This window comes from Podarcis vaucheri, assembly GCF_965113315.1.
Source record: "Podarcis vaucheri genome assembly, chromosome: 7".
Classification (NCBI taxonomy): Eukaryota; Metazoa; Chordata; class Lepidosauria; order Squamata; family Lacertidae; genus Podarcis; species Podarcis vaucheri.
The window spans coordinates 28,379,554-28,486,139 of NC_138765.1; the positions used below are offsets into that span (position 1 = coordinate 28,379,554).

At 44.9% G+C, this 106,586-nt stretch overlaps 3 protein-coding genes across 8 annotated transcripts; 2 read left to right on the forward strand and 1 right to left on the reverse strand.

Annotated features, from left to right (window-relative positions):
* Nucleotides 1–10,879: 10,879 nt before the first annotated feature.
* Nucleotides 10,880–70,479, forward strand: PHACTR4 (phosphatase and actin regulator 4). Of its 3 annotated transcripts, none has more exons than XM_082231578.1 (13): nucleotides 10,880–10,926; nucleotides 45,543–45,719; nucleotides 46,428–46,508; nucleotides 52,035–52,199; nucleotides 54,640–55,017; nucleotides 59,161–59,731; nucleotides 61,704–61,921; nucleotides 62,735–62,894; nucleotides 63,494–63,549; nucleotides 64,813–64,874; nucleotides 65,750–65,887; nucleotides 67,491–67,567; nucleotides 68,042–70,479. In XM_082231578.1, exons 1-13 carry the CDS (start codon nucleotides 10,899–10,901, stop codon nucleotides 68,055–68,057), a joined length of 2,127 nt encoding a protein of 708 aa, XP_082087704.1. In that variant the 5' UTR covers nucleotides 10,880–10,898; the 3' UTR covers nucleotides 68,058–70,479. The 3 variants fall into 3 exon arrangements, with proteins under 3 accessions (XP_082087704.1, XP_082087705.1, XP_082087706.1); XM_082231580.1 differs by lacking the exon at nucleotides 10,880–10,926 and adding an exon at nucleotides 31,896–32,261; XM_082231579.1 differs by lacking the exon at nucleotides 46,428–46,508.
* LOC309537324 (uncharacterized protein) lies at nucleotides 63,558–78,463 on the reverse strand. Of its 4 annotated transcripts, XR_014221817.1 has the most exons (7): nucleotides 77,621–78,463; nucleotides 76,305–76,416; nucleotides 74,874–74,936; nucleotides 73,647–73,798; nucleotides 73,373–73,477; nucleotides 72,952–73,055; nucleotides 68,655–72,624 (listed from the first exon to the last, which is right to left on the reverse strand). XR_014221817.1 is itself a non-coding variant. In XM_082232181.1 (5 exons), exons 1-5 carry the CDS (start codon nucleotides 73,908–73,910, stop codon nucleotides 63,701–63,703), a joined length of 513 nt encoding a protein of 170 aa, XP_082088307.1. In that variant the 5' UTR covers nucleotides 73,911–74,787; the 3' UTR covers nucleotides 63,558–63,700. The 4 variants fall into 4 exon arrangements, 3 of the variants coding, with proteins under 3 accessions (XP_082088307.1, XP_082088305.1, XP_082088306.1); XM_082232181.1 differs by lacking the exons at nucleotides 74,874–74,936; nucleotides 76,305–76,416; nucleotides 77,621–78,463 and adding an exon at nucleotides 63,558–63,709 and having other exon boundaries at nucleotides 72,562–72,624; nucleotides 72,984–73,055; nucleotides 73,647–74,787; XM_082232179.1 differs by lacking the exons at nucleotides 74,874–74,936; nucleotides 76,305–76,416; nucleotides 77,621–78,463 and adding an exon at nucleotides 63,558–63,709 and having other exon boundaries at nucleotides 72,562–72,624; nucleotides 73,647–74,787.
* Nucleotides 78,464–78,807: 344 nt separating this feature from the next.
* TMEM222 (transmembrane protein 222) lies at nucleotides 78,808–89,256 on the forward strand. The gene is made up of 6 exons (XM_082232171.1): nucleotides 78,808–79,099; nucleotides 82,504–82,588; nucleotides 83,528–83,559; nucleotides 84,420–84,516; nucleotides 84,902–85,032; nucleotides 85,903–89,256. The coding sequence occupies exons 1-6, from the start codon at nucleotides 78,948–78,950 to the stop codon at nucleotides 85,988–85,990; spliced, it is 585 nt and encodes a 194-aa protein (XP_082088297.1). The 5' UTR covers nucleotides 78,808–78,947; the 3' UTR covers nucleotides 85,991–89,256.
* Nucleotides 89,257–106,586: the final 17,330 nt, after the last annotated feature.

Below are 106,586 nucleotides of genomic sequence, written 5' to 3' on the forward strand. Positions count from 1 at the left end.
CTTTACATGCTTATGATTCTTTTATTCCCTCTAGCTTGATGACTCTTCTGAATTGGCTCACAGGTGAATTACACCCAAGTAAATTATTCCAGATTCACGAGCATCATTCCTTTTTAACTCATGATGGTTTAAGAACTAGCCAGCAACAAATTGAAGCACTTCTTGTTTGATAAATTTGGTCCCATTTTGTAGCAAGAGGTTTGTTGGCATTCTTTGGGTATATTGATAACTATTTTAGTCACTTATGTTCAGTATCCTGTGGAGAGAGTGTTAAGCATTATCTCACAAAAGCAGTTTCCGTGTATGGAAATCAGAAATGGAAACTTTCTCAAGAAATTATTTCTCTTAACACTTTGCATATAAAACTGTTTATGTGAGTAACACAACATGTACTTAGATTCAGGTAGGTAGCCATGTTGGTCTGACGCAGTCGAAATAAATTAAAAAATTGTCCAGTAGCACCTTAGAGACCAACTAAGTTTGTACTGGGTATAAGCTTTTGTGCGCATGATACTTACTGAAGCTTATACGCAGAACAAACTTCGTTGGTCTCTAAGGTGCTACTGGACAATTATTTATTTATTTTTATTTATTACAACATGTACTTATTTATTTTGGCTATTTGTTCTCTGCCACTGCTAGGTAGCTTGTTGGGATTTTTAAACCTTTGCCTTTTGGTTTCTGAGCTCCACAATCTTTTGGGTTCAGGTGAATCTGCAAAGCATTGATGTCTTTCACCAAACCATGAGGGCTGGTCTTCTGAAATGGCTATTGCATGTCTTGTGGCTTTAGGTTTATGGAAGTATCACTAAATAAAACTGGCAGAGTTCCAAGTACCAAGCTGCTTTGATGTGAACATTAGATATTGGCACTTATCAGGACCTGAAATCATGAGTGTAGAATCACACTGTTAGGTAGAATTGCAGTCAGTTGTGTGCGTATTCACAATATTTCTTGTTTTGAAAAATGGGGAATCTGGGATTCTAGGGTACAGTTTCGTCATTTAGGTAGAGGCATTAACTAGTTGACTAGCTCAAAAGGCCTAGCAAATGGTGCAAATGACCCATTTTGCAAGACATGTTGAGTCCCACTTGCTAGGAAGCCACTTATTGTCCTTGGTGAACAATAAGCTGTTGGCCAGCTTGGTTCCTTGTTATACATTCACTTCACTGAGTTCGTTGAAGAGTTCCTGGGAATCCTGGATTGATGAATACAACCATGTTGCCATCTAGGCAACCAAGAGGACACATTCCAGCCACTCAAAAATATTTAAGGAGGGGCAGTGGGGGTTGTGACATAGGGAGAGGAAGTGTGGCTTGAGAACATTCCTATGGGCTGGATGGTGAGACTTGGAGGGCTGTATTTGGCTGCCAGTGATGGGTCTCCATCCCTGCTAATTTACATTACAAAACAAAGATATTTCGTGTGAATGCTTAACCTTTGATGCTACCTAGCTGGCTCAACTGTTCACAACAAATGGCTTCATCTTGTTTAAGAGTTAACATGAATAGATGGAGCTGACTATGGGTAGTCATAGCCTTCACAATCATAGTTATCAGGGAATGCAGGGGAAACTTCTTTACGGAGTAGCTGTGACATGAACTACATTTGGGAGTTGACTGGCATATCCATGAAAATCTGGGGGCCTTCTCAAATAAGACCTGATTCCAACCACATACTGCTTAAACACATGAGTGTATTAAAACTCTGTAATAGTAATATGGCTAATGTAATAGTAATATGCATATTGTCCAGAGGATTCATGCTTTCTTGAGTTGTCTAATAGCTGATAAACTGTTGCTTACATGCTGCTTTCCTGTGGTATACACAGGTGTGCACAGCCTAGAGAAAAAGTGCCATGAGAAAGTTGTGGTACATTTGTTTGGTTTTGATGATGTTGCAAATACTTTGTTACTTTAGCTGTAACTCTGACTACCTTTGAAATTTAGCACTAGTAGCAGCTCAGATGTTCCCTATTTTGAGGAAGTTGTAAGCTTTCATACTACAGTATTTTCTTTCATGGAGTTGGTGGTTTTTCCTTGTTTAATTTAGAAGCATGCTGTCAGAGCTGCCACCCAGTCCCAGCTCACATAGGACCAAGTCCGCCAGCGTTCACTTTATAAGAGTCTTTATTAAGTTACAGGTTTCATTTCCGAACTGCAGCGTGCAGCTCTACACCTTCTGCCCTAGGTCGGCGAAGACCCGTCTGAGTCCCCGCCTCTTGCACACCAGCTTAATACCCTAGCCTTGCTCCACCTCCTTCGCCTCTCCCTACGTCTCTGGGTCCTTCTGCCCCCCTGGGCCTCCTCCCTTCTACTCTCCTCTGACGCTGACCCCCCTGATCCTTCTGCCTCCTTGCGTCGGGCTTTAGGACCTGGCTCACTCTCCGGGCTGCTTACTGCTCCAGCTTCCGCTGCATTTGAACTTGGCGCGCGCGCCCAACTCTCTACTTTCCTCTTAACCGTTGCCTCGCTCTCTGAGGAGGGCGTGACCACCCCTGACTCGTGCCCTCCCTCCTGCTGACAGCCTCCGGAGCCCGATGCCTGGCTACCTTCCTCCCTGCTGCTGTCAGTCTTGAGCGTGGGTCCCGACTTCCAGCTGCTGCCGCTCTCAGTTATGAGCGTGGGTCCCGACTTCCAGCTGCTGCTCTCTGAATCTCCTCTGTTCCCTTCCTCCTGGGGTGTCCCCCCGGATCCCCCCCTTGCTCTGCTCACTGGGGCTCCCTTTTGGGAGTCCTCTGACTCACTGCTTAGGCTTGGAGATCTCGGGTCGTCATCATCACTCATTCTCCCTTCGGATTCCTCCCCCTCGCTCTCTGCTTCCTCCCTTCTCTGCGTCTCTGCTCCTGAACCCCTGACATCCATCCCCCCCTCGAAGCCCCCCCTTCCCCCCTCCCCGCTTTCAGGTGTGGGTGCTGGGTGCTCCATCATCACGGGAGGGAATGCCGGATACAGTTCGCTCCCTGTGGTTGGCCGCCAACTGAAGACCTCCGAGTCTTCCTCCTCGCGGTCGCCGACGTTGACCTGTTCCGCTTCCATCTCTGTACCGCCGTGCTCGAACCCAAGGTCCTCCCCGAACACGTCCATGTCAGTCTCTGCGTCGGTCGCTCGACCTGGCATCTCCAGCCACTTCCGGCGCCATTGCTCCTCCGGTCGATCGTCCCACCAATACGAGGTGTCTGACGCCGAACCCGCCGGCGATCCTTCTGGGGAACGGGTGCTCAGTGCGGGTTCCCCGTCCGAGTCGAATCCATGGAACGTGCTGGAAGAAAGTGTGGGCGTGAACAGCCAGTCGTCGAAGAAGCTCGCTGGCATGGGTCTGTGTGGGAAAAGGGCATGAAACTCGTCCTTGAGCAGGGGTTCCTCCAAAGCGTAGTCTGGCACCCAGCTATTGGCGCTGGCCCGGGTGCCCTCTCTGGCTAGGAGGTATTCGACTCCCTCTTCCCCCCATCTGGAGTCCAAAATCTCCGTGACCTCGTTGATGGGGTCTTGCTGCGTCACCCCTCGCGTCTCCGTCCGCTCCCGGAACGGACTCGGTGCCGTCCCTGGCTCTTGGAATCTGTGAGGTGCCTTGTAGGGAGTGAGCACCGACCTGTGGAACACCGGATGCATTCTGGAACCCTCCGGCAGCGCCAGTCGGAAGGCTACCGGGTTGATCTGTGCTTCGACTTGGTACGGACCAATTTGCTTGTGCCCCAACTTCTTCTTGGCTAGTGACCTGGTCGGCACTGCGTGGGCTGCCAACCAGACCCAGTCTCCCACTTGGATCTCTTCGCCAACCCGCCTGTGCTTGTCAGCTTGCACCTTGTAGGCGTGCTTAGCTAGCTCCAGCTGCCGTCTGAGTTGATCGTGTACCGCCTGCAACTCTGACGCGAACGCGTCCGCCGTCTGTGGTTCTCCGTCCCCCACTCTCTCCCGTCCCGGGAAGGTTCTGGGATTCCTCCCATTGTTGGCGAAGAACGGCGTCACCCCTGTGGACACGTGCTTCGTGTTGTTGTAAGCGAACTCGGCGAGCGGCAGGTAATCCACCCAGGTCGCAGGTTGTTGATTGGCATAGCATCTCAGGTACTGCTGCATGATGGCATTGACCCTCTCTGCTTGCCCGTTGGTCTGCGGGTGTCTTGCTGATGCCAGATCGACCTTGACATTTAGAAAACTCATCAGCTTCTGCCAGAAATTCGAGACGAACTGGCGCCCGCGGTCGGACAGGATAGACCGCGGCAGACCATGCACTTTGAACACGTGATCTATGAACAGTTTGGCGGTTTGTTCCGCCGTGGCCACCTTCGCACACGGAATGAAATGTGCCATCTTGGTGAACAAGTCCACCACCACTAGTACAGCTGTCTTGCCTCTCGAGCTGGGTAGATCCGTAACAAAGTCCAGGGCCACTCTCTCCCACGGTTCAAACGGCGTTTGCAGCGGTTCCAGCAGTCCCGCCGGTGGTTTGTGCACCGGTTTGGCCCTCTGGCAGGTGTCGCACCTCGCAACGTAGTCCGCGACTTCCCCTCTCAGTCTGGGCCACCAAAAGTCCCTTGCGACTAATTCCACCGTTTTTTCCGTGCCAAAGTGCCCGGCCGTGGGTGCGTCGTGCAGCTGCTGCAGTACCCTGGCGCGAAGTTCGTCTCCCGGCACGTAGATGGCCCCTTTACGTAAGAGCAAGCCGTCTCGTATCTGGAACTCGTCGCCCTTCGCCGTGCCCTTGTGCACCTCTGCCATCTTCGCCTGCGCGAAGGAGTCGTCCTGCAACGCCCGCCGCACCGCATCCAGGTCTACTGTGGCTGAAGCGCACGCCCACGCTGTTGGCGCGAAGATGTGCATGGCTGCCGCTGGCGTCGCCTCTTCGAGGTATTGCGGTTTGCGGGACAGTGCATCCGCCATGACGTTGGTGTCGCCTGGGACGTACTCTATCCGGAAATTGAAGTCAGCAAAGAACTCCGCCCAACGTATCTGCCTCTGGTTCAGGAACTGAGCCGTGCGCCAGTGCTCCAGATTCTTGTGATCCGTGCAGACCTGCACCGTGTGCTTGGCGCCGATCAGGAAGTGCCTCCACGCCTTGAAAGCTGCATGAATGGCCAGCAACTCCCTGTCCCAGATGGTGTAGTTCTGCTCCGACTTGCTGAGCTTTCTGGAGTAGAACGCTCCCGGCCTCCAGACCCCCTGTGGGTCCCTTTGCAGCAGGACAGCTCCCACTGCTCTATCGGACGCGTCTGTCTCTACCCGCATCGGTCTGCTGGGGTCGATATGCAGCAGTTGCTCTTCCGACGCGAAGAGACGCTTGAGTGCCTGAAAGGACTGCTCCGCCTGCTCCGTCCAGATGAATTTCTTTTTCTTGGAGCTTAGCGTGTCCGTAATGGCCGCCGTCTGCATCGCGAACCCCTTGATAAACTTGCGATAGAAGTTGGCGAAGCCGACAAACCGCTGGACCTCCTTCCGGTTGCGCGGGCTCTTCCAATCCAACACCGCACGAACCTTGGCGCTGTCCATGGCTAGCCCCTTGTCCGACAACTTGTAACCCAAGAAATCCACCTCCGTCGTGTCGAACTGGCACTTCTCCAGTTTGGCGTACAGTCTATGCTGCTGCAGCCTCTTCAGCACCTCCCGAACATCTTGGTCATGGGCTTGCTGCGATTCGGAGAATATCAGGATGTCATCCAGAAAGCAGACGCACTTCTTGTAAAGGAGTCCCGCCAACACATGATGCATGAAAGCTTGGAAACAGTGAGAACCGTTTTGCAATCCAAACGGCATCACTCTGTATTCGTAGGTGCCCAGAGGCGTGAACATGGCTGTCTTCCACTCATCGCCCTCCCTCATGCGGATGAGATTGTACGCACCTCGCAGGTCCAACTTGGTGAACACGCGTCCCTTGCGCACCGTCGCTAGTAGGTCGTCAATCCTGGGCATGGGGAAATCAGAAGGCTTGGTCATCTTGTTTAAGAGGCGAAAATCCACCACCAGTCTTTTTTGGGGCGTGTCTTTCTTCTTCACGAAGAAAACAGGACTGCCCCCTACTGCCCTGGACTCCCGGATGAAACCGCGCTGCAAATTGTGATCTATGAACTGTTTGAGTTCCTGTAATTCGTCCTCAGACATGGAATACAGCTTCCCTTTCGGCAGCGTCGCCCCTGGTAGGAGGTCAATCTTGCAGTCATATTGCCTGTGCGGTGGTAGCTTGTCAGCCTCTTTCTCGCAGAAGACCTCCAGAAAGTCTGCGTATTTGTGGGGGACTGCTTGCAACGTTCCCAACTGCAGTTGTGATTCCTCCTCCTCTCCCTCCTGTCTGGGCAGGATGCAGTGTTCTGCGCAATAAGAGGAGCCGAAGATCAGCTGTCTCTGGTACCAAGCCAGTGTCGGACTGTGCCTGTCCAGCCAACTCATGCCCAACACAATGGGCGTGTCCGACAGTTGGGTGACATTAAAACTGATGACTTCCCTGTGGTTGCCAAGGCGCATCACCATCGGTGGCGTTTGCTTCACCACCTGCCCCCCTAGCAACTCTCTGCCATCCACTGTGACGACTTGCAGGGGCAGAGTGGCAGGCAGTAGCTGTATAGCGTGCTGCTCCACAAAATCCTGCGCTATAAAGTCTGCGTTGCTTCCAGAATCCACAGAAAGCGGCACTTCGATAGTGACGCCATCGGGTAGCTGGAGAGATGCTGTGAGCTGCACTACTGGTTTGGGTGGGAGGGGGTCCGTGGGTTGCAAGATCGCTGGGGACTGCTTCACTGATGCGTCTGGCTGGGCCCCAGTGCCTCTGTCTCCAGCCAGACATTGTCGTTTCCCTGCTGTGGTTCTCCTTGCTGCGTTGCTGCAGTCACCATTGCTGAGGCTGCAGTGTGCTTGTGGAGCCTCCGGGGACACTCTTTCGCCAAATGGCCTGGATCCTCGCAGATGTAACACTTCCTGTTCCCTCTAGGAGGCTTCGCTTTCACTGCTGTCGGTGCTTGGGCTCTGGCTGCTGACTGAGCCCTTGCACCTCCGACCTCCATCGGTTCCCCTCCCCCTCCAGGCGGAGGTGTGGATTGCGCACGCGCTGCTTCTCTTGGAACGAAAGAGAAACTTCTCGCTGCTTCGCGCCCTCCACGTCCTTCATCTCTGCACCATGGACGTTCTTCCAGCCTCACCCCCACAGTCAGCGCCCTTTGGACCACCTCCTGCGTGCTTCGGGGCCTCTCCCCCCTTGCAATTTCATCCTTGACCGCAGAGCTTAGACCCTCCCAGAACAGGTCTCTGACAGGGGGCGAATCCCGGTCCCACTCTAAGGCACTGACCAGCGCAAAAAAGCGGGCGTGGTACTGCCGGACGCTTGCCCTCCCTTGTTTTAGTCCATGAATCTCCCGTCGGGCAAGATCCACATCAATAGTAGACAAAAAACACGCATCCATCGCTTTGATAAAGGCATCTGCATTCTGAAGCGCCGGATCTTTATCCCTCCACAAATTGCGTAGCCACGCTTTAGCATCCCCATGCAAATGGGATAGTATGAACCCCACTTTCTCTTCCTCATCTCTAAAGTCTTTTGCCAGCAGTTGCAGTGCGCACATTACGTCTGCTCGAAAATTGGGGTACTGTTGTAAATTCCCATCGAAGTGAGCCACAAGCCCTCCTGCTCTCCGTGCCAACCCAACCCCCTCCGGTCTGGGTCCTGGCTGCCCGTGTTTAACCCATGCTTCAAACCTGGCGTGGAGATCTCTGTAGGCGGCTGCCGCATCCTCCTCCCTCTTCTTGGATGCCAGTACCTCCGCGTTCAATTGGGTAACTGCCTGTTGCAGCGCTGCAACTGTCTCTGCTTCCGTCATCTCTGCTAACCGTCGTGAGCTTGCTCCCAAACACCGATCCCCTCCTCCAGCTGCCTCTCTCTCCGCTGCGAGATATCAGGTGTCCGAAGCTTTTAAGAGACGGGTCTTACTGTCAGAGCTGCCACCCAGTCCCAGCTCACATAGGACCAAGTCCGCCAGCGTTCACTTTATAAGAGTCTTTATTAAGTTACAGGTTTCATTTCCGAACTGCAGCGTGCAGCTCTACACCTTCTGCCCTAGGTCGGCGAAGACCCGTCTGAGTCCCCGCCTCTTGCACACCAGCTTAATACCCTAGCCTTGCTCCACCTCCTTCGCCTCTCCCTACGTCTCTGGGTCCTTCTGCCCCCCTGGGCCTCCTCCCTTCTACTCTCCTCTGACGCTGACCCCCCTGATCCTTCTGCCTCCTTGCGTCGGGCTTTAGGACCTGGCTCACTCTCCGGGCTGCTTACTGCTCCAGCTTCCGCTGCATTTGAACTTGGCGCGCGCGCCCAACTCTCTACTTTCCTCTTAACCGTTGCCTCGCTCTCTGAGGAGGGCGTGACCACCCCTGACTCGTGCCCTCCCTCCTGCTGACAGCCTCCGGAGCCCGATGCCTGGCTACCTTCCTCCCTGCTGCTGTCAGTCTTGAGCGTGGGTCCCGACTTCCAGCTGCTGCCGCTCTCAGTTATGAGCGTGGGTCCCGACTTCCAGCTGCTGCTCTCTGAATCTCCTCTGTTCCCTTCCTCCTGGGGTGTCCCCCCGGATCCCCCCCTTGCTCTGCTCACTGGGGCTCCCTTTTGGGAGTCCTCTGACTCACTGCTTAGGCTTGGAGATCTCGGGTCGTCATCATCACTCATTCTCCCTTCGGATTCCTCCCCCTCGCTCTCTGCTTCCTCCCTTCTCTGCGTCTCTGCTCCTGAACCCCTGACACATGCGTATCGGCCTGTCTTGTGACTGTGTTAGGGGAGTTGGTAACCGCTTGTTTGTGTGCAAACTGACCTTTCTGGTGAAGCTTATTGTGAAAGAAACTAAAATCCAACGTGGTGTCCATATAAATTAGGTCTACTATCGATCAATTTTTTGAAGCATAAACTTGAAAGAATGTGGCTGATTCATGGCACATTTATTCTGAACAAGTGGCAACCTGTAGGGGATTTGGCAGTAGTTTTCTACAGAAGGTCACTTCCAGATCATCTTAATTTCTTAAAATTGGGTAGTCCTCAATCTTGAATAGACTGAAAGAGCTCCCCCCCCATGTATGCAAATTTATGTGTGCATGCCAAATTCCTTCTCATCTGTGAAGCCAGTCGCTCTCTGGCTAATCTATCCCACAAGGGTGTTGTGAGGATTAAATGTGGGAAACAAACTAGGCATGCTTTCCCGAACTCCTTTGTGGAAGGACTAGATATAAATAAAAGAGAATGCCCTACCTAGTATCACTTCCCAACATGAGAGCTATTTCTTAGGAGATGAAAGCTTTTCACTGTCTAATTGCATTACAGTTTGTGTGTTAATGCTGCTGGAGACCAAACCTTTGGTTTTCAGAGGATTGCTACTTCTTTGTCATCTCACCCACACACCTTGAGACTAGCAATAAACCTATAGCCCAGTGTGATTTCTACAAGCCTCCTTTCCTTTCTGCTGCCTTTCCTTCAGGTCAAGGAAGAGCTAGATGGGTAGCCTCTCTTCTTTTGCCCAAAGGATACATTTCTACTTAAAATTTCCGCCCACTTGGTTTGTCAGTAGAGCCAAACTGGAAGCACAGAAAATGATACTGCAGACAAGACCAGGTTAAAAATAGCTTAATATGCAACTTCATTTGTGAATGGTTCTTAAGCAGGAGTCAGCAAGGTTTTTGTGGCTTGGGCTGGTTCACGGTCCCACAGGCGCCGGAGTAGGCGGACGCACGCATGCGCAAATGCTATTTTCGATGCACCTTCCAACACGGAGGAGACGTGCACAACTTCCTATTGGCTGCAGGAGCTTCCTGCAGCCAATGGGAAGCTGGCCAGCGTCGCAGAAGGCGGTCCCCTGTCTGCTCCACACCGGTTTAGCACAGTGCACAGAAGCTGACCAAGTGGGCGGCGGGGTCCCTGAGCTGGCGGCAGGGGTCCATGGGCCAGTTAAATGACCCCCATGGGCCACAGGTTGCCGACCCCTGCTCTTAAGGGTACAAATGAAATCATAACCTATCTAGAAAATCAAATGTTGCAATAAGACAGGGTTTCCCAAACTTGGGACTTTAAAAATTTGGGTAATTAAATGTTAACCTCTCTTTTAGGAAGTACCACTTCAGACTGCAGTTTGGTGCTCATGTGACTGAATTGCCTTTGGTTGAAAGAAACCCCCTTAAATTTTTTTCCCCTCTATCACAAACGGTTTGATTTTATAGCACTCCAGAGTTTCATGAAATCTGCGTTTCTGTCCCTCTTGAGATCCTCGGCCTTGTGTACATTTTATTTTTTTTCCTCCAAGAAAGGGGGTTTCTTTCAACCATAAGGGAAGGGTGTACACCAAGTTTCATCAAAATTCGAGACAGTGGGTGGCATGACCGCGTTGAACTGACGTGGAATGACCCCAGAGAGAAATGGACTGATGTGTTATTAGTGTTATTATTGATGTGAAGAAGTTCTGTTCTGATCTGGGTTAAAGATTTTTCCTACAGAGTGAAAATAATATGATTTTAAAGTTTAAATGTAATTTGGGGTCCACACATTTTGCATGACATTGGTAGCGACATAATGTGTTGTCACCAGAACCCTGATCTTGTCCTTCAACACAATTTTTATTAGGAAGTAAGTCCCATTATGTTCAATGGAGTTTTGTAGTGGGTTGGTCATGTAGTCCAACCCTCTGCAATGCAGGAATCCTTCCCACAGCTGTTCCTGGGTGTGCTTGAACCACCAACCTTCTCGTTAAGTTGGAACTTTGCATGTAAGAAGGAAATCCTAAAGTTCCTAGGAACACTCTTTGACCATATTGTATATGAGTTTATGTTTTTGACTGGAGATGTTTTTCTTTTGCTTGGATGTCAAAGCTTCTGGTGTTCAACAGATCCATGATTTAATATAATTTCTAATTTCTCTTTTCTTTTGCAAGATTTGCTAAAAAACCAGGCATGTCACAGGAAATGGAAGACAGCATTGGTAAGTGCTCTTCTGGTTATCCAAAATCAATGTTTGCAATCCCTTCTGTCCCCAATTGTTCTAAATTTTCATTTTTTAAAGTTCACTTTTAGTCTTAATTTGGCATTGGCACACTGGCACAAATGACATTGGTGCAGTGGTCAGTTGACTAGTCTGATATTATGCACTGTCAAATATTGAGCTGGTTTATGCATAAGATTGCAGTCACTGTGCTTAGAATTCTAAAGTTACATATATAAAGTTAATTCCTGAAGTATATCTGATTATTTGACAGAATTTGATCAGTCCTTCACCAGGCAAATGCCTGACCCTACATACAAGTACATAAAGAGCTCTGAGTTTGCTGTTAGTTTAAGATTTTGACCTGAATGAGTTTTAGACCTGGAAGACATTTTCTCCCTTGGTTTGAAAAATTTGCAAGTATGTGATCTTATGTACACTCAGCTTTTTCAAAAATTTCTGTGAAAAGCAGTTATGATGCCAGAAGCTCTTCTCAAAACAGCTTCTGGGTCACAATGACAGTTCTGTGGTTGAGAGGTTATAGGTTAGTGGTAGAATTCAAAAATGCTTTCCAGGCAGAAGGTCCCAAGTTGTGTCCCCAACATCTCCATGTAAGGCTAGGAAAAGCTGCTGTTTGAAAACCTGGAGAGCTACTTTCATTCTGAGTAGATAGTACTGAGCTAAATGGACCAATGGTTGTGGTGTACCAATGGAGAAGGAAAATGATTTATTTGGGTTCAGAAGCACTTCTCTAATTTATTTGTGCATGGCATTATTCCATTTGTTGTGTGTGAAGGAAAGGATTAAACACGGAATTAAAAACAGTTGTCTGTGCTATATGACTTTTCCAGGTCAAATTAACCTATGTAAGTGACCTTAATTGATGGCATAAAAAGGATTTGGCAAGTTTCAAAATTTGTGCAAAGCTGCCAGTAAGATGCGGTAAACTCTTTTCCATCTGTTTTATTTTATTTTTTATTTTTTTTTTGCCAAAATTCTTAACAATACATAATGTGCAGCAAAGGCAATTACTTTTGCAAGTGATCCACCTGCCTTTTGACATTTCTGGTGTTGCCTGATCTATTAGAGATAATTGTAAGAAACTATTTGTTTTGAGGATGGTATAGACTATACATTCTGTCCTTTTAAAAAGACTCCTCCCTCCTAAGTGATATGGCAAAGAGATTTTCTGACTTAGTTTTATTGTTGCAGCCTTTTAAAAAGTTTGTGACCCCAAATCTGCACAGTGGTCATTGATTTATATTTTTATTTTTTGTAGTCCAAGACTTGGGAACCAGGAGGCACTGTTCTGTCATGCATTGTCCCAGTGCCCGTAATGACAGGGATTAGTTATGGAAAGGCCAGCTTGGGACACAGCAGAAATCGGTCTCCAAGGCCCTAATGACTTGGTTGGCATGACTGCAGCTTCCTGTCTATGCTGGAGTCCGTGACTGAAATGTCTTCATGTTGGTGCTCCTGATGACAGCAGAGCTACTATTATGTGCTGTAATTGTTCCTTTAATTGGATGTTTCACTAGTGTTACTGCCCCATTTCTTTTCCCTTGAGATTTGATGCAAGCTATGCTGTACTGCAGAATGCTCTTTGGATAATCTAAGTGATAATTGTTGTAAAGGTTCTATTTTTAGATGCAGTGCTTTTTTCTGGGGGTATGCAGGGGTACGCATACCCCTAAACATTTTGTGAATCTAAGTTTGGCCTCATTGAGGGGCAGTATTTCAAGATGCGTAGGAAAATGAGAGAACCTCTAAACATTTTTTGAGAAAAAAGGCGCTGCTCAGATGTATTTAATATTCCCCCCATAGTAATCTATGCCTTCATGGTGCAGTGATCAAATCTGCAAACTTTTCATGGCTGAGTTAATGCAGCTAAAGCCAAAATTCCTGCGACTTTTGAATCAGAGGGTTTAACACTGCCCCCCTCCCCACAAACAGCCCAGCTTGGCAATGCTAGATTTCAGTTGCTAGGAGCAATTGATGCAGCATGTTGCTGTTTTATCTTCCCAAGTAACTATTTAAGATCTCTATAGCCTTGTACTCACAACATAAAGTGAACATAGGGAGTCTTGTGTGCCTGCATGGAGTCTGTGTACTTGCAGCTGTTCCAGCCTAGGGTTCTCCCTGTGTAATTAGGAATCCTGGAAGAGAATTTTGCATGCAGATAGTTGCATCTTTGTAGACTCTATGTGTACATTAAATTTAATGCATGTAGCTTGGGGGACGATGGGGCTACTTCCCTCCCACCAAGTATCAGTTACCTACTGCAAATAGGGCTCTGGGCAGAGGCCAGAGTGGCCATGAAGCAGAGCTTTGCAGTCCAGGTCTCTTGAGACCAGCTCTGTTGACTTCAGCACTTTCTCCCCCATCTTTTATTTACTTACATGTATTTCCCAACCAGGTGGCTGGACTGATTTCTGCCCTTTGCCATTTGTTTGTTTACTGCTTGCACAATAGGTGCTTAGCTATTTAGATTAGAAGACCTTGTGAGTCTTCTGAGTAGCATTGTTGTGCACCTTGTTGGCCACGAGGGGATCCCAAGGAAAGTTTTCCCCTGGCTGCTTTTTGAAGAAACTGTGAGGAAGAAGCAGTTTCTGCTTGGTTGCTGCAGCTAATCTGCTGCCTTATGGAGTAATATGGCTGATAATAAGATAAAATCTATTAGATTGAGCTTTTCTTTTGCCTTGTGTTCTCATGAAAAGATTAATTAATTTTTTTCAGCTTGTGGATATTAAACCCTCCAGAGGAGGATACATAATAGTTGTCTGGGTTTTATGATGCAGTGAGGATTAATGTGAATCAGCATAGCAATGCCTTTTTGGTGCAGGTCTCTATTAAAAGCTTGCTGTGTCATTCTTGCTTTCCTAGAAAACTTTTTACTCTTACAGCAGCATTCTGAAGTTGTATGTTTTTATTTTCCCTTCCTTGCATAACTGAAAACGGGGCAAATTTTTCAGAATGGATTTGATTTGGAGGACACAGCACTAGAGGAAATGGTATATTTGTAAATCTTTTGCAGCTGTGTTCAAATGTCACATTAAGTCTTAGTTAATGGTTAGCTATGACTTAATGCAAATGAGCAGAGTTTTGATGCACAACAATCCCTGGTTCATTCCTCCTCTACTTTCAGTTGTGCCAGGAGCAGCAAGCCTTGACTTGTGTTGTCCAAAGTCAGGCTCATGATTTGGTTCTCTTTAAGCGACCATGGACCTGGTTTCAGATGTAATTCTAAACCTAACCATTGCTTACCTATGGGTGGTGCTGGAGCAGCAGCAGGACCAGGGAAGAGGTGAAGAGACTGCAATTTCCCCCTTGGATATTACAGGCTTGCTAAGCCACACTTTGACTTCACGTTACATGTGAACAAGGCCTTTGAAATGCATTTAATGTTACTATGCAGCATTGTAATTGTATTGCACTGACGTGCTGGCAACACTAATTTCTATTTTGTTGATAAAGCCTCCAGGATTTTAGATGGCAGGCTTCTTGGGGACATGGACTGTGCTTGTGTCAGTGTTTGCTTCAGTGTTTGCCCTGCTTCTCTCTTCCTGAAACACACCCTCAAGGTGGGTTGAGCCCAGCTTGTCTGTTTCTATGCAGCACCAGCTTCACTTTTCCTCCCAACTGAGCTCTGATCCTATAAGCAAGCTCACCTGTGAGAAAAATAACATTGGGATGGTGGGAGTTGGGAGGTCAATAGGGAGGTGAGCTGAAAGTGAAAGGAATGTCTCCCAATATTCACTTCTTATTCTTAAGACCAGTCCCATAAATATAAAAGGCAGGGCAGAGTTTAATGAGATCTTGTTAAGCCTCTCTGAATAGTAAAGATGATGGCAAGGACATGGCATACACATTTTAAAAATGGAATAAAATGGATTAAAATAGATTTGCTGCCTTTTGCACAGAGTCTTCATACAGTATTTGGCAAATGCCTTATCTGTGGCAGTTGTAAACAAAATTTACTGCTGGCTATAATTCACCCTTATTATTTCAGTTCAAGATTTGCAGGCATGTTGGTTAGAATGTTGTTGTTCCTGTTGCACTTGCCTGTCTGACAAGCCTCAACTTGGCATTCATGCCCAATTTTTCTGGTTGCTCCAATTATATAAGTGCCTCATGTTATGTGTTGTGCAGTCAGGCTCTTCTGCTCTCAAGACACTAGATGGCAGGCTTCACTTTGAGCTTTCTATCTGTGTGGCAAAAAATACCTGCTTCTTGTTTGTAATGAGTTGTTTTTAGAATTCTAATGGAAGATTTTACCTTATGCACAGCTTCCAAGTGTTAAGCTAGGAATAGTCATTGTGGTGCCCTCCTAGTGTTGTTGGATTCCAACTCTCTTCATATTTTACCATTGGCAATACTGATAGGGGTTGATGGAAATGGGAGTCAGACATCATCTAGAAGGCACTATATTGGCTATCTCAGTGCAAAGGTATAACGTCAGCATTCATTCATGAGAACTTTTTTGTTTACAGTTGTTTGTTAAAATGTTTTTTCCACATCCTTTCAATTTGTGGTTCCATGAAGCAATTATGAAAATACTGATTGTTTTAGTACATTGTTTTAAAGCATCATGGCTAAAATACAAGGCACATCTCAGCAACAGCAACAACAAGATAGACAATAGAATTATAGCAACGTCAGTCATTCAGCAATTAACTCCAAAAGGCAGGGAAACCCCTCCATGTAATAGCGGTAGACTAATGAAGATGGAATGAGATGGACCTCCTTTGGAAGGAAGCTCCAGTTTTCATGCCAGTGTTGAAAAGACTCTGACCAGCATGATAATCTACGATATGGGTGTTGGTGGGGTCACAAAGTGCAGGGCCTCTCAGAAGGATCTTCAGTGTATGGACAAGCTGATACGGGATAAATCTTGTTATAAAAGTTGGGTTGATGGGTGGAATATAAATATAGTGAGTAAAATAATAAATACATTATAGGAGTCATAGCCCAACAGCATCTAAAGGGCTGCAGCTTCTCTACCCATGAGGCAAAGCAGGGCTGAGGAACCTATATGGCCCTTCCAAGTGTTGCTGGACCCCAAACACTCATGAGCCCCAGCCAGCATAGCCAGTGGTCCAGGATGATGAGAACTGAAGTCTAACAACACCTGAAAGGCCACTGGTTCCCTATCCCTGGTGTAAAGGGCTTCCATGGGCTTTTTATTGAAAGTACATGTGAAATTGCTCTGTGTTCCATTCTTTATGAAACAATAGAAATTTGACACTTGACGAGGTGGTTTGGTGTTGTCTTAAACTTAAGTGTCTCTCTGCGTGTTGCAGGGATGGAGCTTCAAATTTAATGTTTTAGTGAGCTAGGTGGGGGGACCTAAGTAATTTTTCTTCCTTAATGCAAAATCTATCCTTGTAATTGGCATAAAAAACACTGACTCTTAGCAAATTGCTGAAACACTGTGAGGTGCAACATCTCTCTCAAAAGGGCATCAGGCTGGTGGGAGTCAACTGTGCATTTCAGCAGTTTCGAATGGTGCTGTGTGGGAAGCTATTTCCGTTAGTTCCAAATTTATTTCATGTTCGTTTACTGTTCTTGTGTGTGTAGCAATATCAACACCCTATTTTATGTGGGCGGTGGTGGTTCTCATATAAGGACTAAACTCACAGTGGCCCTTCCTTTGGTCTCATTCTTCAGTTATTTGTCTCCTGGGACTGTTGTTGCAGCAGAGGCACAGTAAGGGGCTTACAGAAAGGCGCTTCTAGTGGGCTGAGCACATGTCTGCACCTTGGTAACCTGGCATTATTCATTTATTTTAAATTTATATGTTCTAGGTGACAAGCAAAACTTAAACTTGTATAAAACAATTTAACAAAGCAGTTCAAAATAAGAATACAGTGGTACCTCGGGTTACAGACGCTTCAGGTTACAGACTCCGCTAACCCAGAAATAGTACCTCGGGTTAAGAACTTTGCTTCAGAATGAGAACAGAAATTGCACAGCGGTGGCAGCGGGAGGCCCCATTAGCTAAAGTGATACTTCAGGTTAAGAACGGACCTCCAGAATGAATTAAGTTCTTAACCCGAGGTACCACTGTACATAGAAGAATCCTCTAAGTTATAAATCTGAGATGATCAGATCTCTCCATCTGCTGTTTACAATGGGTGCTGTATGCAGGGGCATACAAAGAGGGCGTGAGAGGGAGGCTCACCCCAGGTGCCACCCTGGGGGGTATGTGTGTGTGTGCGTTCGTACGTGCCCCGCCCTGGGTGCTGAGAGTGGCGGAGCTTCATGCTCCAGCACTGGGGGGCGGAGAGCAGGCGGGGATGGGGCTGGCACGCGTCCCGGGGGTGTGGCACACCGCCCACAGGGGCGTGACATGCATCTTGGGGGCGTGGCACCCAGCGCGGGTGGGGGGGCAGCCTCGATGGCACCCCACCAGGATCATGCTGCCGGGTGCAGTGCGCTCCCCACACACTCCTCTTCCTCCGCCAGTGGGTGCTGGAGAGGCTTCCTCGGCCCCTGGCTATATGGCTCCAGTGGAGGTGGCAACGGAGGGCAGCCATTCGCTCCCCCCTTCCTACTCTTTTTGCCATGCAGGTTTAATCCCTGTATTGGACAACTGCACATTCCTGCATTGCAAGGGTGTTGGGCTAGATGATTGTCAGGGTGTCCCAACTCTACAATTCTGTGAATCTTGGAATAGAGTGTTCACCTCTATCTTCGGAGAATAATTTTTGGGAGGTTCCCCCCCCCCTTTTTAAATACATCTGCTGAAAGTCTTAAACAAACCTTTAAAATGGCCTGCACCTTTGATGTAAGTGAAGCCTTCCCCTCTGACACTTGATGCCCCATTCACATCAGAACATCTACATTAAAAAAATAAAAATAAGGATGAGCATACTTAAGGCCGACTGTCTCCTTCAGTTCTACAGATACATGACATTTGGTGCTCAATGTTATCTGTTATTCTTAATTCAGTTTTGGGCATTGGGCCTCCAAGGTTGTAGGCAGCCTTTCTCCATGGTGCGGAGTCCCTGTGCTCTGCAAACACACCTGTATCCATGCACCCTGACTCCCATGTTGCTGATTTCATGTGTGAATCCAGCCCAAGACTGGCCTTTTGAGGAGATGCAGGCAACAGCTGGGTGAGGTGAGCATTTCTCTGGATTGCTGCAGCCCTGGTTTTTTTCTGCCTTCAAAAGCTACCTGAATACTAGAGAGGATTGTTGTTGCCTTCATGATGGGCTGTTGGGCGCCTTGTTACTTTCTGGTGGCCACAGAATGATGGACTAAAGGGGCATTTGGCCTGATTCATTATTGCTGCTCTTATGAGGTTTGCATACTCATCCTGGCTTGTTTTGAAACCCACAGTCTTTTGACTTCCCGGGGCTCTTCTTTTAGGAGCCTTAAGGCATATTAGTCCCATGTTAGCCTGACTCAGGGGTAGGCAACCTAAGACCCATGGGCCACAAGCGGCCCATGGGGGTCGTTTAACCAACCCCCGAGCTGCCCCCGAACCGAGCCGCCTGCTCGGCGAGTCCCTGCGTGCTGCGCTAAACCAGTGCGGTGTGGCACAGGGGCTCGCTTCCGCGGTGCTGGAAATTGCATCTGTGCATGCTCTGATGCCAACACCGGAAATCGTGTTGGCGCAGATGCCAGAAATTGCAGCCGTGCCTGTTTTCTGCTGCTTTGCATGTACAGGGTGCAATTCTGACTTGAAAAATATTACCATAGAAAAATCAACATGTCTTCTATTGTGCCTGTCATGAAATCAAGCTTTCCTTTTGTTTCCTTTGGCTTTCCAGTGTTACAGTTCCTTATTAAGGAAAAGGTGAGAAGCAAATAATTCTTGCTGCTCTTTGTAGTGCTGCCCAGAAGGTTTGACACCCACCAGGCATATCTCGGTTGATCCAAGTGTGACATTTCCAAAGGCTGTGCTGGAAATAGGCATAGGTAAGAACAATGACAGATATGACAAATCAGCCACATAAATCTTTAAAACGCTTCTTGCCACAAATATGACTTTTTTAAAATGCCAGGAATTCATCAAAGAGAATGCTAACAGTATCTCCTGGGACTAAACATTCCAAAACCTGGGTGTTAGTCAATCCATCCATTGTATGTAAGCCACAGTATAAGGCAACTTCCTGTGTTCTTTGCGCCGTGCCACAGATGGGGGTGAACTAGGTGCTGAAAGATAGTAGCTCGCACAAGACTGCCTTGGGAGTTCATGACTGAGGAGGTGAGATCAAGCTTCAATTTTTAGCCTTCTGCGCAACTTGCTTGTCTGCTTAGCCAGGCACTCTGGGCTGCCAGTCCATAATGACGCCTGACAGCTTGAAATGCCCCCAATTGCTCTTGCTTCCAAACTCAATTGGGTCTCTCATTCTAGCAACTTTTTGTGGGACTCCATACCTGCTATGCGTTTGCCTATGATTTCTAGTTCTTACATTTATGATTTTGGTAGGAGAGCTTATGAAGATAAAAATGAAGACCCTTCCCAAATACCAGCTTCATACATTCAATGTGTGTTTGTGTGCATAAATAATAGTCTGATCACTACAGGATTCAGAAGTTAACTGCTTATTCACTTCAACCACAGGCTGCCTATACCTGCAAGCTGGAGCAAAGTCTAGAAAGCCCACACAAAGCGGGGGACACACACCCCCCCCCCGTTTGCTAACCTCTTGAAACCAAATGTGTGCATCTTGTTCTTGTAGAACTGAAAGTGTGAGATGGAAGGTGCGGGGGCGGGGTTGTGTCTAGAGAAAAGCCACGTATCTCAGGAAGTGTAAAAGATCATATCTGGAGAAGGATAACGTTTTTGCAGCTGTTTCTTTCATAATGCTGGAGTGCTGCACCTATCTGTTTTTCAGTCCCTGTTATCACCACTTGCCAGTTTCCACCCTCCCTCCCATCCCGCCCTGCAGAATGGCCTTTCCATTGTAAGCAGCTGTTATTTCATTGTGTCAGTAGGGCTGGACCCGCATTATGCAGGATCTTTGTTGTCCTCCCCCGCATTGCCAGCATGCTTGACTGATCCTCATTAAATTGGGTTAGGCATCAGATTTCTGTATTTGGCTCTGGGGTTAATTTAAGTAAGCAAAACACTTTTGTCTTGTTTTACCGGGGTGACCAGGAGATTTCTTTCAAGTTGCGTAGAATTTTTTTTTGTTTTTAAAGTACAGAGGAAGAATTTGTAAATGTGACTGCACAGGACACAGCCACTTTGACATTGGGGCTGAGATTGTGCCCCTGTCCCAAGGAATGTTTGTGTGGCCCCTATGCTGTTTGCCTGTGACTGGACCACTAAGGCTATCTTATTTCATCTGGCCTTTGGATTGGACTGATTTGTCACCTGGTACGCTCTCTCTCTCTCTCTCTCTCTCTCTCTCTCTCAATGATGGAGTAGTTTTGCTGCCCTGTTTATTGGCATTCTGTCTTATGAAAAGCAGCTACAAAGTTCAGGTCTTTTTAGCTTAGGGAAAAATCAAGTCGGGGGGGGGGACACATGATACAGGTGGATAAAATTATGCATGGTCTGGAGAAAGTGGAAAGGGAAATGCTTCTCTCTCTCTCTCTCTCTTTCATACATCCATTGAAGCACAATAGTAGGAAAATTCAAAACAAACAGAACTATGTGCTTCACACAGTGTGTAGTTAAACTGGAATTTGTTACCACAAGATGTAGATATGGCCGCTGGTTTGGAGTGCTTTAAAAGGGGATTAGACGAATTCATGGAGAATAAGGTTCTAGTGGAGCTTGGCAATTGGCATGGGGAAGTAGCTTGGGATGCTAAGCAAGCAACCAGATCATCTCTGAGATGGCACAGCTTAGTGGTGTTCATATTTCTTGGGCAGATGTGTTGTTGGGCTTGTAGTAACCTGAATCACAAGGCTGTTAAACTGGAAGGGTTTCTTCTGCTCTGATCCTGTCTTTGGGGAACTATTTATTCATAAATCATTTCAAAAGGTATATTGGTGCAATATACAAGGAGGCCAAACCTGTAATTATGGTTAGATTCATGCAGTTAGGAAAGCCTAGCAAAAAGCAGCTTGTGTGTATCTGTGACAAATAAGTGAACTAATGTGGAAGTTGAGAAAGTTTTAGTGATTGCAGAATGAAATGTGAAAGAGCATTTTTGCTCCTGAACTTATCTCTTCAAAATGAAAGAGTTTAACCAGTCTCTTGTTTGAAAGTTCCTTTCAATTACTTACCAGGGGTGGCCAAAGTCTTCCCAAAGTGATCAGCTGCTGAGCTTGCATATGCTGAACTTGCTTCGCATTTTAATAAGCTTCTAGTCCAGTTAGAAAGTAAAATAGGGCAGGTGCCTGTAAATATTGGTTGCTTCCCAAAAGCTAAATCAAAGAGCTTTTATTTGGCGTTATATAGCTAAGCCAAAAGAGCAAACACTGCTAGTAGTAGGAATATGGAAAGCTGCCTCAGACTGAGTCAGACCCTTGGTCCATCTCAGCTCAGTGTTGTCTATACTGACTGGCAGCAGCTCTCCAGGGTTTCCGACAGAGGACATTCCCAGCTCTAGTTAGGGATTGAAACTGGAACCTTCTGCATGCACAGCAAATGCCCTTCCTCTAAGCTATGCTCTTTGTTTATTATTCTCATATTCGAAAGCTTCTTGGACCCAATCGTGAAAACATTGAATTGGAGTCATATTGGTACAGGAAGCTCCCCATTTGTGCGGGGGTTGTGTTCTAGGTCATTCGCACGTCAGCGGTCATACGTCAGCCTGCCCTGCCCCTGCCGGTGTGGGTACGTCAATACGGACATGTGCAAAATGATCACTGCCTGCATAAGTAATAGAGGAAAAACCTGGTGCCAGGTATATTGGAGACTGCTAGGAGACTATGGTTTGCAAAGAGGGACAGTCTTGTGAATGTATGATCGCTCCTTTCTCATCTTTTCATTGTGTTCCTTACATTAGGAATTATTTCAGTTGTGTGCAGACTGATGCAAACTATGGTTAATATGCTTCCCTCCAAAAACATGCTGTTTTGTCCGGTTGCCTTTTGCTTTTAGATGCTCCTAGATAGCTCTGTCACCTGGCTTCTGCATCACTGCCCTTTCCTGTCTACTATGTTTCTGTGGTTTTTGGCTCAATTTTCAGATCTTTAGAAAGTTCCACATAAGCCTGAACTTGCTTGTTTAAGGTTGGATTAGTTCCCTGTTTTGAAGACTTTGGCTTGTTTAATTATTATTATTATTTTCACATTGCTTGCCATCCACCATTTTATTCCTTGGCCTAGTGAAGTTAGCTACATCTGCCTATACAAGCCTTTCCCCAACTTGATGCCCACCCTCTGATGTTGATCTATGACTCCCATCTTGGGCTGATGGGAGTTGCAGTGCAAAACATCTGGAGCAAACCAAGTTAGGGAAAGTTGGTCTGTGCTGTGCATTCTGCCTCCCAGATGTGTTCCCAGAAACTAAAACTAAAACTTTGTATTCTCTACTTTCATTAAAGTCTTGTGGGTATGATTTTGTTTGGCATATATTACCCCTCCAGCAGATTTGGGGAAGTCTTTCTATTTCCTGTTTAGTTATGGGCTCACAGCTGCCAAACGAATTTTGGCACTTCTTCAACGGTACCTTCCTCCAGATATCTGGTTTTGAGGGATATTATTCTTTTAAAAACCAGGTATCTGGAGGAAGGTACTGTTGAAAAAGTGCCTAAAAGTGAAATAAGAAGGTGGGGGCAGGGAGAAGTAACACCCTTGATTTGGGGGTGGCAGGGGGAGGGGAAGAAAATCATAAACAGATTTGGATTTAAAAGCCAGCCGTGAAATTGTCAAATAAGATTTCAAATCAAGTTGAAATAGTTGGGACATTAAAATTGACTGATTTGATTTTAATCATTAGTGTATCTTGCAAACTGTGACTGACCATAGTTCATGTTCAGACCTAGCAGTTCTGTTGGGTTTATTCTATTTTTTTCTTAATGAAGCAGAGTGCATGAATTCAGCCAACCAATCTGAATACTTATTGGCACAACCTTATTCTGTCTGTGTTTGACTGTCACTTCCTGGCATTGAAAGATGAAAGATGAAAGCTGTCAAGCTTGTTTAAGGACTGTGAAATTTAGACACCTGTGTGTCCTTCAGAGCTCTCTAGTAATTGAAATAATATGAACAGTGTGTCTGAGTTAACCCAAAGTGAATTTGGCTCCCTTTCATGTTGAATTTCTGGTTGCAGTTGAGCCATTCTGATGGAATTTTGGATTTATTGGACAATGGAAGCTGTTGGTAGAGACTGGAGTTTTGAATTCATTCAGTAAGCTTGTGGTAGTTAGTGGTCTTGGTTCTAACATTGCAGTCTTTAATATTTTAAGGGGTGAGATACCAATGAAGTCAGTGTCTCCAAATCAGCATCTTCTTTCATAATGCAAATAGGTCTTGAGCTTGTTTATTTTTTAGAAGTCGTTTTTTTCTTTATTGCATTACTGTAATTTGGAATGTTTTCTTTGCCAAGTTCGATGGGGAAATATTAAATACTGCCTTGGGGGGGGGGTACCTAAAAGCTCCCTTTTGCTAAATTAAGAAGTTGTCATTTTCTTTTCCTTTGGGATTTGTCAAAAAACAAAATGAAAATGTGGTTGTATTAATTGTTACCAATTGCATAAAAAGTGTGCGCACACACATACAAACATACACACACACATACGGTGGCAGCCTTATTTCCTCAAGAGTTAGGGGAATTCAAATACCGTTAAGTGGAAATTTGTTCAGATGTAGTATATTATGTGGGAAAATGAGTGCAAGTGCTATATTCTCATTTTCCATTTCACATACTATTTAAGAAGTTGGGGTGACCAAATGCTGTTGGACTACAGCGTCCATCATCCCTCACCTGTTGGCCATGCTGCAGGCAGGGGCTGGTGGGAGTTGGAGCCCAACAGTATTTGGAGATGCCACATTGGCTGGCCCTTCTTTTGAGATTTAAGGTGTGGGCATCCAAATCTTGAACATGAGAAAGCAGGCCTTTAGTTGTCAGGGATGGAGAACCTGTGGTCATCCAGATGTTCTTGGACTCCAACTGTCATCTACCCCAACCAGCATGACCAATGGTCAGGGATAATAGAAGCTGTAGTTCTGCAACATCTGAAGGTCCACAGGTGTCACATGCTTGGTCTAGCAAAATATGAAAGCCAAGAGGAAAATCCCAACAAGCAGGTTAAAAGCCCTTCAAAGTGGGCACTTGGAAAGGGGGAGAGTGAGAGGGGAGAACCTGATGAAACAGAGTAAAACTATTTAAGAATGTTCAGAATGCTATTTGTTTCCACCTCTCCCCGCCTTGAGCTCCCTCCAGGAATGTTTATAAATCCAGTAGTGATGCATTCATTGGACAATAAGAATCTTTTTAAAAAATCTTTCCTCAATTTGGATCTCCTATCTAATCTGTGGGGTCCCTGTTGCCGAGATAGTTGTAAAGCAATTGCTCCATCGTTGTTGATCCTGAACTGACAGTTTAGGACTGGCAAAAGGATCCTCCCATGTTAACATCTGATGTGTCTGAGTCACTGAAAATGTTTGTGTTGCAATAGTGAAGGCAAAGAATGTTAGTCATTCCTTATTGTTGTATCCTGTGGGCCTCCAGATGGCTCCAGGGGGTCTCAAAGCAACTTCTAGCTTCAAGTGCAATTAAGTGTTGAATTCCTTTTTGTGACATTAATGGGAGGATTTTGAAGAGAATGGAGGGATTGGTACTGGTTCGCATTTTCTCTTTTTTCAAATGCGGGTTAAACTTTGCCAGTCAGGGCCAATGGATCCTGTCTTTAAGCACAACTAGGTAGCTTGCTAGAGAAGCAAGTGTTGGGTGCCGAGTGTGAGCAACCACTTGGGGCCATGACCAAGGGCTCACTGAGGATGTGAGAGGAAGATGTACAACCTCAGCAGGCTATGGATATGTGTAAGAGTTTGATCCTGTGGGTCCCAGGTATTAGCCAAAATACCTAGAAGAACCAATACCCCAGAACCAATAAAAAGCTATTTTTTAATTTACAAAATTACAAATCAGATAACTTTTTGCAACTTTCTGTAGGTACTACTTTTGCAATTAAGGCTCTCTAATTTTTCTTGAACTCTGTTGAAAGGGTTGGTTGCAGTTTCTTTTTCTTAGAAGGTATGAGGTACTAACATTATTTTTTCTTCAATATGTAAATGTTACAACTTTTCCTATTTATAGGGACAGCCCCAATTTTTCTAGTATCTCTCTCTCTTTTATTTTATAGCACCATTTTTTCTTTTTGGAAAGAATTTGAAGATGCCCTTTAAAAATATTGCCAGAGTTGATATCTGTCCACTTGAGTTCTTCAGTATTTAGCTTTCTCCTAGGTCTCATGTTAAATATGAGCGCATACCCCTCAACATTTCTCAGTTGAAAATAGGGACAACATATTCTACATCAGGAAGCTTCTCCCATGTTTGATCTCCTGCACACATAGATGTCATATACACATCAACATCGGTCACGTTGAGCCAGTTTCAGCCTCTCAGCCTTACTATATTGCAGTGTTGTTGTAAAGAAAAAGTGTGTGAGGAAAGGGATTGTGTACAGCATCTTCAACAGATAAATGGAATTGTAGCTCTAAGCTGCCTTGAGTCCCTGTCAGGGGAAAAGGTGGGATATAACAATAACAGCAACAACAAATGAAGATGCCTGGGCACCAGGATGGCACCTGCCATCACCACCTTGGGATCATTGGATCTGGACTGCTTTCACAAAATAATACCCCATATGTAGGGTATATCTATCAGTTATATAATATCTGCACAATCAGAATGAATTTCTGGAACCAAATCACTTTTTCTGTGCAGCCTGAGCAAGAAGTGTCACCATTAAGAAAAATAAGTCAGAATAGTCCAATATATATGTGGACTATCCCTCGATCAAGTGACTTTCCTTCTTCAGTTCTCAAAGTTCTTAACCTAGCCCAAGGTTGTCATCTGAACTAGCCAGATGCTTAACTGTAAATCAATCACAGTCAGTCCATCATTTGAAAAATAAGATTTAGAGCCATCTTGCCCAAAAATGTCAACTACAGTGGTGCCTCGCAAGACGAAAAGAATCCGTTCTGTGATTCTCTTCGTCTAGCGGTTTTTTCGTCTTGCGAAGCAAGCCCATTGAAGGATTAGCGGATTAGCGCTATTAGCAGCTTTTAGCGGCTTATCTGCTGATTGGATCAGCTGATAAGCGGCTTAGCGGTTTAGAAAAGGGGGGGGGAGGAAAAAAACCAGCAGGAACTCACAAGACATTGTCGTCTTGCGAAGCAAGCCCATAGGAAATTCGTTTTGTGAAGCACCTCCAAAACGGAAAACTCTTTCGTCTAGCGAGTTTTCCGTCTTGCAAGGCATTCGTCTTGCGGGGCACCACTGTATACATTCCGTTGTGGCGAATGCAACCTTGGCTTAAGGAGCCATTTGGAGCCTAGCTTATATATCTTGAGTTCCTAACACTGGCTAGTCACATAAGAGTTTTGAGATACAACAGGGAAATAAGAGGCTTCAGCAATGGTGGGTTCAGACAGTAAAAACTGTTTTTTAAAGTCTCCCTGTTTTTCCTGTGAAATGTTGGAAGGCACATGTTTTTTGTGTTCTTCAAGGCTCTAATTTCCATAAGTGGTGGCAGCTTGGTGGTGTTTGCCTTCGCTTATCGTTCATGGCTTGGTATGTGTGAGTAATCTGGTCTTGTTTATTCTATAGGTATATCTTGATATGCACATTGTGAACTGGGGTATGAGAGCTAGTCACCTTGATATACGGAGGTCCCTGAGTTAGTGCTGCCACTGGACTTTGGCCATTGAATGTGTGCTGTAAAGATGGATATCTCCGTTAGACCCGCAGACCCTTAGAAGTAATTAATGCTTAATACAAACTTCCTTAAACCTTAAGATGCTTGCTTCTAGGAAAGTTGCTTTGTATACAGATTCCTGCCTAGTGAGACCAATGACTATAAATAGCTTGTCTTATTGATGGGTGGTTCAGAATAGTTGCAGATCAGCTATTGTGGCATTTCTTTGGTACTGACTATATGAATGACTTAACATTTCCTGAAATATGTATACCTCTGCTGAAGGCAATGATCAAGAACACAGTTACTGAGTAAAGGAGGTATTTTTAACCCACTTCCAAGTGGGATTTCAGGCCTAGAGGCAGAAGTGAGGATCCACAAAGGGCTGCTGGAATATGGATCTGTAAACTGCGCCTACACCAGGGGTCAGCAACCTTTTTCAGCTATGGGTCGGTCTACCGTCCCTCAGACCATGTGGTGGGCTGGACTAAATTTTGAAAAAAAAGAAAAAGATGAATTCCTATGCCCCACAAATAACCCAGAGATGCATTTTAAATGAAAGCACACATTTTTCTCATGTAAAAACACCAGGCAGGTCCCACAAACAACCCGGAGATGCATTTTAAATACCGTATTTTTCGCTTCATAAAACACACTTTTTTCCTTCCTTCCCTCCTCTGAGGCTCGCTTTAAAGCAGCAAAGTGGACAGGAGCTGCCTGCTTTGCTGCTTTAAATAGTTTATAAAACATTTGATTCAGAATATTTTTTTTTCCGTGTTTTCCTCCTCTAAAAACTAGGTGATCTTATGATCAGGTGCATCTTATGGAGCAAAATATATGGTAAAAGGACACATTCTACTCATGTAAAAACATGCTGATTTCCAGACCGTCCGCGGTCCAGATTGAGAAGGCGATTGGGTCTCATCCGGCCCCCGGGCCTTAAGTTGCCTACCCCTGCCCTACACCATGGGGGTGTGGGGGTGAGAGAGAGAGAGTGCACCAGCCTCAAGAGAGACTCTTCTGACACCTTTTTTAAGGTAATTTCAGTGTCAGATGAAGACTTCCCCCCCCCCCAACAAGGCTTATTTAAAAAATCTGATTGCTATCCCACTGATTGTCAGTTTGGAATTAGATGTCCCTGTGCTGCAAATGTTTCTGCAGCAATTATTTTTATTATATTTTTAATATTGTTTGTTATATTTTTATATCTTTGTGAGCCATCTAGAGAACTATGCTATTGGGCAGAAATGTAGATTAAGTATATTAATCACATATAGGGAAGGAGTTTGTCTCCTAAGAGATGGAAGCACAACTGTGCTCAGTATAGCCTCTGGATAGTGTTCGAGGGCAGCCCAGTGACACAGTAATGAAGTATTCCCAATATGCTCAAGAAAAGAAGGTTCTTTTTTTTAATGAAGTAATTTATCCTGATGATGACTTAAAGGTGAAACCCATCCTTTCCCTACAGCTTTTGACAAGTAGCAACATTTTTCTTAACCTCATAACACCTTTTTTAAAAGGGAGATCTTAGTTCCTCATTTATTAGAAAACTATGCAGAGATCATGGAAAGCCCCTCAGTAAATCTATGCCACAGTACGGATTTGAACGCAGGTTTTCCCGCTGAAACTGGTTTTAATAAAATTTGCTGAAGGGCTTTGAAGATTGACTATCACTGCAGAGAAAGCTGCTGTTGCTCTATTTACTTGTATTGACCACATTTAACCTTGCTGCTCTTCGTGAAATAAATTTGCTTATCTCTGAAGTCTGAAGTTCAACCTCATTATTTTAAGATACAATTTTTGAGGTGGTAATGGAAATTCTATCCTTCAGTTCTGCAGTTGTGGGAGACCACTCAATATTTCAGTGATTCCTAATGTATGAGACTGTCTTTCCTAATTGTTGGCCCCTGTCTGTCTCAAGAGACAATGGAGTGTGACTCTGGGGGTGAAATCAAACCGCTGCATTAGCAGCACCAAAGTGACCTCCCCAAGGTGCAAGCCCAGGCAGTGTATACGGAGGTCCTGGGCTGTCCAGACAACAAGACCCCCATCTCAGCCACGCTGATGTGGTCCAAAGGAAAGCAGAGCAATATGTTTGGCACCAACTTGGCTGCAGGAGTTGCTGGAAGGAGGCATATAAGCTGCCATCCAACCATCTTAGGGACTCCACTCCAGATTTGTGTAGGATTTGCTTCTTAGCCCTTTCTTCCCCCATAGATACCCTGCAAGGTAGTGGAGGGTTAGGATCAGAGTTTTCTTTCTCCTAGATGGGCTACTTTCCCAGGTTGACACGCACCAGCTGCCTCTCTTCCCTCTACAGCACATGCAGAAGCTGCCTTCTTGACCGTTGGACCCACTATTGATCTTGTCTGCTCAATCTGCCAGAGCATGTTTTTTCATGCCCTTTAAAGCCCTAAACGGCCTCGGTCCAGCATACCTGAAGGAGCGTCTCCACCCCCATCGTTCTACCCGGACACTGAGGTCCAGCACCGAGGGCCTTTTGGCGGTTCCCTCACTGCGAGGAGCCAAGTTACAGGGAACCAGGCAGAGGGCCTTCTCGGTAGTGGCGCCCTCCCTGTGGAACGCCCTCCCACCAGATGTCAAAGAGAACAACAACTACCAGACTTTTAGAAGACATCTAAAGGCAGCCCTGTTTAGGGAAGCTTTTAATGTTTGATGTATCACAGTATTTTAATATTCTTTTGGAAGCCGCCCAGAGTGGCTGGGGAAACCCAGCCAGATGGGCGGGGTATAAATAAATTATTATTATTATTATTATTATTATTATTATTATTATTATTATTATTTCATGCTAATTTCACATACTAACTCACTGAGGGTTTGAGACCCATTGGCTACCTCGCCTGGTTTAGCCGGCTAGTCGAAGCTGTTTCCGGGGTGTGGCCGCTGTCACATGCTCACAGCTTCTAGGAGCCACAGGTGAGAGCTAACTGCAGGGTGGGGACCAAAGGTGGGCAAACTACCCCAGAAGGAGCATGGTGTCCCCCCCCCACTATAGAGGTACTATCCCTCCCCTAACACCCCATACACTCCCTAAGGAGGCTTTGACATCTGACAGGGTCAGCTTCTCTTTGGCCTATTGAAACATTGGGCCAGGAGAAGTGTAATATCTGACTTCAATCAAGGTTGCTTCAGATATCAGCAAAATGCAGAGTCTTCATTTCCATTGTGAATGCTCAAAAGGTATTAACATGACTGAAAAGGTGTGGTAAATGTGTCCCAAAGAGCAGCAATTAGCACAGACTCCTAGGGCATGTTTAGTAAGTGTTTTGAGACACATGAATGCCCTTCAGACATTAACCAAAATATCGGCAAGTTAGCTACTGTAGAAATGTGGGATTCATCATTGCTTTTGTGTGCAAACCAACCTTTTGCCAGGTAACACAGGAAGTTGTGAGCCATTTTACAGGACCTATGGCAAGCCAAATATTTCTAGATACAAATTGTCCCCCGATCCTAGGCACATTCACTTGGAAGTTCATCCCACTTGCAGTATACTTCCAACTGAGTCTAGGATGATCCAGTATTAAACATTGCATGTAGAAGAAGCTCACTATCACAAAAATCGAAAAATATTTTTTCCCCTTAAAAAAATTAAATGACTAATGGAATTGGTCATTTTGGAATTCATCTGTTGGATTTAACCTGTATCTTAACAGTGAAAACCTAGTGCTTTAAATAGACCTCAATGTTCTCTGAGAATGGGCCACCAGACAACTGTCTACTGATCTATCATCAATCTATTTCATCTATCATCCCTTTTGGCTGAGGAAATCCATTCTCCCAAACTCTTCTTTCTTTGCTGACTCAATGTTGCCACCTTTGCACCTTTGTACTTAGTGTCTGGGTGATTTCTTGTACAATGGTACCTCGGGTTACATACGCTTCAGGTTACAGACTCCACTAACTCAGAAATAGTACCTCGGGTTAAGAACTTTGCTTCAGGATGAGAACAGAAATTGTGCTCCGGTGGTGCGGCGGCAGCAGAAGGCCCCATTAGCTAAAGTGGTGCTTCAGGTTAAGAACAGTTTCAGGTTAAGAACAGACCTCCGGAACGAATTAAGTACTTAACCCGAGGTACCACTGTATGTTTCAAAACAAACAACTTGAGCTTTAAATTAAGTGTCTTGATGAAGCTGAGTTCTTTAATTGACCATAATATAGATTCCAAGTCTCGTGAAGTGCAATGCAGCTGAATCTGTCTTGGGATCTGGAATAGTTGGGGTTTTATCCATCTGTTAGGTTGGAAATCTCAACTGGAAGGAAAAGCAAGCTCAACAACTGCAGTAAGCGTTGAAGCCAGAGGAGTTGGATTCCCCCCTGCTCCCCCACCCCAATATTTCTCTTCCACACTAACTTTCTGTCTTATGCCTAACTTGCTGCAATCCATGAAAGCAAACGCCATCTCCTTAGGAAGGACCACTTTAATTGAAAGTTTGTACACTGGCAGATGCATGCACAGGGCTTATATCAGTGTTTCATAATGGTGGGAATTAAATTATTGGCAGATCATGGACACATACAGTGCTTTAAATCAGATACTAGAGGGAATTCTGTTTCTCACATACTAGGTGTCTTACACAAAACATATGTTACGTTAAATAAGACAACACATACTGAATAAGAATGAAACTATCCCTTTGGTTAGCCCAATTAATTGTTTGCACATTTTGCAAGCTTTATGAGTCCCATAGGAGGCACACACAATTGATATACTGTATTAGCAAAGTCACTGTCACCCTCAGCTCACATTTCCTTTTCATGCGGAGCACAGTGCCCACGTCCATGCTGGTACAGAAGAAATTAAGCACACCTACACCCAATAAAACCCCAGCTTTCTTGTTTAATTAAGCCTTTATTTATTGTTCTGCAGAATCAAACCAACACAGAGCACCTTATAAGAGCCTTATTTTGGATCTGTGTCTACTGGTCTTCTACTCTGTCCTCAACGGGGCTGGGGAAGCTCAGGTTTCTTCTCCGAAGAGCAAAACAGTGGCAATTAGGTAGTGGGGCTGTTTTTGTAAAAGCTTGCCTGCCTTTGAAGTCTCTTTTGAGCTCTCTTGATCCTTCCTCCACTCCCTTACAGCATTTAAACTCCTGCTTTTTAAAGAGCAAGGGGTGTTGATTTATTTGGCTTCTGGGGTTGGAAGACTCCGCCCCCCTTCCTGAGATCCAGCCCTAAACAGAGTTCGCACTGTGGAATGACAGGCATTCCTCCTTGAAAGGAGCTGGCATGGGAGCTTATTTATGAGAATCGTGAAGTGTCCGGCCCAGGGGTACAGGAAATACAGGAGGGGTTTGTGCTTCGACCTACACCCTGGCCGTTTCCTGAGTTCTGGCTGTTGTTGTTCTGCTCCCCGGACTCCAGACAATTCCGTCGCTCTCACCCTGTGGAGTTGGCTTGTCATCTTCCGAAGGCTAATGTCTGCTTCCAGAATAGACTCTCTTTTCTTTCTCTTCCTTCTCTGAGCTACCTCGAAGACTCTCATAATGGGGCAGACACGCTACTCAAGACCGGTAAATCCAGCTCCCTCAGGTGAGTAATGGAGGGTCTAGCTGTGGCTGTAGGCAGGGCGAGAGTTGCAGGTGAAGCATGTTCAAAAAAGAATGTGAGGATTGTGTAACCTGCACTCAGCTCAGAGGGGCTTCCAGTTCTCAACAAGTGACAAAAAGGGATTGTTTTCTTAATCCAGAAAAATAATATTATTTATTAAAGGCCTTTGGGTTGGAATACACTTTACTGTTTAACTTGCTGCTCTGTAGGCGGCGGTGGGGGGTTGTAGTTTCTGTGCCACATTGTTAAGAACCAGTCCTTTTGATCTCGCTTTTTCCTGCCAAAATGGTCAGATGATGGGAAAAGCTGGCTTTAAAGAGTTCAGCAGCAAGCATAGCAACATGTTGTGCGCTGGGCTGGAATTAAGCATTTCATACTAAGGATCAGGTGTTGAGTTATCTTTTTACCTCTCTGATATGACTGATCTTTAGTTGGATATTTTAATCTGTGTTGGCTCTAAATTGCATCTGTGATCTGATGTTCTGGAAGTACAAGAGTTTATTTGGGGGAGGGCTGCGGTGAAGTAAAACACATTACCATTTAGAGAAGCCCACCCTCCCCCTGCTGGTAAGACCATTTAAAGTCCAGAGTCTAAGATTACCTAACTTTGCCAAAGGGGCTGAGGAGGAGAATGCATTTGAATGAAAAAATTCCAGCCAGTAATGTCCAGTGGAAGCAGAGTGAGTTTTTGATTTGGGGATTTATTTTTGTTTCAAGATCTCCCATGTGGCTTATCACTATTCTTCCAGTGGGGCGGCATCAGTTGTCGTCTTTTCCCACTCCTACTTAGAGCTGGCAACTTCAGATCCCATTTGTAATGCTCCCCAGATCGCGTGGTGGGCCTCACCCTGTCGCCTGGCATTCCCTGCTATAAGGGCTGGATAAAGGGAGCTTGGCAGTTGAGGCTTTCTGTATATCTACCACAAACATTTACATAGTAACCCAAGCCAAATTACTGGTTTTTCCTTAAACTGACCCTGCAAATATTTTACAGATGGTTTTAGTTGAGGTGACGACTGATTCAGATGGTTTGTGGACTTTAAATATATTTTCTAGATTGACTTGTATGAGTTACATGGCTTCTGTTGTAGGCTAGTTTTCTGTGTGATTCATCTGATTTTTAAGATGCTTTTTTGTGGGGGCAGGCGGAAGGACGTACTGCATCAGGAGGAGCCACCATGGTGTGTTCCTGATGTTATTGGACTCCGGCCAGTTGTTAGGGGTGATGAGAGTTATAGCAACATCTGGGAAGCACCATATTGGCTGTCTGTGCCATAGCCCCTAGCATGCTGTATTTAGTATTAACCTATTTATTTGTAAGCACCTTATTTGTATTTTCATTGGCTGATTGGGGGGGGTACATTGGTAGTTAAAGAGGAGTTTTTTTGGCTTTTAAAAGGCTAGTAGGTGTATTTTGCCTTTTGTGGACTGAAGCCCACTTCCTCAGAGGCAGCTGATAAAGTGGACTCTAGTTCCTGAAAGCTTAAGGTGCAATAAAACTGGTTGTGCCACAATATTTGTGTGTGTGCCATGCTTTTGCTATAGCTAAGGGTACCTCCAGACTGCTACCAATGTATTTTGGGAGGTATTCAAGCATATACAAGAACTTTAGGTTTGCATAGTTAGTGGATAAAGGACTTAACTGTGTGGCTAGCTCCATTGGTTAGAGTGTGATGCTGATAATGCCAAGCTTTCAGGTTTGATTCTTATATGGGATAGCTGCATATTCCTGCATTGCAGGGGGTTGAACTAGCTGATCCTTAGGGTCCCTTCCAGCTCTACCATTCTATGACTGCTTTGCTCTAGCACACCACTTTAAAAAAAGAATTGGGCTTTGTGCAATCTAGAAGGTGGCAGGGAAATACATTGAAAAGTGTTCACAAACAAATCAGGTTGAATACTCCGTAAAGGCCAAATGTAATCTAACCCCCCACATAATGTTTGTAAATAAAAATAAATCAGAACAAATGCTTGATAAATATGTGACCTGAAGGAATTCTAACATGTCTACTGTGGCACACAAATAGTTATATCTGCTTGCGCTTTCACAAGTAATTAGAAGACCTTTTTGTCCATAATGCAGCCTGTGTATGTGGCCTTTGTGGATAGTATTGACTGAGTCTATAGTGATGGAAACAACCATTTTTAAATCAGTTGTTAATACCTTGGAAAAGTGCTATTTAATTTGCAAAGATCTGCCAGATACATACACTTTTATTATTTTCATTTTTAGCCATGGAAGCAACATAATAGGTCCTTTCCCTTTGATGGGAGTGGGGATGAACTTCCCCACACTCAGATCATGATAGCTGTATAAACATTTGAGCAAACATAATGTGAGGCAGTCCAGTTTTCAGGTAAGAGACTCATCCTTGACTTGTTCTTAGGTTCCCTGTGAAAAGAAGTGCCACCCAAACTGATTCTCATGTTTGAGCTTGAACTTCAGAGTATAATTAAGCAGCTGTGGAAACAAGTGATTTCCTTTTCCTACTAGGCTGCAGCGCTCACAAAGCATTATGAAATAAGAATTTTAACTGCCCGTGATGTATTTGTCTGCCAGAATTTTGGTATAACTTCTGTATAGCCATTTAAAGGACATATAATTACATCTTATCTGACTTAAAGTTGATCGTTTGTGAAATGGTGTGAGTAGTGTTGGAAAAGTTGGGTATTGCCCAGGGGTGGAGAAGCTGTTGCCCTGCAGAAGTTGCTGGACTTCCAACTCCATCTGGGATGGCAACTGTCAGGGACAGTAATGGGCGGTGGAAATTTTTCCACTGCTTTGTTTTTCCGTGGGGATTTTTTTCTTTCATAAGTTCTTTAGTAACAATGAATGAATGCCAATTGCAAATTCATTATTAGGCAATCTTGGCAGTTTCAAATTGTTTTAACTTGTTTGCTAAGTACAAGTAAAATAAACATGCTAAATTAGACCACTCTTTAGGGCATTAGACATATTCCCAAACCTATGGAAATTACCCAGTAATTTGCATAGGTTTCCAATTCGAATTTTTCCAGAAGACCCACCTCACTAGTCAGGGATGACGGAAACCATAGCCTAACAGTGTCCGCAGGTTCCCAACCTCTGGTATAGGCAAATAATTATGACAAATTCTAAAATATTATTTTGCTGTCAAGAAACAGGGAAGTATTCAGATGGTACATGTAGATGGCAAGACATGTCTAAAATGGGAGCAGTGTTCCCTGTGAATCATTCAGATGCCTGAATGAAGTAGGTGTCTCAAAACTGACTGCTACTCTTAATCATATGGGAGTTGCAGTTTCTGAATGAGAAATATGACTTTTGGCAGACGGTATGTTGAGGGCATGTGAAAAGGCTTCCTTAATGAAAGAGCAAAAATGGAAATACCACTGCCTTTATATTACTACATCAGTGCAGCACAAAAGGCTTGCATGGGGAAGGCCATAGCTCAGTGGTGGAGCATCTGCTTTGCATGCAGAAGGTCCCAAATTCAGTCCCTGGCATCTCTAGGTAGGGCTGGGAATACCCCCTGCCTGAAACTCTGGAGAGCTACTGCCTGTCAGTGCGGAGAATGCTGACCTAGATGGACCAGTGTTCTCCCCCCCCCTTTTTTTTTTTTTAGATGGACCAGTGTTCTGACTCAGTATAAGCTTCCAATGTTCCTAGATTTTATTGCACTGTTGGTTGGTATGAGTAAGACCTCTTTTGCTGTATTTTAGGGTGCAAAGTGTGTGCTATTTTGTACTGACCTCAGAAGAATTGTTGCTGGCTTCAGGTGAGAGCAAATGCAAAGGTGAAGTGTCGTTGAATTGTATTTGTTCCTATTCCAAGGCCTACTGGCTTACTGTGCTGCATAACAGGTTTTCACTGATGTGTCTGTCATCATGGGGTTTTCTTGGCTTGGTGACATCAGCCGCATGATGACTGTGTTGGTGTTATGTCCAAAGTTGGCACCTGCTGCTGGTGCAATGCAATATGCTAATTTTACACCTAATTTTGTGGTCTTGGTCTTGGGCCTGAAAGAAATACACTTGCTATGGAGCAAGTGTGCTTCATACTTTTACCAAAGTATATAGCTTTGCACTTGTAATCTTTTTCTTTTTTCATCACTTGGGGACATACGACTTGTCATATAAAGTAGAGCCCTGTGGCTTAATAAATACTATATGATTTAAAAGGGCTAGAGCTTACTTCATCAGATGCAAGAAGTGCTGCCTTTACCTGAATTATGAGTGCATACGCACATCTGTTTGCATATATATATTTGTATGTTTAATTTACTTGCTGATGTTAATGTATTGGATGAAGTGAACACTTGCCCACAAAAGCTTGTGCCTCATAAAAACTGGTAGTTTCTAAGGTGCCATGGGACTCCTTCCTGTGTTTGTTGTAACTAACCTTGCTACCCTTCTGGAATGTATAACACAAGAAAGCTTTAAAAAGAAGAAGAAGAAGGTAAAATAGTGATTGAACCAGACAGCCCATGCTCACAAAGTCTTTGAATGGTGAAGGGATACGAGCATCTCAGCTGCATCAGTCCCTGTCATCCAGCCATTCATAACATCCTTAAAAATAAGAGTGAGCCAGTTTCTTTGACCATATGTGGTGCTTTGATTCACCAGGGTTACTGCATTTAACTGTTGTTGTTCCATTCCCCTCTACTTGCGGTTGAATGCCGTCGCTACACACCTGTGCCATCCCATTGTGTGTTTCCAATGAATTGCCCCTTTAGAACCACTATTCAGTGGAATATCAATGTTCCCATTGCCTTTTTGCCTAGTACTATACTTGAATATTGTGATTTTAAGCAACTTGTCAATAGAAAAACGTGCCTTGGTGTGAAAGCCGTGGGTGTTCACATAAGTTTCAGCTTCTTGTTTAATAAAATATAAGAAGGTGTTTAAGGCACATTGTTTTATTATGTTTATGATATCTTCCATCACTGAGGTCAAGGGGTTCTCAGGCAGCTTGCCACCTGAGCACTGATCAGACTCAGACTTGTTTCGATTCAGCAAGATGGGTGTACCATGTGTTATCTGACTGTGCAGCTTAGAAACAATTAAAATAAATCTCTCGTATTAAGACCGAATATACCATGGTAGTGCCTTATGTTATATAGAACTCTAAAAATAATCCATCTTGATCAACTGATATGGCTTCTACAAATGGTGATACACCATCCTTCGATAAAAAATATTTTGGTGTGTGGGTATTTGCAGTACTCTAAATTTATCTTCCTGTCAGCTATCAAACGTGTTGCTGCTGCTCCCTCTAATAGAAAATTCAGGTAGTGGGTGGTGTCAGGAGTGGAGCCAAAAACAGGACGACTGAGGGAGCATTAAGTAAGGTCTGTGGAAGTACCCCCAAAAACCCACAACTTCTTTTAACAATCAAAGCCAAGCGGGCAACCCTTCTACCAAAACATCATCTTTGGCACCGATCATACTCAGCAGCCATGGAATGCTGAGGGTCAGTTGGAAAAGAGAACAGGAAACTATGCTTATGGTGCTGTCTGGGTGACACTAAGGCTACCTGGCACCTTGCACTGGAGTACACCTATGTGGAAAATGAGGATATACTGCAACATTTTGTTGCAGGTCCTGCTAGGTTATTCTTTACACATATAATGCTGAAACAGTGTTGTGTCAAATGTCTTTCGCTGTAGGTGAAACTTCGTCTCCCAAATCCAGCAATTGCTATCCAGTGAGGCATGCTTATGAAAATCAGCCCTTGGTTTAGATTGCCTTCGGGGTCTGTGGCTGAGGTCCCAGTGACCCACTTCACAGTGTTCATAATTCATATTTATTGGTATATGCAAGAGCATTAATCTTCAACAGAAATGCCATGTCACCCAAGTGTCAGCCTCTCAGTAATTGTGATTGTTAGCGCATTTGTCTTGTGTGTCTCTCACTGATGACATACGTGAATAAATCCTTATAGAATTATGATGCTTCATTGTACCTCTGCTGAAATGCTCCACTCTCAGTCACAGATCTTCTGATGGGGCACTTCCCCAGTGGTTCCCCATTGTCCTGAGATTTGTTTCGCCTTTACTAGGCCCTTTAGTATGGCAGTCTTGGCCCTGTGGAACTCCTTGCCAGTGGAGGTTTGGCAGGAATCATTCCTACCTTTTACAAATCTCCTGAAAACTGTTTTGTTTAGGCAGGTCGTTGCAATATGCTTCCTCCATCCTTTAAACCAACCAATACTTACTGATGTTTTATTGGTGTTTTTATTGATGTTTTTACTGGTGCTTTTACTTGTTTGATTATAATCTTGTATGTTGTATACCACCGTGTTATACTTTTATGAAAGTGGATTATAAATACAACAAATAAATAAATCTGTGTTCAGAATATGTACCAACATAGTAAAATGTTTGATTTGCTGTATGAAATTGTTTGGGATTAAAAGATGGTCATGGATTTATAAATGTACACTTACTTAGATTGTCTGCTCTGGTAACCTTGTTGCCAAATGTACTTAAAAGTTCACACATACTGGGAATCACAGGCACAGTAGAACTGTAAAAAAAAGAAGAGAAAAAAAGAAGTATGCTATAATCCAGATTGTGATATTCTACTCACCTTTCTCAGAATCTGTGCAGTGCAAAAGCTTGAATATTCCAATGGAAGGAGACAGTGGTCTGATATAAGAACTGATCTTACCTGCTCTGTATCTTTATTCTACACTACACTTGATCTTAGCCAAATTTATAGCAAGATTATGCATAATAATAATGATAAATTTTATTTATACCCCGCCCTCCCCGGCCAGAGCCGGGCTCAGGGCAGCTAACACCAGTAAAATTACAGTAAAAACATAATAGTAAAAGAAAAAACAATTTAAAATACAGGTTAAAATGCATAAGTGGAGGGAAACAAAAGGGTCAGACTGAGTCCAAACCAAAGGCCAGGCGGAACAGCTCTGTCTTGCAGGCCCTGCGGAAAGATGTCAAGTCCCGCAGGGCTCTAGTCTCTTGTGACAGAGCGTTCCACCAAGTCAGGGCCAGTACTGAAAAGGCCCTGGCCCTAGTTGAGACTAATCTAACCACCTTGTGACCCGGGACCACCAAAATGTTGTCATTTGTGGACCTTAAGGTCCTCCGTGGGGCATACCAGGAGAGGCGGTCCCATAGGTAAGTGGGTCCTAGGCTGCAGTTATTTATTCTGCTTGACTTTTAAACGTCTGTTTTATTTGGGTTTCCTTCCTACCTTGCACAAATATTTTTTGTGGCACAAAATTCAAATAGCTGAATTGGCATCAGAATTAATTGCGAGGGCAATTGAATTGGATATTTTAATATACTTTGGACCCTAGAGTTAAGGTATAAATCCCCATCCAACATTGAATCTCACTGTATCTTGGGCTAGTCACATACTCTCAGCCTGACCTACCTCAAAAGGTGCGGTTGTGAAGATCAAATGAAGGAGGGCAATGTACTTGAGCTCCTTGAAGGAAAGGCAGTATATAAATATAAGAATTTCTTAAAAGGTGGAAATTTTCCTCAGGTGATTGATCTGGTATTGTAGTGCTCATCTGTTGTAGTTACATGTGTTATAGTTGTAATGTTGTGGATATGTGTCTTCCAAGAGTTTTAAATGTTTTATACTGTTTTCCTGGAATATGTTTTGATTTGTGAACCACTTTGATTAGTGTTTGCATTTGTGGTTTTTATTTTACTCAACACGAGAATAAATTCATACATTGAAAGGCTGCCTTCTACTGAGTGAGACAGCTGGCATACCTAGTTTGGTAATGTCTACACTGACTAGCAGCAACTCTCTTGAATCTCAGACAAAGGTCTTCCCACCACTTGCTACCTGAGATCCTTTAGAGATGGAAGTGCAAGGAGCTGAACCTGGGCCCATCGGCAGGGAAAGCTGAGCTGCAGCCCTTCCCATTTCTCAGTTCCACCTGCTGTGTCTTCCGGAAGGCACTGATGTGTCTATTTTCCCAACTTCATGACTCAGACGTGAAGTTGGTGTGTGCTCTCTGAAGCTCTTTCTTACGCAACAAAGATTGATCAGCACCAAGAGGGGCTTTTATTCAAGCCCTTCTATTGTGTTGATTTTTTTTAAGAACTCCAAATCTGGACATGAAATGCCAGTGTGCAGTTATTTCCTTGGGTTGTCACGTGCCTCATCTCTGCCCTTGCCGAGATGCAGATTTGTTCCAGGGGGAATCCAAGGGAACACACTCCCCATCACCTCAGTGCATAAGCCATGTCTGAGTAATGCAGTTACCTGAAATGCCTCACTCCTAAAGCATACTGGGTGCAGCTGATTCAACCACTAATTAATCATACAGAACAAACAGAAGACACTGTTGCTTCATAAGGTGGATCTTTTAGTGGCTCTTCTGTTTGTGTCAGTGGTATCCCACTCATCCCAGCAGCTCTTCTGAAAGCACCTCATGCCCCTGAACTGTTTCCTTTTCTTCCTCTTCCCTCCTTGTCCCCCTTTCCTCTTGTGTCATGCTGTTAGATTATATGCCTGTGGGCGGGGACTGTCTTGCTACAAATGGTTGCACGTAAACCACTCTGGGAGCATTTGTGACTGTAGACATGCTCAAAATAAATGAATAAGTGGAAGTGAATGTTAATAAACTCTTAAAGGCCAAAAGAGACGTGGTGTGGGTGGGAGGTCCATGAACTGTTTTGACTTCTTCTTTTTTACTTAAGCAGCTGTGTGCTGCAATGGTGGTGATGGATTAGAACAGGCAGTAATCTTTTACCTACATTCTCCCCCTCCCCCAGTCCTGCTGTTATTAATCCTACTGATGGAAAAGACAGTTACCTGTATCATATCTGTGTTATTTTTCTCCAGCTGGGTAATAACTTGGAGGGGGCGGGAAATCAAAACCCCAGATCTCCCAAGTCACATCTGTTTTCACTCTGAGCTATAAGAATAGCATCTAGAAGTTTTTATTAGACTTCATTGGGCATTTTAGCATAATTCTGTGTCAGTCTTGTTTAGGATGATGGAAAACTGTTCTTAATTATAAACTAGCCAGAATAAAGGGGAAACTATTGTATGCCTTAGGTTAAGTGGTGGTTTGGCCATGCATTTATCTTTTTATTTTAAATTGTTGCCATGCTGTTGTTGTTTTTCGCTTCTTACATGTTATTTGTCAATGTCTCTGAATGTTACAAGCCCAAGAGTAAAAAGCAGAATTGTTAAACTGATTGTGCATTCTAGGCAATGCAGGCATTGTATTGAATTTCAGCTGTGATAAACACAAAAGCAGGCTTAATTGTGACACGTAAACTGCCTAACTGATCATTTTGTTTAGTGCTCTATCTTGACATCCAGAGGGTTTTGCAGAAGGGGAAAAAAGAAACCCTCCTAACTTTTTATATAAAAGTGAAGAAGTGACAGGCGGGTCAACTTTGCATGCCACCCATTAATTAGAGGATCAGAAAACTTATTTTAAGGAGGGAACATAGCTAGTTTTGCTCCAGAATGTCCTATCAAATCCTGGGTTTCAAAAAGTACTTGAAGTGCATCCCAAATATATTTTGAGGTCAACTTAGCTGGTCTTCTGTCACAACATAGGTGTTTGCTGTTTTGCATGGCACCATTACTGGCCATGAATAGGCTTGGAAATGTTTGCTCACCATTTCTTGCCAGACAAAAGTTCAGAATGCTCCAATGAGCATTGTGAATACACTTCTTGGCAATTGAATGTTTCTGACTGCTGGCAGGCATCTCCCTGATTCAGAATGAATTTTTCTTTCCTTCCTTTCTTCTGGTAGTACCCTTCCTTCTTCCCTTGTGTGTGGAAAGAAGCAGGCTTTGCACAGAGCACTTAGTTGATCCATGTTTGGATCCAGGTTGTCAGCATCTGCGTTATAGATTAATGTTATAGGTCATAGCAGAAGGAGGGGAGACAGTGCATCTTGGAAGTGCTTCTGTTTCCCTGATCACCTCCTTGCTATTCCTGCACATTTTAATGAAGTTAATGGCATTCATTTAGTTAGACAAAGGAATCTGATGAATTGTTGTTCTCTGAGTAAAATGTGATGTGGAAATCATGCTTTCCTTGCTCAGTCTTTTTCTGGAATGTCTTATTGTCCTTTATCTAGTATCCTGTTGGTTTGAGCTTCCCTAGTATTTGCCACAAAGATGTTAGACATCCTATACAGGGTGTGTGTGTGTGTGTGTGTGTGTGTGTGTGTGTGAGAGAGAGAGAGAGAGAGAGAGAGAGAGAAGCAAATGTATTTATTTTAAAAGTGGTTTTCCTTAAGGTTTTTATGGTTTTCAGTGTGCGGAGTGCCTTACCATACTGCTGTTCTTGTGAAAATGCTTTTGAGTAACACTGAGAGAGGAGGATTTAGTCAAGGAATTTAAGTGAGGTTTAAATGGGGATTGGAAGCTTGATTTTATAATGTTCAAACCCTATCCACTGCATTCTACTTTCACTGCGCATCACAAACCACTGTATAGTAACTTGAACAAGCTGGAAGGATTTGTGTAACAGCACTTTATGGTGTCCAACACCTCTTGATTGTCTAAATATTTTATAGTATGCAAAGTGTGACAATATGATGAAATAGTGCTGCTATTATCTTTCTAGGGTTTTGCACCCATAGGGTATAATGTTTGCTCTGAGCTCCTAAACTAGGGGACTCGTGACATTTGGACTCTATAGTATCCTTATTTATTGGGAATGGATACCTTTTTCACTTTTAAGTAAAATGAAACTTCACAACATTAAAGCTAAATCACCCAAAAAATGTAGTGGCTGAAATAGTACAATAGGAAAGAGTGCCCCTCCTCCTGTTTTCGGTGGATAATATTTCAAAGGCTAGACTTGCTCTTTGATTATGTCTGCTGATTATTGTTTGGTTGGCCCCTTCCTTCCCCCCTCTCTTTTATTTGTTTCTTTTTGGTTTTCATTCGGTGTTAGGAGTGGCAAACGCGTTCTTGGGGTGGGGGGACTCATCTGGACATGAAGCCAGTATTTATACCCCACACCAAAGACCTCACCAAAATTTGTGGCTGCAAAATATAACATACAATATAGAGCAGGGGTTTTCGACCTGGTCCCTACCACCCACTAGTGGGTGTTTCGGGATTCTAGGTGGGTGGTAGGGGATCCTAAGGCATCCTTCCATCGAGCACTGGTGGGCGGTAAGGAATTTTTACCATCAAGAAAGATGCATTAGTGGACGGTAGGTATAAAAAGGTTGACTACCCCTGCTGTAGAGTATGCATGATGCTCGGGTGGGTGGAGAGGTTTAAACAGGTTAGCCAGCCCAGTGTCTTGATGGGTATGTAAAGTGCCCCTCTTCATTCAATTGATTGATCATCTGATGAGTGGAGAAGAGGTGAGAACAACCCCCACCTCAGCTGGTTTGCATGGGTGGGGCTGTATACCTGTGTGTGAGAGAGCAAGAGTGTGGGGTAAACACACCCACCACTAGCAAGAAGCCCCCTACAGGATTGGCCCAGAGTGAGTGCGGCCTTATGGCCACAAAAGGTTAGCTGCCCCTGTTAACCTTTTAACTGATTATATTTTAACCATTGGTAGCTGTTTTGGAAGTTTTTACAACTGGAAAAAAGTAGGATCAAAGTGTGTTTGAAATGTAATAATAATTAAAAAGGGACACAGAGGCAGGAGCAGCTATTGGTGAACCTGAGGTCTGTGAAACGGGCACCTGCTTGCCAGTGGAGGCATTTATGCGGCTAGCCTTGCCATCAGTTGATCCGTGTTTTCAGGAGCTTCCCCCTTCCCATCCATCCGCCTCATTCTGCAGTTGGGCAATCAGAAAACATAAATATTCTGCATGAGTGGCTAATCTATCTGGGCTCAGGATTCATATCCAAGTCCTGTTTGTTTTGCTGTACTCATTTGGGTGCTTCAAATTGCAGAACTCTTTCCCCACAAGTCAACTTGAGCTCTTTTCCTTTTTGAAAATGTTTGGAAAATGCCAGAACAGTAGGTGGAGTAGGAGGTGATTATTGTGTTGCTTTCCTGAGATTGTTACTCTTGGTCCAGGATATCAGCACCTTCTTTCTTTTTTTAATAGGAAGGGAGAAAACAAATAGTGTAACTTTACTGAGAAAGTAGATAATTTTGGCTGGTTTGATGTAAAGATCGTCCTGCAAAGCAGTACAACAGAAAGTATTTTTGTTTGTGAATCATAGGTCACATAATGGATTTATGAACACATTTCTACCTTCTCTTGCACACACATATTGGACTACTGTTCTTCTCTTGCACACACATATTGGATCTACTGTTTTCCTTGCTGCTCTTGTTTGACAATGCCTGGCTATGTGAAGGTCTCAGAGTCATTTTGTCTGGCTTTGTATCTCTGTTTCTCCCTTCCACTTACATTATGGCTGTGTACACACCATACAATTGAAGCATGTTCAAAGTACACCCTCCCCAGGAGAACCTTGGAGACTAGCTTGCCCCTCATGGAACTACAGTTCCCAGTACCCTTAACAAACTACAGTTCCCAGGGTTCTTTAAATGTGGGCTTTAAATGTGATTTGAAATGTATGGTGTCTATGTAGCCTGTATTTCTGCTAGTCGGTCAGTTGGAGGATTGGCTTTGAGGATGGAAAGATGGAATCTGCAAATGTTTTATTTATTTAGAACATTTCTTTTAAGGCAAGGCAGCTTACGTAAAATACAGTGCCATAACTGGGAACACTTCCTAGTGAAATCAAACAGGCACCTACAATTATAATGTTTCCTTACCTGCTGAAAAAGTTTTTGCTTTTCCCCAAGTGTTGCTCGTTTTGTTCTGTATGTAATGATTTTACACCATTATGATGTTTTTATGATTTTACGGTACACCGCCATGATTCTTTCCTTTCCTTGGCAGTTTATAAATGTCCTTATAAAATAAATAAATGAAATAAAATAAATATTTTGTTTTAAAAGATGTTTGAAGACAAGAGCTGACCATTATGAATTAAGCAATGCAAAATAGTTTTAGATCTGCAGCACTAGAAAACCTTTAAGAGAAAGCAGCTGAGCTAAGTGGATTTGCCTACAAAGATGGGTTCGTATGCAAGTCATTCTTTGTATGCAGTAGGTCTCTGACAACTCTACTTAAAAAGCTCAAGTAGCCAGTGATGCAAAAGACCTCTTTCTGTCTCAGATCCTGGAGAGCTGCTGCCAGATCATAGTGGTCTGGATGGACAAATAGTCTGACCTGGTATAAGGCATCTTCCTAACACAGAACAAGAGAGACAGTTTTTCTTTATTTCTTTCTTCACTGTACAGGTAATTAAATATTTCTGTATTTCCTTTCTGTGTAGCTGAGGAGGTGGATCAGCCATCACAAGATGCTGGAATGGGGGCTGACGTTCTGGAATCTGGTGACACGACACCTCCTTCCAAGAGAAAAAGCAAGTTTTCAGGTTTTGGCAAGATCTTTAAACCTTGGAAGTGGAGAAAAAAGAAAAGCAGTGGCAAGTTTAAGGAGACTTCGGAAGGTAATACACTAAACTTTTGTATCCCCTTCTTCCCAAGCCTATGAGGGTTCTTTGCGATGGAACGGATTTGTCCTTCTTGGGTCCCACCTTTCTCAGCTGCTTTTGCAAAATTCCAGAATTGGCCCGTATCAAATCTTAAACTTAAATTTAAGAAGTAATCTACACTCATGCAAGGGAACAGCTGTTTCTGCACCTGTCTCTCTCAAGTTGTACTTCATCACATAATGGTCATGGAGGCCCCTAAGTGTTTGGAGAAGGCTGGTGGTGATGGTGGTGGAATGGAGCTGTAAAAGATGTCATACACAGTGATGTGGGATGGAAAATGTTCCTTTTCACAAATTTAGGGAAACCCTCAAAACTGGTCAAACATTAGGGACTGAAGCCTTGAACAAGGCACAATCACAGACAGAGGTTCCCTTGAAAAGACGTTTGGGAAATACTTTTCTGAAAAGTAAAGGCTATGTGCTTTTAGCAATAAGATGCTGCTAGCCCCTTTTCTTGCAGAGATATGGTTTGGGGGAAATAGTTTGTGTCCCTCCTAGTGTTTTAGATAAGCACAAACAGTCTGGACTCTCTAGTAGTTTAACATGCATCCCTAAAAAAAACAGTCACCTAGGCCACATATGGTGTCTTAAAGGATTTTTTTTTCAAAATCTCCGACTTGCCCTGTATTCTGAGTGCTGGTTTTTTTCTCCAATGTAATGTCAGTTTTAGAACGAAAGATTTCAATGCGAAAGCCAAGAGAGGAGCTCATTAAAAGAGGGGTTCTGTTGGAAGACCTTGAACAGGGTGAGTTTACCCGTCTTCCTTTGTCCACCCTACACTGCCCATTCTGACTCTCCAGTAAACCTCACCTCTGGGATTCCATTCCTGTGTGCAGCCCCCCACCCTGCCATTTCTGCCCCAACCCCACCCCCATCAGTTACATGTGATTCTTTCTCCTTGTTCTGCCTTTTAAACTTTTCCCACTATAGACATTGCTCATTCTTGGAGGTGAACAGCTGTTTTATTTTGTTCCCTTCCCCAAAGGGACCCCGTGTGACATTTTAGCCCCAAACACATTCCTATGAGGTAGTTTAGCTTGGGAGGTTGTGTCTTGCCAAAGTTCACGTAGTGAGCTCTGTAGTAAAGGTTTTCTCTTGGATTTCATGTGCATATGGTAAAGAGAAAGAAGCATAGCCTAGTGGCTTTGCATAAAGAAGGTCCCAGGTTCAATGCCGAAAATCTGCAGGTAAGTCTGGGCAAAAGGAGCATGTATTGCTTATCAATGCTCAACAGAAGTGTGGGTGGGGTGGGGAGTTTGAAACTCTGGAATAGCTCCTGCCAGTCAGTGTAGGAAATACTAAGCTAGATGGATCACCAAGCAGGAATATCAGGCAGCTTCTTATATTCTAAAGCAGATGCTCAGACGAGTCCCTGCTTAAGTGTGGCTGCTTGGGTATGGCATGACAATAATTGGTTGTCTTTTTACTAGAGGCAGGAAGGTCTGAAGCAAATTGGAGTACAAATAACTCGGACTTCCTCCCCTCTAGGCTAGGCTGAAGGACAGTCCCAGGAGGGGGGCTAAGCAAAGTCGTGTTCTAGGAGTCTTTTTCTCACGCTTGCAGATCTTTGTTTCTCATCTGCCATGATTTTTACACTAAAAAAAAACTTGTGCAGACCAATACATCACCATGAACATAGCTTCCCTAACGCCACTGCACCTCACCCTTGCAGTCTTCTGCAGGAAAAAGTTCAGGCTGGCTAAGCTCAGTGTGTTGTTTTCTTCCAGCTAGGAAGTGTACTCCTCTGCATTGTGCTAGTGGGGAAAGACACCCTGTTCTGAGCTATGGGGAATTTTGCAAGGAGCAAGCTGGACACATTTTTTGCATCCAGTCAAACCATTAAAATGAACCGTACTCTGTAGAGGCCTTAGCATAATAGTTAATCCAGCCCTGCCCACAGGAAAAGATAGCAAAGGAAATACCCTTTCCTCTTAGGTTCTCAATAGAATGAGAGCTTAGTCCCCCTTCCCTTCCTAGCCCTCCCCTCTGACTCTAAAAGAGATGGGTGGAGGGGAAGAAAGATAACATCAGCCTTGCTGTTGGAACAGAGTCTGCTGATTCTGGTTGTTTTGCTCTCAGCCCTGAGGTAGAGACACTTGAGTGCCTAGGCAACAGCTGGCTAATTGTAAGTGGGAGCCACAGAAGACCAGTTTCCTTTATACTTCATATCCACATAATCTCTTATCCTCCTGCACCACAGAGTGTCCTCTGGTAATCCAGTTTGAGGAGGATGATAGCTGTAGAAGGGGAACAACCATTTTAGTGGAATTTCTAAATTTTTAGAATGAGTCTTCTTATATCTTGATGGGTGGTTGAAAATAACTTTGAACCTCTACAATTTAGAGTTAAGAACAGTATAGCTGCTTCGCAGATTTGTTTCAATCTCCTTGTTTTAGGGACTAATTTTTCTGCTGAAGGAATAAACTCTGTGTATTTTTTAAAAAGAAAGAGAGACAGCAACATGCTTTTAAGCCCTCCCAGCTGGCAAAAATAAAACCTAGGCAGCTTTCTCCAACTTGCTGTCCTCCAGATGATGTTGGCCTACAACTTCCATTTAGTTATTTAAGTATTTAGAATCATAGAATTGTATAGTTGGAGGGGACTCTGAGGGTCATCTTGTCCAATCCCTGCAATGCAGGAATCCCAGCTAAAGCATCCATGACAGATGGCCATCCAACCTCTGCTTAAAAACCAGCAAAGAAGGAGAGTCCATCACCTTTATATATAGCCCTCTCACAAAACATCAGGGTGGCATACAGTAACATTTAAAAAGTTTAAAAAGCAATGCAGGACAGTTTTTTAAACGACTTACTACACATCCCTGACCAGTGGGCATCCTGATTGGGGCTAATGCAAGTCAGAGTCTGCCAACAACTAGAGGGCACCAGGTTGCAGAAGGCTGGACTGTAATGAGTGAGCTTGAAGGAGCTAGTGCTTCCTGTCCAGTGGCGTAGCGTGGGTTGTCAGCACCCGGGGCAAGGCAAGTAATTTGCGCCCCCTAACCCGTGGATTTTAGCAGGGGGCAGAGAGCTGCGAGCGCGAGCGCCCCCCCCAGATGTTGCGCCCGGTGCGGCCGGCCCCCCCTGCACCCCCATGCTACGCCACTGTTCCTGTCTGTCCCTTGGAGAACTTTAATTCCAGATGTGGGTTCTGTGGACATTCACACAAATTCAGAGGTGGGGAGGGTGTTTGTGCTCCTTCCTACCTTGAGCTTATCTTCCAGATCCTTTTCCTAGTTACTGCTACTCTCCTTTATCCCATTCATACAGGTTTTAGTCTTCAAAGAACATATTTCATTGCATCTACCACCCCTCACAAAAACGGCTCGTTTCTTCACTCTCTCTCATCAGCTTTCAGTTTTAGAAGCCATCATATGTCAGAGGCTTTTTGCTTTGCCTTTGTAGGGCATTGCATCAAAAGCCATTGCCTTTATATATTGCCAGGATAATTCTCTGAACTTCTGCCTTAATTTCCTCCTTAAACTGAAGCATCCTGAGAAATTGGAAGCAGAAAAAAGTACCAGGGTGGGGGGTAGCGTGGCAGAAAAGCCCAAATCAACCCCCACAGAAAACCAAAAACTCGGAACAGTATATGACAAAAATTGTTGCTAATTAATGGTATGTATACCTGTTGATTGAGCAACTGATGTTTGCGAGGTTCAAGGGTACATTGGTGTAATGTGATAAGTACATTGAGAGATAAAGCTGAACTACGGCAGGCAATTTTAAAACATTTAAAATCTTCCAGGCACAAGCGATGTTAAATGGGGGTTTGTTTCTTGAATTTATCATAGATTTTTTTTTAAAGCAAACCACAACAACTCACTCTCAGTTGCCCAAAGTAAACCAAACTTGGAACAAATTGAGTCAAGAGGTAAATCAGAGGTAGAGTAAGAAGAGGAGGCCCATGAGAGCTGGGGGCTTGTTTCTGCCGTTGCTGGGTCGCTGACATAATTAGACAGTAGTAGATCCAAGGAAGAGAGGCGAATAGAACAGTGCTTCAAAAAGTAATATATCACTTGTCATTAGAGGGAATGACTGACACTTTATTATTCCTATTCCTCTTTACTGCCTCTTTTAAATGTATTTTTCTGGCTTAGGGTATGTGCAAAATTCCTGCGTGAGTTTTGGCTATTATTATTTTTTAAGTGCAGGAAGGAGATCTTAACCAGGTGCAAAAGTTGCTGCTAGGGAAAACACAACAACCCTTCATATTGGCAGAGAATGAATGTGGTGATTTTCACATATATTATAGCCAAGGAGGGAAGGCTTAAACCTCCCTTCCCCATGCGATGCAATCTTGATGACAATTGGGCTCCTTTCTAAAAACACACAGTGTTAATGTCAACGTGTAGTTAGGCTGTTGGGGCTGCATGTGATTTTCTCGGAAAAGGTAGCACTGATACGAGTGGCAGACCTTCTGCTGCTCTAGCAAAGGCCCGATGTTGCCACCCTCTGGATCTGGCCTTGCCCTGGGCTGCTACACCAAATGCTGACAGTGCAAGAAGAATTAAGCACAATACATGAGAAGATGTGGAACGTTATTTATTCAAGTCTCTCTCTATATCACTTCCCTCAGGGTGCTTTCATTAAGAATACCGTGTTAAAAGGACCTGCAGCACAGGGCCCTGGCAGATGTGTATGCAGGTGCTCTTGGGGTGCAATTCTGTGTCATTGGATGTAAAAAAATGTGAATTTATGAGTTGGCAAAGCAATTGAGGAAACTTGTTCCCTCCAAACCAGAATAAGATTAAGTATTTTTCTAGTCAGTGTTATGTGACTGTTCATTCAAGGTCTTGCACTTCTTTCCCTGCCCCCCCTCCCTGGTTTAACTTATTTTTAAGAGGTGTTTTTTTTAAGAGTGGCTACAAAATAGAGAAGCATTGTTGCCTGTACATTTGAAGTTCAAGAGCTGCAAAGTTTACATTTCTTGAGCAGTTTCTTTTAGCATTTCCCTTTGCCCCCCCCCCATTTCCTTTCACAGTGCAAAATAAATATTGAACTTGGATGCAAAGGTCTTCTATGCATATATATTTTTGCCAAGTCTACGTACGTAATAAATAGAAAACATTTTTCTAGAAACAGAGCAGGTTACACATCCCTTTAATTTGGATTGAAATATTGCCTATAACTTAAAAGTTTCCATGTTTTATCAAACCAACCAGTAAGAGGTGGCAGATGCTTGCCTTTTGATCTATCCACCACTTGCTGTTTAGACCCCATTAATGATGAAAAGATTAGATACCTGGCAAGGCTCTTGTGGATTTGTGCACAAATGCTTGAACCTTAACACAAATAGGTCAATTAAAAATAAATAATGCTTTATGCCTGTATCTTGGACCACTTTGATATTATAACCAATAGGCTGCATCCTGCTAGCTTTGTATTTAACTATGTTCTAATCGGAGTAGGCCTATTTAAATCAATGAACCCGTTAGCCATGTTCATTAATTTCGATGGGTCTAATCTGAGTATAGCTAACATTGGATGCCACCTTTTGTCTTAAATTCTCTTTGAATCATAGATCTTTATTGTAGCTATCCAGGGGACTCTTAGCTCTTTTCTAATGAGAATAACACTAATAGGGAAAGCTTTGGACTCCAGTTGTTGAACCCAGACAGTGGGGAAAAGCTTCCCACCTTTGTCAAGGCTAGAGGCACATTATGAATTATTTGGGGTTGCTGGCTGCTGTCTCTGAGTTTCTCTGGTGTTTAATTAGAATAGATGAAAGCTCCTAGGCTCTATAGCTCCATCAGTTGCAGTGTGACTGCATTCCTCTGTAAGCTTCCCATGTCAGGTCTAAATAAATAGGGCCCTCAGCCTTTTGACTGTGTTGAAGAAAAATGTGCTAGAAAATGAGAAGGGCTGCCCCAGCTGCTATACTTGGGATTCCCCCACCTGTGTCATGACAAATGGACCAGATGTTATTTTACCTTAACAATGCCACTCATCAATCCTTTTTACTTGTAGATATTATCACAGAATCATAGAATTGTAGAGTTGGAAGGGAGCTCAAGGGTAATCTAGTCCAACCCCCTGCAATTCAGGAGTCTCAGCTAAGGCATATTCAAAGGTGCCTTCTTTCTTTAAATCCCAGCCACCAATATTTATTCCTCAGCCACCACCTGCAGACTCGGTGTTTTTCTGGCAGGCTTGTTGCTACATGGTATGTGCACCTTTTCCTTCCTGGCCAATTTCCTGCCTCGATCTTCAGGCCTGTGCTTTCCTTAATTCTTATTTATTTAATCTATCTCCCCCCACAACCAAAACAGATGAGGAGGAGCCAGACAAACTCAGCCACGATGCCTTGAAAAATGGACACACTATCCCCATTGACGGTTCTGGGATTGTCAACCTTGCACACTTGGAGGAAGAGACTGGAAAAAGAACAAGCCTTAAGAAGCCTGTTCCATTAGAGGAGCTGAAGAAATCACAAGGTGAGAAACTGGGATGCAGGAGTGGTGGCTCTCTGAGAAGTGTTTTTCATTAACTATCAGGCTTTCACTGTGAAAATACCAGTTTTGGGTCTCTCCTGTGGAGCACACCCACCCATGAAGATTTCCTCATTCTCACGCAAGTTTCTAACACAAGCGACTCACACCTTCACTTCCAGGGGGTTAGCCCCACCCAATTTATCTCTCTTATTATCAGACGTTCTGTCTCCTCCTGCCCACGCTTTGCTGGTGAATGCCAGCCTTCACCTTGAACTCTAGTTTGGAAATTGGAAGAAACCTTTTAAGTTTCCTCCAACAAACAGCACATAAATAACTGCAAAGACTTTCCAATGCAGCTTCCCCACCCCTTTCCAGGGACAATTGTTTAATGCTTAATCAGAATTCTTTGGAACTGTTGGGTGGAAACTGAGAACAGTGCATAGGATCCTTTTCCTGACTACTAGGAAGAGGCCCTCTTTGCAAAAACTCAGCACTTTTAGAATGCTCTTCAATCTGTGGTGCCATAAAGGCAGGGCTGGAGCAGGAGGTAGAAGTTCAGTGCTTCACTTAGCAGAATGAGCAGAAGGGTCCCCAAATGCAGCAGGTCTGGCTAACTAGATTCTGAAGAAATGAGCATTGTCATTTAAAGAGGGCTCCCTCCATAAAACAACTAAATCCAGAGTTTAGGTAAAGCGACCCCTGACCATTAGGTCCATTCGTGACCGACTCTGGGGTTGCGGTGCTCATCTCGCTTTATTGGCCGAGGGAGCCGGCATACAGCTTCCGGGTCATGTGGCCAGCACGACTAAGCCGCTTCTGGCGAAACAAGAGCAGCGCACGGAAATGCCGTTTACCTTCCCACCAGAGTGGTACCTATTTATCTACTTGCACTTTGACGTGCTTTTGAACTGCTAGGTGGGCAGGAGCAGGGACCGAGCAACGGGAGCTCACCCCATCGCGGGGATTCGAACCGCCGACCTTATGATCAGCAAGTCCTAGGCTCTGTAGTTTAACCCACAGTGCCACCCGCATCCCTAATCCAGAGTTTAAAATCACCTAATTCTATTGCTGTTTCATTGGGGAAGGGTCCCAGGTCAGTGGTGGAACATCTCCCTTGCAAGCAGAAGATCCCCAGTTCAATCCCTGGCCTCTCCAGGTAGAAATAGGAGAAACCCCCTGTCTGAAACCCTGAAGAGCCACTTCCAGCCAGTGTAGACAATACTGAACTGGATGAACCAAAGATCTGAATCAGCTTAAGGTTGCTTCCTGTTTTCCGATAAGTGGAGGCACTTATTAGTTTAAGCCCTTTCCATCTCATATGATGGCAGCTTACAAGCAAGTTTAATTTTGAACACGAAACCTAAAAACATTCCAAAAAATGTGCCATGTACAAACATGCCACAAAACAGTTGGTGATGGCAGGGTGTGTGTTCATATATGCATGTAAGGAGTGCCTGAAGAGACTCCTGGGGTGCTATGAGGTGATGCTATCACTAGAGCAAAGCATAGCTACAGTTAGCATATTAATAATACTACTCACTGATTTTCATAAATGCTTAAATTTCAGGATATCCCTGCTAAAGTTCTAAATCAGGGATGGAGACGCTTCAGGCCCTCCAGATATTGATGGATTCCCTCTCCCATCATCCCCAGGCAACATAGCCAATGGTCAGGGATCATGGGGTCCAACAATGTATGGAGAGGCACAGTTTCCTCGCTGTAAATACAGGAACTGGGAAACTGTTGCTGGTTTTGATCTGTATCACACACAGAGGCATGCAAGGTCTTAAACACTGTACTGATGATTACTGGTTGGCATGGCTGGCAGAAACCAGTACGGACTATGGTATCTATGCAGTCTATGGTAGTTTTTTAGGCTCCCTGTGCTGGAGGTGTCGTGGGTAGGAACCTTCAGCTGCTGTGTCCAATCAGGAGTACAAAACATACTGTCTGGATATGCTCTTGGCTTGTAGCCACCCAAAGAGAGTGGTGTGAGGCACCTTAAGGCCAGCTGGTTTACAGTAGCCAATGCTTTTGTGGGCACTAATCTTTCCCCTCAGCCTGGTGGCTGCTAGATGCTTTGGCTGCGCTTGCTGGGGCTGGTGAGAGTTGGAATCCAAAATATCTGGAGGATCCCAGGCAAGAAAGCTACATTAGAGGCAGAAGGTCCATGTTATATAGGAAGTAAGTTGTGGTCCAAACCTTCATACTCGGCAGAAAGATGAATTAGTCTCTAAGATGCCACAACCCTCTCCTTCACGTATGTAAGGAAGCTCATGGGTTTATGTCAAGTGGGCAGAGAACAGTACTTTTAAAAGGTTTGGCTCCCTTTAATGATGCTCCCTATAATGATCAAACAGTGAGCTACCCTGAGATGAGATGTTATTTTTTAGGTATTGTAATAATGTCACTGAAAACAAAAGCAAAATACGTTTCATTGCAGGAACCTTGGACGGCCATCCCAATTCAGAAGTGGAGCACCACCACCATCATGATTCCCATGCTCCTAAACAGCCTCTGCTTCCCCCGAAACGACCTTTGTCATCCTCCTCTCAGGAAACAAGCAACGTGCAGGCGAGGGATCTTGGTCTTCCCAGCAGCACCGCAAGGACTATGCCTTCCTCCACAGTTGCGGCTGCCACCAGCACAGCGAAAGGGGTCAATTTTTCCACTGCTCCCTCCCCAGCCCCTAGGACTGTGCCCTCTGCTTTCACAAATGCTCGCACTACTGCTGCTACGAATGCTACCACGGCAGCACCAGCCAAGCAACCCCCTGTTCCACCTCCCAAGCCAATGAATAGGAATAGCAACCCCTTAATAGGTAAGTGGCTCTTCTTTGTGTATGCAATGTGCCTTGTTCCATCCCCAGGCCCTTCCTTGATTCTTACTGCAGTTGTAATTGATATGAGCTCAGTATGGATGGGGCAAAGTCTGAAGACAAAGCACCAAACATATATATATATAATTACTCAGTTTTCCACATTTTTCTTTTGCTTTTTAATGTCTGTACTTGGCCTTAGATTAGCACATTTGTTGTGGTATAAGTCTACAAGGGCTACTTCATCAAATGCATGAAGTGTTATGCTGAGATACAGGAAATAATTGTTTCACTCTTGTCTATTTGTTACCAATTGGGAGTGGATCATGGCACACATGCTCTGGATCTTTTATTTTTCTGAATGAATCTGGTTTGCATTCACGCTCTACACAGCCTCTTATTCCTTTCTCTTGCTTTGCTAGGCCTCCTGATGCCACTTTCCTTTCTCCTTATACAGTGGTGCCTCGCAAGACGAAATTAATTCGTTCTGCGAGTTTTTTTATCTTGCGAATTTTTCGTCTTGCGAAGCACGGTTTCCCATAGGAATGCACTGAGGTCTGTCACACACATTCCACCGTCGTGGGTATTAACGATTTTAAGAAAAAGGAAACAAACTTGCAAGACGTTTTCGTCTTGCAAAGCAAGCCCATAGGGAAATTCGTCTTGCGAAGCAACTCAAAAAACAAAAAACTCTTTCGTTTTGTGAATTTTTCGTCTTGCAAGGCATTCGTCTTGCGAGGTACCACTGTACCTCTGTTGTAAGTATCTTAGGAAACTTTTCCAAAGACACAGCACTAAAACTTGGAGCATATAAGACCATCATAAAGAAGTTTGTGTGTGAGAGAGAAAGAGACAGGCAGTCCTAAACTCTCAAGCCTCTGTTATTCAATAGGTTACCCTCCAGGGTAACATCAGGAATAAGATAGGTCTTTAATTGGCTATGAAGTTTGCTGTTCTTTTGGCATGGCCACCATGAGCAGGACTATTCTGTGACTTAGACTCTTAACTGTCCTACCTTTTCTGCAATGCTCCTGGTAACTCTTTCCCATTCTAAACAGCAAGGATCCATTGCATAAGCCTGTGGAAATGTGCTGTGTACACAGCACAGCTCATCACAGGCCAAGCATGAACATGTAGTAAGACAGTACTGCTTGCCTGTAGGTGTGGGTACTTGTGTAGTGTTCACCCTGCAAGTTTACAGCTGTTCATGGGATTTCTAGCTGTTCCTCCCCTCTAGATGCTGGTCAGGTTTTAGAACTCTTAGTTTTCTGAAGCAAAGTTTTTTTTGTGGTCGCTTCATATATTGTAAAGGATAGGTGGAGAATATGTGGCCCAAGCCAGTGCTGTATTTCCCAATGTGTTTCTTAACACAGTTCAAAGGTATATCAACAAAGCCACTCACCTGAGCTGTTTAGAAATGGAATGCCACGAAGGAAGAAAGGCAAGGGAATGTAACCAACAAGAGCAGGTTGCCATAAGCTTTTTGGAAAGAATGTCTGTAGCACTCACAGCCTGGCAGTATATAGGGAAGGGCTATGCAACACCTGCGGTTTGAGGGTGTGGGGAGAAGGAGGGGTGAAACGTAAACAGATCTTCCAAGACTGCACCTGTTCCTGCTCACCTGCTGAGAATTCGCAGTGGGAGTGTGTGGTAGATTTCACAATCCTACTCTGAATGCACATGTACTCACATTGTAAGGTGTAGTGTGCTTTTTGTTTCTGACAAACAAGGTAATGATAGCAGGAAATTCTATACTGTATCGCTTGCGGAGCCCTACCTTACAATCTCATATGAAGGGAAGAGCATAAATATAAAGCGATGAGAAGGGACTTGGCCAGATAGCACCTGGGATTGGTGTGTGTGTGTTGGGGGATGCATGGAAGTAGAACTTCAGAGACAGAAATGGATTGGTCTGTAGGTATAGTTTTGATCAGGCTTCCTGAAGCATGTGACTCTCCAGATGTTGTTAGACTCCAGCTTCTAACACCCCAGCCCATTGGTCATGCTGACCAGGACCGGAAAGAGTGGGAGTCTAGCAACATCTAGAAGGCACGAAGTTTGGGACGACTGACTCAGGTAATACAGAGAGGACTCGCCTCATCCCATGGAAATAAACATGGCACACTTGTGGATGAAACTCTAGGGAACGAAAACACTCTTTACTAAAAGCAGAAACCAGAGCCATCAGACAACACAGTAAGCAAGGAGGTGACCCAGCTTCCTATGTTAATATGAAGTATGTAGGCATCCATGTTAGAATATTGATGTGGGGAATCAGGTGTGTATGAAATCTTCTGGTTAAGTCAATACATATGTAAAGGGGGGGGGGTAAGGAGTAGTAGGGTGTAGCCTGTCCTTCCCCTAGAACCTGTTTGGGCTGCCATAGGGAGGAACATGTCACAATTTGAGCTTTTGCTATAGAGCTTGATGTGATCAAGAAAGCCCCAGGAGAGGCAGAAAACAAAGGGCTAAGATAATATTTATGAATGAATGATGAGCAGGGATTAAATCCTGCAGCCTTGACTGCATTATCTTGTTCCCTGCTCTCACATCCAATGTCGAAGTATATCCCGTCGTCCTGCCCATCAGCTGATGTAACAAGGCACTTCAGTTGATGGGCAGGTGGATGTGGTTTGGGGAAAACAGCATTGTGGGCCAATATTGGCCTGTGGACTGGAAATCACCTTGCTGTAGAATAATAGGTAAAAATCCAGTATTCAGTGTATGAGTGTGATCTAAAGCTGTCATTTTTCTATACAAGGTTGTTGCTTTCTCTTATTTTTTTGAGATGGGGGTAAGTTGAGGAACTGAGGCTGAGAGAGTGACATCCCAAAATTATAGCAGGGGTTAGATCACAGATCTAAATTGAATGGTTATTATTATTTATTAAATGCCTTTACACCCCACTTTTTAAGAGTAAAACTGTCACATTGCAGCTGTTTTGGCTGGGGCTGTAGTCCAAAACAGCTGGAGAGCACCAAGTTGGGGAAGGCCATGATTTCCTTAACAAACCACAAGTTTATCAGGAGCTTCCCCACAGATGATCAAAGAAACCATAGCCTGTGTCTCCAAAGTTTCTTTTGTTTTCTAGCTTCACCTGCCCCTTGTGGCTTTATAGTTGAGTGAGCATCTGGGTCAGATGTGGGAAACCTTTGGCCCTCTGGATGTTTCTGAACTACATCTCCCATCAGCTCTAGCAGGCATGGCCAGTGACTAGGCATGATGGGGGTTATAGTTCAGCAGCATCCAGAGGGCCAGAGGTACCCCACATGTGGCCAAACAAACCATTATTACTGAAGGGTGGTGGTTTTGCATCTAGTGCCAAGCCATCATTAAAGTAAACTTAAGGTTTGCAAGTCAACAATGAAAACATGACTTTAGATTGTGGTTTCTTTGCATTAAACATAATTAAGCCACCGGGCAGCGTTCAGTTGATCAAACAAACCATAGTTTAAGAAACCCTCATTGAATAAATCATGGCTTGGTTAACTAAGCTAGCGAAACATTAATAGCCAAACCCTGTAAATTAACAGTGTAAACAGCAGACCTAAATATATGAGGCAAGAAAAGAGAAAAAAGCCATCAATAAAAGGATGAGTAGGAAATACAAAACTTTACAGTTCCATTCATTATCCGTTCGACCTTGCTGGCTCTCTGCCCCATTTGTCTGCCAATGACCTGTAAAAAGGTAAAGGTAAAGGACCCCTGTCCAGCCACGAACGACTCTGGGGTTGCGGCGCTCATCTCGCTTTACTGGCCAAGGGAGTCGACGTTTGTTCTCAGACAGTTTTTCCGGGTCATGTGGTCAGCATGACTAAGCTGCTTCTAGCGAAACCAGAGCAGCGCACAGAAATGCTGTTTACCTTCCCACCGGAGTGGTACCTATTTATCTACTTGCACTTTGACGTGCTTTCGAACTGCTAGGTTGGCAGGAGCTGGGACCAAGCAACGGGAGCTACCGACCTTCTGATTGGCTCAGTGGTTTAGACCACAGCGCCACCCAATGACCTGTAGGTACCTGGCAAATTGTTTTCCATTGGCGTAAGGACTGAAGGCATGGAAAGGTCCTGCCTTTCTCCGGAATTTGCCTGGTCTGGGGTGCTTGCTGTAACCATACCTAACAAGTGTTCCTCTCTTCTCTTCTAGCTGAATTGACTCAAGCGATCAGTAGTGGCACAGCTTTGTCTAAGCCTTCTCCGCCTTTGCCTCCCAAGAGAGGCATCCCATTAAACTTGCCTTCATCCCTTGAATCGGCTGCTGCTCCCAAGTCGCCTAATGAAAGGTCGTCCTACCCTTCCTCGATACCGGCGCACATGCTGCCACCTCACCCCCCGCCTTCTCCTTCGCCACCTCTGCCTTCGCACATTCCTCCAGAACCCGCCCATGTCCCTTCGCCTTCCTCCACCCCTGGGGCAGAGCCTCCCCTTCCCTCTGAACTGTGGGTGGAAACCCCGCAGGAAGGGCTCTCCATGCTAGATGCAGGAAAGAGGATGGCCGAGCAGGGCTTTGGAGAGCCTCGGATGCCTTCGCGGCTGCCCCCGCTCCCACTCCACATCCGCATCCAGCAAGCGCTGACTAGCCCCCTGCCATCAACGCCGCCAGCAGAAGGCTCACACAGGGCACACTCGCTGCTCTTTGAGAATGAAGCCTCCTATGATGACAACGGGACCCTGGGCAGAACGAAGTCACTGCCGGTTACTATTGAGATGCTGAAAGTGTGAGTCCCACTTGAAATTGCTGGTGTGGAGCTCTGTGCAGTCCGTTTGTCCTTTTGTTTCCCACTCTAAGTCTCTCAGCTGCTGCATGCCCAACACTTTATTGAACTAGGCTATTTCTGAACTCTTATTTACTTATTTTTATTTATTAGATTTATATACCGCCCTTCATCGAAAACTTTTAGGGCAGTTCCCAAGATAAAATTGCAAGTTAAAAGCACAAATAAATAGTTAAAACAGAAACAATAAAACAATAACCCCACTCCCCTCTCCCAAGCACGTTTAAAAGACAGTAGAATATTAATCAGCTGAAGGCCTGGTTGAAAAGGAAGGTTTTTGCCTGGTGCCAAAAGATGTATAATGAAGGTGCCAGCAGAACTTCCATGGGGAGGACATACCACAAATGGGGAGGCACACAAAGAACTTTGTGATGCATGAGCACCAAAATCCTTAATGCTCAACTTGGTATTATTATTATTTTATTACAGTGGTGCCTCGCAAGACGAAAAGAATTCGTTCCGCGAGTCTTTTCGTCTTGCGATGTTTTTCGTCTTGTGAAGCACGGTCCGTCGCAACTGCGCCTCTTCAAGCGGCTTTAAAAAAAAGCGCAATATGTTTTTGTCTTGCGAAGCAAGCCCATAGGGAAATTCGTCTAGCGAAGCAACGCAAAAACGGAAAACCCTTTCGTCTACCGAGTTTTTCGTCTTGCGAGGCATTCGTTTTGCGGGGCACCACTGTACAGTGGTACCTTGGTTCTCAAACTTAATCCGTTCTGGGAGTCCTTTTGACTCCCAAAACCATTTGAAAACCAAGGTGCAGCTTCCAATTGGCTGCAGGAGCTTCCTGCACTCAAGCGAAAGCCGTGTTGGACGTTCGGCTTCTGAAAAACATTCGCAAACCAGAACACTTGCTTCCAGGTTTGCGGCGTTCGGGAGCCAAAATGTACGAGTACCAAGGCATTCGAGAACCAAGGTACGATTGTATTAACTTGCCTAGGTATAGTCTTTCTTGGGCTGTTGAGTCCTAAGCAGCTTCTGGATGTTTGTTTTACGTGGCATGAAGGATAACTTCTGCCTCTTCAACCAGGCCTTGGGCTGATTGACATCCAATGCCCTTTTAAAAGTGTTGTGGGAGGGGGATTATTGGTTGCAGTTCTCATTTTTATTATGCATTTTGTGGTTTTTATATTGTAATTTTATGTTGTGAACCGCCCTGGGATCTATGGATGAAGAGCGCTATACAAAGTTAATCAATCAATCAATTAATTAATTACAGTGGTACCTCGGGTTAAGTACTTAATTCGTTCTGGAGGTCCGTTCTTAACCTGAAACTGTTCTTAACCCGAAGCACTGCTTTAGCTAATGTGGCCTCCTGCTGCTGCCGCGCCGCCGGAGCACGATTTCTGTTCTCACCCTGAAGCAAATTTCTTAACCCGAGATACTATTTCTGGGTTAGCGGAGTCTGTAACCTGAAGCGAATGTAACCTGAAGCGTATGTAACCCGAGGTACCACTGTATAATTATAACAGCTTATTAACGTGTTCACAAGTGGGGCATGATTTTAATATTGAGCACTCTGAGCCCTGAAAATAGAGCTTGGTAGGCAGTATGAAATCTGTAAAGCATGTTCTGTATAATACACATTGACTAGTCATTGCATGGGGAAACGGTTGCCAGAGCTGTGGGCAGCTTGCTGTCCCTCTTCCCTCCATCAGCCCTGACCCTTGGTCATGCTGGTGCCAATGACAATTGCAGTCCCAAACATCTGGAGGGCATCAGTTTGGGAGAAGCCACTGGCGGTTAATTGCTCTTCAGGTATCCAGGTCAGAAAGGAGTCCTGAAGTGTAACCATAAGTTTCTACTGAATCAAGGCCAAGGGAAGAAAAAAAACCATGATGCATGGAATTGCATGCTTGTAGAAGGCAGACCTGGAGTGTTTTGTTTTAAAAATCTCAATTGTGTGTCTTTCTGTTAGTCCAGACGATGATGAAGAGGAGGAAGGTGTCCAAGAGGATGTGCATCATTCCAATTCCCATGTTTACATTGGAGAGTCTCCCACTGTTACGGTCATTCCCAGGCTCAGCCTCCAGACAGTACAGGATGAAGAGGAGGGTCCAAGCGACTCAGACTCCGAGGGACCTATTCTGTACAAGGAGGAGGAGGAAGAGGATGAAGAAGATGACAGCCATAACAGTAAGGCTCTCACTTTTGGACAGAACTAACTCCAGAGAGGGCCACTAAAATGCAGGGGAGAATTTAACCCTTTCCCTTCTTTGGGACCGGTGCTGTTTGCCTTGGGGGCAGGGAACCCCTCTTTGATGTCGTTGTGTGTTTCTCCTCTTCTCCAGTGCCAACACTAACATCAAAGGGGATGTTAACCTCACATCCACAGCAGGAGAGGAAAAGGTTAAAGGCCCTGCCTTCAGTGCTGTGGGCCCAACTCTGTGGAACTCCTTCCCACTAGAAGTCAGACAGGCCACTGCCCTTGCTGAGTTTCAGACACCTGAAAATGCTGCTCTGCTATTTAAAAAAAATCTGGTGTTATTAAATATCCAGGGGGGTTAAGTGTTTTTGAGGTTTAATTCATGTTTTGAGTCCTGTATATATTTCTTTGGAAGCCTCTTCAAGACCTAAAATAAGCAGTGCACCTCTCCTTCCCCACACTTGCTGTGACCCCATTAATGATCAGGGCCCCTCCCTGCAGCTAATGCAGTGTGTGTGCTTGTGTTTGTGTGTGTGTGTTTAAGCAACATACATAAATGTTATGTCACATTTACTTTGGCCCTGAGGTGCAAGATCAAAAAGGCCTATATCTGTACATGCTTTGCATTAGGAGACAGGTGCTCCTTTGCTGCAGTGGCACATTCCTCCCGCTTTGTGACTTATCCATGCTGTGACTGTCAGCAAAATGGTAATGCGATCTGAAAGTGAGGGTACAGCTGGCTGGGGGTCAGCCACTCTGCTTGTTTTGTGACAAGATCTCCTTTTCTTTCTCTCTTTCCAAAGCTGCACTAGCCAACAAAGTCAAGAGGAAAGATACCCTAGCCATGAAACTGGGCAACATGGCTCCCAGGCAGGAGCCACCAGAAGAGAACACCACGTTTCCTCGGAAGAGCAAGGAAGAGTGGCAGGAAATCCGCCAGCAGATTGGGACGACACTGATCAGGTAGGAAGGCAGCAGGAAGTGTGCAATAGGGCCCAGTTAGGGATTGTGTGGGAAATGTCCCAGGTAGGGGCCGTTTTCCTCTCTCAATTTGCACTAAACAGAGCCATGCACCCAGCTGTAGTCCTAGGCAGATCTTGCACATCTGGCCTGCCAGCACTGGAAGCAGGAGGACACTTTCTCTGCTTCCTGAAATCAAAGCCATTCAGACATGTTGCTGTTTAAGTATTCATTTATTTCTTGCGTTTTATATCCTGCTTTTCCATCGAATGGTACACAAAAGTCACTAACCGCAGTAATGCAAATACAAGGCAATGAAATCACAAAACACAGTAAAACAGGAATAAAATATAACCATCTCTGCTGTTCTAGAGCTGTACAGGAAAAGAGCAGTGTGTGTGAGCCTGACACTTTACTCGGGCTCATTGCGGCTCCTCCACATAGTGCTAAACCATGGTTACGTGCAAACTACCTTAGTGCAAAGAAAGATGGGGAAAGCCACAGGTTTTCTTGTAGTTGGTGTCAGAGTCTTCTTTTGTGCTTTTGTCCTAAAAGGATGCAATTGTGATTTGCCTTTCTGCCCCTGATTCCTCTTAAATTAGGCGATTAAGTCAGAGACCAACAGCAGAAGAATTGGAGCAAAGGAATATACTTCAACGTAAGTAGAAGCTTCTCCATGTGCTTGTTTTCTAAGGAGTATTCAGATCATTTCTATAGCACTCTGGCTCCAAGGCATTGTCCCTTGGCTGCTGTCCCAAACACTGTGCTGCTGCAGCGTTGCTTGCTATTCCTGCCGTGCAGCATTTTTGCTACCGTACCTGTGATTTGCATGGAAAGTTTCATTTGAATTTCCAGCAGACCATATGCTGCAGTAGGTGATCTGGATTGCAATTAATGAATAGTGCACAGGGCAAGCTCTTCCCGCTTGGCAACTGCAGGTGGTAGAACTGCCTTTTGTTGTAGGAAGAGGAGGAAGAGTGCTGTTTTAATAACGCCATGCTGTTTTAATATGGTGGCCTGCTTTTAAAAAAATATTTAAACTGGTGGGTGGGTGGTTTTTTTTAGCTGTATCTGTTTTTAAATTCATGTTCTGAGCTGAGAGATCCACAGCCATGGCTCTAGCCCCATAGAAAAAGCCCTACCTGCTAAGGCCTTCCAACCTGAGCTAAGAGGGATGCCACACATGAGTGAGTCTTCCCCAGATAACCTAAGGAGGAGGACATGTGGAGAAGGCGGAGCCCAAGTCATAGGACTTTAAATGTAAAACAAACTCCAAACTCTCCGTAAACTGGATCCAGGAACACACTGGCAGCCAATTTAGATTGTCAGCGATGTGGAAATAACATGATTCCTGGTGGGTGGGGTGGGGCCAAGCAGGAAATCAAACTGCCATGTTTTGCACCAGTTGAAGTTTCTAAACTGTCTTCAGGGACAGGTCCTGTGCAGAAGAAACATTTCAGTAATGTCATGCTGCTACGTTCTGTGGACTAAGGCAATAAATGCTATTCTTCTTCCGCAATTCTAGTGAGGGATTGTCAGGTCATAAATCTAGTTGGTTTCCTCTGCTTGGATTTATCCAGAGTCATTTAATAAACTGTTTCATGCCGGGAATGAGTGGTATAAAGTAAAATCAGTGGATTGAATTGTTTCCAAGGGAACGGACTTTTGCATGGAGGGTCATAAGGAATCTTGCTGGGTGTGGATGAGAACCCATATTACCTTTATATAGTATCAAATACACACATACACACCAAGTTCCTAATACCTCCTTCATGCAAGAGACCAAATCTGTAGAAGCACTTGATTGACAGGTGTGTACCATTCATAGAGCAATAATTGCAACATTTTATTTGTTAATGCTAAACTATGTTGGAAGGAAAGAGAAGTTTCAGACATCATCAATCATTTTTCTCTTTCACAGAAAAAAATGAGGCTGACCGGCAAGCTGAAAAAAGGGAAATAAAGCGCAGGCTCACCAGAAAGGTATTGGAGCATCATGGGCTGCTGGGAATTCTGTACTGCTTTATTAAGATTTTTTTAAGTAAAAATGTTTCATTAAACATTACAAACAACAAAGAAAACTGCACAAAGTTATTTCATTTACAAACATATACAAAGCACAGCGCAGAAGCAGGGGAAAGTATCCACCAATGTAATATTGTAAACACTGCTCTCCTGCATGTGAAGAGTCAACTTGTGGCACGGATCCTGCACCTCATGCATTACCCCACTTTCCACGAACTACCACTTGGCCTCTGCACAGTGGAGCCTGAGAGTCTACAGAGTAGGCTGCCCCATATTTCTGAAGCAGAAAGCAGACCATCTCAAACCTACCCCTTTTTGAGACTCCCCAATAGCTCTCCTTCTCTGCATAAAGTGATCGGAGAGAGCCATGCCCCAAATGACTTTGTTCACATTTCCTTCTGCACCAGCTGCACTATTGGAAGCCAGTCAGCCCACCAGGATTATGCCTGGGTGGTGACATTTGCTCTTCATGGGTTTTGGGTTAACCCTTATGTTGCAAGGTTGCACCAAGGCAAGAGGCATCTTTGGTTTTGTTGACTTAAGTGAGTTTTCTCTTCACAAAACCACTCACCCACCCTGACCATACACCACACTTCCTCTTTCCATATCTGATTATTGGGAGGCTTTGCACCAGACAGATGCACCAAGGCAACCCACACTGTTCCAAGTCACTGGACTGGAGCAACTACCTGGATATGCAGTGCTGTCACGCTAGGACTTGTGACACTGGATTGGTGCAGTGCTTGTGTCACGATCCACTTTAGCCTTGTGAAGCAGGCCACCAGATTTCACTTGCAAGTCACAATTTCTTTCTATCTCTCTCTGCCTTTTAGCTTAGTCAAAGGCCTACTGTGGCTGAACTGCAAGCAAGGAAGATCCTGAGGTTTAATGAATATGTGGAGGTAACAGATGCCCAGGACTACGACAGGCGAGCAGACAAGCCATGGACCAAATTAACCCCTGCTGACAAGGTGAGAAAGGCAAATGCTCTCTCTGCCCAGCCTGTCTCTCCACACTCCTGTCCCAAGGCATCTCTGTCACCCTCAGATGTCCAAGGCCTCCTGTCTTCTCAAACGACTTCATCTGCACCTTACAGACTGGGGCTGCCTTTCAGAATACTCGTATGACATCACCTGTCATTTCCTTCAAAACCTACCTTTTCTGCAAAGTCTTTTGTCCCTGCAGTAATGAAACCCCCGTGTGTGTTTTGTGGCTGTGTGCCTTCTGCTCTGCCTTCCTGTTCCAGTGACCTCCAGATGTTGTTGCACTCCAGCCCCCATCAGACCAAAACAGTGTGGCTGGTGATCAGGGATTATGGGAATTGTAGTCCAAGAACATCTGGAGAGACACAGGTTCCTCATCCCTACTTCCCATCAAAGCTCCACAATCAGAGGCAGTAGGCTTCTGAATGCCAGATGCTGAAAACTGAAAGAGGGGAGAATACAGTTGAGTTCAGATCCTGCTTATGGGCTTCCCATAGGCACCTGGTCGGCCACTATGAAAGCAGGATGTTGAATTAGGTTCAGGTATGTGCATCTGAAATAAATGCACGTTCCACCCCTGCCTGTGTCTGTTTGCTCACCTAAACAAGATAGTAGATTTTAAACTTCTCAAGGAACCTCCTGTTCTCTTGTGCTCTGCAAAAGTGCCATACACTTGGGAGAGTGCTATATTTCACCACCACGTTCTTCATTATCTTATAAGTTGAGCCTTGCCTATGTGCAAACTTTCAAGGGGTTTGTTCTGTTCCTCATCCTCTGGACAGTGAGGAACATCCTCCTTGCTGCCTCCATTTCCAGCTGCGTCTCATGCCTCTTGCAGCACCATCCATTCACCCGCCTCTGCATAATGAGATTTCCTGTGCTATATTGCAAAGGGGGAACCAAATGCCATGATGACCACAAAAGCACTGATTATAGTCTGATAGAGCTTGTTATAAATAACAGTCTGATACACCTACACAAAGAAGCACCACCTATTTTATAGGTCCATGTGTTTGCATCTGTTGAAGAGGCTCTTTGATAGGGGAGCTTGTTTGCTGGGCAAGAGTGAGTGCCTTCTTGGTGGCTGCATGAAAACTGCAACAATGTTCTGTTGGAAGTGAATATTCTATCTGCACTTCCTTGTCTGTGTTATACACTATATCGCAGGGTGTTTGGTCTTGATACTGGAATGTGATAAGTGATGCTTATGCATTAGAAAGGCAGGAGAAGCATTCTTACATAACCAAAATAATAAGTGTGTAAATAAACCATACTGAAACCCCCATAAGTAATGAAGCTGCCAGAAACCCTGTGTTTCCTGCCAGCTGTTTCCCCACCTCCCCACCCAGGGTCCTTCTGGTCTCCTGACAGATTCTTTCCTTTCATGCTTTGAGATCCTGGCTACTGGTCAGAACATCCAAAGAGGAAGTGCAGCACAATGGCTAAGCTGGGTTGCTTCTGATAGGATGAAATAGACATAAGGCAGACATACAAAGCTGGGGCACCCTGCTGATTGGATAGCACCTGTCAGGGCTGGAAGTGCTCAGATCTGAACTGACGGGGCTCCTTCTCCCCACTTCTCCCCATTTAGGCTGCCATCCGGAAGGAGCTGAACGAGTTCAAGAGCTCTGAAATGGAAGTCCACGAAGAGAGCAAGCAGTTCACACGGTGTGTAAGAGGGAGGTGCCCACTTTCCTTTCCATGCTTCTTTCATAGGACTGTAGTAGCTCCTAGCATTCCCACTAGCCTTCCTTGCAATGGTCAGGTTTGAACCAGCATCTCATCGCCTCTCTAGTGTGTGATATCTTGGGGTGGGGAGAGGGCAGAAACTTGCCCCCATCTTTAGTGAGCTTTGGACATGCCCCTGCTAAACCCATGTTTGGTGCACGTTGTGTGGCAGGCTGGAGCCAAGAAGGCAGTGGGTATGCTCTGGGTGAGGGGCAATGGAGACATCAACACAGGCAGACATTTGCTGATAGTATTTGATGGTTGGCCAGCACCATCTAGCAGTGAGAGCTTGACAAGTTGTGGTTCTCATGTCCTGAGGGCATGACCTGGATGCGGCATGCAAGACCCAAAGGGGGGGGGGGAGGCGTCCAAGCCCATTGCCATTCTCACAAGCACAATGTGATTCTCTTGCAGGTTTCATCGGCCATGAATCTTTTAGAAAACCCGCTCCCCAACACTGATAGATGTGCCAGAGAAGGTTGCTGATGACTTGAGGCATTTGCTGGTTGCCCTCTCCTGAGCTGAAGAGGAACCTTTGAGGCTTGTCTAAGATTTGCCTTCAGATCGTATCCAGGAAATGACCTTCTTCAGGGAAACAAAAGAGGGGTGGGGAGAGCCTTGTCCAAAAGTTGCATTTCATTGGAAGGAGTTTCTGTCAAGTGCCATCAAATCACAACGGCGGGGGGAGAAACACTATACCTCAGATGAATCAGCAATACCCCCTGCTTGTAGCTGGTTGCCCTGACTCACGTTAGATGTGGACAGCTCCAGCGTTTGAATGGATAATGCCCCCCCCCTCTTCCTGTTCTGCTGTAAATAGTATGTTCTGATCTGTTTCATAGGCTTTTTCAAAGGAAGAGATAATATTGGAGCAGCCTTTGTAGGTAGTGAACAGGAAGCAAGAATGTGTGCCTGTGCATGTGGGTGAGAGAGATTGAGAGAGTGTGTTTGCTTGTGCGTGCATGTGTTCTGTACAAAGGAAACTTTAAAATACTGTCCTAGCAGGAAACTGACACATTATGGGAGATTTTGTTTTTGTTTTTTTGCTTATGTCTTTTGGATGTACTTAATATGCAGAATCACTACTGACCAATTTTAAATCATCCTGCAGAAAAATTGTATAGTTCCTAAATGGCATATGCTGCATTTTGAGAGAGGGGGACAGTTTTTAGACAATTTTTTTAAGATGGACAACAAAAAACTTGTAACATTGAGACCTCTTTTTTCTGGTGCATATTTAGTCCTATATAACAGGAACTGCAAAGCCTAAAACAAGTTGCCTTCAGGAAGCAGATGGCATGGAATATATTGTATATTTTAAAAAAATCATGACTTCCTTTTCTTTTTAAAAAACTTTCTGAAATTAGAGTGGAACTTGCCTTTTCTTAGTCAAGTAGCAAAATGTATTGGAAGTTCCAAATGTCACATGCTTGAGAAGGGCTTGAAATCGGCCTTTTCATATTTATAAATGTTAGCAAATACGGCATCCCTTGATCTCTCGTGGAATGTTTCTGAATGATTTTGCAAGCCACTGCTGGGTTGCAGGGTTGGCCACCCTTTCGTGTGAGAGGCTGGGAGGGATTTGGATGCGTTTTAACGTAGGTCAGCTTCCCCCAGCTTCAGGCCTTCCAGATGTTGTTGGCCCACAACCAATGACCACGCCAGCTGAGGCCGCTGGGAGTTGTAGTTCAACATCATTTGGCAAGCCTCTGTTTGGGGAAGATGGATGTAGGTGGCTCCATGTTTGACAACTGCTTTGGTTGCACAAGCTACCCTTGCAGAACATGATGCTGTACCAGTGGATAGGCAGCGCACAGATGGCTAAAGGCTGTGTCCCATGCCATTCTATGCTTCCTCACCTTGAGAAGAGGCCATTACATACTGCTGAAGCCTACCCAGTTGCCAAACCTTCTGGTGGGTAAGATGCAATAGAAGAAGGGCTGCTATATCTTGCAACAATCACATAAGATAAGGAGTGTCAGGAGGCACTGGATCCAGATTAAATGAATTTAGAACCCACTGAAATCCATAGGAATAAGATTGTCAAGACTTTAAAAACCATTGATTTCAGTGGGGACTGCACCACTCACTTTATCTGAATCCAACAGAATACCTTTTCATGAGCAAAGGACAAAAGCCTGGAACACTCTTTGCTATACAGCTGTTAAAGGCAGCAGTAGACAGGTAAGTGGGTGCCTCCAGGTAATCTTGGGCTATAACTGCCATAATCTATGGCCATTGGCCATGCTGGTGGGAGTTCTCCACCCCTGTGCTGAAGCATCAATAATCCCATTCCAATATGTCCTAGTCACCTTTCTGGGCAGACCAGGGATACAAAGATCTCAAACTCTGTTTTTGTACCTCAAGGGTTTCATTCTACCCCTAACCCCCTACCCCTCAGCTGACCTTTTTTGTTCTCTCTTTCTCCTCCTCCCCCAAACCCTTTTGTTTTCTTGAGCACTGACTTGGTGAGAATATTTTGCAAGGGGTGAGAGGGGTGGAGTTTGGCTCTGTTGCCTTTAAGGCAGAGGGTGGGCAATCTGTGGTCTTCCAGATTTGTTGGACTCCTATGGGACCCAGTCAGCATGACCAAACGCTGGAGATTATGGGAGTTGGAGACCAGCATCTGGGAGAGCCCACAGGATTCCTACTGCTACTTGCATAGCGTTTCTTCAGGAAGAGTGCAAGGAGAGAAGCTATTGTAGACATCAGGGGAGTGCTGAAGCGCTCTATGCCAGGACTGCTTTTTCAAAGTGTGTAAAATATATTTCTGTAGAGCAGATCATTGCATTGTATAGCTGTCTTCCTTTCAATAAGATTTTATGGAATAAATTTTTTTTAGAAAAGAAAAAGCTTGCTCTTCTCTTCTCCCTCTCATCGACCTCTTGTGCAGTCACTTCCCAGATACAGAGAGTGATTTGGGGTGTCATAATATCATAGAATTGTAGAGTTGGAAGGGACTCCAAGGGTCATCTAGTCCAACCCCCTGCAATGCAGGAATCTCAGCTGAAGCATCCATGACAGATGACCATCCAACCTCTGCTTAAAAACCTCCAAGGAAGGAGAGGTTTTTAAATTTCCAACGAAAAAGAGGTTTGCTACCTCTACACTCCCTGCAGAGGTAAAAACTATCTTCTAAAAAGTGCAGCTACATACCCCCCCCCCCCGTCTTACAGATGGAAGATTATTATATCAAATCTACTCAGTGTAATGCATTCATTTCCTCTGCAATTGCTTGTCCTGAACGGTCGTAGAATTATTATTATTTTAAGGGAGATATAGGTGAGTTCAGTGCTTTCCCCCCCTAAAAAATAAATGTTTAGGGGTACTCTCATTTTCCTATTCATATTGAAATACTGCCCATCAAGGAGGCCAAATTTAGATTCACAAAATGTTTAGGGGTATGCATACCCCTGCATCCCCCCCAGAAAAAAGCACTGGGTGAGTTTATATGTGCAGAAACCCCTGATTTTGTGTTATGAATGTCATGTGCCATAAAAAAACTGCATCCTGTCCACTCTGCCTGCCATTGTCACCTGTCCCCTGGAAGGCCGCACCTGTCCCCTGGAAGGCAGAAAAGGGTTCCCCATCCCTGGTGTGCAGGGTTCTTTCAAAAATCAGGCCAAAACATGTCCACTCTAGAAAATTTCTACCCACTAGAGGGCAGCCTTGAACTCTTCTGCAAGGACTGTCACTATAAAAAGTTAGATAATTTAGAAAGTTCAAAGGAACAGGAGGTCTGCATCTTCTGAAATTAGATCAATACTAAAGACGGCAGAGTGTTTGGCCCCCTCTTGAAGGGCATCCTGGATCCCCTGGAAAGGGCAGCTGAGGGTGCCTGGAGCTTCAAACAAAATGGAATTGTGCTAAATTTTCAAAGTGTTGAGTTTGGGGAGCTGGGTAGTATGCAGAGGGAAGGCCACAAGCTGCATTTTCAACATTGAATAGCTACTTAACTGCGCAGTATTCTGCATGTCTGCCCAGAACTAATTGCACTGAGTTCAATGGAACTTATTCCCTGGTAATTCCATCAAGTTGCCTGAATGGGAGAGCTAGGAAGCAGGGCTCATTCCTCCAGGCACCTCCTAGCCCTGAACTGTTTTCCTGCCAGCTGGCTGTTCTAAGAAATACTATTTGACCATTTGTTGTCTGGGTTTGCTTTTTCCCATTTGTGCCATTCCTTCTGCAGTGAAACATTGAGTGAGTTTTAATTCAATTCAGTTTTTAAAAGCAAAGAGCATTAAATCATAAATAACATTGCAAAACCAAGAAATGGAAATGGATAGGTTCATCCGTTGCAAGTGTCCACATGCAGTTGTTGTTTCCGTTTTGGAGGAGGGACAATTCTTGTCCCTTTTCACTTCAACTGTACAACATTTGGTAATCCACCCCAGCTCACCGCAAACTCATTCCATTCAATAGGGGGAATGTTTGAGGGCAGTGAAGTCCCTTTCAGATCATTTCAAACATTACCGTATTTTCCGCCCCATAGGGCGCACTGGCCCATAGGGCGCACCTAGTTTTTTGGGGGGGAAATAAAGAAAAAAATATATTTCCCCCCCCCAGGCGCAGGGCTGGGGCGGGGGGAGCCTGAGCTTCCCCCCACCCCAGCCCCCAGAACAGGCTGGTCTCCGCAAGCCGTGGGAGGGCTCCCGCGGCTTGCGCAGAGCTACCCGAAGCCCGGGCGCAACTGCTCAGCGCGCCCAGGCTTCGGGATGCAGGCAGCTCTCCGCAAGCCATGGGAGCCCGGCGGGAACTCCCGCGGGCTCCCAAGGCTTGCGGATAGCTTTCTGAAGCCTGCATTCGCCCCATAGGACGCACACACATTTCCCCTTCATTTTTGGAGGGGGAAAATGCGTCCTATGGGGCGGAAAATACGGTAAATTCTCTTCACTTCAAACCCTTCTCAGCAGAAGCATTTTCTCCTCACTTACAGGAACAGTAGGAAGACATATCCTCTTCCATAATGAAGCTGACCGTGTTGTGAGCCTGGTGTCCTAGAGGGACAGTGGGAAAAAGTGAGGTCACACTCTGAAAGGCCAATGGAATCAAAGGGAGGGTGGGGAGGAGAACAGGTACTCTCAGGTGTGGCTTACAAGGGCCATGATGTACTGTGGCAGAGCAGGGATGAATGCATAGGGGCACTGCATATCAATCCAATTTCTCCAAATTCATTACCCATCCAGAGACACTCCATGGGGCACTCAGGAAAAGATTCAGGAGGTGCCTGGTCCCCTGCCTAGCCGCATGCCTGGATTGTAATTTCCATCATTCAAGAGGCGAGTCCATCCATCCCTACCAGGGAGGGATGTTGCTTTACTTACCAACAAGCAGTGCTGCCACTCGGGACACATACCTGTTTGTTGGCAGCAGGCTGCAATAAGCTCAGGGGAGCACCCTGGACGACGTCCTTGCTGTACGTCTTGATCTATCAGAAAAGAAAATGGATAAATGGCAGGTTTGTGCACATAGGAGAATATCCTATACCCACCTTAAATGCCAAAGACATCCCATGTGGTTTAACACACAGACTAAGAGCACTGGAGCTGGATGAGGGAGACCTGGGCCCAATTTGCCACATGGCTAGGAGCTTCTCTAGAGGATTCTGGCACAGCCGCTCCCATTACCAACCTGACTGGGCGGTTGGAAAGATAAAATGGGATGACCCTGCGCAAAGCTGCCCTGCTCTCCTTACAGCAGCTCACAAAGCAGCTAGAAGCATCCCAAGAATGAAGGTGATCTTACCAAATATTTAGCTGACTTATGCGGTGCATGGTGCAGGTGGAACACATTCGGTTCTGCCCACCAGACGACTTTGGGGACCAGCTGCTTCAGAGCAGCCTTTGCTGCCTGCAATGCAAGAAGAGAAGTGGGGTGAGATTCCTGAAAGCAAGAAGCCCCAAGTCAAAGATAGGGAGAGGGAGGGAGTCAAGAGAAGGAGAAGAAGCTGGAAAGGTTAGCGGCCTCAAAAGTGGACATGTCCATGAGGTTCCGGAGAACAATCCATGCAGGCCCTCACCTCTGCCACCTCTTGTGTGTCCTCCAGGTGAATGAGGACATTCCCCACTTCTGCAGTGGTTTCCTCTTGCAAGCTGGGATGCCACCTCTGCCCTGCCCTGCCCCACAGCAGCCCCAGGTGTCTAATTGCCACTGGCGAACCAGGGCTTCGTCCTGAAAGCAGGGAAAAAAGAGGAACCATGACCACAAATTGTCCCTTCTCACTTCCAAAGGTGAAAACGTTAAATCCATGCCCGCTGTCCACCTGTGTCCAGAGGAGCCCCATGCTGAAACTAGGAAACCTTCCCTGTAAACCTTAAAAGAAACCCTTAAAGAAAAACCAAACCAAAATGAGAAACTTCTACAATAACACAGTCAGATGCTGGCTCAGACCAGACTATCCACAAAGGGAAACTGAGGCAAGCCTGAGGAGACAAATGGAGGGGGGGGCAATTCTGAGCACAAGCCGGACAAAGGGGGAGGGAAAGTGAGCAGACTGGCAAAGACCAGCATTTCCTGTCTTTGGGCACCAGAGGGAACCAAAGTCACATGCTAGCATGGGAGAATGGCTTTATCTTTGGGTATCTCCCACTCGCAGATGAGCTGCAGCTGTGGGTCCTGTGGGCAAGTGAGTGGCAACTGCGGGTGACATCCTCAGGTGCCAACAGTTGCAGCCAGACCATTCCACATCCTGATCTGGTTGGCAAAGAGGTAGATGGCGTGGCAAACCCCTGCAGACCATCCATTGTCCACATTATTCTAGGGATGGTGTTTTCTTACTTCAAGCTTCCTTGAGGGCTTCTTAGGAGCCAAACAGTGGGATGAAAAATATGGAATAAATAGCCTGCATTCAGAACACACACACACAAACATACACACCATAACGTGCACTGAAAAAGAACAGGAAAAAGTACTCACGTGGCCAGTTAGGCTGCAATCACCTTCTCAATCCGGCCCAAAGACAGTCCGGGAATCAGCGTGTTTTTACATCAGTAGAGTGTGTAATTTTATTTAAAATGCATCTCTGGGTTATTTGTGGGGCATAGGAATTTGTTCATTTCCCCCCCCCCTTCAAAATATAGTCTGGCCCACCACATGATCTGAGGGACTGTGGACCAGTCCATGGCTGAAAAAGGTTGCTGACCCCTGACTCACAGGGTTGTTGTGAGGATGAAATGGGGAGGAGCAGAACCTTAAATGTATAAATAGTAAAACATGTGCAACAGAACGACTTTACCATTTACCTCACCTGCTACCTGGGGGTACTTCAAGAGGATGAGGATTCCATAGCCAAGGGTGCTGCTGCCGGTATCTGTGCCGGTAAAGAAAATATATTATTATTATTATTATTATTATTATTATTATTATTATTATTATTATTGACAATTTAATATTTATACCCCACCCATCTGGTTGGGTTTCCCTAGCCTCTTTGGGTGGCTCCCAACAGAATATATTAAAAAGATGATAAAACATCAAACATTAAAAGCTTCCCTAAACAGGGCTGCCTTCAGATGTATTCTAAAAGTCGGGTAGTTGTTTATACACTTGGGAGCACTGGACCTCTACTGCCTCACAGAGCAAGTACCCCTCATTTGATAGCCAAGAGGAGATACTTGTTGGGAACTCCGCCTTTCACAAAACAAGATTTTTCAGGACACCTGGTTAAACTTTTGCCCTGAAATTGTCAGGCCCCTCTGAACAGTAAGCAAGTGCTTCCATTGCGTGTCATGTGACCCAATAGCATGAGATTAGCTCACACACTGAAAAGAAATGGTCCAAGTCTCTTCTCTACAATCCTTTCAGCACCTTACCTTCACCATTTTGTCAGCGAAGTGCTTAATAAACTGTTGGAGCAAACAAAAGAGGTTCATGGTCATAAATTAGTGCACAGCAGGAAGGTGCATAGCCAGGAAGCTCATGGCCTCAACTGTGAACTCCCAAGCGAAGCCAATACCTGCCAAAAATGAACTGATCAGTGCCAACTGCAAAACCTGCTGGGATCAGTTATACTATTCCCCAACTATGTTCTATACAAAGGTTATGTGTTATGATACCTCATTGCCCACTCACATGTTCCTTGACCTCCTTCAAGACTAAAACTTCTGCAGAGCTTTCACCCACAATCCAGCCATCTCCTGGCTTTTCATACCCACGAGGACAGTAGTCAGCTGGATCTTGAGCTGCTCTTCAGTGAACCCCTCTTAAAGAATGCCAGCAGCATCAGAAATCCTATCAAACTGTACTGAGACACTGAGGAATAGGGTTTTTGTTGTTGTTGTTGTTGTAGGAAAATCCTTGGGCTCACTTTTTTTGTTGAATTTATTATTTTAAATGGTTTTATACAACAATATTTGATTGTGTGTGTGTGTGTGTGTGTATAGGATATTTTGCTCCATGTGCATCCTCACTTCACACTTAAGTTACATTGAAACACATTTGCCATTTTAACGTCACCCAGTTTGGAGAGATTCTTGTGGAGCCCTTCACAATCCGCACGTTTGATAATCTGAAATCATGGAATCACAGTAGAGTTGGAAGGGACTCCAGGGTAAGGTTACCAGATGTCCCCATTTCCTGGGGACAGTCCCCGGATTTACAAATTAGTCCACATACAAAATCCACTGAAGTTGAAAAGTGTCCCCGGATTCATTGAAAAATAATAATCTGATAACCTTACCTCAGGGGTCATCTAGTCCAACCGGCTGCAATGTGGGAATCCTAGGTGGGCTCGAACCACCAACCTTCTGGTTAACAGCCCATCAGCGTTGTCCACAAACCTCACTACCTCCCTGCTCCTCAATAGTTTATGAAAAAGTTTAAAAGCATGATTACTTTTCTCTTCGCTGAGAGATGATCTGCATATTTATTCAAACTCTTGTTTTCCTGCAGACTTTAGCTACAGACCCACAAAGGGCCATATGGAGCCCAGCCCTATAAATACATATGCAAAAGTAGCTGAGTGCCAGGTGAAAACATTCCTCATCCAGGCCTTTTGTGAAATAAACAGTCTATGGCCTTTTAAATGGTGTGTGTGTGTGTTATGTGTGTGGAGTGTGTGTGTGCACTTATGGTGTGTGTTTTTTCTACTGCAAACCGCTCTGTGATCCTTACATGAAGGGCGGTATGTAAATTTGATAAATAATATAATAGGTAAATAATAATATAATAAAAAGTATATGTGTGTTTAACAGAAACTACAGAGGACAGCCCAGTTCTATGCATGCTTACTCGGAAGTTGTGCTTGCATGCCAAGGCACCGGAGCCACAAAGTTCCCAGGAGAACAATAAATCACACTGGCACTGAATATGGGTTCAAATAGACCACAACTTTATTGGTTACAGATGTCAGTGGTTTGGCTTAGGTGCAGGTGTGAAGCCAGGCTATGTCTTGACTCTTGCTCGTCTGCAGGGAAGAGTAAATCCACGGATAGGGGGTGCCCTATAACTTTTGTCAGATAGGTCCCTGTAGGGGCTGTGACATGGCCCTAGCCCACGCCCAGGCTTTGGACAGTATTCACACCCTGGATCCCTTTAACAGGATACGCTTACTGAGGTGGGGCAGGTGGGGCAACAACCTCCCCTCCAACTAAACAAAGGCTTACCCAATGCCTAACCTCACAAAAGCTGTGGATTGCTACTAGGTAGGTGAAAACCAAATGGCTGGTGTCAATTTGCCACGTGGAAAACATTCCTACCCGGCCCCAACAACATGGTGACTGACAACTGCCATAGCAAGATCATAGCAGAGCAAAGCATGAAAAGAGGGTGCCACAGCCAAAACGACCAGCAGCAACACAAGGCAGATGCACACACCCTCAAAAGCACCCACACAGTAAATGCAAATAAACAGGAGCACAGCCGCGGGGAGGGGGGGGCGGAGTTCTCACAAAATCCACAGAGAAGCAAGGTGTGTGGTGTGTGGAGCAAAGGGTTAAGGGGGGGGGAGAGAGGTAAGGAGAAGCAACTGGAGACAGGGGATCCAAACCATCTCACCCAATCTGAGGCTTGTGGTGAAGGGAGACCTCTGAAGCAATGCCTCCTGGCAATTTGCGAGCGGGAAGTCAAAAGGCAGAGCAGAAGGGCGGTGGACGCTGCTTCAGCAGCCCTAGGAAAATACGCGCTGCTCCCCAGCTGTAAGTCGCCCGCCTCACAGCTGATTGCAGGCAGCCGGCCCTGCTGGAAGCGGTGGCTGCAGCCCGGCTGCTAAGCACTGCTGGGGAAGGCAACGAAGTTCAAAACAAAACAAAAGGCTTCTAGAGCAGGAGAAAAACGACCGAAAGAAAACCGCAGGTAAAGCTCGGTGCTGTTCCGAAAAGGCAAGGAAGAATGAGCGCGCCACGCCAAAATTAAATGGCCCGAGGCCACACCCACCCTGGCCGCAGATTGGCTGGGGCGATCCCCAGCACCTAGGCAGCATCGTAAAAAGCAGAGACATCACCTCGCCAACAAAGGTCCGATAGTTAAAGCCATGGTTTTCCCAGTAGTGATGTATGGAAGTGAGAGCTGGACCATCAAGAAGGCTGATCGCGGAAGAATTGATGCTTTTGAATTATGGTGCTGGAGGAGACTCTTGAGAGTCCCATGGACTGCAAGAAGATCAAACCTATCCATTCTGAAGGAAATCAGCCCTGAGTGCTCACTGGAAGGACGGATCCTGAAGCTGAGGCTCCAATACTTTGGCCACCTCATGAGAAGAGAAGACTCCCTGGAAAAGACCCTGATGTTGGGAAAGATGGAGGGCACAAGGAGAAGGGGACGACAGAGGATGAGATGGTTGGATAGTGTTCTCGAAGCTACCAGCATGAGGGAGGCAGGGGAAGACAAGAGTGCCTGGCGGGCTCTGGTCCATGGGGTCACGAAGAGTCGGATGGACACGACTAAACAACAATCCCCAGCACAGATGACGGGCAGGCTGTGACGCGGGGTGGGGGGCAGGCAACGTACCTCCCCCCTACGCTTGAAAACTGTCGCGGCTCGGCTGACTGGCTGCAACGCCGTGAACGGACTTCTCCAGCTAAACTGAAACTTAGTAAAATCACCAGTGTTTAATAAAAGATGTAGGAGCCCAGCCCTCCCCCCCCCAATCTCTGCGAGGCGGAGAGAACATGCGGCTGAGTGACGGGGCCGGCCTCAGTGGCGTCACCACGCGGGCTCCTTAGAACCCTCGATAGAAGGCAGCTTCAGGAACAACGCCGATGCTGCGATGCGATAGGCTGGCCGGACTTCGTCCTGCCCCCCTCGCCGTCCCGGAAGCGGCGCTCCCGCATCCAGGAAGTGACGTCACCCGCCCCCCCCGGCCCGGAACCTCCCCCTCCTGGTGATGGAGGAAGAGGAGGTTGCGGTGGGGAAGATGAAGCAGTTCCACGGCGGCGTCAGCGTGGGGGTCGGCGGCGGCGCCGGGGGAGCAGGGCTGGATCCGGAGCGCTGCCGCTTCCCTTACTGCGTGGTGTGGACGCCCATCCCCGTGCTCACGTGAGTCTCCGCCCCTTCTCGGGACGCCGCGTCGGAGACCCCCCCCCTGCCCCGCTCAGCCTAGTCTACTTCGCAGGGCTGTCAGGAAGGTGAAATGGGTTTTTTGGGGGGTGGGGGGCGACACAGGCAGTCTTGCAACACTTGCTCTGGGTCTCGCCTACCTCACAGGGCTGTTGTGACGGTAAGATATGGGCTTTGGAAGGAAGCGGGGCTCGAAGTGCTGTTGTTTACGGATTGCCCATTAATGAAAAAAGTTCTCTGGGCCGCTCACAAAATAAAACGGAAGGTCGAAATAATGATTTAAGCTTAAATGTGTAAAAGACACAAAGATAGGACCAGGAATTATTGAAGCAAGAGCTCCAGTTTTAACGGGGACGGGATGGTGGGTGAGAAGAGGGGGGAAACAGCAGCAGCAGCAGAGGCAAAAGATGTCCCTCTCTGCATTTTCCTAAACACTTTTCTTCAGGGGCAAAATCAAACTTCAGAAGTATGTCAGGTTGTTGGATTATATATAAGACTGTGCTTATTAGAAAATTGTGCTGTATCAAGTAGTTAAGTAGAGCATTGGGATCTGTTCATTTTTGAAATGTTCCCCCTTGTGAAGTAATTTAAAACAAAACAAAAAGTTTAGAATGTGGTGTGATTATTATTATTTTTTTGTCTACACAGCTGGTACTGTTGCTTGGGTCCATTCTCTCTCCCCCCCCCCCCCCGTTTTGTTCTAGTAATTTTGTTTCTCCATTGTGGGCAGAATCTTTTTTTCCTTTCCTGCTTACAAAAAATAGTACCTTGGTGCACTTCAGATGAACAGTAGGTTCAGAACAGAAAGACATAAAATAAATGTGTGTACAGAGATAGATAGGTCTGGATTTTTAGGATTCAGCTAATCACTAAAATGAATATTATTTAACCCATCTGAGCATTCCATCCTCAAAGCTCTATAGCTGCCACCTTAAAAACAGCATAATTTCATCTTTATCAGAATAGCTGATGAAGCTGAAACATTTTGCAACAGAAATTTTTTAAACCCTTCTTGTTAATCACAGCAAAGACACCTCTGACTTTTGCGTAGCTTGAATGTAGAAAGATAAGAGTCACATTTGTTGCTCCACCCATTTTGTTGCCTCTGGCCCCAGCCTTGCCTAGTGTGTAGAAAGTTTCCTGCCAGAGAGTGTGGACCTTGGACTGAGAAAGATTCTCCACCCTGATGTAGGATTTCTGTAGTCAGATCTTTGAATGGAGGCTTTAAAGAAGCCATTGTGAACCCCAACTTGTAGTGCTGGAGAAAGAGATATTCAACATTTTTTCTCCACTGGTCTCATTTTCCTGACCTAAATGTCAGATGCTCACACCCACCCACAAAATTGCTGCTACTTTTGTATGGGGAAATCTAGGATTATCTGTTTTTCCCCCTTCTGCGGAGCAAATAGGAGGAGCAGGGTGTTGATGTCGGTTTAGATTGGGAAAGTGTCTATGGGGAAAGAGTTAAACACCTGCCCTTGGAGCCAGTGCGCTAATTAAAATCAGTGCTCCACACAGCCGCTTTGAATAGCATTTAAAGAAAAGCTTTGGGATCTTATCATAGGGTACTAAGAGTGTATTTCTTGCATTAAGATGGAAGCTAGTCTCAATAACCTTTGAGGTTTCTCCCAGCTCTATGATCTCCCATGTTGTGTCTCTTTGGGCCTTAATGTGGCAGGCTTTGGTGCCTAGACCTAATGCACCCTGGGGTTTAAAAACACAAACATGGTTTAGGAACACAGAAATTATATTTGTCCAGTATTGCAGGTATTTACATAACTCAGAAATTATTTTGAAAGCCTGAAGGACAAAAGAAGAAAATGTTCCTTGACTCTTACAGGTCAGAAAAAAGATCCAAAACCTTCTGACCAGGTGTGGGGAACCTATGGTCCTCCAGATGCTGCTGAACTACAACTCCCAACAAACATGGTCAGTGGTCAGGGATGATGGGAGTTGTAGTTCAGTAACATCTGGATAGCCACAGGTTCCCTATTCCTGTTCCTAGATCCTTGCACCTCTTCCTTGGTTTTATGCAATCTTTTAGGGCAAACCTCTGGGGCTCCCTGGCCATAAAACTTGTGTGTCTCCTGCAGAGGGTGTCAACTTCTTCAGCTGGTACTGACAGCCTTCTGTAGATTGGCATCTGGGGTATGATGCAGTCCTAACCATATCTACTCAGAAGTAAGTCCCATTTAATTCAGTGGGCCAGCCTTACTTCCAAGTAAGTGGGATTAGAGTTGCAGCCTTAGTTAAAAGGTAAAGGGACCCCTGACCATTAGGTCCAGTCGTGACCGACTCTGGGGTTGTGGCGCTCATCTCGCTTTATTGGCTGAGGGAGCCGGCGTACAGCTTCTGGGTCATGTGGTCAGCATGACTAAGCCGTTTCTGGTGAAGCAGAGCAGCGCACGGAAACGCCGTTTACCTTCCTGCCGGAGCGGTACCTATTTATCTACTTGCACTTTGATGTGCTTTTGAACTGCTAGCTTGGCAGGAGCAGGGACCGAGCAGCGGGAGCTCACCCCGTCGCGGGGATTCGAACCACTGACCTTCTGATTAGCAAACCCTAGGCTCTGTGGTTTAACCCACAGTGCCACCTACGTCCCTGCAGCCTTAGTTATCTTCTGGCAAATATGCTTGATGGCTTTAAAGACCATGGACTCTGCTCAACTGTTGCTGTACTTTGGGTGGGATTCAATTGCATACCACCATATTAGGTCACACCATTAGGCTGCTCCTGTGAAATGAATCCATGTCTCCCAAAGACTGGTGGGAATAAAGCTCCAGCTTTCTTCTTCTAGGATGCTTCCAGACTTGCTATTTTTCAAGTGAGATTCAATCACATACTGGCAGATCAGTTGACTGGGAGGCATTGCAGGACAAACCCACCTCCCCAAAAGATCAAACTTAATGGAGAAACACACTAGAAAGTGTGTGGTGACACTTGCTTTGGCACAACATTGTCTAACCTCCCCAAAACAAATCAGGATGAATGTTCAATAAATGAATTGTCTGCCACTGCCTCTAGGTTACAAGGGCTTTCTTCCACCAGATCACCTGGAGATGATTCCTACTTATCTACTTGTGGCATGGAAAGTAGTTGTTTAGAAGCCTGCGTGTAGCCTGTTCAGGAGGAATACATATAGTCTACAACCATTCAGAGCACAGGGAACTTTGAAACAGGAAAAAGACTAAATATCCCATCTGATTTGTGCCCAGGTTAGGTCCTGTTGGCTTTGATGGACTGTCAGAATTGTCGCTGTCTCTCACCCTGTTCAGTCCTATCAGGCCACGGCCTTGGGCAGCAACTGCAGCATCTTTTTAGCAACTTACCTTCAAGGACAAAAAACTAGGCCCCCTGATACTATCTTTTCTTCTTTTGGTAGATGGCTGTTCCCCATTATTGGTCACATGGGCATTTGTACCTCAGCTGGAGTCATCCGGGACTTTGCAGGGCCATACTATGTCTCGGTAAGTTGAAGCTTGTTCCTGTGGCTTTGTTGGCAACCACTGAGTCGTGGCCAGTGCTGCTGTTCCACTATCGCAGCAGTACTCTTGCTTTCTCCTCTTCTCAGCAGCCGCACCCCTGCGCACCCTCAAAATCTGCTCCAGGGGGTTGGAGGACCCTCCAGAGCTGATTCTGAGGGCACATGGGGAGGGGAATTCCTAGCTGCCTGTGATAACCTGGAAAGTGGTTAAATAACAAGACCAAGTTGAGATTCATCCAGGTGGTCATGTAAAAAATAAGACTGGGCTCTCCACCACCAGTTGTTCCTTCCTCTTGTACACGAAACCTGGAGGCTATAACAGTGCAGTCATATACTTCTCTACTCAAAAGCAAGTTCTCTTGAGTTGGGATGTATTCTCAGCTAAGTGTGTCTAGATTTCCAGGGTTAGCTTCCTTTTCCTTCCAGTACTAGCTCCAAAGAGCTCTGAAAATTCATGTTTGGTTACTAGTTTCAGAATGTTCTGAAGCAGACAGATGCACAAACCTCTTGGCCTCTCTCTATCTCTCGAGAGATAATAAGCATTGAAGAAGACAATCCTGTTCCAAGTGTCCCAGCAAATTTAGGAAAAGAAAACATGAAGGGGGGCTGGTGGTGGGAGAGGGGGGGGCGCAGTAGCTAATTTGTCTGACTTATGTGTCAGCAATATTTCAAACTGGAGTAAGTCTTTTGGCATCGAGCACATCCAAACATCTATTCTATTGACTAGAACAGAATGGTGTGTTTTTCAAGTCAATCTTCAACAAGGGGAGGGGCCCTTGTAGGGAAGGTTTCTGTGGGCGTTAACAGCCCCTGTTGTAATTCCTCAGAACCCAAGATTATATATTTAGTAATAGGAATTTCTTTATTCTATGCTACTCAGGAAATAAAGTGTGCTTATTATTTTCCCTCCTACTCTCTCTAGGAAGACAACATGGCTTTTGGGAGGCCTGTAAAGTAAGTGCTGTTTTCTCTCCGCCCTTTCCTGATGCATTTACTTGCAAAGAAACTGTATCCACAGAAAAGCTCAGCAATGCATGCCGTATTTTAGCTATTAAGGCAGACTAAAAATTCAGATTGCAGCAGAGAACTGGGACCTGTGCTTCTCAGTGAGGAGCATAACATGAAATCTCTTCTTAAACAGAAAACCTGTAGCCGTCTGAGGTTCCAGTGTAATAAAAATATTTCTGCTGCTTTGAGAATAGATGGAATGTAATTTATTGGTGCCCACAGACTAAGACAAAAAGCTGCTGAAACTTCTGAATGAACAGAATCCTTTTGGGAGATTCCAAATCTGTAATCCTTATGGGGGAGACAACTATCAGACCTCTTCAAAGCTACACCCCCCCTTTTTGCCCAGATCCAAGCATAAGGAGCAGGAAGGGCTAGAAGATGCAGATCCCCAATACATTGGCAATCCTCTTTGGGGAACCATCTTATTTACAGCTTCTGAAATTCCACCCATGCACTTTCTATATTGTGTGTGCAGCAGTAAGGGCTGGAAACAAGTTTAAGTAGGGAAAGGGTTTCTCAGGATGATAAATGCTGCATCCAGTTATAATTTCTGCACTTCCATTACCTAAGCACAAGTAACGGCTGATGAATGCACACACAGCACAAGCACACATACACATACACACAGCCTTGCTTTCAGAGTTTCTGGATCTAAATTTGCAGAGATGTCATTTGAAAATCCTACGAGCAATTTATTAGAAAGGAGAATGTTGTGTGTGGGGAGGGAGCAGGTTGTTGAAAACAAACATGTGAACTGGCATCTTTAGTTCTCTTCTCTCTCTATCCCCACCCCCTTTTCCCAGATACTGGAAGCTGGATCCCAGCAAAGTGTATTCCTGTGGCCCTAATGCTTGGGATACTGCGGTGCACGATGCCTCTGAGGAATACAAGCACCGTATGGTGAGGTGACTTCAGTACTCAAATCGGCAGGGTCACATGCACCTAGAATTGGTTTGGGGCTTGGAGGGCAGAGTAAGGCTCTTGCTGCTGATCAAGAAACCTTTTGGAAACACAAGCTTGCTTGCCAGCTGCTGAAGAGAAACAAGGAGTTTTTTTAGATGAGCCCTTCTAACTGTGAAAATCCTGCATCGCAGACCGGCAATCTGTGGTCTTCTCAGATGTTGTCACATTCCAACTCCCATAAGCCCCAGCTAGGTGTTTTAGATTGTTTCTAATACTGTTCTTAATGCTGTAGCCTGCCCTGGGACCTTAGGCTGAAGGGTGGGTAATGAATATGTATTTAATAATAAAAGTATCGTCAGCAGTGTGCTTTTTACCATTTCAGCACAACCTCTGCTGTGACAACTGCCACTCTCACGTAGCCCTGGCCTTAAACCTCATGCGATATGACAACAGCACTTCCTGGAATATGGTCAAACTTTGCTTCCTCTCCCTTCTATACGGAAAGTACGTAAGGTGAGTATAAAGCTTCACTGTTGCTGTGAATACTGTGGCGTGCAGACTTTGATCAAGGGCCTTGATCTCCACGAAGCTTCTGCAGTACGTAGCAGCCTGGTGACCGGTTATGTTTATTGGGATTTGAAAACTATTTGGCTCATAGAATCTGATGGTGCTTGCAACATCAAGCCCTTCTGGACAGCAGGTTTGGTCCCGGGGTCAACAGCAAGCCCTTGTGATGAGTGGCCAACTTTATGGACAGGAAGTTGGTGGCTGTGGGCAAAACCTCCTGGGAACTTCACTTGCGCAGTTGAGAAAGCACAGCCAAGTGTGCATGCACACCAAAGCTCACACCAATAACAAACTTAGTTGGTCTCTCAGGTGCTACTGGAAGGGGAAAAAAATTATTATTTTGTTTCGACTATGGCAGACCAATACGGCTACCTACCTGTAGCCAGTTAATGTATTTTCTCCAACTATTCTTTTCTAAAGTACAGCTTGGAAACTGAGCTTTCCTGTGCTGGAAAAAACCCCCCGAGTTACCTGGTATTTATGCAGATTTAAGTAGGGCTGAGCTTAAATTGCACACAAATACTTTCACCACCTTGTACACAGGTTGGAAATAGCCTACCCTCCCACCCTAATCCTGGGAACTGTAGATTCCCAAGATTCTTTGGGGAAAGCTGCGTGCTTTGAATGTATGGCACAACCTTCCTTAACAGGCTTAAGTAAAGCCGAGATGACTGGCACAGCTTGTTTCCCTCCTGTGCTTCCAGTTTCCCAACACCCCTCTCCAGTTTCTGCCCCATCTCCTTCATGGTCCCACCTGCCTCTTACTCGCCCTGCTTCCTCTCTTGTTCTCTAAATCTCTCTTTCTCTCCCTTGCAGCATAGGGGGCTTTGTGAAGACCTGGCTTCCTTTCATCCTCTTTTTGGGGATTATCCTGATAGTCAGCCTGACTCTTCACATGCGATGATGGACAACGCCAGCGTTCTCCCCTCTTTTGAAGTCAAATCTTGAAAACTCTGGCTCTCTGAGCCCAGGAAGGCTGTGGAAGTAAGCTGCGTGGCCCAGAAACCTGCAGAAAAGAAGTGCTGCGTAATAACAACTCTTCCTTTATCCTGTTGGACTTTCTTTTCTTCCCTCCCCACCCCCCTTTTCTTCCACATAATTCTTCCCTTCAGACATCAAGGGAAAGGGGGGAACCACCGCATCTTGCTTCTCGCCAAAGGTCTCTTCTGGTTCAAAGTTCCTGCCTAGGGATGCACGACCTGGACTTGGATTTGTAGGTGGTGTGGCGAGGACTTTGGGCACGTTGCAGTAGGCGCCGGGGCTGGTTGTAAGCTTCCCCAATCTCTCGCAGAAAGCTTCTCGATGGCACTTTATGAGGAATGATAGCAGTGGATGCTGTGGGTTGTGGGTTGGAGTTGGAGGGGTTTGGTTTTTAAATCTGCTTGCGCTGGTAAATGGGGTTTGTGGCATTCTTGGTCGTAACAGTGTTCCTATGGCGGTACCGCAGCGATTGGCAGCCTGAAATGACAGCCTCGTTGCTCAGGAGAGCTGGGGTTGCCTTCAGTCTTCGCTTCTGCAGATAGGACTTTTTACCATAGCGTGGAGGTTATGTCCTCTTCTCCTTTGCACAAGAAGTGCATTTTTTTTTGGTTTGCTTTTAATTTGGTGCTCCTCGGAAATGCCATTGTTCTGAAAGCAGCTGATTTCTCTACCCCCCCCAAAGGTCCCACCAACCTAAGTGATATTTGGTGCAGTCGTTTCCAAGGGTGACCTTGAGCTGTTCTTGTTGAGAGTTAAGACATCTCGTTCCCCTTCATAAAACCAGTTCCCAAAGATTTTCTGCGCATGTGTGTGTGATAGAAACAAAGTGTTCTACCCACCTGATGGTTAAACTCTATGGCTTATAACGTAGTTCTGCACAACACTGTGCCTTGAAAGACTTCAGAAGCAAAACTCGCCCCAGGGAGATGCCTGATCTAACCCAGCGAAGCTGGAAGTCCTACCAGTATGAAGTCTGTTCTGAAGGGAAGAGAACCAGTCATTCAAGAGCCAAGTTCTCTCGTACTGCTTTCCAGGTAACCTGAAAACAGGGCAGTCTTCAGCAACCGGGTGACCACATTAGGTTTTGCACTGCAGCTCCCATCAGTCACAGCTAGCACATACTGCCCGGGGCTGATGGGAGTTGTAGTCAAAATATCTGGAGGGCAGCAGGTTGGCGAAGGCTGCACTAGAAAATTGTGTGCCGCCCACTTAATTTTGGCCTTGGCCCATGTAGCAATGAAAAGTGCAGTCTTCCTCCTCTTTTTTAACTGAAGGGGACGGAAAGTGCTACACCGCTCTGCTGCATGCCACCCCCTCCCCTCCCCATGCTAATCTCCACCCTTTCCAGTCGTCTTTCGCACACTCCCTGGCGTGCCAAGTACTTTGCACTGTGCAAAGGAGCAGCACATTGTCTTCCCCTTGAAACACCTGCGTCCGAGCAGGTCCTCTTGGGTGTTGGACTCTTGCCATTTCAACCATGAACAACGGCAGCTGTAGAAAGCCGATCAATAAGCTCTAGGCTGATTGGAGATCAAAGGTCTTAGATCAAAGGGAATGCGTGTGGTGGCCTATCCCGCTGCCCCTTCGCTTACACTCCCACACCCAGCGGGGATTCTAGTTCTGAGGGAAATAATAAACCAGATCCACTGAATAGAGACTCTATCCCTCCCTCCCTCCTCTCGTGTGTGTGTGTGTGTGTGTGTGTGTGTGTGTTGGAGTGGGGGGAAATCTTGCAGTGATTTGCCAAAAAAAACACCAGAGCTCCAGGAAACCCAAGCAACTCACAGACCTGGCGCTCACAGCCAACTTCCTTTCTACAGTAGCAGTAGCCTCAACTGGTCTTTTGAGTCAATTAAAAAGTGCTTTGCTGACATGATGCAACTATACAAGCTTTGCCACATGATAAAGTTGGCAATAGATACAGGAGGAGCAAAGATGCCAGAAACTCCCATCACTCCTTTCCCTCCTCCCCTCCCTCTCTCACTCCCTCCCCCCTCCCCCCCTTGCATTCTCATATTTCTACATTCTTGAACAGCGGTGAAGAGAGGTGAAGAGAGGTGGCCAATTGAGAAGACAGTGGAACTTCTCTGACACACCCCAGAAGTCAAATGTGCTAACCTACTAAAGGCATAGAGAAGTTACGAATCTGGGTTTTGAATCCCACTCCAAAGGATTTCCTTGTTGCAGCTAAGGGATGGGAATGGTCATAAATAACTGATGGGAAGCAACTGCCCTCTCCCATGCCTGCCCCCAACACACACTGCAGATCTTCTGTGGTGAGTTTTTAAGTGGTTGCTGATCATCTAACTCTGCCCCTTATGATAAAGCCACCACTTTACTCCACTGTGGACCTGATTTCAGCCCTGCCTTTGTTTACCGTACTGCTGAAAAAAACCGAAACTGTTGGCATGGCCATGGCAGTGGGTGGGAATGTGGGTTTAGTAGAAGAAATAAATTTGTGACATCCTCACCACAAGCTCTTATATCACACAAGCCACGACCCCGCAGAATGAATTGGCCCTCCTCTTTCAGCACTTGTTTAGTTGCCACTCATTTTTGAATGCTGTGCTGCCCGCTTAACGCCACCTCTTTATGGCAAGGGTGTGAGTTACAACCTTCCTCTAAGGGGAAGCACTTCCGTGCAGGGATTTTTGACACCAGTGTGTCACTCACTCATAGGGTGCAGCACAGAGGGTTTCTTGGTGTGCGTGTATGCACTAGCATACAGCTGTTGCCTCCCATTTCTTTCCAGAAATTTGCTGGTTGTAGGGACAGTGAGAAACCTGTGGTTTAGAGGTCATTGTATGCCACTGTCTCTGCACACATTCTGCATTCCCATCGGCTAGATGTCTTCAGAGATTTGGTTAGGTGCCAAGGTTCTTCTCAAAGGTGTCATTGTTACCTACCCCGTCGAGGCTTTCTAGGGTTCTTGCTTTTTGTTTTGTTACATTCCAGCCTCTTCAGTTTCCTTTCTTCTCTGGAAGCTTCATTGATGTGCCACTTGGGGTTCCCCCTCTCTCCCCTCCCCCCTTTCCCCTCCTTTGCTGATGATTAGCCAGATGGGCCTCTGTCCTGTGAGTCGTTTCTCCAGGGGGTGCTGGATTCCTTTGTATATACTGAACTCTGCTGCTGTGATTTCATAATCCCGATGATGGTGAAAAATAAATGCATTTCTGTGTATGTCTCCAAGCAGTGGTGGCTTCATTGTTCAGGCTGCCTCTTTCCCTCCCTCCAGCTGTCGGGGAGGAGAGAAGCGCTTGTGTTCAGAATTGATGAGAGCTGAGCAGCTGCAAGGCTATGATCAAACTCACTGTAGAGAAATTAACGTTTACTTCCCCCCCCCATAAGGTGGATTCTCATGATGAGCATATTTAAATTCTATATTTCTGTAACATTTTTGAAGGGAAGGGAAGGTTACCATCCTGTTTTTATCTCTTCTGTTTTAGAAATCAGAATAGTTTACAAGGGCATTCCTAGTGGATATCCAAACCAAGCACATCTACTTAACAGTCCCTCCAAAAATGGTGTTCTTTTGCAGGTGTATTCTACAACATTACAGTGGTACCTCAGGTTAAGAACTTAATTTGTTTTGGAGGTCCGTTCTTAACCTGACGTACCACTTTAGCTAATGGGGCCTCCCACTGCTGCCTCACAATTTCTGTTCTCATCCTGAAGCAAAGTTCTTAACGCAAGGTACTATTTCTAGATTAGCAGAGTCTGTCACCTGAGGTACCACTGTACTATTATCACATATTACTATATTACTATTACCTTCATCCCAAGGTCTTAGTTGAAAACAACTAAAAATTATGAAACCAAGGTGGGTCCTAAAAATATACATCTCACATCTCCAAAGCCTGGGTGGACAGATGTGTTTTAGTTAAGGATTGTGCACGTATTACTGCTTACTCTGGTGCCGGTGCACTGCTGTTCAAAGCCATGTACACAAGAAATGAGCCACAAACAATATGTACCCTGTAATTTCTTGAGAAATGCTCCCGTTTGGTGCTCAAACCAGATTCCATCGGATTCAAAAACAGAACTTGCTATTAGGCTGAGGCAATTTCTTGACTTTAAGAAAGTCGACTTCATAAAACTTAGGGAAGTCCTGGGTGAGATCCCATGGACAGTAATACTAAAGGGAAAGGGAGTTCATGATGGCTGGGAGTTTGTTAAGAGGGAGGTAGTAAAAGCACAACGTCAGGCAATACCAATGAGACGGAAACATGGAAGGTGCCTAAAGAAGCCAGGGTGGCTATCTAAAGAACTTTTAACTGAGTTAAGGTTTAAAAAGGATGTGTACAAAAAATGGAAAAGGGGGAAACACCAAAGAGGAATTCAAACAAATAGCCAGCACGTGTAGACACAAAGTCAGAAAAGCTAAAGCACAGAATGAACTCAGGCTTGCTAGAGAGGTTAAAAGCAACAAAAAAGGCTTTTATGGGTATGTTCGTAGCAAAAGGAAGAACAAAGAAACAGAACTTCCGGTTCGGCGCCAGCGCTAATGGCTGCTCCCTCTCCGAGCTCCGGAGAGAGGACGGCTCTGCGAGTTCGGGTCTGACCCGCTACGGCAAGCGGGGGACCCCTAAAATCACAGGAACGGAGCCTGTGAACAAGGAGATTCGGTGGGCACCTGAAGCGCCCCCCTTTACCGCAGAAAGAGCCTTTTTAAAGGCTCCGGAACGACAACGGGGAGCGCGGTGCTGAGAATCGCTACCCAGCCCGCAGGGTGAAGCCGCGTCGCCATTAGTGGAGAGCGCCGATTCCCTTCCTGAATAATCTGGACAAAAAAGACCCGTGAGTAAGATTGAACCTCTATTCGTGTCAAAACTACTTGAAATTAGGCTGAAAACGGGAAAGGCGAAAATTAAGGAAGTCTGCCTTCCCCCGACTGCATGACAATTAAAGCAACGAAAGTTACTGAGCTGCATCCATATGGGATATTGTCTTTAACTGCTTGAATCCGACATTTGGACTTTGATTATCCCCTCTAGCTTGCAGGGCAGAGGGGAGGAATAAGTGATTTTATAAGCTGCATGACCAACTTAAAGGAAAGGGAACTCTCTGCAGCCTTCAACCTGGCACAAACTGCTATTAAAACAAAGGAACACTGAACTGACTTTAGACTCCTGTGAAAGTAACAAAGTGGAAATCTCATTGCTTATTTGTTACAAAGTTTTGGGACTCTGTGGACACAATATATCAGGGAAGGCTGGGACTCTATCTATTGGGAAAGTGTTGCAAGATACATATAGAAGCCTCCCGATAAATTTGCTTTTTAAATACTCTTTGCCTTTGTTTGCGGACATTTTGATTTGCTCCCTCTAGAGGGTAAATTAAAAGTTGCTACGCTTTGGGACAGTGGAATTTTCCTTTAGGAGAAGGCTCTCGTGGGAAACGACCTTGGGATATGAGTGGCCCAGCAGACGAGATAAGCACGAGAGCCAAGACAAGGCAATATCAACAACAGCTACAGCAACACAAGAAAAGAGGCTCGATCTCAGGCATAACCCCTACAGTGACAACAGGACAAGAAAAAGGTACAGCAGTCTCCATGGATGCAGTGTCGCAAGCCCTTCTTAAGATAAACCAGTCTTTGGAGAATCTAACAAAGCAGACGGCAGAAAATACCAAGAAATTGACAGAGAATTCACAGAAATTGACAGATTTAACAACAAGACTTGACCTGAATACAGAATCTATAAACAGGCTTACACAAGAAAATTCTGCCACACGTCAAATTGCGGAGGAAGCCAGAACTATTGCTGGAGAGACCCAGGAAAAATTAGAACCGATTGCCAGGAAGGTCTATGACCACGACGCAACTCTGGCATTGTGGGAACTACAAAGAAAAGAAAGGAATTTGAAACTACGATCAATTCCAGAGGACGAAGGAGACAATCTTACGGATTTTTTAACGAAAGAGTTTGCTGATTCCTGGGAAGATCTAGAGGAAGACGAATTTAAAATTACAACAGCATTTAGGCTGGGCAGAAGACAGAACAGAAAGGCGCCGAGAGACTGTCTGATTACCTTGAGATCGAAGGAGGAAAGAGACAAAATTCTAAGACTGCACTTTGAAAAGGCCTTACAAATTGGGAACTCACCGATACAGATCTTTAAAGACATTCCTAAACATATTTTGGACTTGAGAGCTTCTTATAAGGATTTGGTCTACCTGTTGAAGAAGAACACCATTCTCTTCAGGTGGGAATTTCCACAGGGACTGTCTTTTGATTATAGGGGGAAGAAGGTGAAAATAAAGACGATACAGGATAAAGACAGGTTCCTGCAAAGAAATCAAGAAGATTTACAGAAAGGAACTGTAGACCCAATTGCTGAGCAAAAGAGTGTAATAGACATCCTGAACCTTTCGTTTGGACAGAATCTTCCACCACCAACAGAGGAGGAACAACAATTGGGAGCTGTTGGAGGAATACCAGAAAAATAACAAGATGGCCCTGCAATTCCTTAGCTGGAATTGTAATGGGATGAACAGTCCTTTGAAGAGACGACAAGTATTCCATATTTTGTACAGAGAACAACTGGACTTGATTTGCTTACAGGAAACCCATATAACTAGAGCACACAGGAGACTGCTTATGAATAAAAAATTGGGACAAGAATTTATTTCGTCGGACAAAGTGAAAAAAAGAGGAGTTGTGATTTATGTAAAAGAGAAGTGGGCTCCAAAAATGATGTTCAAAGATGAACAAGGAAGATATTTAGCGGTGGAGATTCAGGTACAAGGAGAAAAATTTTTGATAATTGGGATCTATGCACCAAATGAAGGTAAAGCAGAATTCTTCAAAAAACTCCATGAAACTTTGACGGATTATTTGGAATACAATATGATAATCATGGGAGATATGAATGGTGTAGTTTCTACAAACATGGACAAGACACAAAGACTGACACTTACTAAAGAAGGGAGACTCCCGAAGACTTTCTTCGAAATGACTGAAAATATGGACTTAATAGACATTTGGAGAACAAGGAACCCTCTTGAAAGAGAGGGAACCTTTTTCTCCCATGCAAAGATGACCTGGACCAGAATCGACCAAATATGGGTTACTAGTGGAATGGCTCCGAAGATTAAGAAGGTAGAAATCTGCCCAAAAACCTGTTCCGACCATAACGCCGTGAAGATGGAAATGAAATTTACAACAACTGGTCAGTTTAGATGGAGAATGAATGACACCCTATTTCGAGATAGAGAGATCCACTTGAAGGCCCAAAAAACTCTAAAGGACTATTTTGAAATCAATCTAAAGGGCGAGGTGGAAAAAAGAGTGATCTGGGACGCAAGTAAAGCTGTGATGCGAGGATTTTTGATTCAACAAAATTCAATAAAGAAGAGGAAACAGAATGAGAAAAAGGAAAAAATTTTGGAAAAGATAAAAGAAGGAGAGAAAAAATTAAGATCAAAACCAAAGTCCCAGGAGATTTTGAGGGAGATTAAGTTGTATCAAACACAATATATGGAATTGATGAACCAAGAGATAGAATGGAAAATAAAGCAAATGAAACAAAAGACATTTGAGTCGGCAGACAAATGTGGTAAACTTCTGGCATGGCAACTTAAGAAAAGACAGAAATTAAATACAGTCACAAGTCTAGAAGTGGATGGAAAAAATATATTTAAACCTAACGAGATAAGAAATTGTTTTGTGAGTTACTTTAAAAAACTTTATTCCCAAGGATTACAAAATGAAGAGGACATAGATAAATTCCTTAATAAATATGGATTACAAAAAATCTCTCATCATAGCAAGGTGGATCTAAACCAGAGAATAACAGAACAAGAGATAGAGGGTGCCATTCAGGACATGCAATTGGGCAAATCTCCAGGGCCAGACGGACTGACTTCCAGATATTATAAATCTTTAAAGGAATGGCTGATACAACCGTTAAAGGAAGTTTGTAACGAGATCTTAGAGGGAAAAAAGGCACCCGAATCGTGGAAAGAAGCATATATCTCACTCATACCAAAGACAGAGACTGAAAAGACTCAACTGAAGAACTACCGCCCAATTTCGTTATTGAATGTGGATTACAAAATTTTTGCAGACATTTTAGCAAAAAGATTTAAAAGAGTACTGATGGAGAAGATTCACAGAGACCAAGCAGGCTTTCTCCCAAAAAGACACCTCTCAGACAATGTTAGGAATATAATAGACATTTTGGAAAAGTTAGAGGTGAACATAAATACTAAAGCAGTTTTGATATTTGTGGATGCGGAGAAAGCCTTTGACAATATTTCATGGAGTTTTATGAAAAAGAATCTTCATGGGATGGGGGTAGGACAAGGATTTGAGAATGGTATGGGTGCAATATATTCCGAACAAAAAGCTAAGTTGATTGTAAACAATGTAATAACTGAGGAACTTAAGATAGAAAAAGGAACACGACAGGGGTGCCCAATTTCCCCATTGCTTTTTATTTCGGTCCTGGAGGTGTTGCTGAACATGATTAGAGACGACCAGCAGGTTAAAGGTGTAAAGGTCGGAACCAAACATTATAAGTTAAGAGCGTTCGCAGATGACCTGGTTTTGACCTTGCAGGAGCCAAACACTAGTACAAAAAGAGTGTTGGAAATAATCCAACAATTTGGACAGGTAGCTGGATTTAAATTGAATAAACAAAAAACTAAAGTCTTAGGGAAAAACCTAACAGATATGGAAAAGAATAAGTTTCAAGAAGAGACAGGTCTGACGGTGGTTAAGAAGGTGAAATATCTAGGGGTTAATTTAACATCTAAAAACTTGAATTTGTATAAGGACAATTATGAAAAATGTTGGTCAGAAATTAAAAAAGATTTAGAAATATGGTCAAATTTGAGATTGTCAATGTTAGGCCGAATTGCAGTGATTAAGATGAATGTATTGCCTAGAATGTTATTTTTATTTCAAACTTTGCAGATTATTGATAAGATGGACTGTTTCAAGAGGTGGCAGAAAGATATTGCGAAATTTGTCTGGCAGGGCAAAAAGCCCAGAATAAAATATAAAATTTTAACAGATGCAAAAGAAAGAGGGGGATTTGCCCTGCCGGACTTAAAATTGTATTATGAAGCAGCAGCATTCTGCTGGCTGAAAGAGTGGATGCTCCTCGAGAATACAGATATCTTGGACTTAGAAGGTTTCAATAATGCATTTGGCTGGCATGCATATCTATGGTATGACAAAATCAAAGTGCATAGTGCCTTTAAAAATCATATTGTAAGGAAAGCGTTGTTTAATGTTTGGATGAGATACAAAGATCTGTTGGAAAACAAAACCCCTAGATGGTTGTCACCCTTAGAGGCTAAGGCCCACAAGAAAGTTAATATGGAGGTCGGATGGCCAAAGTATTGTGAGATCTTAGAACAGGATGGAGAGAAACTGAAATTAAAGAGCCATGAAAAATTAAAACCCAAAGTACAAGATTGGCTCCACTACTATCAAATAATGGAGGTTTTTAAACAAGTCAGGAAAATTGGCTTCCAGGTGGAAAAATCAAAACTTGAGACAGAATTGTTAGAACCCAATATTAAGAATTTGTCAAGAATGTATAACTTGCTGTTGAAATGGAATACACAAGACGAAACAGTTAAATCAGTTATGATTAAGTGGGCACAGGACATTGGTCATAATATTATGTCTGCTGACTGGGAAAGGTTGTGGAACACTGGTATTAAATTTACGGCATGTAGTGCTTTAAAGGAAAATGTGATGAAAATGGTCTATAGGTGGTACATGACCCCAGTTAAGCTAGCAAAAATTTATCATTTGCCTGATAACAAATGTTGGAAATGTAAGGAAACTGAGGGTACTTTTTATCATCTTTGGTGGACATGCCCGAAGATTAAGGTTTTCTGGGAGATGATATATAATGAAATGAAAAAGGTATTTAAATATACCTTCCTTAAGAAACCAGAGGCCTTTCTCTTGGGCATTGTCGGCCAACTGGTGCCAAAAAAGGATAGAACTTTTTTCATGTATGCAACAACAGCAGCAAGAATACTGATCGCAAAGTATTGGAAGACACAAGATTTACCCACCTTGGAAGAATGGCAGATGAAAGTGATTGACTATATGACATTGGCGGAAATGACGAGCAGAATTCGTGACCAGGGAAAGGAGACTGCGGAAGAAGACTGGAAGAAATTTAAGATTTATCTTAAGAACTATTATAAACTTGATGAAGCTTAGAATGTCGAGATTCTACAGAGAGAAAGGGTTGCAGTAATATAAGATTAGATTAAGAAAGGACTATGATGAATTAGGATGGGAAAAAACATTTATATGTTGCTATAAAACTTGGACATGAGGATGCAGAAAGGGGAGGTATGGGGAAGTCCGAGGAAAGAAGTTTATGAAAGGACATTTTGAAATTATATTTGTTTGTTTGTCTGTTTTTCTTTTATGTTTGTTTGTTATAAAAACTCTTGTAAAACCAATAAAAATTTTATATAAAAAAAAGGAAGAACAAAGAAACAGTGGGGTCACTCAGAGGAGAAGATGGTGAAATGCAAACGGGACACAGAAAGGGCTGAACTCCTCAATGCCTTCTTTGCCTCAGTCTTCTCCGATAAAGAAAACAATGCCCGACCTGAAGAATTTGGAGCAAATGATTCAGCAGAGGAAACACAGCCCAGAATAACTAAGGAGATAGTACAAGAATACTTGGCTAGTTTAGATGTATTCAAGTCTCCAGGGCCAGATGAACTGCATCCAAGAGTATTAAAAGAACTGGCAGATGTGATCTCAGAACCACTGGCAGTCATCTTTGAGAATTCCTGGAGAACAGGCGAAGTCCCGGCAGACTGGAGGAGGGCAACTGTTGTCCCTATTTTCAAAAAGGGGAAAAGAGAGGACCCAAATAATTACCGCCCAGTCAGTCTGACATCAATACCAGGGAAGATTCTGGAGCAGATCATTAAGCAAACAGTCTGTGAGCACCTAGAAAGGAATGCTGTGATCACCAATAGTCAGCATGGATTTCTGAAAAATAAGTCATGTCAGACTAACCTGATCTCATTTTTTGACAGAATTACAAGCCTGGTAGATGAAGGGAATGCAGTGGATGTAGCCTACCTTGATTTCAGCAAGGCATTTGACAAGGTGCCCCATGATATTCTTGTAAAGAAGCTGGTAAAATGCGGTCTTGACTATGCTACCACTCAGTGGATTTGTAACTGGCTGACTGACCGAACCCAAAGGGTGCTCATCAATGGTTCCTCTTCATCTTGGAGAAGAGTGACTAGTGGGGTGCCACAGGGTTCTGTCTTGGGCCCGGTCTTATTCAACATCTTTATCAACGACTTGGATGATGGACTCAAGGGCATCCTGATCAAATTTGCAGATGACACCAAACTGGGAGGAGTGGCTAACACCCCAGAGGACAGGATCACACTTCAAAACGACCTTGACAGATTAGAGAACTGGGCCAAAACAAACAAGGTGAATTTTAACAGGGAGAAATGTAAAGTATTGCACTTGGGCAAAAAAAATGAGAGGCACAAATACAAGATGGGTGACACCTGGCTTGAGAGCAGTACATGTGAAAAGGATCTAGGAGTCTTGGTTGACCACAAACTTGACATGAGCCAACAGTGTGACGCGGCAGCTAAAAAAGCCAATGCAATTCTGGGCTGCATCAATAGGAATATAGCATCTAGATCAAGGGAAGTAATAGTGCCACTGTATTCTGCTCTGGTCAGACCTCACCTGGAGTACTGTGTCCAGTTCTGGGCACCACAATTCAAGAAGGACGCTGACAAACTGGAACGTGTCCAGAGGAGGGCAACCAAAATGGTCAAAGGCCTGGAAACGATGCCTTATGAGGAACGGCTAAGGGAGCTGGGCATGTTTAGCCTGGAGAAGAGGAGGTTAAGGGGTGATATGATAGCCATGTTCAAATATATAAAAGGATGTCACATAGAGGAGGGAGAAAGGTTGTTTTCTGCTGCTCCAGAGAAGTGGACATGGAGCAATGGATCCAAACTACAAGAAAGAAGATTCCACCTAAACATTAGGAAGAACTTCCTGACAGTAAGAGCTGTTTGACAGTGGAATTTGCTGCCAAGGAGTGTGGTGGAGTCTCCTACTTTGGAGGTCTTTAAGCAGAGGCTTGACAACCATATGTCAGGAGTGCTCTGATGGTATTTCCTGCTTGGCAGGGGGTTGGACTCGATGGCCCTTGTGGTCTCTTCCAACTCTATGATTCTATGATTTTAGACCTGAGTCAGCCATTGCACATGCTCAGATGACAGCTTCATTGAATAGGAGTTTGGGAGGGGAGCTTGTAGGTGTGAGGAAGCAACTCAGGCACAGCAACTTAAAGACACGAAATGCAGCACATTGGGCAGGGGGGATTATCTCATTGTGGGGCGTGTGAACAGAAGCCCATTGATGGGGCGGGGGGGGTTGAGAGGAGATGACCCCATTTTCAATGGGCTTACAATTTCCATTGGAATGTGCTTTTAGGAAATATGGGCAAGGTACCCCTTGACCCTGTTAGGGGCTTGTTTTGTATGCATGAATCAAGTAGAACCTGCAACATTGGAGGATTTTGCCAAGGTTTAAGCCAGCCCAAGCAATTGTTACCCCCACACATTCCAGTGCGTTTTCCTATAACTTTTCTAAGTCAGGGGTGGGGGAACAGATTAATTGCACAAGAATGCCAGTCACTTTAGTTGCACAGCCAGAACTTGCCAGCACATGCAAGCACATCCACCTGCAAATTAGGAACAGTCTAGAAGTGCCCTCAGGAATTTCCCATCTTGCCGTTGCTTCCTACTGTGCAGAAGACGTGTGTGTGGAAAGGAAAGGTGAGGGGTCCTTCATATGTGGCTGGGTGGAGGCAGAAATTCTGTTCACTTCTCATTTTAGTATGAAGCTACATACGTTGCGCCTTCTGAAACAAAATTTACCTCTCCGCATTTGCATTTCCTTGAATTTGGCAATGTAGTTCAACCCACCAAAAATATACATATAATGGGGAAAAGTTGCAATCTAAAAAGCACACGAGTTAAAATAGCTTACAAACATTGTATCAGGGGAGAGTTGCTTGCAAAAAATATATATACAAAATACAGTCGGAATTGCACTGAAAAATGTTTGCTGTGGAAAAACGTGTGCTAAAATGCTGGTGCGTTTTCCATCGACAAGAAAAAAGTATTAATTGGCAAAAGGATGCAGACATGGAGAACTGAAATTAACACGGGGGGGGGGGGGATGAGAGCCTGAAATTGACAAGAACTGTCCATCCTTGCTAGCAGCAAAGCTGCCTTGATCTTCAGTTGCTCGCTCTCTACTTGCATGTATTGGTTTAGATGTCCATGGAGACCTCACACTGGCAGGATGGCTAAGCTAAGCACTGACATTGCCCCTAATTAAAAGCAGGTTGCTTTTAGTTGGCTGGCTTCATCCCTGAAACCCTGCAGCTTCCCTTTATTAAAGTTCCTCTAAACCGCTGCCTCCTTGGACCAGCGGTTCACACACTTTGTTGTTGTTTCCACCTCCAGTGTCACAGCCTTGATTGATTACAAAGTCTGTGTCCCGGCTGACATTTGGGTTATTAGATCACGACTGCATGCTTTTGATGCAAATTGGACAAGTCATGGGAGCAAGGAGGCTTGAGTTCAAATCATGACACAAGCTCAGCCTCCTCATGTGTTATTTCTTTTCATTTATTCAATTTTTAAAACAAGATTCAGTAGCCACTTGATCAAAAAACAAAACCACGTGCTTAAGCAGTTTGCACAAAACTGTAAAATATCTGAAAGAAAATGCTCTGGAAATCAAGTTTAAAGGCAAATAGACATCATGGACATTTATTAAAGCATAGAGAAAAGCAATGGTTTTAAAAGCAGGCCTCATCTGTGCCATACATTTTTAAAGTAGTATCATGCCACTTTAAGTAATCCTGGCTTCCCACAAAGAATCCTGGGAGCTGCATCTTGTTAAGCATGCTGAGAGTTGTTAAGAAGACCCAAACAGTGGTACCTTGGTTCTCAAACTTAATCCATTCCGGGAGTCTGTTCGACTCCTGAAACCGTTCAAAAACCAAGGCGCGGCTTCCGATTGGCTGCAGGACCTTCCTCCACTCAAGTGGAAGCCATGTTGGATGTTTGGCTTCTGAAAAATGTTCGCAAACACTTGCTTCTGGGTTTGCGGCGTTCGGGATCTAAAATGTACAAGTACCAAGGCATTTGAAAACCAAGGCACAACTGCATTCCTCTCAGAGGGCCACAATTCCCAGAGTGCTTTAACCACCAGTTTATCCTCCCAAGAAACTCAAGAATTATAGCTTTCAATAGGTCTACTTTGAGCAAAATTTAGTTGCAGGACACCCATTTGTTCTCATTTCTTTGGAGCACGGTTGCGTAGAACTCCATCCCCATCCCTAGAGGTTTAGTCAGCTCCCTCCTAGCATAATATTTAGAATATGTTAAAATGTTCTTAAATCTTCTTTAGCTTTTGTTTTGAAGTTTTCCTCTCTGCTGTTGCCTACATTTTTCTTATTCTGCACTTGGTTTAACTTACTGTGTTTGATTTGCTTTTAGTGTCTGTTTAAGGGCTAGTGAGTGGCAATATCAGTGATTTTATAAATAAAGGTTAAAAACCTGGGACATGGTAATATGAACGTAAGACATTGCCTTATACTAAGTTGGAACAGTGGCCCATCTAGCTCAGTATTGCCTGCACTGACTGGCAGCATCTCTCCAAGGTTTCAGACTTGGAGATGCTGGGGATTGAACCTGGGACATTGTGCATGCCCAACAGATGCTTCACCACTGAACTATGCCTCTTCCCCTAATAACCACTGCAGTTAGCTGAATTCTGCACACAAGACTGCTTAGGTATTTTTTTCAAGTTTTGAAGGCACATGAAGTAATTTAAACCTCAAGGTTTCTAATAAATCAATTACAATTTCTCCCTCCTTAACAGGACATGGGCTGCATACATGCTGAGGCTCTTGGGCTTGCCAATCAGAAGGTCGGTGGTTCAAATCTGCACAATGGGGTGAGCTCCCGTTGCTCTGCCCCCAGCTCCTGCCAGCCTAGCATGCCAGTGCAAGTAGATTAATAGGTACGACTGTGGTGGGAAGGTAAACAGCGTTTCTGTGCGCTCTGGCACTAGTCACGGTCCTCTGTGCGCCAGTAGCGGTTTAGTCCTGCTGGCCCCATGACCCGGAAAACTCTCTGTGTACCAACACTGGCTCCCTTGGCCTGATAGCGAGATAAGCGCCACAACCCCATAGTCACCTTTGACTAGGCTTAACTGTCCAGGGGTCCTTTACTTTTACCTGCATACATTTAAAGAAGCACCGCCACCCCAAGTATTCTGGGAACTGTAGTTACCTTTCACAGAGCTACAATTCCCAGCAAACATAACAAAATGCAGTTCCCAGAAATTTTTGATATTTTTTTTTCTTGGTGGGGGGGGGAGGGGGTACACAGCCATGAACCTGATTACCCATTTTTGTACTTCCCCTCTCGTCTTCATCTCACCAAGGTGACATGCTCTGGAATCTTGCCTTCATGTTCTCAAGCTCTGTTTCTTGCCAAAAGCTTTTTGGCACTCAGATTTCAGCTGATGCCAGCACAGGACCTGGAGAGATCAGGAGTAAACAAGTAAAATAAGTTGATGGAAGGAGAGTTCTCCTTTTCCTCCCCCAAGAATTTTTCCCTGACCCAAACCCCATTCTAAATTCAGGATGGCCCCCTGGTGTCCTACTTTTTGGAGACCCAACCTCCGTTTGGTAGGCTGTCAGGTCCAATGCCGGCTAAGAAAGGAGAAGAGCCTTGAAGTTGCCCATCCAGTTTGCATCACCTAGACAGCATGACATACAGGTCACCTGATCACAGTTCTTCCCACCATGATAAGGGAATTGCAATTTAAATTATAGTAAAGGATTTCTAAAATTGCATGTATGCATAGAAATTAGCACACAGAAACTTAATGCAAACAAGTCCCTTTTGGGGGCAATGCATAAGCAGCCCTCTTAACCCCAAATGCTGCAGAGAGGCTCTTTGGGGGTCTTATGGGGCAGCGGGAAGGAAGACACAAGAACATTTTAAAAAATGCATTTATCTTAAGTTTATTTAAGATCCAAGCCTATATACGTGTGATGCACAGCCGATCAGTTTAGCCCACAGTTGTAGTGTGTTGTTGAAGAACCAAAGAAAGAAATGTATTGCTGATTTATTCCTCATGTTAGATCAGTGTTTCCCAAACTTGGGTCTCTAGCTGTTTTTGGACTACAGCTCCCATCATCCCTAGATAGCAGGATCAGTGGCAAGGAATGATGGGAATTGTATTCCGAAAACAGCCGGAGACCCCAGTTTGGGAAATCCTGCGTTAGATAGAGATGATTTAGCTACAATGTTGTATCTATTATGCCAGAGATGGGAGAACCTTTTTGGTCTGGAAGACTAGAGCCTTATCTGCCCCCATATCCGTGGGACAACTTGACAGATGGGTGTGACAGCCCACCAGTCAATTATGACCTGGTATCATTATGACATCAGATGATGGGTGGGTTGTCCTGTCTTGCCTCTCAAAGCCCCTTGCACAGATCTTCCCAAGTGCCCGGCAACCAGATGGCTGCCATGCATTTGGAAGGAGCTGCACAAAGTGCTTTGAAAGCCCAGTGTGCTCAGTACCGCCCAAGGGCAGGCCATGGGGATCGGCTGCATGACTGAGTTTGTCGCTACCTGCTCGACACCCGGTGTCAGGTGTGGAGCAGGTGGCCGTAGCTTGGGGAAACTCTTAGGGCTCACCTGCACCTTGACCTGTATGTTGATTTTTTTTCAAGGCTCCCACTAGTAAGAACAATAAGAAAAGCTACAGTAAAGCATGCCATATAAACAATTTTAAAGTCATAAAAGCATACAAAACACAACCGCGGTTGCAGCATGAGTAAAGGCAATCAGCTGGTATGTTCCCCAAAAGGCCCTCTAAAATAACCAAGCTTTCACTGCTTACCTTTAAGCAAAGGGCATAAAACATGTCACTTGCCATAAATCTGTGTAAGCCCGTCCATGAACACAAATGGGGCCCACCAATCCCAGATGCCCTTAGGCAGGCTCCACCTTTTTACTTGCATCTGGTGGGGAGGGGGGAGGGCAGCCCACACTGCCAGCTTCCTCTTGCTTAGGCTCCATCTCACCCTCATAGGACCCTGCAGGAGGAAGGTGAGGACAAAATTAGAATTGCCTCTGGCAATTCTACTGTTGGCCTCCCTGCCTTCCACCATAACCAGTTCCAATGGACCTTACCTCTGAGTAGGTATACCTAGGCTTGGTCAGCTTGGCTGGAATTCTGTGCACACTTACCTGGGATTAAGCCCTGTTGGGCTCAGTGGGCCTTAAGGTAAAGGTAAAGGTACCCCTGCCCGAACGGGCCAGTCTTGCCAGACTCTGGGGTTTGTGCGCCCATCTCACATCTATTGGCCGGGGGCCAGCGCTGTCCGGAGACACTTCCGGGTCACGTGGCCAGCGTGACAACGCTGCTCTGGCGAGCCAGAGCCGCACACGGAACGCCGTTTACCTTCCCGCTGGTAAGCGGTACCTATTTATCTACTTGCACCCGGGGGTGCTTTCGAACTGCTAGGTTGGCAGGCGCTGGGACCTTACCTCTGAGTAGGTATACCTAGGCTTGGTCAGCTTGGCTGGAATTCTGTGCACACTTACCTGGGATTAAGCCCTGTTGGGCTCAGTGGGCCTTAGGTAAAGGTAAAGGGACCCCTGACTGTTAGGTCCAATCGTGGACGACTCTGGGGTTGCGGCGCTCATCTTGCTTTATTGGGCAAGGGAGCCGGCGTACAGCTTCCGGATCATGTGGCCAGCATGACTAAGCCGCTTCTGGCGAACCAGAGCAGTGCACGGAAACGCCATTTACCTTCCCGCTGGAGCGGTACCTATTTATCTACTTGCACTTTGACGTGCTGTCGAACTGCTAGGTGGGCAGGGGCTGCGACTGAGCAACAGGAGCTGACCCCGTTGTGGGGATTTGAACCGCCAACCTTCTGATCAGCAAGCCCTGGGCTCTGTGGTTTAGACCACAGCGCCACGCGGGTCCCGGTCAGTGCGACCCGCGTCCCAATCAGTGGGCCTTACATCTGAGTAAATATGCATCAGGTTGGACTGCCTGCCTGCCATCCCTTGCAGGCTTGCTTGGGCATAAGGCCTGTTGGTTGGACACAAAGGGCTTTAACTTCCACCTAAAGAAACAGGGACCGGAGCTTCCTCCTCCTGCATCAGATCAGATTCCTTTGCTGCTGCCAGAATAGGGTTGGGGAGAGAAGGAAAGGAAAGAAACCCTGTCATTATTACCAACACAGCATTAACATTCCTGTCTTAAGCAGAATTCTTTGCCTCTTGGAGGAGAAAGGAAAGGAAACAACCCGCCCAGCAGGAAAGCCTGTGAAAGTGAGGGATGGTTGTGGAGGAGGGCAGGCCTGCCGCAGCAGGGGTCAGCTGCTAGGCATCCTTTGAAGTGGGGTTGGAGGGGAGGGCGATGTCACAGCTGGATGGGAAGGGGGGGTTTGCCTTTCTCATCCTGTTAACAGGCTGCTGCATCAAAGGCCTTCCTGGTGAAATGATATCAAATTGCACTTAAGCTTGTGCGCATTCGGAACTTCTGAAATGGCAGCAGCAGGGGCTGCCTTGCTCCCCTCCTAGCCCAGCCCGAAGCTTGATGCACTAACAGCTTCCGCTGGCTTTTGCACAGCAACCTGGATCCTGGAACCTGAGCTCACAGACACTGAAAACGCTTTTGGAGAAGCTCAGAGACCATCTAGTCCAGAGGCAGACCGGCTTCAGGCTTGAGAATTCTGTTTCTCTCTTTACTAGAAGCCTGAGGCCCACCAGTATGTAGAACTGGGGGAATTTTGATCCCAGGATTTTGTTTCTGATGTTGTATGCACACCATCCATTTAAAATACCTTACCTGTTGCCACCAAGAATTCTTAGAACTGTAGCTCACGCTGCAGCTACAGCTCACAGCACCCTTAATAAACTACACTTCCCAAGGGTTCTTAGCTCTGTGTGCTTTAAATGGATGGTGCACGGAGGCAGCACGATGGTCAGAACTGAGATCACAGTCCACACACACACACTGAAAAAATAACCCTAGGTATCCTTTTTCTCCTTCACTGGCTCCTGCTGCCTTCATTTGAGCAGTGCTTGGGAGGGGCAGGGTTTTTTTTTGCCCTTCTTAAACAACAGGGAGTGTGAAACTCTTGCCAATCTATGTGGAAATCATCCAAAGATCCACCACCGGACTTCTGGTCTACCTTCTGCTAGTCCAGCATCCTGATCAGTGAATTAAATCTCTTTCTATAGAGTAGATGGGTCCATGGTCCAAGGCAGCTTCCTATATTCTCCACTTTACCCTAGTTAGAAGGTATGGGGAATGTCAGGACTGGGGACTGAATGTGGCCCTCCATTTTCTCTGCCTGGTGTTCAGGCCACACCCCTCACAGTTCCCACTCTGCACCCACCTCTAGTCATTTTATGTGGCTGGGATATGACCTTGAACTGTGTGCTAATACCTCTTACTTGCCTGGATAGAAGATGGGGAATGATGTGACCGAGTCTGCAGCCCCTGGAAGCTTGCCCAGAAAGAAATGTGGCCTCCAGGCTGAAGAGGGACACGAAGGGACACGAACTAGCAAGAATATTCAGAGTTGGTTTTTCAACTTTTTTTTTTTTAAACCACAGGCCCATTTCCAAAGCCTTTAACAGATCCTGGCACACACAAATTTAGCAGGGTGGATGTGTTACTGGCATGAAGTTCAGTGGCGTGGAAGGCTTCGCCTCATTAATCAACCCTTTCATTTTAGTTTTTTCAAGATTGCTCCCGAAAGTAGCTTCCAGCATACTGAATGAACAAACAGAAGCAATAAATGTAACCGTTCTATCCAAAGCATATTTTAAAACAATTTTACAGTAGCAAATGCCCTGTGTGTTTTGCTGTGTGTGGTGGCAGGTCAAGGTAAGTGATGGATTTTATATTTTAAAAAAAGGATTCCCCCCCCAACCGCAAAAAAACGATTCTTTTTTCTAAAACAATCATCATGGGGTTTTTCCCCCCAGCAACCCTAGGTGTAATCTGAAACTTCCATAACTCCTAGTTGAGTCTAATCCAATTAAGTCTGTAATCTCCTCCTATATGCCTTTTAAGACTCTGACTAAATGCAGACTTTGTGGCTGCTTGATCAAGCCAGTATTTTCTATCTACCACCCCCACCCATGGCTTTGCTTAAACCGATGAAAAGTTCTGGAGAACTCAAAAGCTAGCTAATTAATTGACTTCTATCTATCCTGCACTTCCTCCCTTAAGGAACCGAGGGAAGCAAACAGATATAGAATTTAAAAACAGAAACAAAGCAAAAACAACAAATAATTTTAAAACAGACTAAAACATAAAAAATTTCAATTAAAAACATCAAAAACAAATACAGTTAGAAACATTCCTGTAGCTAATGATCTCGAGGTTGCCATGAACAGTATCCTTCAGTCACCA

What these genes read in the sequence shown, in the direction of transcription:
- TMEM222 (XM_082232171.1), top strand. Translation starts at nt 78,948, where the DNA reads ATGGAGGAAGAGGAGGTTGCGGTGGGGAAGATGAAGCAGTTCCACGGC. An exon ending in GCTTTTGGGAGGCCTGTAAA is followed by an intron (nt 83,560 to 84,419) that starts GTAAGTGCTGTT and finishes CCCTTTTCCCAG; the next exon opens with ATACTGGAAGCTGGATCCCA. An exon ending in CTATACGGAAAGTACGTAAG is followed by an intron (nt 85,033 to 85,902) that starts GTGAGTATAAAG and finishes TCTCCCTTGCAG; the next exon opens with CATAGGGGGCTTTGTGAAGA.
- LOC309537324 (XM_082232179.1), bottom strand. Translation starts at nt 73,910, where the DNA reads ATGGGGCTCCTCTGGACACAGGTGGACAGCGGGCATGGATTTAACGTT. An exon ending in ACACACAAGAGGTGGCAGAG is followed by an intron (nt 73,478 to 73,646) that starts GTGAGGGCCTGC and finishes CTTGCATTGCAG; the next exon opens with GCAGCAAAGGCTGCTCTGAA. An exon ending in TATGTCTTCCTACTGTTCCT is followed by an intron (nt 63,710 to 72,561) that starts GTAAGTGAGGAG and finishes TGCAAATCACAG; the next exon opens with GTACGGTAGCAAAAATGCTG.
- PHACTR4 (XM_082231580.1), top strand. Translation starts at nt 32,216, where the DNA reads ATGGGGCAGACACGCTACTCAAGACCGGTAAATCCAGCTCCCTCAG. An exon ending in GGTAAATCCAGCTCCCTCAG is followed by an intron (nt 32,262 to 45,542) that starts GTGAGTAATGGA and finishes CTTTCTGTGTAG; the next exon opens with CTGAGGAGGTGGATCAGCCA. An exon ending in GTTGGAAGACCTTGAACAGG is followed by an intron (nt 46,509 to 52,034) that starts GTGAGTTTACCC and finishes CAACCAAAACAG; the next exon opens with ATGAGGAGGAGCCAGACAAA.